The following is a 130,844-nucleotide window of genomic DNA, read 5'->3' on the forward strand; positions in this document are numbered from 1 at the left end:
TGTACAGAGCACAATTTATTATATTCAAGCAACACTTGATTTAGCTTGTGTTTGGAAAATGCAAGGTGTAAATAAATTCTTGTACATATAAGGTACCATATAAGGTGACTTCTTGTCAGAGACTTGTTAACACTGCCTGGTTTTCACTTAAGGGTTATTCTGTTGAAACACTAAAATGTAACATTGTATAGATTTAAAGATAGTCTGTCCTATGCAATTATCACATTCTTCCCAAAATAACACAATTCTGCTCTAGAGACATGAGAATATTCTATTGTCCCAGTTTTGTGTTAATTAGATATATCCAACAAATGAACATTATAGAGATGTAACTCCGTCCAAGCACTGCTGTTGGATAGGAGCCTTTGGTAGAAGTGACACATGTACTGTTGAGTGACTATAAATAGGAGTGTGTGCATTAACTTTAAGTTGAAACAATTTTGCATTAATTGTACTTTATGGGAGAGCTATTTAAATTTGTATGAGTGTTCTTTTAACTCTCATTGGTTCTAAGTTTAAACTGAGTTATTTGTGTACTGCATTGTAGTACTTTGCCTCCGTGTACCAAGATTAGAAGTATAATTGTGCAGAGGTTCACAGTATCTGACTCCAGGACTTAAAAGCAGACTTTTATTTGCCGACCAACATTTCTACCAATAAGCATGAAGGTGCCTAAAATAGAGGACTGCTTACAATGTAGCAATAGCATATTGGAATTCAATCATAATACTGCATGATTTTTCACCCTCATCTAGTTAAAAATTCGTAGTTTCATTTGTACACAATATGACTTATCTAGCTCAAGAATAGATTTCACCCAACGCACAAAATAAAAAGAACAAATCACGCAAATGGCAAAAAAAAAAGCAAAAAACAGAATATAAAACAACAATTCACAGTCATTGAAGCAGTCTAGGAATGTTCAGTTCAATTTACCACTGTATCTTATGTTGACTGCAGGCTGCAGAGCCTGCTGCCCTGATCAGAATTGTGCAAAATAGCAATAAAAAAAACCCCAGAAACATCATAGCATGAACTAGTGTCCAATCCACAAACCACATTCATTACACTTTACCCAAGACTCCAGCAACGAGAGGGAGAGACTGACTGGTCAAGTGCAGCAGACGGTGCGGAACACCACCTTACCTTCTCTCATCCTCATTGATTTCACTCCTGCTCGATGCGGAATTGACTTGCTGGTTCTGTAACTGCTGTGCTTCTATTTGCAAAATGGACAAAGGCTGATCTCTGTTAAATATCTGATTGTAATGCAGTACCGAAAGAATTATCCTAAGGAATCTCCCAAGCTAAATAAATCTTAAAGCCTAGTATTTAATTAAAACTTGCAGCTCAGTTTTGATAGAGTTATATGTTCCTTTCAGTTTTGGAGCACAGATCTGCAGAGTAGAGATTTGAGATATCCTGAGTTAAAATCTTCATTTGAAGACATTGAGGTTCCTTGTGATTTAGTGACGATATAAAATATCTGGAGCAGGCACTTGAATTAATCTGTGTGTTAAATGGGTAGGAGGGTGGGTGGATGGAAATTGGCCATTAAAAGACATATACATGGCTTCCTGTGTCTTATCAAGATTAGACACCCAAGCTGTTTGAACCAAGCAACATGGGAAAGGTGATGGAAAATCTTTAAGCTTAAAGGTAAGGTTAGTTCATTTCAGACGTTGGCCAAGAATTATTGAAAATATAACAATTCAATTTGCTGTAAAAGTTTGACAAACTTCTACAGATGCCCAGTGCAGAGTATCCTGACTAGTTGCATCATGACCTGGAATGGAAACACCAATGCCCAAGAATGGAAAAAACACAAGTGGTGGATACTGCCCAGTCCATCACAGAAAACATCTACCAAGGAACATTGCCTGAAGAGAGCATCCATCATAAAGGACCCTCACCATCCAGGCCATGCTCTTTTCTCACAGCTGCCATCTGGATGTCCCACTCCACCAGGTTCAAGATCAGTTATTACATTTCAACCATCAGGCTCCTGAACCAGTGTGGATAACTTCACTCACCTCAGCACTGAACTGATTCACTTTCAAAGACTCTACAACTCATGTTCTCAGCATCATTCATTTATTTATTTATTGTTAATTTTTCTTTTGTATTTGCACAATTTGGCTGTCTGGCTTTGTAGATTTTCAGTGATTTTATTGTGTTTCTTTGTATCTGTGAATGCCCACAAGAAAATGAATCTCAAGGTAGTATAAAGAGACATTTATGTACTTTGATTATTAACTTGAACTATGTTCAAGTGGGTCAACTAGCTGTTCAAGATTGTGATGCCATTGAATACAACGGGTATGTGGTTACAGTCTTAGCATTTTGGAATTGGTCAATACTTAGCACTTGGCAACTGATTCCACAACTTATGGACTTGCTTTCAAGGACTCTGCAGTTTGTGTTCTCAGTATTAATTATTGACATATTTTATTACTATTATTATTGTTTCTTTTGTATTTGCACAGTTTTTCTTTTGCACATGGATTGTCACTCTGTGCCGTTTTTAATTGATTATATTTCTTTCTTTATTCTATTGTGAATGCCTACAAGAAAATGAATCTCTGGCCTGAGTGAAGATTGAAACTTGGATGTAAATTGAATGTCAAGCTTCCTGGGTCTAGTATAGCTTTAGATTAGCAATGGAAATGAAATTTGGAATTTGTGGTAGATGTAGGTTTTTGCAGATGACACCTACATCTACCACCTCTGAACAAAACTCACTGGATGGATCTAGTTTACACAACAAAAAGTAGTGCGAGATACAAAACCAAGTTGAAATGCTAAATACTCAAGTGTAGAGAATGGTCATTGGCTGTAATCTACCAACACCGCAGGACTTGTATGTGTCCAGGACAAAGAAGAGGTCAACAAACTCATTGTGGACATTGCCCAGCTGATAAACTACCTTTTCCTGAAGCTCCCTTCTGCAAAGTACTAAAACAAAAACTTCACGCCATCTTAAAAGTTTCTTCCCCCAGGCAGTTGATCTGATCAACCGTTCAAGTTTGACCCCACCCTCTATTTATTCTCTCCCCCCCCCCCCGTCACTGTGCTGCAACCTCTTTAAAATGTTTTGTAATGCTGTTTACATTGTAAATACATATCGGTATTTATGTACATTTTATTCCAAATCTTGATTTTGTATAATTATTATAATTGTTCAATGTTTTTTGTTGCATGTCACACCCTGACCAGCACCACAGTAAATTAATTGTTTATGTAATGTGTATGGCCGATAAATTTGATCCCAGGGGCTTATGGAACTTTGTATGTCAAGTTGAAATTACAACATACAAACTACACTAATTTTAAAAGACTGTTGGAGGTCCTTACCTAGAAATCATGAAGACAGATTCCTGAATAATAGTTGTAGACCATTTATTATTGTGCCCATCTCCCAAAAAAGTAATTATAGTTGAACAACACCACTTGCTAGAACAATTTTTCCATCTAATGAAGTGTCATTTTGTTAACGTAGATCTCCATTTCATTAAAACGTGTAGAAGGGACTAAAAATTCCAATTGCATTTTAACCTCTGAGTAAGACGCATGCAACATTTTAAAATAGTTTTGGCCTCAAGTGCCACATCGTCTTGTGCCATCACATGCTGGAGTCACTTTTAACGTATTGTCTCAGCTGATGCTCATGTGTTAGAGGTAGTTCTAGTGTCCATGATCATTGGACATCTATTGGATCATTGGACATCAGTAGAACAGGAGATTTTGTACTCTGACTAGCAGTGGGATCAATGTTGGCATTTGAAATCATTCTTTCAACACATTAACTCATATTTTAAAATGCTAAAAAAGAAATTGCTGCAAGCCAAAGCATAAATCACCATAGTTCCTTATCACTTACTCATTTATTGTGATACAACACGGAATACGCCCTTCTGACCTTCTGAGCTGAGTGATTCCACCCCCGCCCCCAATTTAATCGTAGCCTAATCACAGGACAAATTACAAAGACCTATTAACCTTCAAACCGGCAGTCTTCTGGGAATAGCTCGGAAGACGCAGGATCAGTTCATACCAAAGAAGAAGTAGTATTCTAAAGGGAGGATGAGGTAATTATGGCTGACAAGGCAAGTCAAAGACAGCATGTAAGCAAAAGAGTAGGCATGCAATATTACAAAATTAGTGGGAAGCTTGGGAGCTTTTCAAAACCAACAGAAGGCAACTAAAACTGCATTAAGGAGCGAAAAGATAAGCTAGCCAATATAGAAGAGGATACCAGAAGTTCTTTTTCAGGTATATGAAGAACGAAAGTGGACTTTGGACCACTAGGAAATGACACTGGAGAAGGCATAGTAATGTGGAGCAAAGAAATGGTGGGTGAACTGAATAAGTATTTCATGTCACATGTCAGAAATTCAAGTGTAAGAAGTACCATGGGATGCTGAAAGGTGTGAAGGTATAGAAGTCACCTGGACCAGAATGATTTCATTTCATGGTTCTGAAAGATGAAAAGATTGTGGAGGCATTAGTAATGATTTTTCAAGAATCACTAGATTCTGGAATGTTTCTGGAAGATTGGAAATTGCAAATGTCACTCCACACTTCAAGAAGGAATGGAGGCAAAAGACATGAAGACACATGATAAAATAGGCTGTAATCAGCATGGTTTTCTTGAGGGGAAATCATACCTGACAAATTTGTTGGAATCCTTTGAGGAAATAACAGGCAGGACAGACAGAGAAGAATTAGTGGATATTAAATTTCAGAAGACCCCTGACAAGGTGCCACACATGTGGCTGCTAAACAAGATAAGAACCTAAGGAGAGATACTAGCATGGACAGAAGATTGGCTGACTGGCAGAAAGCAAATCGTGTGAACAAAAGGAGTCTTTTCTGTTGATTGCTGGTGATTGGTAGTGTTCCAATCAGTCTGTTGGTCTGCTGCTTTTCATATTATGTTTTAATGATCTGGATGATGGAATTCATGGCGTTGTGGTCAAGTTTGCAGATGATGCAAACAGTGAGTGGGCAGGTAATGCTGAGGAAACAGGGAGTCTTACAATGTTGGAAAGTGTATGGTCATGCACTTTGGTGGAAGAAATAAACGGGCAGCCTGTTATTTAGATGGGGAGAGAATTCAAAATGCAGATATGCAAAGGGACTTGGGAGACCTTGTGCAGGATACCCTAATGGTTAACCTCTAGGGTGAGTCGGTGGCAAAGAAGGCAAATGCAATATTGGCATTCATTTCTTTTTTTTGTAATTTATTTTTTATATTGAATTTCATCATCAAACATTTCCATAAGATATATTTCAGATACTGTACATATATATCATATAATCATATCTGTCACAAATCTCCACAATGTTTATCTGAAGTATACTATAGAAAGAAGAAAACTATGTACAGAGTAGGGAGTGATTTTTTAAACAACATATTCATTGATTGTGAGAATAAAATCAGGCCTATAAGATGTTATGTAGTTAAACCATTTTTTCCAGTATGAATAAAATTGTTCCAACTTATGATTAACAGATGTTGTTATCTTCTCCATTTTGTAAATGTCCATTGTAATTTCCATCCATACATTTAAAGTTGGGCTCTCCGGAGATAACCATTTCCTGGTAAGGGTCTTTTTACCAGTCACCAGTGGTACATTCATTAAATATTTATATTTATCTCTTTTCAACCATTCTTGAGGTATATACCCAAAATATATGGTCTTACTCTCTAAGTTAGTATATCATTGAAATTTACAGAATATAACTTAATCGATCTACTCCCTGAACAAATAAGAACCAAGAAAAGTGAATAATAAAAAGAAAGGTAAGGAAGCTGTGGTTCCAAGGCTGGGGTCTCTAGATGACCCTGGGTTGGGCTAGAAAAAAAGTCTAGATTGGCATTCATTTCTAGAGGTATAGAATATAAGAGCAGGGATGTGATGTTGAGGCTCTATAAGGTGCTCCTGAGACCACACTTGGAGTATTGTGTGCAGTTTTGGGCTCCTTATTTTAGAAGGGATATACTGACATTGGAGAGGGTTCAGAGAAGATTCACAAGAATGATTCCAGGAATGAAAGTGTTACCATATGAGTAATGTCTGGCAGCTCTTGGGCTGTATTCCCTGGAGTTCAGGAGAATGAGGGGGGATCTCATAGAAATATTCTGAATGTTAAAAGGCCTGGACAGATTAGATATGGCAAAGTTATTTCCCATAGTAGGGGAGTCTAGGACAAGAGGGCACGAATTCAGGATAGAAGGACGTCCATTTAGAACAGATGCAAAGAAATTACTTTAGTCAGAGGGTGGTAAATCCGTGGAATTTGTTACCTCAGGTGGCTGTGGAGGCCAAGTCATTGGGTGCATTTGAGGCAGAGATAGGTAGGTTCTTGATTAGCCAGGGCATCGAAGGGTATGGGGAGAAAGCAGGGAAGTGGAGATGACTACAAGAACTGGATCAGTCCATGATTGAGTGGCAGAGCAGACATGACAGGCTGAATGGCCTACTTCTGCTCCTCTATCTTTTGGTCTTTGGACTCTGAGAGGAAACCCAAGCACCTGAGGAAACCCACACGCTATGAGGAGAACATACACACTTCTTACAGACAGTGGCCGGAATTGTACCTGAGTTGCTGGTACTGTAAAGTGTTGTGGTAACCACTATGCTACCATGCTGCCCTTTTCTGTACAAACTGTTCCTCAGTAGGCCAGTAGTGGGGGTGGGGGAGTTCTTGCCACAATATTTGAGTATCCAGAATTCATTTGGCTCTCTCATGATTGTAAATCTGGGTAATTTAATACAACCATCACTGTACCAGCTCAAAGTATTTCTTTGTTCTTATCATTCTAATGAATAATTGCCCCAATCCCATGCTCCTCTACCTCTCTCTCATTCTCCTGAACCTCATCCCCCCCCCCACTGGCCAGTACCTCACCCTACTCTCCCATACTCCCCTACCTCGCCCCGCTCTCCCACGCTCCCATCACTTGCTCACTCTCCTGTCCCTCACCTGCCCCACTCTCCCAACTCTCGCCCACTCTCCCGACCCTGGCCCCGTATCAATTCCTCGTCTTCTCCCATGACTTTCTATTTCATTTCATTTTCATTCATTCAATACATAGAGAGTATTTCATTTACTCTCTAACCATGCTCTCGGGTTGATGCTGGTTTAATTTTCTTCCATATTATAAAGTATAATTCCACCCCAACACCACTTTATTGGTAAAAGTGCTCAAAACATAGTGACTTGAGATATATTTTTTCATAAAAACATTAGAAATAGGAGCAGGAGTAGGCCATCTGGCCCGTCGAGCCTGCTCCACCATTCAATAAGATCATGGCTGATCTGGCCATGGACTCATCTCCACCCACCTGACTTTTCCCTATAACTCTCATTTCCCTACTATGCAAAAATCTATCCAACCTTGCCTTAAATACATTTACTGAGGTAGCCTCTACTGCTTCACTGGGCAGAGAATTCCACAGATTCACCACTCTCTGGGAAAAGCAGTTCTTCCTCATCTCCATCCTAAGTCAACTTCCCCCGAATCTTGAGGCTATGTTCCTGCCTCCATCTTATCTATCCCTTTCATAATTTTATGTGTTTCTAAAAGATCTCTCATTCTTCCGAATTCCAGTGAGTACAGTCCCAAGTGACTCAATATCTCCTCATAGTCTATCCCACCCCCCCCCCCAAATCTCTGGAATCAACCTGGTGAACCTCCTCTGCACTGCCTCCAAAGCCAGTATATCCTGCCTCAAGTAAGGAGACCAGAACTGCACGCAGTACTCCAGGTGCAGCCTCACCAGTACCCTGTACAGTTGCAGCATGACCTCCCTGCTCTTAAATTCAGTCGCTCTAGCAATGAAGGCCAACATTCCATTTCTCTTCTTGATAGCCTGCAACACCTGCAAACCAATCTTTTGTGATTCATGCACAAAAGGACTCTCTGTGCAGAGGCGTTGTGCACAATCCCTCTTCACAACAGCATGCATGCTGCACTTTTTTTACCGTTAAGTAATAATCTGCTCTTCCATTTTTCCTTCCAAAGTGGATGACCTCGCATTTACCAACATTGAACTCCATCTGCCAGACCCTCGCCCACTCAATTAACCTGTCTATATCTCCCTGCAGACTCTCCGTACCTTCTGCACAATTTGCTTTTCCACTCAATTTAGTAACATCAGCAAACTTAGGTACACTACACTTCGTCCCCTCTTCCAGATCGTTAATGTGTATCGTAAACCGTTGTGGGTACTGGATTGGACACTGTGGCACACCACTCACCACTGATTGCCACCCAGAGTCACACCCATATACTCCAACTCTCTGCTTTCTATTAGTTAACTAATCATCTATCCATGCTAATACATCACCCCCAACTCTATGCATCCTTATCTTATATACAAGTGTCTTATGCTTCACCTTATTGAATATGTCATGGAAATCCACGTAAATAACGTCCATCTGTTTCCGTCTATCCACTGTGCTCATTATATCCTCAAATATCTCCAGTAAGGATTTCAGAGTTGTATGCTTTGATAATAAATTAACCTTTGAACCTTTCCTCCAGCAGTTTTGTGTGTATTACTTTGACTTTCAGCATCTTCATATTTTCTCTTGTTAGGGAATTTTTTTTAAAAAAAAAAGTGAGGTAGGCTTCAATGTGTGCCTTTATGCAGATAGAGTAGGAAGAAATGGGATGGAAAGATATTTTTGTGTGGCGTAAATGCAGGTGGATTGATTGAAGCAATTTGCCTGTTCCTGCACAGTAAAATTCTGTATTATTCAATCCATTCATGTTGTTATTTGTCAACTTGGCATTTTAACTGTGTGTGTATATGTATGTATGTATAATATATTTAGTACCAATACCATGTTTGCATATTATAATTGGGTAGTTAATTGCAGTGTTTCTCACAAGATAACATTCAGCTTCAGCTGCAGCTATTAACAGAATGTTGCTGGCACAATGGGACATGAGAAAAATAAGGAAATCAGCTGTTTCTAGATCAATTTTGAATTAATTTTTAAAAAAAGTATAACTGCAGGCTGCTGCTCTAAGGAAACATTTTATTGCACAACTGTAGATCTGTTAACAGCTATTCAGCACTCGAAGATCTTTTACATTGCATTTTTATCAGCAAAAAGATACATCTAACCAAACATTCTTTAATGAAGGGGAACTGTATTCAACAAAAGTGGCTGATACATTACTTATAAGCTATATTTCACATTGCTTTTCTTTAAAGAAAACCCAAACTACTATTTTAATATTAAATTGATCTATCAACATTCAAATATTAAAGTTATACAAACATATATAGTCAAATTTGGTCTTTAAAAAAGGTTGCAATGAGTGGTCATTGACATGCCCTGTGTAACAGTATATCTCTCAACATCAATAACCAAATGACTGTTGTAGATTTCAGAGTATAAATCTCACATCCTGTGCTGTATTTTAGCCTTGTATAACTACCAGTACAGTGTATCATTTGTATTTCTAAATGGCATTTAAAATCCTAAACTTAGAACATTACTACCACTGTCTGCTGCAGTCGTTCAAATACATGTTGTCTCCAGAGTATTCTGAAGCATCAAGTCCAACAATAACAATTCCTGGCTCACTTTGCTTAATGTGTCCCCCATCCCACACGCTGTTTCACGTTGCAACTCTAATTCAAGGACAGTGAACCTTTTATCTCCTGCTGCTTTGCAAACTAGCAAGTCATCACCTCTGATCTTCCCTCTCTGGCTGGTTTCCCAGGCACACAGATTGACCATTGGCTATGGTATGGATTCAATGTCAACAATAGAAAAATGTACACTTAATGTTGTCCTGTTGCCATGAAAAATTGCTTTGCATTTTGGTAGACTGCCCTTCAATTTTTTTTATACTGTAGTTTTGGAAATGGTTATTCTGGTAATAGATCTGGAATTTTCCACACAGCTAATACACTTACTCTCACCAAGCAGTGTAAAAGTTAAGCAGCAATTTGTGTGGGCAAATGTGACAATAGAACTTCACTTACCTTGCTGTTCAGTGCAATAAAGCACTCAAATACACCCACACAGCATTGGAAACCATTGTCTAACATCAAGCAGCTAACCAAAGATAGGAGATAATTCCTCAAGACCTTCTGCTGTAAGAACATAAGAAACAGGAGTCGGCTAACTGGCCTCTCAATTCTGCTCTGGCCTTAATAAATAAATATTTTAAAAACATATATATATAAAAATATAATCAATCTCTCTCTCTCTCTCCCTCACACACACACACACACACACACACACACACTCTCTCTCTCTCTCACACACACACACACACACCCACACACACTCTCTTTCACACACTCTCTCTCTCACACACTCTCACACTTCTCAGGCTTCCAGCCGGGTACAGGTACCGACTTTTTGATGACAAACTCTGCCTTCTTCGTCAAGGCCATGAAAGGTTGGGGGGGAGGAGAGAAGGCAGGAGCGGGATAATAAATCAGCCATGATCGAATGGTGTAGCAGACTTAACAGGGCTCAATGACACAATCCTGCTCGTCTGTCTAACGGAAAGACAAGGTCACCCACTTCTCATCTCCATTAGCATGTCACTTCACATTCTGGCATCAACATGGCATACCCGCAATGCTTGGCAGAACACAGCAAGCAACAGGAGTAAGAGCTAGAACCCCCCCCATTCCTCCCCTTGCTGTAGGTTACTACATTGCACTCCCTTTTCAACTTTACACCCCGTTCTTTTGAAATCCAAATTAATTGCATGGTGGCCTACTTTCTGTCAACCATTGCTGAGACACGAAACATAGCCGTGAATCACCTAATATAATGCCTTATCTCAACCTTATGTCAGACATCCCACCCTACAGAACTCATTTCAGGGAGGTAGCACCATCAATTTGCTGGAGAGGTGGGATGTCTGCAATAGAGTAGCTCCTTAGCAGCTGGCCAGCTGGTTTAAATAACGTTAACTATGCTAATGAATGAATGATACCTGTTAAACTCACCTCAACATGTCTTTTACAGTCTTAACCTACCATGGGCAATAGAAAAGTCACTGTTGCAAACAGTGCAGTGAGCAACACTGTCATTATTTTGAGCCCTATTAGGCAGGGGTACACTTTAGTGTAGTCTGGGGTGACGTACGTTTTATATTTTTTTTGGAACACTCCGCCATGGCACGCTCTCGCTTGCGCTCTGTCTCTCTCTCTCTCTCTCTCGTGGTCGCTCACACGCTCTCACTCGCTCTCTCTCCCTCTCTTGCTCGTGCGCTCTCGCTTGCTTTCGCTCTCACTCACTTGCTCTCTCTCACTTTCTTGCTCGCTCACACGCTTGCTTGCTTTCTCTCTCACGAACGCGCTCTCTCTTGCTTTCTCTCGCTCGCTCGCTCTCAAAAAAATTGATTTCCGTGATATTGTATATAATTTGTGGGCATCAGGGAGCCACTATTAATATGAGGGAGACTCCCGGAAGTTCCGGGAGAGGTGGGATGTCTGCAATGTACTTGGCCCTCTGTTTACTTTGCTTCTTTACCACTTTCGAAATCTGAATGAGGTTTAATATCACTGGCACTTGTGGTGAAATGTGTTGTTTTATCAGCAGCAGTACATTGCAATATATAACAAAAGAAAAACGATAAATTACAATGCTCATAAAAGTTGCTGGTGAACGCAGCAGGCCAGGCAGCATCTGTAGGAAGAGGTACAGTCGACGTTTCAGGCCGAGACCCTTCGTCAGGACTAACTGAAAGAAGAGTTAGTAAGAGATTTGAAAGTGGGAGGGGGAGGGGGAGATCCAAAATGATAGGAGAAGACAGGAGGGGGAGGGATGGAGCCAAGAGCTGGACAGGTGATAGGCAAAAGGGATATGAGAGGATCATGGGACAGGAGGCCCAGGGAGAAGGAAAGGGGGGAGGGGGAGAAAAACCCAGAGGATGGGCAAGGGGTATAGTCAGAGGGACAGAGAGAAAGGAGAGAGAGAAAAAGAATGTGTGTATATAAATAACCCACTTCTGTAGAATTTGCCTCAAACAATCATGGCCATAGACCGTGATCACCCATGCCATACGACATGGCACATGATGATGATGGTGAATTACTATAACAAATATATATTAAAAATTAAATTAAATAGTAGTGCAAAGAGAGAGCAAAAAACAAAAAAAAAAGCAAGGGGTTAATTGTCCATTCAGAAATCATATGGCAGAGGGGAAGAAGCTGCTCCTGCAGTGTGTGTGTGTCTTCAATCCCCTGTATCTCCACCATGATGGTAGCAATAAGAAGAGGGCATGTCCTGGGTGACAGGGTCCTTAATGATGGAGGCTGCCTCATTTTGAATGTGTTCACGATGCTGGGGAAGCCAATGCCCATGATGGTGATGTCTTGCCCTTTGGGCCTTGGCCTTCACCTTGTTAAAGAAATTAACCCGTCAGTGACACTCTGAAACTACCTGCTTGAAAACACATGTTGCAGTTTGGTAGTCACCATTTTTATCGAAGATTCTCATGCTTCTGTTCACGTCTTTCAAAGTTAAAGTCAAGATGGGTTTATTGTCATTCTCACAGGTACATCTCTGTGCAGGTGCAATGAAACACATCGATGCAGCAGAACCACAGGCACAGAGTATCATGTAATGAGCGTTCACAAAAAAAACATAAATTAAACACAAGTTTTATAAAGAAGAACACCATCAGATCAAAAAAAGCGGTCACAGTGTTGTTAAACATGAGGAAATCTGCAGATGCTGGAATTTCAAGCAACATACACAAAAGTTGCTGGTAAACGCAGCAGGCCAGGCAGCATCCATAGGAAGAGGTACAGTTGACGTTTCGGGCCAGGACCCTTCGTCAGGACTAACTGAAAGAGGAGCTAGTAAGAGATTTGAAAGTGGGAAGGGGAGGGGGAGATCCAAAATGATAGGAGAAGACAGGAGGGGGAGGGATGGAGCCAAGAGCTGGATAGTTGATTGGCAAAAGGGATATGAGAGGATCATGGAGGCCTAGGGAGAAAGAAAGGGGGAGGGGGGAAGCCCAGAGGATGGGCAATAACGGATGGGGTACCAGGAGGAGGTGGGGCATTAACAGAAGTTAGAGAAGTCAATGTTCATGCCATCAGGTTGGAGGCTACCCAGACAGAATATAAGGTGTTGTTCTTCCACCCTGAGTGTGGCTTCATCTTTACAGTAGAGGAGGCTGTGGATAAACATGTCAGAATGGGAATGGGACATGGAATTAAAATGTGTGCCCACTGGGAGATCCTGCTTTCTCTGGCGGACAGAGCATAGGTGTTCAGTGAAACCATCTCCCAGTCTGCGTCGGGTCTCGCCAATATATAGAAGGCCGCACTGGGAGCACCAGACGCAGTATATCACCCCATCCGACTCTCAGGTGAAGTGTCACCTCACCTGGAAGGACTGTCTGGGGTCCTGAATGGTGGTGAGGGAGGAAGTGTAAGGGCATGTGTAGCACTTGTTCTGCTTACAAGGATATGTTCCAGGTGAGTTAGTTTTCTCCACAATGTCTCATTCCCACTGTAAACAAGAATGAAAATTAATGTGATGTTGGTTGTCGGTTGTCTCTGACAAGGACAGGAAACCTGTGCAGGAGAGTTTTTGAAGTGAAAAAGTCTTTGAACTGGGGCAGTTCCACTCTCCCAACCTCAGAAACTGGGGTCCAGTGATGCGATTAGTCGTCACAACCGGGTCTTCCCTGGTTGTCGTGGATGACCGCGATTTTTTCTGCTCCTTGACACGCCCTTCGCCCGCCACGAAACGTTGCAGAACCACCTTCCTAGTTGTTGGATCTCACTGTTGATCTCATCCTCCCAGTTTGCCAGAGCTGAGTTCACTAGGACTGGCATGTCCCTCTCTCACCGGAATATGAGGCCCACTGGCTGCCCTCACCTGGTCTAGTTCAGCTGTCAAAGCGGTGTGCCAGGGTGTGGCTGCCACATGCAAACAGGTACTTGGAGCCACAGGTGAGAGCTGAGTGTCTGGTGGGGACCAGAGGTGAGTGATCTGTCCCAGAAGGAACACGATGAGCCCCTTCACCAGAGGTGCGACCCCTCCCTGGACACCCCATACACCCTGGATATTATTAGTCCCCAGGAAAGTGGAGGTAAGGAATGAGTGAACTAAATTACATTTCAAGCATAGACCCCACTCCAAGAAAAACAGATTTCCTAAAATCCAAATTCCTATTTCAACAACCATTCTACTATGACTTAATGGCTCATTTTCGCCATCCAGGCCATGCTCTTTTCTCACTGTTGCCATCAAGCAGAAGGTACAAGAGCCCCAGGACTCGTACCTCCAGGTTCAAGAACAGCTACTACCCCTCAACCATCAACTCTTGAACAAAAGGGGGTAACTATACTCATTCTATTTCTGGTGTTCCCACAGCCAACAGTCTCACTTTAAGATCTCCTTATCTTGTAATTTCATGTTCTCCTTATTTATTGCTATTTATTTATATTTGCAATTGCACAGTTTGTTGTTCACTGACCCTGTTTGTAGTTATTGTTCGATAGATCTGCTAAGTATGCCTGCTGGAAAAAGAACCTCAGGGTTGTATGTGGTGACATGTATGTACTCTGATAATAAATTTTACTTTGAACTTTGGGTCAACCTTGCCTTTGAGATTGTCCATATATGAATTGTGAATTCACTGTCATGAAGATAAAGGTTATCATTGGCTCAAGGTATTTGTAATTTATTACAAATCTGATCATTTGAATTTTCAAATTAATGTACTTCAATTGACTTTTGAGACTAATGAATACCCTGCCACCACCAAGTTCTCATCACTAGGATTGTGAGCTATTAACTGTTTACCTGTACAGTGCACTTCATATGCATTTTGGATTGTATTTTACTAATTTACTTGTGGTAATATTTTGTTTAATGTGGTCTGTGTGATATATTTTTTGTAGGTGGACCATGGTCTAAAGGAATGTTGTTTCATTTAATTGTATATACTGCATGTATGGTCAAAAGGTCCTTAAGGTTGTTACAGCCATGGATGGTAACGGGGACAAGCTCCCACTACCTATTAAATGCTCCCAACGGCATACACCTCAAATAGCCTCTGACAACCAGAACAAGAGAAAATCTACAGACGCTGGAAATCCAAGCAACACAGACAAAATGCTGGAGGAACTCAGCAGGCCAGGCAACATCTATGCAAAATGTCCAGCCCTGGCCTTCATGTGTGGCTTAGCTTCTAAGCCTGACAGAACCATTTTTACTGACAGGAGAAGGGGCAAAGGCAGGTTACTGGTGCCTTAAAACCAGTTGCCTTGGGCATATGAGGCTTGTGGTTGGCAATTCATCTGGAAGAAAAACTCTGATCCCAAACCTCCGCTGCCTTGCAGCTACACCCTCTGATGGGGAAAGCTTCAGAAGTAAACCCCGAGGGAAAATTCTGAAGCTGGAGTCCCTAAAACAGACCTACATTGAGTTCAATGTTGACTGGCAACTCCTGCAATGCTGCTGCTGCCAAACTGTATCAGTCTCTGGCATTCCTTTGGGTTCATCAGATGCACGGAGTGGGGGAGCCTGCTACATGAGCAATACACACTAAATGCTGGAGGAACTCAGCAGGCCAGGCAGCATCTATGGAAAAGAGTACAGTCAACATTTCGGGCCAAGGCTGCTCTCCATATCGTACTGCCCAGTCTTGCGTATCTAGACAGCTAGGACACAGTATCCATGGTTAATTCTGGCCGACAGAGGCCCTCGACTCGACTCGACAGTCAGAAGACATTAAACTTGTACTGCTCTTTACTCAATGAAAATTTGACAGGTGCATATTTTACTAATAAATATCCTATGCTTGTTTGAACTGTAAATTTCATTAAAATTACAATTTTAATGCAATTCAGAGAACATGATCATTATTTATTTATTTTCATATCTTTTATATTTTAAGAATATTTGCATGTATATATGATTATAATTTATAGTATAGCTTATGTATTGCACTGTCCTGCTGCTCCAAAACAACTAATTTCACGACATGTGTCAGTCTGGATTTACACAACACACACAAAACACTGGAGGAACTCAGCAGGCCAGGCGGCATCTATGGTGAACAGTCAACATTTCAGGCAGAGACCCTTCATCGTGACTCTTGTCTCTGATCCTGAAGACACATCACAGAGTAGCCCTTCTGGCTCTCGAGCTGTGCCAACCAGTAATCCCCGATTTAATCCTGGCCTGATCACAGGACAATTTATGATGACCAATTAACCTACAAACCTGCGTGTCTTTGGACTGTGGGAGGAAACTGGAGCACCCGGAGGAAACCCATGCTGTCACGGGGAGAGCGAACAAACTGCTTACAAGGCTGAGATTTTGCATTTAAGCTGGAAGCTTGACTGAGAGCTGGGCTGAGTGAACAGCAGTACCTTAGCATCATGTGAGGCTTGGAGAGATGTTGTAACTCCTGGACATTACTTGTGTATTGGAAGCAAGTCTCCCATCCAAAAACAATGTGAGCAATGCAGCTGACCAAGAGCAGGGATTTCAGGCAAGAGAATCCTCTTTCTAATTCTACAACAAATGGGAGATAATGCCCCCGATTCTAATACCTCAATGCATCAGGAAACAAAATAAAACTAAACGCCACTCTGGTTCTCATTGTGCTTCCTGGCAGCTTTGGAGGTAACTACAAGTTTAAATTGCACTGATACTGATTTGCATTTTTATGAACCCTTCAAAGTCTGTGAAGAGTACCTCTTGTCCTTCTGTAACCCAGATATTAAACTGACTGTAGGTAGGAATCTGACTTTAATTTTAACCTAAGCTATTTCCTTTCTCATTACACAATGGAGCCTTGATACTTGCCGTAGCTTGTAAGTTCAGACTCCTTTTGTGGAGGAGTCAGGAAGGATATACTGGCTTTAGAGGCGGTGCAGAGGAGGTTCACCAGATTGATTCCAGAGGTGAGAGGGTTAGGCTATGAGGAGAGGTTGAATCGCGTGGGACTGTACTCCCTAGAATTCAGAAGGATGAGAGGAGATCTTATAGAGACATACAATATGAAAGTGATAGATAAGATAGAGGCAGGAAAGTTGTTTCCACTGGTAGGTGAGACTAGAACTAGGGGACATAGCCTCAAGTTTTGGGGAAGTAGATTTAGGATGGAGATGAGGAGGAACTGCTTTTCCCAGAGAGTGGTGAATCTGTGGAATTCTCTGCCCAATGAAGCAGTGGAGGCTACCTCAGTAAATATATTTAAGACAAGGTTGTATAGATTTTTGCTCAGTTGGGGAATTAAGAGTTATAGGGAAAAGGCAGGTAGGTGGAGATGAGTCTATGGTCAGATCAGCCATGATCTTATTGAATGGTGGAGCAGGTTCAGCAGGACAGACAGCCTACTCCTGCTCCTTTTTCTTATGTTACAGTCACACATTTACCAATAGCAGCTTAAAAATCCAACCTGTTAAATAGATCCCAGTGAGGAGTTTAATTGGCTTCTTTACTGTTGATGGCAAATGAACTCCAGTTCAATAGAGGAGGAAACACTGTTGCTAGGCTGCTGAAGGGGCTCCACGGTAGCCTGGTGTTTAACACTGTTTCTTCACCGCTCCGGCCGCTCCGCAGATCGGAGTTGAATTCCAGCGCTGTCTGTAACACGTTCGTATGTTCTCCCTGTGAGTGCGTGGGTTTCCTCCCTGAGCTCTGGCTTTCACCAACGCACCAAAGGTGGACTGGTTAGTAGGTTAATTAGTCATTGTAAATTGACCTGTGATTGTTTGGCCTTCATTGGTCAGAGTTGACCACAGATGTTGTGTCCTGGCTGTTTAGATACACAGGGCAGGGCAGTACGATATGGAGACCAAGCTGTCGCAAGCTCCCCCTTTCCTCGCAGCTGATGAACCCAAAGGAATGGCAGAGACCGATACAGTTTGGCGCCAGCAGCACTGCGGGAGTTGCCAGACAGCGCTGAACTCAGCATAGGACTGGTTTAGGGACTCCAGCCCTCGGGGTTCACTCCTGAAGCCTTCTCTATGAGTGCGTTTGGCCACAAGGCAGCAGAGGTTTGAGATCAGAATCTTCCTTCTCCTAGATGAGCTGTCAACTACAGCTGATGAGCTGCATCTGGCCGAAGCGAATGGTTTTAAGCTAGGAACTCAGCTTTGCCCCTTCTCCTGTCGGTAGAAACGGCTCTGCCAGGTTTAGTAGCTAGGCCATACGTGAAGGCCAGGAGCTGAACTTGGTTGTCAGAGACTTTGAGGCACACGTTATTGGGAGCATTTAATAGGTAGCTTATCCCCAATACCAATGTTCCCTCTAATTTGTGCTGTGCAATTTTTTGCCCACTGACAACAACACATGTGCGCCGAATTTTATATGTAGAGATAGTAATTTTAACAGTTAGCATAACACTGTCAATAAGACTTTGATCTCCTCTGGGTTTGATCACTCTCCCTCTTGTTCATCTACACTCTCACAATACACATGTAGCAGGACTGTCGCGGGTAATGAAGAATTTTATCACTGGAGCTTTTGCACACCACCCATATGTGATTTGCTTGCTAAATGACGTTTTAAGAAGTCAAATTTCCAAATATCACTCCACTTCTTCCCACTTGCAAATTCTCCAGCAACTTCTGCATCGCGACAATACACCCACGTAACACCAGTTTCTGTATTGCACATAAATATTTCTCGTAGCTGCACGTTCCTGACCTCATGAGCTTTTGGTGTAACAGTTTGTACTGTTTCTTTAAGCCATTCTGCTTTAAATGAACTAGCAGTTCTTTGCCCTTTAAGCCCTTTACTTCTTTGGAATTCGACATCGTAAATCAATAATTGCTCAATAAAAACAGTATAGATAAGCCAGTTATAAAATCTGCAGACAAAGCATCACAAACTCCACATTGTCAACACTGTCCTCATCAGAAACCAGAAAAGGAAATGTGATTGTATACGATCGTGAAGTATATTTAACATGCCAACGAGAGAGAGGGTGACAACCTTTTGTACGCAGTTTAAGTTCCTTTGTGCATGAGTAGCAAAAGATATGTGTGTGCACACCTTGGAGAGAACATTGACCCCCGCACGTAGACCCTCCACACACACAAACCCTGCACACAGACTACCCCCCCCCCCCACACACACACACACACACACACACACACGCACACACCTTAGAGGGAACATTGCCCATTACCACCCCCGGCTATAATAATTATAATTGTCAGGTTCTGTCGGCGGAGTAAGTTGAGGGAAGGCGATCTCTGGCCCCACCAAATGTGTGAGATTGAGGTGCAAAACCTCCTGTTTGTGTGGATGTTGCGTGATGTGTCACCCTGTTACAAATCAGCACCACGAAATAACAAACAGTACACCATATGCAATTAAACAATTTAGCTTTATAATTTTTAATTTGACTAAAGGGTTAGTAAAGTAAAACAAAAGGAAAAGGGCCCATTTTAATGAAACAGTCTAACGTGCACAAGTTGGAGCTCACGGTTTCCGTTGGTCCTCCATTGATTTCCCCCAGGCTTCGTCGACTCCCGGCCCCACTCCAAGTCCGCTCTGTCCTGGTGTCTCCGACCTCTCCTTTCTGGTGTCTTCGCTCTTCATCTTCCGCTGAACAAAAGACCCAGATCACCTCGGTCTCAGGCACACAACGAGAAAAAAACACTCCCTTCATTGGATGGCGCACATTCCAAAGCCCCCGTTATCTCTAGCCAAACACTGCTGCCACAGAAAAACCTTTACATTAGCAGTGAAACTTTTCCCAGGGTGCTACACAACCTTAAAGAACCTGTCCTGTGATTAGGCTAATGGTGGAGAGGAACTGGGCACGTGATGAGAAGAGAAGCCAACTTCGTCATCAAGAAACCACTTCACTGGACACCTGCAGGGCAGAGGAAGCATGCGAGCTCAAAGACAACTTGGCATTGTACTGTAGAGGTAGAAATGAGGACCCTGAACCATATCTGGGACACAGTAGGGAAACTGGCCAAGGACAGGCAGGGGTGGAGGACCTTCATTGCTACCCTAAACACCAGAGTCATAACGGGCAGTATGTAAGTGAGTAAATAGGTGGGTCTGCCTGGTGAGGGCAGGGGCTTGTTTGGTCAGAAGGGCCTGTTCTGCTCTGTAGCCCTAAATAAATAAATAAATAAATAAATAGAATCATCTCTGCGACATATCTGACAAAGCATAGCATTGTAGATGAAGAAGTTAGTGATAAGAAAAAGAAGAGAGGCAGGTCAATGGTCCTGGAGCCTGCACCTCCAGTCAGTGACATCATGCTCGATCGAATCCTGGATTCAGTACATTTCTCACACTCCACCACCCACCACCCATTTCATATTCAAATTTCTGTTAGTATATCCAGAGATCCCATCTGGAATATTCCTATGATAAAGAGTCATGACCTTCTCAGAGGAATTTAATATATAAAAAATGCAAATTCCAGATTAAGGTTGTAATGAGACCTGAAGTTGGGCGATGAAACCCAATCTGACTGACTCACCTTGGCTGGGCGTTTCACAGAATCACTCTCCCAGCCATAGGGGTTTGGATGCAAAACTCACTTCAAGCACCTGAGTAACCCACCCAAGGGGAGTGATTCTATGATTTTTATGCACCCACTCAGGGTGAGTGACTCTATATCACACCCACCCAAGAAGATGGACTCTCTGACACACCCATCCAAGGGAAGTATCTCCAGGTCACAGCCACCCAAGGTGAGTGACCCTATGACACACCCAGAGTGAAACACTCTACAACTCTATGACCTACCTGCCCAAGGAGGTGACTCCATCAGACACCTGCCCAAGGGGAGCAACTTCATGACTCTCTGACACACCCTCTAAAGGGAATTACCCTATGACACACCCAGAGTGAAATACTCTACAACTCCATGGCATACCTGCCCAAGGGGGTGACTCTATCAGGCACCTGGTCTACGGAAGCAACTTCAGGACTCTGTGATACACCCACCTGGGGTTAAGTGACCCTATGACTTTAAGTATATTTAAGGCAGAGGTTGATAGATTCTTGATTGGTCAGGGCATGAAGGGATACAGGAAGAAGGCAAGAGATTGGGGCTGAGAGGAATGGCAGAGTAGACTTGGGCCAAATGGCCTAATTCTGCTCCTATACCTTATGGTCTATCACACATTCACCAAGGTGAGTGGCTTTTTTGCACACCGCCCAAGGGGAGTGACTTTCTGAAAACACCCACCTGGGTGAGTGACCCTATGACACACCCACCCAAAGGAATGGAGTCTTTGACACACAAACCCATACAAAAGGGACAATTGTATGAGCATCCACGCCAGGACCACCAGACTCAAAAACAGTTACATTCCCCAGGCAGCAAGGCTGATCAACACCTCATCCCTCTAACCCACCCCTCCACAACCCCAACCACTTCTTTTATTTTTCCTGTCAGGGTCACGTTGTGTTCATGTCACTTTGTGGGCATACAATCAATCTATGTATATAAGCTCTGAGGAAGAGTCTTGGCCTGAAACGTCGACTATTTATTAATCTCCATAGCTGTTGAGTTCCTTCAGCATTTTGTGTGTGTTGTATGTTTACAAGCCAATTTTTATGTATTTATATAGTGCTTTTTATTGTTGGGGTCTTTATCCTATTGTGTTTTTTATGCCAGAGTAACAATTATTTCGTTCTCCTGTACTGGAAATGACATTAAACAATCACCAGCCCTACTCAAGGGGAGCCATTATTTGGACGACCTTTGACTCAGATACCTGGAGGGAGCCGAGGCTGGCGCGGCCACACATCACATCCGCCGCCGGGGCCTGCGTCACGTCCGGCGGCGGCCAGCTGTGTTCGCTCATCGCCGGGAGATGGAGGAAAAGGATGTGACCTGACAAAGGAACCGCTCACACACAGCACAGCCCCGCCGCGGTCGACCCGAGCCCCCTTCTCCCGTCGGAATCGGCAGGTGGCAGGCCCCTCGGCCGCCGGCTCCGCCATGAACGGCCTGTCCCTCAGCGAGCTCTGCTGCCTCTTCTGCTGCCCGCCCTGCCCGAGCCGGATCGCCGCCAAGCTCGCCTTCCTGCCGCCCGAGCCCACCTATGTGGCGGTGGCCGACGAGTCGGGCAGCTGCTGGACCCTGCGCTTCACCGAGCGCGCCGAGTGGCAGTACGGCCAGAGGGAGCTCGACTGCACCGACATCTTCCTCACCCGCACCAGCCGGGGAAACAGGATCGCCTGCATGTTCATCAGGTGCTCGCCCACTGCCAGGTAACATTGCAGCCACGGGGAAAACCTGTCCCCTCTGCCTCCCTTTCCCCTTCCCCTTCATTGCATAAACCTACCATTCTCCAACGTCCAGCGGCAGAATTGAATGTCCTGTACACAAGTATACCGATAGAATGGACACTGCAACATTAGGGGCTTGACATTAAAAAGAAAATGACACAAAATACAGGAAAACACAGTTAAGTTCATTGTATTGCGAGGTGGTCGCAGTGTTGCTAGGTAGAGATTAGGGTTTGTGCAGGGTGGTTCAAGAACTGAATGGTTGAAGGGAAATAGCTTGTTCTTGGGCGACACACACAAAATGCTGGAGGAACTCAGCAGGTCAGGCAGGATCTGTGGAAAAAAGTATACAGTCAACGTTTCGGACCAAGACTGAAGGAAGGGTTGCTGCCTGAAACATCGACTGTACTCTTTCGCATCGACGCTGCGTGGCCTGCTGAGTTTCTGCAGCATTTTGTGTGTGTTGCTCTGGACTTCCAGCATCTGCAGATTTTCTCGTGTTTGTAGTTTGCTCTTGAACCTGCTGGTGTGGCACTTCGGGGCATGAAGGACACAGATGACCAGTCAAGAGGCATGAGCATGACATTACCATGAAAGTTCAGAGATGTGAGATAGTGTGCTACCTAACCACTGTATCAGTTTGAGCAGGGAGTATAAGCCTGGGTGTTACAGATTACAATTGTATTGCTCAGAGCATGATAAATCAGATTGTCACCAGGGTTAACTGTTAGACCGGTTTGAATTTGAAGGATAAGATCAATGTAATCGATAAGCAGTGAGTTGGTCTGAATGTGGAAAATGACATCATTTTGAAAGTCATCAATATACCGGCACAAGCATAATCGTGTATAAGCAGTAACTGGTTTACAGCTCTGAGAATAAAGACTAGCTCCTTCCAGTCAATAATCAACACATGATTCGAATCGGGTAACAAGCAAAATAGTCTGCTTGTATTAACCAAAGAGCAATTGGTGAACATTTGGGATCTTAATCTTTCATCCATCGAAGATTTTATGTTTATTGTTCATAACTAACAATCTCCCTTGAAAGACAGCTGGAAGGTCAGCTTTTTTAAACTATGCTCCTAAACTATGGACCTCAATACCTAAAACAACAAGGGATGCTTTTAAACACCAGCGCATAACTGATTTATTTAACCTTGCATTTAACTAACATCTTTCTGTCTTTTATTTTCATGTTTGCATTTAATCTCATTGTAAAGTGCTTTGAACTGCATTGTCTGTATGAAAAGTGTTCTAAATAAGTTGTTATTATTACTACTACACATTTACTGAAGAGTTAATGAGGGAAGGAGGTATGGGTGTAGTATATTTGAAGTCTAGGGATTCAGTAAGCTGTTTGATATTGTGTACAACAAGGTTAAAAGCTCATTGGATAAAGGGGAGAGGCAAGATGGATCCAAACTTGACTAGTGTCAAGAAGCAATGGCTAAATTTTGATAGATGCATAACTGATAGTAGTCTGCAGTGTTGCGATCCTTGCTTTTTTGGGGTGCTTGTCAAAAATGAATTGTGATTCAGAAAAATCAGGTGACTCAAAAATTGGCTGTATGGTTATTAGTATGATATTGATGGGTTTGTGAAGTTGACAGAAATTTAACTTGGAGAGTTGTGAGGTCACATGTTTTGATATCGAGTAAAGAAGATGGGGATGCAAGATAAATGGGAGTGCACTAGAAGAAAAGAGGATCAGAGGGGTCTTGCATGTTTTCAGATCTTTGCATGTAACAAGGGGACAAAGTTATAAAGGAAAAAAATAGGACTTTTTAATTGACTGAGGTATAGTGTGTTGAAGCAGGAATCATGCATCGACTGTGCAAAGCACTAGGTCTCAAGTGGAGTCTTATAGTGAAGAGGGTGCAGTGGTGATTTATGAGGGCGTTGAAGAAAGGATGAAAGGTTAAATTGGGGAAATTTACTTTGGAACATTGTAGGTGGTTGAGAAGAGGTTCGATTAAAGAGTACGTAATCATGGAAGCTCTACATAGAGTGGATAGTAATTAATACTGAGGGAATATAGATATCTAGTCATTGGTAGAATGATTGGAAGAAAGTTGAAGGAAAAAGGTCACTGAGAATGGTGAGGATTTGGAATACTGTTTGGAAGCATTAGGGATAAGAATTTGCCTTGGTTTTTTAAAAATATATATTTGAATAAACTCTTGGTATGTATTAATCTACAAAACTTCAGACAAAAATCTGGGATTAAGCTGGATAACAATTTTTTGCTTGAAGGTTCAAATATTACTTTGCAATATACAGTGCTTATAAAAAGTATTCACCCCCTTGGAAGTGTTCATGTTTTATTGTTTTACATCATCGAATCACAGTGGATTTAATTTGTCTTATTTGACAATGATCAACAGGAAAAAAACTTTTGTGTTAAAGTGAAAACAGATCTCTACAAAGTGATCTAAATTAATTACAAATATAAAACACAAAATAATTGATTACATAAGAATTCAACCCCTTTAAGTCAGTATTTGGCAGATGCACCTTTGGCAGCAATTACAGCCTTGAGTCTGTGTGGATAGGTCTCTATCAGCTTTGCACATCTGGACACTGCAATTTTTCCCCATTCTTCTTCACATAACTGTTCAAGCTCTGTCAGATTGCATGGGGATCAAGTGAACAGCCCTTTTCAAGTTAGCCACGAATTCTCAGTTTGATTGAGGCAACACTCACAACACGCTGGAAGAACTCAGCAGGTCGGGCAGCATCCGTGGAAACAATCAGTCGACGTTTCGGGCCGGAACCCTTCGTCAGGACTGAAGAGGGAAGGGGCAGAGGCCCTATAAAGAAGGTGGGGGGAGGGTGGGAAGGAAAAGGCTAGTAGGTTCCAGATGATGTGCAGTGCTTGGCTTACACCAAACATTGTGTTTAGTCTGATGGCCAAATAGCTCAATTTTGGTTTCATCAGACCACAAAACCTTCTTGCAGCTGACTTCAGAGTCTCCCACACACCTTCTGGCAAATCAGCTGAGAATTCCTGTGAGTTTTTTTTTTAACAGTGGCTTTCTCTTTGCCACTCTTCCAGAAAGCTGTGACTGGTGAAGCACCTAGGCCACAGTTATTGTGTGCGCAGTCTCTCCCATCTCAGCCACTGAAGCTTGTAACTCCTCCAGAGTTGTCATAGGTCACTTGGTGACCTCCCTCCCTAGTTCCCCTTCTTGCACGGTCACTCAGTTTTTGAGGACGGCCTGCTCTAGGCAGATTTACAGCTGTGCCATATTCTTTCCATTTCTTAACCACTCCAGGGGATATTCAATGACTTGGAAATTTTCTTGTATCCATTTCCTGACTTGTGCTTTTCAGTAACCTTTTCGTGGAGTTGCTTTTGTCTTTGTGGTGTAGTTTTTGCCAGGATATTGGCTCACCAGCAGTTGGACCTTCCCAATACAGGTATATTTTTACGACTATCAGTAGTCTTTCAAGTTGTCCTCAGGTGTAGCTTGTCTTTGAAGATCCTTTCTCTCCAGGGATAAGGTCATTGGAGTTTCTTTAGCTCTGGGTTTTTAACAGGATGGGGTTGCTAGCCCCATGCCCAACCGTCGTCCTTTCACAGCCTGGCTTGGGACCATCTATGGTGCGGTTAACAATGTGATTATAGTTTAGCACCCTATTCTGAAGGAGTAACAATGTGCTTGAAAACACCCTTTCTACTGTTATAGTTGAACTACAAGTTTTAATTGCAAATTAGTCAGCTATAAGACTGTTGAACTGACCTCTGGTATTGTGAGGTTGCTTCTAGAATGCATCTGAACGTTAAACTTTCTATACCAGTAATCAGATTTAAATCTTACACGGTGTGCCTATAGGTTAATAGTTCTGTGGGCCACAAGTAGTCCACCAGCTGTAATTCTGTCACCAATTTTTCTTCCTATCTTAGTTAAAAGCTTTCATTCCTTTGGATATTATATTCAGTGAACTGTAGTGCTTCAAGAAGAAGAAATAACTTTTCCCCTCTGTATTCCACTGAGTAATTTGAGGTTATTTCTAATATCGAGGCCATCATTCAGTCTAAACCCAGGTAATCATTTGCAAAGCAGTATTTGAATATAGCACAGCCCCGGCCTGTACTGCTGAATTATTGGTTGTATAAATGTTGTTGATGTCAGAATGGTATTTTTGGAAAGTGATGCTATAAAGAATATTCAATTCCACTTCAAATCTGTGCGATACCATGGCAATATGAGGATGTGCTTGTAGATATGACTGTTGGATGAGGTAATGCTATCAAGTTGAATGCATCATTGGGTTGTGATTCTTTGTTCTGATTGACTTATTTGAGCAGTATTGCTTAATAATAGTTTTTAACATTTCATTCAGAATCACTTTAACACTCGTGTGTGAAACATACCAGCATTGTTTATGGTTTGGTATCATGCATAAAACACAGGATAATAACAGACAACACAAAAGCAACCAACAATTTACAAAACAATAGTGCAAACAGCCATGAACAATTAGAAGAATGGCCACATGCGCAAACACTGGGCAACAAATTTTTTTGGAAGTGTTGCTTCTTCAGGTTTTTTTGTTGTTTATGATAGACTGCTTGAACTCGCACATGTAATTTGTCAACTTATATCATGTCGGAATTTGGAGAAGCAAGAAATGAGCTTTTATTGAAAATAATTGTTTTAAATTGCATAACGATGCTGACTTTTTGTGGTAGTTCAGCTAGGCTAAAAATGTTTTGTTGATGATTTTCATTTGCACTCAGTGTCTGAGGCTTCTTGTTTAAGTCTCCAACAATAATCAGCCAGCATTGATTGATTCCCGTTGTCCTGATACCCTTTCTACATGACCTCAACGTCCTGGTGAAATCTTTCACCATGCTCGTCACTGGTTTGCAGGCAAGAAGTCTAAATGGGAATGCAGAAAATGAATCCTTAAGTGACATGCAAACACGAGGAAATCTGGAGATGCTGGAAATTCAAGCAAAACACACAAAATGCTGGTGGAACGCAGCAGGCCAGGCAGCATCCATAGGAAGAAGCACAGTCGACGTTTCAGGCCGAGACCTTTCGTCAGGTCTAGTCCTGACGAAGGGTCTCGGCCTGAAACGTCGACTGTGCTTCTTCCTATGGATGCTGCTTTGCCTGCTGCGTTCCACCAGCATTTTGTGTGTGTTCTGTAAGTGACATGTTGCACTTCATGATTTTGTATGCTTGAAGCATGTTGTCAACCAGCTGTATGTAGTTTGGTGACCTGTAGTTGCCAAGAAAATTTTCAACAACATCCTCAAATTCCTTCCATGTGATTTATTCCCCCCCCCCACCCCTGGTCCCAGTCCCGTTAGAAGTTTTTTGAATTGCCTGTCATCGATGACCTGTTTGATTTGTAGACCAACAAAACTGCCTTCCTTAATCTTGGCATCACTTTTTCTGACTTGAGTTATGAATTAAAATAACAAATATAGTTGATCTTAATAAAGGTGTGTGATAGGAAAAATTCATGGTGATTTTCATGATCAGTAGTCCAAAGTCCAGAAGATACACCCAAAAGTATTCAGAAAGCAAAATCCTTATTGTCCAGTGTAATCTAAATTAGATAAATGTGAATTTATGAACAGACTCAATAACTATCAACAGAACAAGAAGGGCAGGAAAGACTATTTAACAGATGTTGTGTAGGGACAGCTCTAAGTCCTTTATAATGGGATAAAGTGCAAACATAAAAATAAAAGATAAAAAGATGTTTGTAAAATCAAGGTTAAATTAATAAGTTTTGAACTGGTTGTTTTCGAAAAGAATTTGAAAATAAGTACTCAGAGCAGAACTCTTGAGACTTAATCATATTTCATTTAATTTTCCCAAATATTTTCTGGAAAGAAAAATACAAATACTTCACTGTTACAAGTAGTTCATTATTTCAGTAGTAACCTTTGAACAGCCACATTTCCTTGTATTACCACAGAAAATTCCGAATTGAAGCTATTCCAACCCAACCTCATGATCAAGCTCTGCTCCTTGCATTCAGCCATTGCTGTCATAATTGAATCAAGGGTTCTTATTTTTAAATGATACAATTACAATGGCATTTAAATATAGAAAGGGGTCAATTTTGTTCCATACATAAGACCTTAAGAAATGGACTGAGTGGCCTAATTGTTACCCTATCAAGAGAGCTCTGCCATTCGATCATGGCTGATTTATTATCCCTCTCAACCCCATTCTTCTGCCTTCTCATAACTTTTGCCACCCTTCTTAATTAACCTCTCAATTAACCTACCAACCTCTGCTTTAGATATTCCCAATGACTTGGTCTCCATTATCTAAATATTTCTTACATTGAAAGCATTGTTGATGAATAAAACTCAGATTAACAGACAAAGTAGCAACATAGGTGGAATTGATGGATCCTTTGTGATCGTTATTCTTGCCACGCAAAGTAAAACAAATTTTAATACAGTACTGAGAAAACAGTACACACGAGGAAATCTGTGGATGCTGGAATTTCAAGCAACACGCATAGAAGTTGCTGGTGAACGTAGCAGGCCAGGCAGCATCTCTAGGAAGAGGTACAGTCGGCATTTCGGGCCGAGACGTTGACTGTACTTCTTCCTTGAGATGCTTCCTGGCCTGCTGCGTTCACCAGCAACTTCTATGTGTGTTGCTGAGAAAACAGTGTTTGGGGCGGGGGGATATTTAGGCAGGATTTGGTGTTGATGGTTTAAAACTTGACCATTATGTTGTTCTCTGTATTATCAGATTGGTGAATGATGTGATTCTGTCAATGATTTTTCAGTTGGTTAGTAGCATTGGCAAATAGTATTAAACCACTGCTCTCCAGTAATGTTCTTTCAGCTATGTGTATATGTTGTTTCATTTCTTTCAAGTTGACAGACTTGAAAGACTTCAATTGAACTCCTCCAAAGCATACACTGTTTTAAATTTTGAATGTCATGAAATATAAGTGTATATCACTCATTTTTAAAAGAGAACTTTCCTTAGAAAATACTTGTTCTTTTAAAAAAAATGTTTGGCATGGAATAACTTGATTAACAATGGGCTCTAATGTCTAGAAAGGAGAAGGAATTTAAGTTACTTTACTGGTTTCGAGGGACCATCCATGAAGGGTAACTTCACATCCCATCACTGAACTGTTCTTACAACCTGTGGACTCACTTTCATCAGCTCTTCATGTCATGTTCTAATCACAAACAAGAGAAAAGCTGCAGATGCTGGAAATCCAAGTATCTCTCTCAAAATGCTGGCGGAACTCAGCAAGCCAGGCATCATTTATAGAAAAGAGTACAGTCAACATTACAGGTAGAGGCCCTTCAGCAGAAACGTCGACTGTACTCTTTTCCATAGATACTGCCTGGCCTGCTGAGTTCCTCCAGCATTTTGTGTGTGTTATCTCGTGACCTAAATTTATATTGTTCATTTTTTAAAAATATTTTTGTGTTGAACAGTTTTTTGCCCTTTGCACACTGGCTGTCTGCCCAGTTGGTGTGGTCTTTCTTTGATTCTATTATGGTTATTGGATTTATTGGGTATGCCTGCAAGAAAATGACTCTGGTGACACTTATTATATGCTGTGTCGTGTAACATAGGTGATCATGGTCTTTCTATGACCATGATTGTTTTTAACAAACTTTTCTGCAGAAGTGGTTTGCCACTGCCTTCTGGCCAGTGTCTTAACAAGACGGGTCACCCCAGCCAACATGAATACTCTTCAGAGGTTGTCTGCCTGGCGTCTGTGGTCACATAACCAGGACTGGTGATATGCACCTACTGCTCTGCGACCATCCACTGTCTGCTCCCATGGCTTCATGTCACCTGATTTTTTTGGTGGGGCGGGGGGGGGGGGGAAGCTAAGCAGGTTGCTACACCTTGCCCAAGTGTCACCTGCAGGCTAGCAGAGGGAAGGAGCACTTTACATCTCCTTTGGTGGAGACGTATCTCCACTCTGCCACCCAGACATAAGTATACTTTGATAATAAAGTTACTTTGAACTTTGAAGTGACAGTCAAATATTATAAGAAAAGCAAGCTGAAACCTCAGTGCCAGAATATGATTTAACTTAGTTAAATTATGAATGCATTGAACAATTTCACATCTTGTATTTTCTGAAGAGAATGAGGGTAATTAACTAGATTTTGTGAGCGATTTCGTCAAAATGGCCTCCATTCACGAGCCAGGGAATATGTGAGATAGGCTGACAGATTTTCCTTTCATTTCAGTGCAGATGGATTGCCATTGTAAACTCTGTTGTAAAACATTGAAACTTTTTGCAAATAGGCAAGCTTTTAAATATCATTTATTGTGCCCTTAGGTAAAAGATTTTATTATTTAGCCTGTTTACATCCAAACTATTATAAAATAATTACAGCTCCTTGCACTTTCTACTATGTTGAAATTATATTCATAATTAAAATTTGTTGCATATTCATGCCTGAGGAGGGAAATAACAGATTCTGCCGAAGAATGTTATATTTTTAGTGTTTCCTATTTTTTATTTAATTAACATCCGGCCTCTGGATCATCAGGATAACGGTTATATTTTTGTGCGCTTCCCCTGCAGTCTTCTGTGGAAGATTATCAGAACAGAACAGAGGAAAATACAGTGATGGAGTTGATTATTTATGATGCCATCATTTCTTCATGTGTTTCTAAATATCATTTCCCAACTTCAGAGCATGTGAATCCAGATATTTTGAAGGACTGCACAAAATGAATGATCGCCTCTAACAAAACAAATTTGCCTCAGACATGTTATTCGCAGTTGTACAGTAGGCAGCCAGTTAACTTGTTTCTGAGGGTACGGTATCAGCTGGGGTGCAGAAAGAACTTTTTTGAGTGGATTATCATTATTATAGGATCAAGAAAAAATGTCAAAATATATACACTGAATTTTTGTCATCCTGCTACTGCTTCAAGGTTGTTTATTGTAGTTCTTCAATACACAAGTATAAAGGAGGTGGTTGTTACTCAAGATCCGATGCAGCGTTAAAAACACAATTATAAAGAATGCAATAAAAATGTTTATCCATTATATACATTGATTGTATGTACATAGAATGATGCTAGTTACAGGAGTATCTACATAAGATAACTGATAGGAAATGATACAGTAGTGGTGATTGGATGGATGGAGGTGTTGATCAGTCCCGTAGTTTGAGTTGAGTAACTATTTTTGAGTCTGGTGGTCCTGTTGTGGGTGCTCCGTAACCTCCTCCCTGATGGGATTGGGATTACAATCCATGAGTAGGGTGGGTGGGATCCTTCATAATACTGCTGGCCCTTTTCCTGCACCTTTCTGTATGTGTCCTTGATGGCGATTAGGCTGGTGCCAGTGATGCATTGCGCAGTTTTATCTACCTGTTGCCGAGCCCTCCTGAATGCTGCAGTGCAATTTCCTCACCGTACAGTGATATGGAAACTGCATGGCTTGAAATTTCGACTCTTGCTCTTTATTTTCCAAGTGATGTACACACCTGAGCTCACATGACAGCTGACAGTGAGACTGCTGGAGAAATACACAAATAGGTGCGTAGAAGCCACTGTCAATGCATCAAAATATATTTTGTAAGTGTGATATTTCATCCAATGAAGTTCTGCAAGTCTAGGTACAAAACTGCATCTGTATTTAATGTCTGAACTTCTTTAAAGTTATTTAAAATGTGATTATCTTACAGCATTGGTTATTATTTTTCCATGTCTTTGATCAACACTATTTTCCTAAAGACAGAAACTTCCCCGTTTCAACTACGGTCATTAAATCTCCAGCTTTCGTGATGATGTTGATGTTGCCAAGCCATGGTGCTAATTGAACTTTGTCATCTCCTCCAAGTAATTATTGTTTGTTGGATGCTCAGTGATGAATCTACGACTTCTTTGTTTTTGTCAATTTTAATTTGTGATCCTGGGTTAATCTGGATGGCATGGTGGTGTAGCAGCATAAAACTTTGCAGCGCCATTGACCCCAGTTCAATTCCTGCCGCTGTCTGTGATGAGTTTGTATATTCTCCCTGTGACCAGGAGGGTTTCTCCTGGGTGCTCCAGTTTCTTCCCACATTCCAAAGATGTACTAGTTAGTAGGTTGTCAGCATGCTGTGTTGGTGGTGGAAGCATGGAGACGCATGTAGATGTCCCCAGCACATCCTCTGACTGCGCTGGTTATTGATGCTTTATGTTTCAATATACACATGCTAAATAAAGCTAATCTTTAATCAGTACTAATTCAAAGTGTCTCAGTGACGTTCCAGGTGAAAACCAAATTCAAGTATGGAATATTTTACTAAGTCATTTTTTGATAACAGACTTGCCTCATTTCATTAGAAACATAACCAATTTTCTGTAAAATGCCTAAGAAGGGTTGAGATTTTTTAATAGCTGAATAGCAAAATATTATATAAAGCAATGGGAAGTTTTAAAATTGGCCTTGCTTAGCAGAAATAGGAACTAAAGGATAATGTTCCATTGGTGACGCTCTTTATGTTCACGTGAAATGGGGGCATTGATCTGGTGGACACAGATTAACTGTAGATCATCTATTATCAAAGCATGATTGAATGTGCACAATAAGATTAGTTATGTGCTAAAGTATATTTAATTTAATAAATTAGTACTTGTAGCAGAGAACAGAAATTGATCATGAAGTATTTTCAAGAAGTTGGTTTCATATGACTGAAGTGTATTTTATTTATCACATGAAATTCTTCATTTCATATTAGAACATTCTAGGAAGAGAATTTTATTTTTATCAGTTTTAATCTCTCACTGAAGTTCAATAATAATTGACTAGTCCAATAGGGTTATATATTTTTTCAGCAGAATGGGTTACTGGAGATTTAGTCAAATTCTGTGAAGTGAGCAGTCAGTGTTATTTCCAGTAGTTTAATAGTCAGCTGAGATGTGACATCCCAGCTTGTTTACAGAGCACTCCTTGACAATACTTCTTTGGCCAGTGAGTTGAAATGGGGCGGCATGTCACTAGCAGCAGTCTACTGTTAGAATGCAAGCTTACTCAGGAAACATCTTTCTGAAGAGCAAGGGAAACAGGAACTATGTCAATATCTGCCGACAAAACTAGTGCCGTTTCTAAAGAAAACTAACTGATATAAACTACAAGGTGAAATTAATCTCTGGCGCTGACAGCTCCATGAACATGAAATTTGAAGACTGAGGAAATTACCCAATCAATGCCCACCATCATTGAAACTATATTTGACTGTAGTGGTATGGGGGCGGGGGGAGGTGATAACTTGAGTGAGGCCACAGAGAGCAACTGATGCTCTTCCACTTGTGCCAAACAGATTAAATGGTTAAATGGTTCAGGACCAGTTATTACCCCTCAACTATCAGGCTCCTGAACCTACACACGTAAAAGTTGCTGGTTAACGCAGCAAGCCAAGCAGCATCTATTGGAAGGGGTACAGTTGACGTTCGGGCCGAGACCCTTCGTCAGGACTAACTGAAAGAAGAGCTAGTAAGAGATTTGGAAGTGGGAGGGGGAGGAGGAGATCCGAAATGATAGGAGAAGACAGGAGGGGGAGGGATGGAGCCAAGAGCTGGACAGTTGATTGGCAAAAGGGATATAAGAGGATCATGGGACAGGAGGCTTAGGGAGAAAGAAAAGGGGGAGGGCAGGAAAAGGCCCAGAGGATGGGCAAGGGGTATAGTGAGAGGGACAGAGGGAGAAAAAGGAGAGAGAAAAAGAATGTGTGTGTATATATAAATAAATAATGGATGGGGTACAAAAGGGAGGTGGGGCATTAGCAAAAGTTTGAGAAGTCAATGTCCATGCCATCAGGTTGGAGGCTACCCAGACGGAATATAAGATGTTGTTCCTCCAACCTGAGTGTGGCTTCATCTTTACAGTAGAGGAGGCCGTGGATAGACATATCAGAATGGGAATGGGACCTGGAATTAAAATGTGTGGCCACTGGGAGATCCTGCTTTCTCTGGCGGACAAACTTTTATGCGTGTTGTTTGAAATTCCAGCATCTGCAGATTTCCTCGTGTTTGCGAGGCTCCTGAACCAGCATGGATAACTTCACTCAACTCAACACTGAACTGATTCCACAATTTATGGACTCGCTTTAAAGGACTCATGTTCTTAGTATTATTTATTACTCATTTATCTATTATTATTATTGTTTTTCTTTTTTATTTGCACAATTTGTTGTCTTTTGCACATTGATTGTCTGCTTTGTAACTTTTCATTGATTCTATCATGTTCCTTTGAATACCTGCAAGAGAATGAATCTCAGGGTAGTATATGGTGACATAACTATACTTTGAAAAATAATTTACTTGGTACTTTTGATATTCCTGGTATCAGAGATTAAATTTTATGTCTGAGATTAAAGTTGCCAAGTGAGTTGATGAGTTAGTTAACCAACTTGGATCTTAACAATATCTTGAACCATAAGATATAGGAGCAGAATTGGACTACCTGGTCCATCGGGTCTGCTCCGCCATTTCATCATGGTTGATCCATTTCCCTCTCAGCACCGGTCTCCTACCTTTTTCCCATATCTCTTCATGCTCGAATCTAGCTCTGCTTTAAATATACCCTATGACCTGGTCTCCATGGCCACCTGTGGCAGTGAATTCCACCCTCTGACTAAAGAAGTTCCTCCTGATCTCCATTCTGAATGGACAGCCCTCTACTGAGGCTGTGTCCTCTGGTCTTTGATTTCCCCCATCACAGGAAACATCCTGTCCAAATCTACTCTGCTGAGGCCTTTCAACATTCAGTAGGTTTCAGTGAGATCCCTGCTCATTCTTCTGAATTCCAGTGAGTACAGGCTCAATGCCATCGATCAGTCACCATACGATAACTGTTTCATTCTCACAGTCACTCTCTGAACCTCCTTTCATAGTCAACACTTTGTCTTAATCAACACTATATATATATTTTTTTTTGCCCACAATATGAGTGATCAAATCAGCAGGATGCTATAAATCTATATTTCTTGCACCTTCCTTAATTGTGGATTCTTACCTTCTTGTTAGATGTTACTGTTAGTAACAGAGTTGTATTCTGCACTCCTAGTTGGGGGTGATAAAGGTTTTAAGATTCACAAAGCTAGTTGAGATCTTGTCTTTTAATTTCCTTTAACACCTGAAGCAGCTCTTGTGGAGGGCAGACTAGTCAGATGTACTGGTTTATTGCAGTTAGTAAAAATTTTGACGATGAGGTCTCATAACATACTGCTATTCCCTCTTGCTAGGTTGTTCTCAATCCATAGTAGAGTAGTGGTATTAGCGTAATGCTTTATAGTGCCAGAAATCTCAGAAGATTGCAGTTCAATTTGTGTCATTGTCTGAAAGGAGTTTATGTTCTCCCTGTGACCACGTGGGTTTTTTCCAGGTGCTCTGGTTTCCTCCCACATTCTAAAGACTTACAGGTTTAGAGTTAGTAAGTTATGGGCATGCTATTTTGGTGCTAGAAGCATGGTAGTGATACTTGCAGGCTTCTCCTAACACATCCTCAATGTTTTGGTCCTTGACACAAAATGACGCATGCTTCAATGTACATGTGACAAGTAAAGATAATTTTTAATCAGGCCAAGCCCTCAAGACTTAATGAAGAATCTCAGCCCTAAACGTTGACTGTTTATTCCCCTCCATTGGTGCTGTCTGACTTGATGAGTTTCTCCAGCATTTTGTGTCCTTTGCACAAGATTTCTGACATCTTTGGAGTCTCTTGATTCTCTGTTACTGGAGGTGTTGATTTAGAACTAAGCAAAATTAATTTCTCAAAAGAAGTGCAAGATTATTTCTTTAAATTTATGGTTACTGGGATTGAGGTTCAAGATTGGATAGGTGGACAAAGGGCAAAAATTAAAGGGATAACAAGGCAGGATGAGTGAATGTAATTTAAATATTTTGCTCCAATGGCATGTTAAATCTAGTGTGGATTAGTTGGGTTAAGTAGCTTCTTTTCATATTTCAAGTCCTCTGAATTGCGAGCCTGGAACATTCTCACCTTTTAGAGAATCCAATTCCACTTACAACCTGGCCACAGAAAGGTAATTGTTCTGTTTGTGCTGTCTTTATTGGTATATGCATTTCAGATGCGTTGCGTAAGTCTGATCACTGAATGCCAGCTCAGTAATTTTTGTATGAATTAATTGGAATAATTACTATCCCCCTGAAGCACTTTTGGAAGAATATAATGTATAAAACTACCAGGTCTGGACTAATCTTACCAGAAGAATTTAGTAGTGTGTTTTTATCCCTTTTGGCATATTGCACTCTTCTATTGTTGGTTTTCTCTTGCCAGTCCCCAATGTGTAAGAGGTTTTAGCTCTAAATTGGAGAAAAACCTCTTGAATCATCAAAATAAAGGTGGTATTCATCAGTTGACTAGTTCTCAAGAGCTCTGAGAGCATGTTCTGATTCTGAAGGGTCTTTACATAGTGGCTGCAGAGATGGTTTTCCCTGGTTGGGGTGTCTGGGGTCAGGGTTTGCAGTAGCTTGGAGGTAAAGATACAATCACAAATGAGAGAACATCTGCAGATGCTGGAAATCCAAGCAACACACTGTAGGACTGGCAAAGGGTCTCAGCCTGAAACGTTGACTGTACTTTTTTCCATAGATGCTGCCTGGCCTGCTGAGTTTCTCCAACGTTTTGTGTGTGTTGCAGGTAAAAATATGACCTTGTTTTTTTCAGAATGGTAGTCCAAGAATGGCCCCTTCATTCTATTTTTTTTGTGTTCTCATGACTACTCAATGCCAGTTTTGAAACCTCATCGAAACCTAGATACAGTGGATGTGGAGGGGATGTTTCCTATAGTAGGGGAGTTCAGAATCAGAGGGCACAGCCTCAGAATACAAGGATATCCCTTCAGAACAGATTCAAGGGAGAATTTCGTTAGCTAGACTGCTGGAGGGTGGTGAATCATTGCCACAGATGGTTGTGGAGGCCACGCCATTGGGTAGGTTTACAGCGGAGGTTGGTAGGTTCTTGATTAGTAAGGCTGTCAAAGGTTACAGGGAGAAGGCAGGAGAATGAGGTTGAGAGGGATAATAAATCAGCCATTATAGAATGGCCGAGCAGCCTTGATGGGCTGAATGGCCTAGTTCTGCTCCCATGTCTTATGGTCTTGTATTACTGTTGTATTTCCTGTTTTTTTTTTTGTTTTTGTAAATTGTGACTACTGCTAATGCATATCTGGATTCACGACAGCAATGAGTTGGGCTTGGAGCAAGTGTTAGTTTGAATAATCAGTGTTATGACCCTTTAAATACATTTTTAAAAATGTGAATCACTTTCCTGAGGTTTAATGTAAAAAGCAACTTGTATTGTGTGCTAAGTAAACTTCTACATGGTTTATAAGCCTTAAATTATGAATTGAATAGCATTGACTGTTTTTTTTTGGTTTCCAGAATTATTTATTTAATATTGTTGTTATTCTGTGTTTCGTCCTCACTGATATTCTGAAGAGTGTCTTCACTGGTGCTTGCCCCTGGAGTACATTGGCACATCTGGGAGACTGTTGCTGTGGTAACAGGCTCACAGCAACCTGAGACAATCCATGTTAAGACAGCACCCTCTCAATTTCCTGACTCAACCTGATGACTCAGGCTTTTAATTATCAATACCGCCCCCTTAACTTGAACCCACGCAGAGCATACTCTTGCAGTTCTCCCAATGTGAAAATGCACAAATGGAACTCTGCTCTGTGGTTATTGAATTCTAACATTAAATTACACTGACTTGTCTCTTAAAGACTCTTTTATGAGCTGGTAAGGGGTGAACAATGGAGTTGCCAGAACATCAAAATTTGAAGATCTGCCTTGTCCTTGTGGGCTTAGCAACTGTGAGAATCCTTTTATCTGTTTGGTTAGTAAGCTAATGCAACGGACGCCAGGGATCACACTGAGTTGGTAGTGGTGACATTGGATGTCTGAAAGGGGCAAATTGTCTCCACAGAGATGTTCGGTAGTCTTTGTGAGCAAATTTCTGTGAAGTCCATTATAATTGTAAACCAGCTATTCTGAAACTCAATTCACCAACAAATTAGCCCACTGCCCTTAATAATTGTCACTGAATACTAAAGCCATTGTGAACATCTTCAAAGGGTGATGCCCCAGAAAAATAGGATTCTCACCACCCAGAGCATGCACTTGTCTGAAGACTGAACCCAGAGCCTGAAGATCCACACTCAGCATTTAAGAACAACGTCTTCCCCTCCACCATCAGATTCCTGAACGGTCCATAAACACTACCTCACAAGTTTTGCTCTTTGCACTACTTTTTTGTGTTATTGTAATTTATTTTTTAATTGTAATTAGTAGTATTTTTGTTTTTCACTGTACTGCTGCCACAAAAGAACAAATTTCAAGACATATGTCAGTGATAATAAACTTGATTCGGATTCTCTTTACTCTGCAGATTCATTACAGATTTAGTTTGAAAACCTGTGTCCAAAAATTTCTTCATATATGCAGCATTAGGGTTCAAGTCTTTGTTGAGGTGAGTGAAGTTATCTACACTGATTCAGGAGCCTACTGGTTGAAGGATAACTTCCTGAATATGGTGGTGTGGGACCGAACCTCCTTCCCTCATGTTCCTCCTTTACTGTAGTACCAGTATTAGTGTTTCCGTTTCTCATTAAGTTCCTCAGTTTCTTAGTAATTTCGTTTTATGTTCTCCACTTGATTCATCAACTAGTATTTACAGCTCAAGGAGACAGATCAGTTCTGAGTAACAGTAATTCACTGCCTTCTGTCGGTTGGCCACACCTTCATGTTTAGCAATCAGTTTCTCCACCCTACCCAATGATTCTCTGGCTTTTAAGATCGCATAAACATACTCTGCATTTCAAAGGTTTTTATTTGAACCAATATCCAAAGAGGTGCCCATTCAGAAGCCTCTTTCTCTAAAGGCTCTCACAGCCTCATTGCATTTTGGCATTATCATTTGTTTAAATAATTTTTTAAATGCAAAGTTTTGACCCACAGACTTGCTTGTTTTGGCTTGTAGATTAATGTGGATGTTCTTGAGGGCAAGCTCCCGTTCAAGTAAAACCGGTTTTCTTGCCTGTTTCTTCAGAATTTGTATTGTCAGCATCTTTCTCAGTTAGTCTCTTACAAATTATTTTATTGTCTGGGAATGCTGAATTTGAATGATGATTTCAAATTTGATTTTAATAACTCAAATTTATACTTCGTATGCTCTATTCTGTATTAACTAATATGTATTATAGTCTGCAGGATTGGTAACACACAAAATGCTGGAGGAACATAGCAAAGTCAGAGAGCATCTATGGAAATAAATAAGCATTCGACGTTCTGCTCAGTGATTCTTCATCCGGACTGAAATGTTGACTGTTTATTCATTTCCATAGATGCTGCCCGACCTGCTGAGTTCCTCCAGCATTTTGTGTTATTCTGGCTTTCCAGTGTCTGCAGAATCTCGTTTGTATAGGATTGGCAAAACATCATTGCGTTATCAAATACTCAGATCTAAGTGAGTTTGCATATATCAGCATGCAAAATACTAAATTAGTTATTCTAACTCACTGAAGACATTGCTTTTAAGAAAATGAAACCCCAAGAATAAGAAACAGTAATTGTTAATTAAATAATCCCTTAAACATGTTCTGTGATTCAGTAGCAATAGTTTAGCTAACCATTGGTCTGAGATTCACTTTCCTTGTCCCCATTAAATTTTGTTCATCTCTAGCCCAAAAATCCACCTATCTCAGCATTGATTATGACTTCGCACTCACGCTTCTTTTGGATGGGATTTTCCAGAAGCTCGCAACTTTAAAAGTTCTTCCTCATTTCAGTCTAGAGTGGTTGAACGTTTATTCTGTGACTATATCTCATGGTTATAGGTTCTCCTACCAGGGGAAATGCTCTCACAAATGCCCTTGCTGGCCTTGTTCAGAATTTTTATACTTCAGGGGTGTAAATTCCGGAGAATATAATCCATTTGATCTATCCTCATAGGATAACCCATTTATCTGATGAATTCTTCATTTCTTCCAGGGGAAATAGTGCTAATTGTTAGTACTAACCTCTACAAAAAGAAGTGTACACTTGACTTCTGTTAGATAAATATTACTGCTCTATTTCCTGTCATTTTAACCCATTATCTATCTATCTATCTATGCTACTACTATAACCTTTTATTCTATGCACTTTATTCTTGCTGGTAAACTGATTATATAGTACTGCAAAAGTCTTAGGCATATGTATAGAGTCCTAAGACTTGCACAGTACAGTATTTGCCCAATGTGGAGTGGAGAGGGAGCCTGTAAATCTGGCGGTAGCAGAGGATGCTGGGAATAGCGAAGGTGGAGTGCTGCAGGAAAGGTGTGGGACAGGTGGCAGAGAAGAATGTTGGGGTGAGGGGTGGCGCAGGTGCAGACACACACAGACCTGAGACATCGGGCAAAGTCATTTGATTCCAAACAATTGGTTTATTGATCATTACAGAATGTCTCTCGGGTGCTTCCTGCTCCATCCCCTCTGCCTCTCCCTTCCCCTTTTCCCAACCATGATTTCCCTTTCCCTGCCTACTTCCCATTCTCAGTCCATGTCAGAATCAAGCTTATCATCACTCATATGTCATGAAATTTGTTTTTGCAACTTCTACAATTTGTAACTTTTCCTCTGCAATCTAGGCTGCATCCGACTTGGATTGATTTGTTCATTTTAAGTACAGAATGCTATAAATTTTGCAATACAAAGTGACATTGTTTTTATGTACTGTACCTGCATACTAACTTTTATACTGAGAGTATGGTGATACCTAGATTTCGTTGGATATTAGAAGTTGCACAATATTTCTCTATTTTTCCTACCGTATTTAATATTTGCCCACATTATTCTGCTTCTAGTGTTCTCCGTACTTTTTTAACCTGCTTGTCTCCCTTGGTAGAATACTTGCATCTTTTTCTTCACATTTCCACCTATCTTTGTATTGACTGTAAGACATAGGAGCTGAATTAGGCCATTCAGCCCATGAAGTTTGTTCTGCCATCCCACCACAGCTGATTTATTATCCCTCTCAATTCCATTCTCCTGCCTTTGATGCTGTTACTAATCAAGAACTTATAAAGTACCCGATATTGTCAGCAGCAGATATGAATACACTTACACCATTTATCAAGGTCATTAATATAAATTGTAAGTAGCTAAAATTCCAACACTGACTATTTTAGTATTGCTGTCCAACCTGAAGTGACTGATTGTGTAAATTTAATGTCAGTTAATTAGTTCTCTACCCATAGTAATATACTCATTTCAATTCTGTAAGGTTTTAACTGACACTTTGTCAGTTGCTCTTGTTTAGCACTTCGATAGCTTCAAATTAAAGAACTTAAATTAGTCAGAAATGAGCAGTGATCTCTTGTTCTGTCCTCGGTGTTTTTGAGTGGTTGCTGCTGATGTCACTCAGTAATGCTCCGTGGAAATATTTTGAGTAATTTAATAAGAGGAGGAGGAATCCCTGTCTTCTCGCCTGAACTGTCCTTCCCATGGGCACATGAAGCTTAGCAAAACAACAACAATTTATTTTAAGGAGCAACGTTAATGTACTAAAATGTTACAGTGTTTCATAAGAACATTAGCAAATAAAACGTGGCTCTGGGCATTTTGGGAGATATTAGATCAGACATTCAAAAGCATATTCAGAATTGGGTTTCCAGGAGATAATTTAAAAAGAAAGGAAGAGTATTTTAAAGAGTAAATCCTGAGACTCGAAGTTTTCTCACCTGAAAGTATGCCCACTGGTGGTAAAGCATCAATCCAAAGTACTATATTGGCACATAAAACTCTCATTGTCTCTGAGTTATCCAAACAGGCTAATGGATGAGCAGCAAACACAAAATGCTGGAGTAGGCAGTTTAAATGGTTCGGCACAGACTAGATGGGCCAGATGGCCTGCTTCTATGCTGTACTTTTCTATGACTCTGACTCAGCAGGTCAGGCAGCATCCTTCTTAAGGACTGGAAAGAAAGGGGGATGATGCTTAAGGCTGGTGGCTTACCTCTTCCTTTCCAGTCCTGATGAAGGGTCTCAGCCCGAAATGTTGACTGTTCATTTCCATAGATGCTACCTGATCTGCTGAGTTCCTCCAGCATTTTGTATTTTGCCCTGGATTTCCAGCATTTGAAGATCTTAGCATGTTTGTTATAGATGAGCAGGGTGTGGCGTGACTAAGGATATGAGAGCTAGGGTTTTTACAACATATGAAGTTAGGTGGACACGTGAAAAAAAATGAGAAACAAAATAGAATAGAAATATAATTTAAAAGCTAAGGGTAGAGTTGTATTTTTAACTTACATAAAATACCATATGTATCAAAACTGAACTGTCTAATATGAAGCAGTGTTATTGGACAGGCTGTCAAGACTGCTGAGGGAAAGCCTACTAAGCAGAATGTGTTGTTTGGTAGAGAGGTCTAACTGGATTTCAAGCAGTAAATTAGCATGGATAGCTGGCTTCTTATTGGATCTTATCCAAATCAGTGACAAGTTGTTTTTGGTAAAGTTATTTTTGGTTTCAGCCTTTGCGTAGAAGATGGCACATTTGGCACTGTTTCAACATGGAGGTATGATGACTTATTTTTCTCTTTTCTGATGCTGTGCACATTGTATCCAGAATCTGAGCAGATTTTGGGTGGTTTATTCCTAATAGTTTCTCCTTTTTGGTTTGGCATTACTTTTTAAATTCTCTCTCTGAAGGGTGTTTCTTTCCCCCCTATGCCTAAGTTATTTATATATAAGGACATAATTTCATCCTTTGTTCTTTATAATTTGCTTTTCCCTCCCTTTGCTCAGTTTGTCTCCCCTGAACTTTTGATGCCCTCACTTCTCTTCCCCGTTCCTTTCTTTCCCCTCTCTTCTCTCCCCCTCCCATGTTTGTCCTGTTTTCTTGTGCCCTCTCTTGCACTTGCTCTCCCCATCTTTTCTATCTTGGAATCATTCTTGGCCGAATGGTATGTTGGCGATTTTTACTGCAAAGGGACATGTATAAATACGCGTTGAAAGCTTGTCACCTTTCAGGTGTTCACTACATTGGTCAGATTTCATACAGTTCAGTAATAAAAAATATTGCAAGCTCTTTGACATTTAATCAGACTAGGCTGTGCCAGCATTTTATAAAATCATGTTCTAGATATCACTTATGTGAGAGATATGTTTTGAGGGGATTTCCCAAATGATTTCGGGACTACAGGCAACACAGCAAGTGGATCTTGATTCTCAATAAAATGGCTAAATGCTTTATATAATACAGCATGGCTTCACTGTACAGATGAAGCTTGCATAGCTAATTGCTGCCCGCACTGTGTCCAGTTTATTAGGAACCTCCTGCACCTAATAAAGTGGTTACTGAGTGTATTTTCATGGTCTTCTGCTGCTGTAGCCCATCCAGTTCAAGGTTCAACGTGTTGTGTGTTCAGAAATACTCTCCTGCACATCACTGTGATTATTTGAGTTACTGTCACCTTCCCGTCAGTTTGAACCAGTCTGGCCATTTTCCGCTGACCTCTTTCATTAACAAGACATTGTCACCCACAGAACTGTCACTCACTGGATTTTTTTTTTTGTTTTTCACACCATTGTCTGTAAACTCCAGAGATTGTTGTGTGTGAAAATCCCAGATCAGCAGTTTCTGAAATATTCAAATCACCCTGTCTGGCTCCACCAATCATTTCATGGTCAAACTCACTAGATCACATTTCTTTTCCCATTCTGATGTTTAGTCTGAACAACAACTGAACCTCTTGACATGTTTGCATGCTTTTATTCATTGAGCTGCTGCCACATAATTGGCTGATTAGATATTTGCATTAATGAGCAGGTGTACCTAATAAAGTGGCCACTGAGTGTTTCGGCCCACTCTCACTTATCTGATAGTATAATCTGGCATTAACTCACCAATCATCAGCTCTTTGTTCTGTTAGGGTCACTCACCAAGATCATTCAGATCATACTACATGACATCTGTGGTCTAAGCATGCTTTAAATAGTTCATTCTGTAGACGAGGTGAATGTGACTGACTTTTACTTCAAGGAAGCACGTAGCTGAATGTGGTATCAAAGACTGAACACAATGGGCATCACAGATTAAAGCTCTCCAGTGGTTGCAACAAAAGAAAATGGCTTTAGTTATTTGAGGTCAATCATCCCAGACCCACGATATCACTTTTGGCATGTTCCCTTGCTTTTTTTTATTGATTCACCATAGAAAACATTCTGATTGGATGTATAACAGCTTGGTATGGCAACTATTCTGTGCAAGAGCCTAGACAGAGTTGTGGACACAGCTCAGCACGTCATGGAAGCCAGCCCCACCTCCATGGACACTGTATACATTTCTTGCTGCCTCAGTAAAGCAGCCAGCATGGTCAAAGATCTCACCTACCTTGGATATTTAATCTCCTCTCTCCCGTCTGGAAGAAGATACAAAAGACTGAAAGCACATACCATCAGACTGAAAGACAGCTTTTATCTCACTGTCATCAGACTCTTGAATGGGCCTCTTGTGTGATAGGATTGACTCTTGTCCTTACAATCTACCTTGTTATAATCTTGCATTTTATCATTTACCTGCAGTGCACTTTTTCTGTAGCTTTTACACTTTATTCTGCATTGTTATTGTTTTACCTTATCCTAGCTCAACGCACTGTGTAATGATCTGATCTGTATAAACAGTATGCAAGACCAGCTTTTCACTCTATCTTGGCACATGTGACAATAAACCAATACCTATTACTGGGCACTTCTCAAGGCACAGTCCAATGTCTAAACTGTGTCACCGGTATGCAGTCATCACAGGTCAATGATTAGATCTGTTTGCAATTCTTCAACAAATGAAGCAATCCACGCTTGCATTTAGCAAAATCTAGGCACCATTCAGGCATGGGCTGATATCACAAATAAGGCTTGTCCAATACTGTACAAGTGTCAAGCATTGACCAATTCCAAAATGGTAAGAGTGTAACCACGTTCAATGGTATTGCCATCCCATCACCATTACCATCAACATTTTGTATAGCTAGTTGATGCGCATGAATGCAGTTTAAAGTAAATTTATTATTAAAGTACATGTGTCTGTATATACTACTGAGATTCATTTTCTTGCAGGCAATACCAGATACAAAGAAGTATAATAAAATCAATGAAAAACTACACACGAAGAAAGTTGGGCAAATGGCAAATTGTGCAAATACAAAACAAATCTAATAATCTATCATACTGAGAACATGAGTTGTAGAGTCCTTGAAAGTGAGCCCATAGCTTGCAGAATCGGTTCATTGTTGAGGTGAGTGAAGTTGCTCACTCTGGTTCAAGAGCCTGATGGTTGAAGGGTAATAATTGTTCCTGAACCTGGTGATGTTGCACCGAATGCTTTTTTACCTCCTCTGTGGCAGCAATGAGAAGAGAGCATGGCCTGGATGGCAGGGGTCTTTGGATGCTGCATTCCTGTGACAGTGCTCCTTCTAGATGTGCTTTTCAAGTGGTGGACTGGGCTATATCTACTACTATTTGAAGGCTTTTCCTTTCACGGGCATTAGTGTTTCTATATCAGGCCATGATATAACTAGTCAGGATACTCTCCACTGCCCACCTTAGTATATCAAATTTCAGAAAGGTAGTACTCAATGAAAAGTTTTATACCATGCATTTATAATCCAACATGTTCACTAAGTAAAAGTTTTATCTGCTGATTCCCCAAATAGGCATAAAAATGCTAATATTGGTGATTTAACCGTGTGCAGATTGTTACTTTCAATCCTCCTGAGCATTGAACATTTTGTGTCGGACCCAGCCATGCCTATCATTCACTGGCATCAGATCCCTGTGATTGCACTGACTTTTCAGATACATGGTTCCCATCACTCCACTGATCAGTGCTCTCTAAATGTTCTCAGGCTGTTTGATGCGCAACCTTCAACTGGACCATAAGATGTGGGAATGGTAAAGACCTGCACACAAGTTCCTGCTGGCCTTTTGACAGCTTGTACTCTTTCCAATCTTCCAAGCTGTCTCTGATTATCAAACAGTGTGAAAAGTGCTGTTTAAATTCTTCTAAAGCTGCATTCAGCATGACTGATTTAATATATTAATATGAATTAAGAACCATTTTCTTTAAGTGAGCACCACTGTTTCTTTCCGATGAGTAGGGCTGTGTTAGATGTGCCAGCCCACCAGCTGAGTAGTTTCAGGAGCTATTGCTGAACTCTCAATTGGGCACCAAAGGATTCAATAAGGAGAGCCATTTTCAAGTAGTGAGGATGTTGGTGAGCAGTGGAAAGGATGAGCAGTTTTAAGTTCCTGTGTGTCAACATCTCTGAGGATCTATCCTGGGCCCAACATATTGATGCAATTACAAAAAAGGAACTATATTTCATTAGGGGTTTGAGGAGTCTTGGTATGTCACTAAAGACATTTGTCAATTTCAATGGATGTATCACGGAGAGCATTCTAAATGGGATGCATCACTGCCTGGTATGTAGGGGCCACTGAACGGAATCTGAAAAACCTCCAGAAAATTGAAAACTCAGCCAGTTCCATCATGGGCACTCAAGCATAGAGGGCATCTTCAAAAGGCGATGCCTCAAAAAGGTGGCATCCATCACTAAGGACCCTCATCACTCAGAACATCCCCTCTTCTCATTTCTAACATCAAGGAGGAGGTACATGCCTGAAGATACATGCTCAATATCTCAGGAACAGTTTCTTCCCCTCCACCATTAGATTTCTGAATGGACGATGAATCTCTGTACACTACCATACTTTTTTCCTCTTTTTGCACTACTTATTTAATGTAGTTTTTAAAAATAATTACTTGTTATATTGTTTTTATTATGTATTACAAAGTACTGCTGCTGCAAAACAACACATTTTACAATGTATCCCAGGAATATTAAATCTGATTCTGATGTTCTGTAGTCTTGTACTATAGTGCACAGGTGCAAAAGCTCAGAATGTGCTGACAAGCCCACTACAGTTGGCCAGTTCTCCATGGAACTCAGCAGGCCAGGCAGCATCTCTAGGAAGAGGTATAGTCGATGTTTTGGAGGGTTCTCGGCCCGAAACGTCGACTGTACCTCTTCCTAGAGATGCTGCCTGGCCTGCTGTGTTCACCAGCAAATTTGATGTGTGTTACTTGAATTTCCAGCATCTGCAGAATTCCTCGTGTCTCCTGAATTTCCAGCATCTGCAGAATTCCTCGTGTCTCCATGGAACTGCTGACTTCAATCAATATGGTCCAGTTTGGTATGTGTATGGATCTGTTAGAAATGTTTATCCTGATAGATTTTCTTTCATTTAATAATGAGGAAAACACATGACAAATGCGAGGTTTTCAAGGCAAGTATACTCACTGGTGATAGGGAGGCTTGTTACCCTGATGGGTTGTTAGTTCTGTGCTACTGGAGACAAAACTTTTCTAACAACAAAGATAAAATCTAATTGTGAGCACCATGCAAAAATTGGGGCTTCTAATTGATTTTGGCCTCTACCTCTTATCCTCACCTACCTATCACCTCCCCCGGTGCTTCCCTTTCTCCCATAGTCCGCTCTCCTCTCCTATCAGATTCCTTCTTCTCCAACTCTTATCTTTTCCACCTATCACCCCCCAGATTCTTACTTCATCCCCCCCCCTCACCCCAACCTGGATTCACTTATCACCTTCATTTTCTCCTCCCCTCACCTTATTCTGGCATTTTCCACCTTCCTTTCTAATCCTGATGAAGGGTTTCAGACCGAAACATTAGCTATTTATTCATTTCCATAGATGCTGCCTGACCTGCTGAATTCCTCCAGCATTTTATGTGTGTTACTCTGATGGGTTGAGTTTATTGATGAACTGTAGTTTCTGGTTTATTGGACTATATCAATTATCCTTCAATATTTGGGCAGGCATAGAAATAGAATAGTGTGTTGTGAGAACTGTTTAAAGTTAATTTGATTTTGTTACTGTTGATACGGCTGTCCTGCAGCATAAATCCAATTCAGAATGATGCTCACTAGAAAAATTAATAGAATCTTGTTTAGTTGCATCATGTGATTTTAATCGGCTGTGTTCCTGCAAGTTTATGTATGCATATGTGATCCTTTATTGTGAAACAAGCAAAAACGGGTCCTAAATTTACTTGAGCAAGAGCTATCTACTGTATGATCTTATGACCCACTCTTGCTTTGTTGAATGTTAACAGGGAAAATAGTAGTTGAAGCTGAATCTATGGGGAGAATTAGTCTTCAACGTCAGTGATGATTTTGATCAGAAATGAAAATGCTGCAGGGAAAGAAATTGTAAAGATGCAGCAAAGGGAGAAAAACGAACAAAGTTCTGTGAGAGGGTGAAATAGAGGAAACGTTAAATGACAAAAGGCAAAATTAGGTAGCAAAGGGAGTGAAATAGAAGGTACAAAAGTAGCAAAATGATAATTAAATGTTGCACAGTTAACGTAATGCTATTATAGTGTCAGCGACCTGGGTCCAATTCCTGCCACTGTCTAGGAGTGAGTTTGTTCATTCACCCTGTGACCGCGTGGGTTTCCTCTGGGTTCTCCAGTCTCCTTCCATAGTACAAAGGAATATAAGTTAGTGGTTAATTGGTCACGTGTGTAATTGGGCAGTGCAGGCTCGTTAGTTCAGAAAGACCTTTTACTCTGTGATATTTAAACAATAAGATTCTACAACTTCTCATTATTTATGCTGAGGGCAGAAAATGAACTTTTTGAGCTTTGTTGTGTGTTTAAGTTACAAAGATTGAAGTGAGACAGAGTTAAACTGACTGTAACCTTAGGGTCAAGCTTGTACCAATGAAAATATTTAGTAAAGTGATTATCCAAACTGATGGGATCTTTCTGTGGCAGCTTGTTTGTGTCCTAAAGCAAGGCACTTAACCACACATTGCTCTAGTGTCTGTGCGAGGAGTGGTACCCCACACAGACTTCCAATCTGCGCCTTGTAAGGCATGAAAATGCCTGACGCAGGCCTCTCATGGTCTGAGTCGACATTATTTAATTTAACTATTTCGCTCTCGCTCTCTATCTCTCGGTTTTTTCTATTATCATGTATTGTAATGTTCTGCTACCGCAAATGCAACAAGTGTCACAACATATGCCAGTGATCTTAAACCTGATTCTGCTTGTGAAAATTTGATACTGAGTTATGCAAGTTTGATCTTGTAGCAAATTTACCAAAGAAAGGTTTTGTGTCACAGAAGCAGGAGTCAGGGGAATTCTAGGGAGACTTTCTGGAGCTTAAGATCTTTGTCAGATGAAGGCAGGGCTGTCTATAGTAGAGCAATTCAATTTGGGAATGATCACAAGGCCACAGTTGGAGGAATGCAAATTTCTTAAAACACCATAGGGCTAGAAGATATTGCAAGATAAAAGAGGAAGGTTTTGAAGTCTGGAGGAATTTAAAAACAAGAGATTTTAAAATGGAGGTATTGGTTAATACAATGCTTAACCTTGAATGTTTCTCTGAAGTGTAAACAAGTGTTGGCTATCATTGTATGCCAAATCCTTTTTTGATATTCACTGTGCATTTGGGAACCCCTTTATAATGTGTTGTAAGGTAGCATTACCAAATTTAGCAAGTTGCAAGTGCCCATTTCATTTGCTCCTGGTATCTCTTGGGCTTGGTAGGGAAGGACCCCAGTGTAGGGAGATTCTTTTACTGGAGAGGGAGGATACAGGGCCAGGTTGGGGAGAGGAAGCCTCTCAATTATTACTGCAGCAGAGTGTTAGCGGTGCTATTGATGTGTGTGAATGCAATAGAACAGAATGGAAAGCATTGACTATGATTGTACAGAATAAAAAAGCATTGGGCAGTTTTTTGTAAATAATTCTTTATTATGAATAAAGTTTATTTTGTTTTTAAAAAAAACCTTGTATTCTTCATGCACTCTTCCCATTGAGAAAAGTTTTTTAATCAGGAACTTCTCCGGAAATACAATAGATTCTGGTTATATGGGACACATCAAGACAAGTACATCTTGGCCCAATCAAGCAGCTGCCCCAATTAGCTAAAGCTTCATGGAAATAGTTTTTAAAAAAAAAACAAACTGTTTAACTGAGTAACAAATTATGTATTTAAATGAACACTACACATATTACTACAGTACTATAAAACCTAATAGTTATCAGCAGAGGAATTCATACAGTGTTAGCTGCTGTGTTTTTTCAATTAGTTGGAAATCAACGAAATCTGCACAGACATCTAGTGCAGATAATGGACTTCCTTCATTGCCTTCCTGAAGTCGTGTCAAAAATCACTGCTTTTTAATTCAGCACTGGTTGGCGAAATTGAATAACACAATTGACACACTTTTAAAACCGTTTGTTCCAAGTATGGTATTGTGTCTAACAGTCACACAAATGTATGCAACTGACGCTAGTTAGAAACTGTTGCCTTCTCCAAATCTTCATTTTCATTGTAACATTTCGTTGCAACAAGATGATTGTTGATAACTTCAAATTCTTAACTTGCTGAAGTAGTAAAATTGTTTCATTTTCTTTCCCTGCTGTTCCTTCCATCTTCAAACCTGAATGCTTGAAGCCGCAGTGAGCAAAACAGCTCTGAATTGTCTTGCTGCTGATTTCTCACCAACTATCAGTGACAAAAGTCACTGCTTTTTGAACACAAATACATGCAACTGACATTTTTAAAAAATTGTTCTCTCTCAGCATGGTGCAGTGTCTATTGGCCACAGAAGTGCACACGACTGACACTAGTTACAAACTGTTTGGCAGTACTCTCCTATGCCAATTACGTAGCATAGTGTCTCAAATGAATGAAGGGAATCCTGTCTATTATTAACACTTTATTAACACTTCACCTGTGAGTCGGCTGGGGTGATATACTGTGCCCGGTGCTCCCGATGTGGCTTTTTATATATTGGCGAGACCCGACGCAGGCTGGGAGACTGCTTTGCCGAACATCTACGCTCTGTCCGCCAGAGAAAGCAGGATCTCCCAGTGGCCACACATTTTAATTCCACATCCCATTCCCATTCTGACATGTCTATCCACGGCCTCCTCTACTGTAAAGATGAAGCCACATTCAGGTTGGAGGAACAACACTTTATATTCCGTCTGGGTAGCCTCCAACCTGATGGCATGAACATTGACTTCTCTAACTTCTGCTAATGCCCCACCTCCCCCTCGTACCCCATCTGTTACTTATTTTTATACACACATTCTTTCTCTCACTCTCCTTTTTCTCCCTCTGTCCCTCTGAATATTCCCCTTGCCCGTCCTCTGGGTCCCCCCGCCCCCCCCCTGTCTTTCTTCCCGGACCTCCTGTCCCATGATCCTCTCGTATCCCTTTTGCCTATCACCTGTCCAGCTCTTGGCTCCATCCCTCCCCCTCCTGTCTTCTCCTATCATTTTGGATCTCCCCCTCCCCCTCCAACTTTCAAATCCCTTACTCACTCTTCCTTCAGTTAGTCCTGACGAAGGGTCTCGGCCTGAAACGTCGACTGCACCTCTTCCTAGAGATGCTGCCTGGCCTGCTGCGTTCACCAGCAACTTTTATGTGTGTTGCTTGTCTATTATCTCAGTTTTTGTTCTCCCAAATAAACGGCTGCCCTGATTAACCTGAACTTCTGAAGCAGAGCATGGAAGGATATTAATCCTTGATCTTGCCACTGCCATTTCAGTTGCACTGAAGCATCAGGCATTTAGGTTTGTGTTATTAGTGATCACTGCAGTATCCATCATAGATACTGATCTTTCATGGTGTCATTGATAGGGATGTCCGTAATACTCTTAATGCTATGGAAACTGAAATTGAGTCATTGGTTCCTAATACTTTTAACAAAGCAAATTTTAGCCGTATCAATATTTAAATTGAAACTTAACTCAATTGCATTATTTGGATTTTTAAAATATACTTGGCGAAAAATAAAATGCAGATCTTTTAAGATAACCACTTTTATTGTGGTGAAACCTGTCCTTATTGATTCTTTTTTGTATTTGTCCAAATCAATTGCATCAGCAGGTGGCAAGTTCTGTGTCCAAAAACTGTTAAGCTGTTTGATATGCAAGCTAACTGTCAGTAATAAATCACACTGTGGACTCACTCTTGGCTATGGTTTGATATTTAATGTCTTCAGTGCTGAATGCTCTTACTATTTGCGTGATTTGATTGAGGTCTGCAGCATCGACACAACGCTGAACACAATTGCTTGGGCCGTGGCCATTGGCTCTTGGACTGACTTTATTCACCTCAGCTGCTTGTGGCTGTGTACTCACGTTTTGGGGACTCAAAGGTTTGATGTTTAATGTTTTGTGTGTTATTTGTTCACTTTTTGTTGTTTGCGCAGTTTGTTCTGTATGTCTGATGATGGTCTTGTTGTGTAGGAGGTGTCTTTAAACGAGTTCTTTGGTGTTTCTTTGTTTTCTAGTTGTCTGTAAGAAAACAAATCTCAGGACTGTATACTGTAGACATTGATAATAAATGTACTTTGAACTTTGAAAACTCATCTGATCTGGAAGTCGTCTGTTTGTATATTGTTTGCCCGAAATCGTTTAGAAGTAAGTTTCTATAGCCAATGTGGAAGTTCCCTTTTTATCTGAGAAATTAATGCATTGTTGAAGCTGAAATGCAAAAAACTATGATTGCTGACAATCTGAAATAAAAATATTGTGAAATGCTGGAAATGTTCAGCTGGCTGGGCAGCCTCTATGGAGAGTGAAACAAACACTTAACTGTTGATGATCCTTCTTCAAGGCAAAGTAGTAATATAGTAACCATGGTAATAATACACCTCTGGGCAGTTTTACTGTTTTCTGAGTTGTTATATGGTCTTTAGTGAGATGAACCACACTGTATATTACAACAAAATATTACTTTAAAACACATGACAAAGATTCGAATTTTTGACACTTTTTGTTAATTTGGCTAGCATTGTACTGATTGTGTTCTCTCAATAATTCTCTCAAAAAGTAATAATTGGACTTTTATTAATGTGCAATTTAAACTTGATATAAATAATTAGTTAACTTTGGAAAAACCAAGAATGCATAGAATGTAGTTCATGTAAATTGCAGCATAAAATACCTTGGTAAAAAGCTCATCTCACAAACAGTCTGCTTAGTTGTAAGTTTCAGGTTAATAAACAGGTAGGTTGTCCTCTGGGAAGTGCATCTCGCAGTGAGTGTAAACACCAAGTTGGGGGCAAGCCCAAATCATTAGAAAAAGAACTTTCTTTTTGATGGTGGGCACGGAGTTGGGTGGAGGGAACTGCATCAATGACTTGGGCTGCAATTATACCATCAAAATCCAGTGTAACAGTGTTATTTAGTTGACTATGTATTGAAGCACCCATGTAACAATGAATGCATATTGTCAATGTGGATTGGTGGTTTCCACCAAATTGGTTAGATTGTTTATATTTTGACATGGTTGTGCTGAGTAAACTGTAGGTCTGTTTCTTTGTGCATTTGCTTTATATTAAATTCTTAATGTCACCTAAATTCTTTAAATAGAGCCTGCTTAATCGCTGGTAATGGAGATTTGTGCAGAGATTTCCAAAATTTTCTGTTTTGTATTTGATTAGAAAAGTGACTTTGATCATTGAGTATGTCACAGCTGTAACTTTTCCTAAAGTATCAGGGCCTCCGACAATCAAATTTTATTAAAGAAGGCTTCAGCTCTTTCATTGGATTTGTGCTTCCTATTATTTTTGGGTTGGGAAGTTGACAGCATTATTAATTACAGTTTACACAAAATATGTGGACTAAGACTGTGCTAAATGATAGATTTGGCAACACACACCAAATGCTGGAGGAACTCAACAGGTCAGGCAGCATCCTTGGAGATGAATAACAGTTGATATTTTGGGCCGAAGCCCTTCTTCAGGACTGGAAAGGAAGGGGGAAGATGCCAGAATAAAAAGGGTGGGGGGAGGGGAAGGAGGGCAAGCTAGAAGATGACTGGTGAAGCCAGACGAGAAAGAAAGCTAAAGGGCTGGAGAAGAAGGAATCTGATAGGGGAAGAGAGTGGACCATAGGAGAAAGGAAAGGAGGAGGGGACCCAGGGGAAGGTGATAGAGACATGAGAGGGAAGTAAGAGGCCAGAAAGGGGAATAGAAGAAGAGGGGAGATTTGGCAGTTCAGTAATTGGAATAATCCAGGTACTGTGGCTTGTTTCTGAGGTAAATTATCAGCTTTTCTCATGATGTTTGGAAAAAATTAAATTTTTTATTGTATTAATTGTTCACGTCTACTGTATGATTATTTCTACTTTGCTTTCTCTTCAAACTTGGTATTGAAATAAACCTGAGAAATTTTGAAAATTGCAGGCAATATCTGAAAAAATGTTACAAGTTAATATTGGTGATTACAATAATTATCCATCATTCAGTCATTTTTGTCATTGCAAGGGGCATGTAGCTAAGTTGTATTGAGTCCTGGTTAGTTTCTATTACTGCAGTTTGTTGTAAGTCCAGCTGGAGTGCAGTGGAGATTTGAATAGCATACTGAAAAACTTAGGAAGTAAGAGCCTGGATGAGGTATTTAATGGAAACCTGAGGGGGGCTTTTTCACTCAGGGTGGTGAGATAGTGGAACAAACTGCCAGCGGAAGAGGTAGATGCTGGTTTGACTGCAACATTTAAGAGAAGTTTTGATAAGCACAGTACATGGATGGGAGGCACGAGGACTACGATCCTATTGTGGAGTCAATGGATCAAGGAAATGGCACGGTATTGTAGTGGTTAGCACAACTCTATACAGTACAAGCGACCGGGGTTCAATTCCTGTCGCTGCCTATAAGGAGTTTGTATGTTCTCCCTGAGACTACGTTGGTTTCCTCCCACAGTCCAAAGGTGTACTGGCTGGTAGGTTAATTGGTCATTGTAAATTGTCCTGTGATTAGGCTAGGATTAAACTGGTGGGTTGCTGGGCAGTGCGGCTTGAAGGGCCAGAAAGGCTTGTTCCACACTGTATCTCAATAAAGCAAAATAAATAAATAATGAATAACAGTTTGGCATTGACTAGAAGGACCTGTTTATGCTGTAGTGCTCTATGACTATAATCTTGAGAGAGTTATAGATCTTTCTAAAAACAGACCACTATAAATGATTGTCCTTTCATTTGATGTTACAGTGTCAAAGAGCAGCCATGCATTCTATTTGAACTTTATGCCTTTGTGAATTTGAAATGAATTCAAACTTGGTTAAAAGTTTTTTTACTCCATCCTGTATACATTATGTTTGGAGCTGAAGGTCAATTCTGATGAGGTACATGTTCTCAGGGTTAAAATAATTCATAATGTTTGAATATCATAGATCCATCTTAATGAAGAAAAGGTAGTCTGAGTTCAGTATCTTATATAAACTGTGACATGACCGGCAAGTGCATTTCACAGCATTTGTCTGTATGCATATTCCTCTGTGTCTAGTCTAGAGGACAAGGAGGCAAGATTTTTTTTTATACACTGGTGGGTGTGTGGAACATTTAAGAAACTCCTAAGTACATGGATGATTGGAAAATGGAGTGCTCTGTTGGAGGGAAGGGCAATATTGATCTTAAGAGTAGGTTAAAAGATCCGCACAACATTGTGGGCCAAAGTCACTATATTGTGCTGTAATGTTCTGTTACAGGACATTTCAATATTTTATTAATTAATGTGCTTGTATCACCAAACTGCTGTATAATAAAGCACCTAAAACATCCAAATTCCTTTCCTGGGCTTCTGTCAACAAGTGATGTTTATAGTTAACCTTTTTTAAAAAAAATCTTCAGTGCTCCTCTTCCAAAAAACAAGTTGTACTAACATCTCACCTCTAAGCGCATTGCTCCCCCACTCCCTGAATGTGTTGATATCCCAAATCTTGTCTTCTCCTGACATATCAGATGTGACCACATTCAGTGGGGTTTCTTTTTCTGCTGTAGAATGTCCCTGATCAAAACCACATATCCCGTGTGGTTATGGTGAAAACAGAAAATGCTAGAAATATCCAGCAGGTCAAATGGTATAGTGAAAGAAACAGTTATACATTTCAGATTAATGATTCTTTGTCAACAACCTATCTTCAGCCTTCTGACACGTCGGTCACACCATTGTCTAATGCCTCCATTCATTTGTCAGTATCTTTGTTACTTTAGACTCTATGTTCCAATGCTCTTCTGATCTTGAACTTTCCAAAAATTTGAGCTTATCCAATACTCTGACTATATTCTAATGCCACACATTTGTCATGAAGATGCATTACCTTTTGGTTTAGCAAGTCCTCTACTTTAAACTCTCATCTTCACTTGTCAAATTCTTTCATAGTTCTCCTCTTGCAACTTTATCCCTGCACCACTCTAAGAACTCTGCTCAGCGTTTGGCTTCTTGCACATCCTTAGTTTTAGTGGTTTAATCCCTAAAACTAGAATTCCTGTCCTGAAAATACATACTACTTTAAGAATAATTAAGGATATTTATTTATTTGGCAATACTACATGGAAAAGGCACTTCTAGGCCAGCGAGTCACACTGCTCAGCAACTTGCATATTTTAACACGAGCCTAAACATGGTACAATTTACAATGCTCAATTAACCTGCTAACCAGTACATCTTTGGACTATGGGAGGAAACACACATGGTTCACTGGGAGAACGTACAAACTCCTTGCATACAGCACCGAAAATGGACTCCTAACTCCACAAAGCCCTGAGCAGTAATAGTGTCTCATTAACTGCTTCGCTAAAGTGGCGCCCTTTAATTTTCAGTCACAACAACCACTTTGTCGTTGGTTTAAATTTTGTTTAATTATAGATGTAGGTGTAGTTTGTTGGTGTTAAAGTTATCTTCTGCTTCTTACCATTCATAAAATTAAACCAGCTTTCTCTCACCTGAATTTTCCCAGTCTATTCAGGTATGACTCTAAATATTTACAAATCAAGAGAATTGTCATATTTGGATTTGCTTTTTAATTTGTATTTTGACTTTGATTGACCTGTTCAGCAGTTCAAGATGAATGCAGTGTTGTGTTATTAAATGAAAATTTAAAATCTGCAGATGCTTCAAATCTGAGATGAAATGGAAAATGATGGAAGCACTCAGGTAGCATCTGTGAAATGAGAAACTATTAATGTTTCAGATCCTCGACCCTTCATCAGAATTAGGAAGGAGAAAATAAGTTAGTTTTCAGAAGCAGGGTATGTGGATGGGAGCGGGTGTGGGAAACTGGTCGGACAAAGGGAATATCTTGGAAAGGTGAAGTCAAATGACTTCAAGTGGCAGCTTCAAGCTGATTAGCTCCAGTCTTTTTTCCTGCTGAGTGGCAGATGTGTGAGGTTAGAATGTTTCAAAGTGGTTTTTAGGAGTCATTCTATCTTGGCTTCCTTTTTACCACCTTGTTTTTGTGATAAGACGGGCGAGAAAAAGGGAACTCAGTTTCTGTCATTTATGTGAAGAAGTGGCCAAAAATGTGTTGAACATTTAGTACTACAGCAAGTGATTAGACTAAACTTGCAACACAGAGGCAGCGCTGAATAGATTGTACGTTGTGGCGCCAGCTAGATATGCAAACTACTTTCCATAACCAAAACAATAACTGATTTCTCTGTGTTCCTGAAGGCCAGGAAAAATGGAACTATGTGAAGGACTACATGCTGTCGCCTTTTATATTCTGTGACTTGTTCTTTGACCGTGGATGCTGGGTGCTGGTTGGGGCTGGAGAATCTGATTTTATTTATTCAACTGTCATTTTATACATGGAAAACCAGAAAAATTACCAAAAATGCCATGTGTGCAAAGTTCTTGCTCCTGCTCTAACAGCCATTAGTTGTGATGGTAATAACACTACTGATATCTGTTATCTACATGATTACTTGAAGACTAAGTCTAAACTGGTTGCCAGTCTTATGATTATTCTGATATTGTTTTTTTGTTATAAGAGGGTCCCATCATTTTAAAGGAGCAGGAGCAACACCTGTACATTTCTACTTGTGTGAAAGGACGTAACAGAAAAATGTATTCTGGGGTCAAAACTGTGTACTCACAGGAGCACAGTTTAATTGTTTCTTCAAGAGTTATGTCACTTTTTATCTTATTACACAAGCAGCTATAAAATGGAAAAGCAAAAACTGCAAATATGAAATAAAACGAAAGATACTTCAAAATATTCAGAATTAAATCCTCACTGATTTGATTTGAGTCGATGTGTTTCACTTTATTTTTCAATGTACATGTGAGATAACTAATCTCTCATCTTCATGTCAGGCAGACTTTGTCGAAGGAGAAACAGTTTGTAGAGAATGATCTAATTTTTAAGAACCTGGAGTGTAATGGATAGGCAAGTACCGCAGTACAACTGTAGGGCCACATGCTCTTATTTTCAAAGTCCTAACAATGACTGCATGTATTCCCAAAATTTCTACTGCATTCAACTTGTATATTATGTTGTGAACCACCTGTTAATATTCTTAAGTGTGCAATTATAGTTATGGTACATAAAGTAATCTCCCTCTGGTACCTTTCTCATTAGTTAAACAGAGTTCCCCATTATGTCCAAAAACATCTTTTGTCTTCCCCACAAATCCTATGCACAATCTGAACTTGCCTGTAGAATTTATTACCACAAACAATATCATGTTGATATCAGCTTGTAAATATTCTTCTTTTACCTTCCAGGTTCACCCTTCTCTTCTCCCATGGAAATGCAGTGGATTTGGGTCAGATGAGCAGTTTCTACATTGGTCTAGGCACCAGAATCAACTGTAACATCTTCTCCTATGACTACTCAGGGTATGGAGTCAGCAATGGGAAACCTTCTGAGAAGAATCTGTATGCAGACATTGATGCGGCATGGCAAGCATTGCGGACCAGGTGGGTTTTACCAGGTACTTTATTGAACCTTGTAGGAGGTCAGTACAGAAGTTTAAAAAATGTCTTATCTTGATGCAGATTACTGCATTTTTGCTAACTGGTGAGTTAGAAAGTCTAGTAAGGTGTTGGGATATTGGTATTGGCAAATCTTATTGGGATTGCATGGAGACATTTTATTTTTATTATTTTAAATTTTTATTTTATTTATTTTATTCTATTATCTGCAACTAGGGAATTAATTTAGAATAGGCAGTGGTGTTATACAGGTAACCAAAACATCCACTTTTAAACAATGTAATACTGGAAAGATGATCAAATGTTTTTTTTTTGCTCTTAAGATATTAGTTGTTAACCTGAATACATAAATTTGTGCAAACTATTATAGAAACTTTAAAAAAAGCAATTCATTAGGTACAAAGGGCCTTGATTTGATACCCCATTCAAAAGATAATTTATCATTGTCATATTGAATGATTGTTCTACATTGCAGAGAAAACTCTAATGGTACTTGCAGGCATTATGTGCTGAGTCCAGTCAGAGAACCACCATCAGCGATTTCAGAAACTTGTAGAAAAAGTTTGCTCAAATATCTAGTATCATGTATTCTTTCAGCTGACTTTGGATGAGTGCAGCTTCAACATTGCTCCTTAAACCTGTCTCCTGCCCAGGGCAAAGCAGCCTGCTTAATTGTCATCCCATGCATCTATGAAACATTCAATCTGTCCAACACACATAATGGCTGCAGTGTGGCCACTTCAAGTTTAAGTTTATTATCATCTGACTGTACATATATACAACCAAACAGTTCCACCAGACCATGGTGGGCCCACAAAACATATAACAAACACAGCTCATAAATTAAAATATTACTACAAATAAGTTAATAAAATATCATTCAAAGTGCATGTGAAGTACGCAATGCAAGTAAATTGTACCATAAGCAGCTGGCTGTCCAAGTGACGAGACCTTGGTGGTGGCAGGGTATTCATTAGCCTCATGTCCTGGGGAAGAAGCTGTTACCCAGTCTGGTGGTCCTAATCCTGATGCTCCTGTACCTCCTTTCTAACAGTAGTGGGTCAAAGAGATTGTGGGATGCGTGGTGGGGATCATCAACGATGCTTCGGGGCCTTTCGTATAAAGCACTCCTGGTAAATGACATGAATAGGGGAGAGGAGATTCCGGTGATCTATTCGGCTGTTTTTACTATCCTCTGTAGAGTCTTGTAATCCAGTGCCTTGCAGCTTCCTTGCCATGCAATTCTACAGTCCGACAGGACACTTGTTTGTGCTCCTGTAGAAAGTTGTTAGAAGCTTGCACTTAGAAAAGGCACTGTATTTGTTCACTGGTCAAGGTTAATTAGGGATGGGTATTAAGTGCAGACCTATCCACTGATCCACTGACCTTTCCTCTAAAATGAGTTTAAATTTAAAGATGCATGTTAAAAGGGATAGTTCCACAAGGGAACAAACATTTGAAAACTCTGCATTTGTCAGCCATCCTTTTTGGCAGCAGTTTTTATGTTCCAATGTAGTCATGCTGATGACCACATCTATTGCATGACAGATCCCTCACTCCACACCAACTCTGGATCAGCAAGGAAGTAGTACTTGGTGTACCTAAGAAAGAAGTAAAGATATGGTGAAGTTGCAAGACACAAAAAACAAATGGTAAACAACGCACAACAGAGATTTAAGGATTAGCTTTATATTTGTGTGGTTGTGGTTTTACTATTATTCTATACCTGCTTGTATATGCAAGGTCAGGACCTCAAAGCTGCGGAATCACCTAGTGGGCATTGGGGCAAGTCGATATGATATCGGTGGGCTAAGGGGTCTGGACTATATACATGTATATTCTGAGTTGTCATATTTTACTGATAGTCTATATGGGTTTGTTGTTTTGTGTGTGCGAGAACTGGGCCTCAAGCTGCAACGTCGGAGGTGTCGGGACTCTTCTAGTCGGTGGTTTTGATGCTGTGTGTGACTGTTGGTACTGTGTTTTGCACCTTGACCCCGTGTCATCACACTGTCTCATTTGGCTGTATTCATGATCATTCATGTATGGTTGAATAACAATTAAACTTGCAACAATTAACTGCAACAATTAACAATTAAACGTACATTGAAACAATCAGTGGAATGCATCGCTTGCTTTGGGGATGTGCTAGGGGCAGCCTGCAAGGGATACCATGTTTTCAGAGCCAACAAAGCATGCTTACAACTTACTAACCCTAACTGGAGGTCTTTAGAATGTGGGAGGAAAACAGCGCAGCCGGAGGAAAGCCTTGTGTCATGGGGAGAACGTGCAAACTCCTTATAGATAGTGGTAGGAATAGAACCCTGATTTTACAGTAATATAGAGCATTGCAGTAACTACTATACCACCGTGCCACACTGTCCATCTATTTTCTATATTTTTTAAATTCCTACCCTGCCCACTTTCACTTCAAGGCATCCAGTGGGATGAGCTACATAATCATGCTGACTTTCTTCTGTCAGTAATAGACAAGGGTGACAACTGCCTACGTGATGGTGCAGATCGGTTTCAGTGCCTTTTAATATGAAGAAAATCATGAAAGCACTTTTTCCCATCTCAACAGTGTCTAAATTTTGGAAATAATATCATTGAGTTTAGCTTTGGAGCAAAACATGACCATTTAGCATGACATAAGTAGGAGAAATCCAGAATCTAGCTAGTAGTGTTGTTATAGTCTATATTCCAATTACTTGTACATCAAAAGGTGTTAGGCTTAGAAAGCTCTTTACATGGTAATTTCTCCTGTCAGTTCCTTCCTGAGCTCCATCTTCTTTGTTGCAATCACCACTCTAGATTTGTCTTCCAGATACTTGAAAGACAAATCTAGTTAGAGAGTCAGATTGATTCACTCACTAACCCCCGTGACTACTGTCTCAATGAGTACTACTCCAGCTTCTTACTAAAATATTAGTTGACCCAACATTGTTTTATAAATAGTCATAGTCATACTTTATTGATCCCGAGGGAAATTGGGTTTCGTTACAGTTGCACCAACCAAGAATAGAGTATAAATATAGAAATATAAAACCATAAATAATTAAATAATAATATGTAAATTATGCCAGGAAATAAGTCCAGGACCAGCCTAGCGGCTCAGGGTGTCTGATCCTCCAAGGGAGGAGTTGTCAATTTTGATGGCCACAGGCAGGAATGACTTCCTATGACGCTTTGTGCTGCATCTCGGTGGAATGAGTCTCTGGCTGAATGTACTCCTGTGCCCACCCAGTACATTATGTAGTGGATGGGAGACATTGTCCAAGATGGCATGCAACTTAGACAGCATCCTCTTTTCAGGCACCACCGTCATAGTATTTCACTGGACAGGCCATTCAGCCCACTATGCTGTGTCGATCTTAACTCCAATTTATACTAAATGTCGTCGTCCTATGTACCATCCATATCCCTCCATTCCCTTCATATTCATGGACTCATGGTTCTAAATGAAAGACACTTAATCGCTACGAAACTCCCTGCTTCCACTTCTACTCCTGGTAACCTGACCTCCCTACCTTCCCCTCCCCCGTCCTGGGGAGAAGATTCTGCTTACCCAACATATGCATCTCTTTTTTTAATCACTATCAGGCTTCTTCTCAGCCTCCAGAGAGAACAACAAAAGTTTGTCCAAACTTTCCTTATAGCTTATACCCTGTCATCCAGGCAGTATCCTGGTAAACCTCTTTTGCACTCTCAAAATGTTTGTTATTACTGGCATATGTCATGAAATTTGTCATTTTGTGGCAGCATTACAGTTCAAAGCATAAAAATTACTAGTCACTAAATAAATACATATTGCATGAAAGGAATAGTAATGTAGTATTTGTTCATGGGCTATTTAGAAATCTGATGATGGAGGAAGAAGCTGTTCCTAAAATCTGCAGTGTCCGCATCCTTCCTGTAATGGTGTGACCAGAATTGCATACAGTGCTCAAAGTGCAATAAGGTTAAAGATTTATATAATTGCAGCATGACTTCCTTACTCTTATAGTCAACACCCTTTATAACGAAGGCAAATCTAGTTCGTCTTTACCACATCAACCATTTGTGTAGCTACCTTCAGTGAATTATGGACCTGGAACCCATTTGTTGTGCACTAGCTTTTGTTAGACAATGAAAAATGTGTTTCTTGTAAATATTATTTACTTGTTGCACCTCTTCCTGATTGTTTATGCATAAATAATCTGAGTTGTGAGACAACTGAATGGATAGCCTAGTACGATAAGATGGGCTCTTGACCTCACAAGCTGCCTTGTTATGGTCTTGCACTTTATCATCTAGTTGCAATGCACTTTCTCTGTAGCTGTTAAGCTTTAATCTTCATTGTGTATGCCTGTCATAATTTTAATTATGTCTTGCCTTGTACTACCTCAATGCACTGTGTAAGTACGAAAATGATTCTGGGATTGAAAAGATATGAGGAGTATTTGATGGCTCTGCTCTGTATTCACTGGAATTCAGATGGAAGATGGGTGACCTAATTGAAACCTTCCGAATATTGAAAGGCTTCCATAGAGCGGATATGGAGAGGTTGTTTCCTCTGGTGGGAGAGTTTGAGACCAGAGGCCACAGCCTCAGAATAGAGGGGTGCCTTTTTAGAACAGTGATGAGGAAGAATTTCTTTAGCCAGAGAGTGGTGAATCTGTGGAATCCATTGCCACAGTTGGCTGTGTAGGCTGTGTCTTTAGGTATATTTAAGGTAGAGATTGATAGATTCTTGATTAGTTGGGGCATGAAGGGATATGGGGAGAATGCAGGAGATTGGTGCTGAGAGGACAAATGGATCAGCCATGATGAAATGGTAGAACAGACTTGATGGAGCAAATGGCCTAATTCTGCTCCTACATCCTATGGTTTTATAATTGAACTGTATGAACAGTATAACAAGACAAGATAGTTTCTATATCTTGGTGCATGTGTCAATAATAAACCAATTTCAAATTCAATTCAGTTTTTTCTAATCTTGTTTTTCCTTGGCTATTCCCCATGCTACAAAGGAGGTAAAACTATGAGATGTGGTCAGTAGCATTTCCATGTTTCCTCCCCTTTCTGTCCATGTCCATGTAGGTTAAACATAAATACCAGTTTGAAAGGGCATCAGTCACGAATCTGCTTTGTGGTAATGTACCTGTCACAGATGCTACTACTGAACTGCTTATTCTAGATATATGATATCAAAAAAAGATTACACAACCAATTTTCTATTCAGTTACCAGGGTCACTGCTACTTGTGTTACAAATCTGATGACTGACTTGTTATTTTAGTGGTGTCATTTTATTTTAGCAATTTCATTTTATTTCCAGTTTTGGATGAGATAAAGTTTTGTCTGTCCAGTTTCCACACTCATTTGCTTATTGACTCAGAATTCAGTGTCTAATTGTTTACTTTCACATTGAAAGCAATCAGAAAATAGCTTATTTTAAAGTGAAAGTTAAGTGAATGTTTCCTAATAATCATTTTCAATCCTGTGTTCACTAACATAAGTAACACACACTGGAGGAACTCAGCAAGTCAGGCAGCATCTATGGAGGGAATAAGCAAATGGCGTTTTGGGCCAAGACCCTTCATCAGGACTCACTTATATAAATTGCCTTGGAATCCAGTAATTCTTTCTCTTAAAGCTTTTGCCTCATTTTGAGATCCGAGTCTGAGCCCACTGTTGATCCCTGGTTCTAATCAGAATCTGAATCAGGTTTAATATCACTGGCATATGTTGTGAAATTTGTTATACGGCAGCAGTACATAAAACATAAAAACAGTAAATTACAGTAACTGAAAGTAACGACTCAGGAAGAAGCTATTCCTGTATCGTTGAGTGTGTGCCTTCAGGCTCCTGTACCACCTCCCTGATGGTAGCAATGAGAAGAGGACATTTCCTGGGTGATGGGGATCCTTAATGATGGATGTCGCCTTTTGAGGCATTGCTCCTTGAAGATGTCCTGGATGCTGAGGAGGCTAGTGCCCATGATGGAGCTGACAAAGTTCACAATTTGTGCAGTGCCCCCCCACCCCCCAATACCAGACAGTGTGCCACCAGTTAGAATGCTCTGCACGATACATCTTGGAGTGGTAATCACACTAACACTGGTGGGTATGGGCTTCAGAATTCCTTCTGAAGCCTTTTTTGCATCTTCACTTCTTTTGCATTGGTAATTGGTTTATTATTGTCACATGCACCAACATACCCTGCAATTTATTTTCAGTTATTTTTGAATTTGTTTGCACTACTACCTATAGACACTTGCTATAAAACCAAATCCAATTATAACAGTCAATCCTCGGACATTTCCATAGTTACCAGCCTTGGCTGTCAAAGTGTTACATCAGGTAATGTGTGAAAGGGTGATTCACTGCTTTCCGTCTCCATCTCTAAGCTGACTTAGAAATGGCATCCAAGCTGCAGTCTCCATAGCACCACTAATACAGTTTTTATTAAGAGATACAACATGGCAACAGGCCCTTCCAGCCCAACAAACTCATGTCACCCACTTCACACCCATGTGACCGATTAACTCACTAACCCCTATGACAATGTCTTTAGGATGTGGGCGGAAGCTTAGGCAATCACGGGGAGAACATACAAACTCCTTACAGACATGGTGGAATTTAACGCAGGTCGTTGGTGCTGTAATAATGTTACGCTTAGTTTGTTTTTTGGATTAGTCGTTTATATTGTTCATAGATGTAGAAAGGGGGCTGATATTAACATCAGAGTGAGAGACCATTTTACCATATAATTGTATGAATGACATTAAACAGAGTTATATAGCACAGAAACCGCATCTATGCAGACCATTTTGCCATCTATACCACAGCTTCCCAACCTTTTCTTATGCCATGGACCAATACCATTAACCGAGGGGGTCTATGGATCCCAGGCTGGGAATCCCTAATCCATACTGATCCCACTTGCCCACATTAGGACTATGTAAATGTCTCTTAAATGTAGTGACTGTATCTCATTCCTCTACATGCTCTGGCAGCAAGTTTCAGATATTCTACAAAAAGAAACCATTACCTTTTAAAGCTCCTTTGACTCACCTTATGCCTTATTCCTTAACATTGTTGTGGAAGGAAAAGAGTAAAAAACATGGCTGCCATAACTTACAGCCAATCCTTTTTGTGCCATTGGCAATGTGTTCTTTCCCCACTCTATCTTTCATTGATTTCAGTGAAATAAATTCTGTGCAGCTGTATACTGTTCAAAGTAACTCCTTCTGCCGTGCAAAAAATCATCAATCAGCTTGAAGTATACTGCAAAGTCAAAGCTAATGACCAGGTTGTATTAAGCATGACTAATGCAATCACTATTCAAAGACACACCTGTCACCCTTCTCTATACACATTATCCTTACTTCTGGCTAATTATCTTTTGAGAGATTATGAATTGATTAAATTAGCTTTAGCTGGCCCGAAGGAATAACAAGTGTTCCATTTTATCCCCAGAAGAACAACTGTGAAGCCTTGTGTTCTATAACCTGATATTTAAAGATTTAAAATATAACCAAGACAATACGTGTCATAACTTTTGCAGCTCTTTTGGAATTCCTCAGCTGAGACTTGTAAACATATCTGTACCAGCAGACTGACATTTTTGTTGCAATTGCTCAGAGAGCTTGGATTATTTTTGGGGTGGGCAGCAATTGCTGTTGAGATGCAGATGTAGAAGTTAATAAACTTGCTCACCCTCCCAATGAAACTAGTTAAGCTAGCATTTGAAGCAGGAAATTGGTATACTGTTGCTTTGTCCTGTTTGGTTGAAATTTAGTTACCTGATGTGAGGGCAGATTTGAGAGGTGATGCAGTCTTAAGCCTGTGTGTGTGTGTGTGTGTGACAAAATGTGAAAGGTGAGTAACTTCGTCATTGCAATGATGAGCTGGTTGAAGGGGTAACGTGACAAAGGAAATGGGGTTGGAAAAAAAGCAAGTCTCTTATTTGTTGAATCGCAAAAGGCGGCAAAGCTAGAGATCTGAAATAAAAAATGTGGAAAGTATTCAGGTCAGGAGCTTCTGTGGGAAGAGAATCAAAGTCAACATTTCAGGTTTGTTGTAGAGAAATACAGCACTGAAACAGGCCCTTTGGCCCATTTAGTCCATCCCAAAACCATTTAAACTGCCTTCTTCCATTGACTAGCACCAGGAACAGAGCCCTCCATGCCCCTATTATCTGTGTACCCATCCAAACTACTCTCAAACTCGTATGCACCACTTTATGCTAGCAGCTTATTCCACACTCTCACAACACTTTGACTGTAGAAGTTTTCCCTTGTGTTCCCCTTAAACTTTTCTCCTTTCACCCATAACCCATGACTTCTAATTGTAGTCCTACCCAACCTCAGTAGAAAAAGCCTGCTTGCATTTACTCTATCTATACCCTGCATAATTTTCTATACTCTATCAAATCTCCTCTCAATCTCCTGCATTCTAAAGAATGCAGTCCTAACCTACCCAATCTTTCCTTATAGTTCAGATCCTCCAGACCCGGCAACATCCTTGTAAACTTTCTCTGTACTCTTTTGACCTTGTTTACAGCTTTCCTGTAGGTAAGTGACCAGAACTGCACACAGTACTCCAAATTGGGCTTCACCAACATCCCCTCTCCTGTACTCAACACATCGATTTATGAAAGCCAATGTGTCAAAAGCTTTCTTTACAACCCTATCTATCTGTGGTGCCACTTTCAATGAATTATGGACCTGTATTCCCAGATATCTTTGTTCTATCACACCCCTTAGTGCCTTACCGTTCATTGTTTAAGACTTGTACTGATTGGTCCCACTGAAGTGCAAAAATTCACACTTGTCTGCATTAAATTCCAAGTGCTGTTTTTCAACCCATTTTTCCAGCTGATATAGATCCCTCTGAAAGCCATGATAGCCTTCCTTACTGTCCACTACACCCCCAGTCTTGGTATCATCCACAAATTTGCCGATTTAATTAACCATATTATCATCCAGATCAATGATCTTGATGACAAATAATAAAGGACCCATACCAATCCCTGGGACACACCACTAGTCACAGGCCTCCAGTCAGAGAGGCAACCCTCTACTACCACTAGAAAAGGGCTTCTCCCACAATGCCAATGTCTAATCTAATCCAATTTACTACCCTACCCTGAATGCTGAGCGACTGAACCTTCTTGACCAGCCTCCTATATGGCTTACTGAAGTCTGTGTAGACAACATCCACCACCTTCCCTTCATCTACTTTCCCAGTAACTTCCTCAAAACCTTAGGCTTGGTTAGACATGACCTACGAAGCTATGCTGACTGTCCTTAATCAGTCCATATCTATCTAAGTACTTGTGTATCCAGGCCCTTAGAATACCTTCCAATAACTTTCCCACGACGATAAGGTCATAAGACACAGGAGCAGAGTTAGGCCATTTGGCACGTCGAGTCTACTCCGCCATTGAATCATGGCTACTCCTTTTTTCCCCCCTCCGCCCCACTTCCCAGCCTTCTCCCTTAACCTTTGATACCATATCCAATCAAGAACCTATCAAGCCCTGCCTTAAATACACCCAGCTGCCTAGGGTAATAAATTCCACAAATTCGCCACCCTATAACTGAAGAAATTTCTCCACATCTCAGTTTTAAATGGACATCCCTCTATCCTGAGGCTGTGCCCTTTTGTCCAAGGCTCCCCCACCATGGAAAACATCCTTTCCATAGTTACTCTGTCTAAGCCTTTCAACATTTGAAAGGTTTCAGTGAGATCCCCCTTCATCCTTCTAAATTCCAGCAAGTACAGACCCAGAGCTGTCAAACATTCCTCATATGATAACCCTTTCATTCCCAGAATCCTTGTGAACCTCCCCTGAACCCTCTCCAGTGCCAGTATGTCTCCTCTTAGATGAGGAGCCTAAAACTGTTCATATTTCTCCAGGTGAGGCCTCACTGGTGCCTTGGCAAATTTGGCAACAAAGGCATCTATTCCATCACCTAAATCATTGACATACATCATAAAAAGAAGCGATCCCAACACCGACCCCTGTGGAACACCAGTGGTTTCCAGCAGCCAACCAGAAAAGGATCCTTTTATTCCCATTCACTGCCTCCTAGCACTCAACCAATGCTCTAACCATGCCAGTAACTTTCCTGTAATACCATGGGCACTTAACTTGGTAAGCAGTCTCATGTGTGGCACCTTGTCAAAGGCCTTCTGAAAGTCCAAATATACAATATCCACTGCATCCCCTTTATCTATCGTACTTGTAATCTCAGAGAATTCCAACAAGTTTATCGGGCAAGATCTTTCCTTAAGGAATCCACGTTGACTTTGTCCTATCTTGTCCTGTGTCACCAAGTCCTCCATAATCTCATCCTTAACAATTGACTTCTAACATCTTCCCAACCACTGAGGTCAGGCTAACTGGTTTATAATTTCCTTTCTGCTGCCTTCCTCCTTTCCTAAAGAGTGGAGTGACATTTGCAATTCTCCAGACCTCTGGCAGCATGTCCAATGATTTTTGAAAGATCAGTACTAATGCCTCCACAATCTCCACCACTACCTCTTTCAGAACCCTCAGGTGTAGTTCATCTGGCCCAGGTGACTTATGTACACTTAAGTTTGTCAGGTTTTTGAGCACCGTCTCCCTTGTAATAGTAACTGCATTCACTGCTCTTCCCTCACAGCCTTCAATATCTGGCACACTGCTAGTGTCTTCCACGGTGAAGACTGATGCAAAATACTCATTTAGTTCATCTGCCATCTCCTTGTCCCCTGACATTATCTCTCCGGCTTCATTTTCTAGTGGTCCTATATCCACTCTCATCTCTTTTATTTTTTACAGGTCGAACTTCTATAATCCGGCACCATTGGGACCTGAGGAGTGCCGGATTAGTGAAAATGCCGAATTACAAAAGCATCACATTAAGCAATAGCTAACCACCTCATCATACCTTTAAAATAACATGTAAATCAGTACAAGTTAGATAATAATGGAACAGAAATATTAAATGAGTAGCAAGTGAAATTTTAGTGAAGTAATATACTGTACAGGCACAGATAAAATAAAGGGTACAGGTAAATGTACAGGAATTAATTATACAGAACAATTGAGCACTTCCGCTTCTAAAGTGAGACACTTAATATACCTTCAGGCAAAGTTACATGTCTGCAAGTGTGGGGTTGTCACGATCATCAACATCTTCATCTTGAAAAATGAGTGAAGCATCAGGAACTGGCACAATATTTCTTTGAAAACTGTTGATGTTGGTGGCAGCACATCTGGGTGAGCAGAAGCAGAAGTCGGAGAAAGGAGGACTTCTATACACCACATTTCACGCGACCGCCAGGCGGCCGGGAATTCGGCGCTGGGCTCTTCCCTCTTCACTCGCAGTTACTGAGGGAATCCTCGTTAGTTTCTTTTGCCGCTGGCGGGTGAGACGGGCGGGCGCTGGGCGGCCGTGCCTCATGCAAGTAATATTAATAAATGCAGGAAAACAAGCAGGAATTGCCTGTCTGTGCTTACAAGAGCGCGCCAACACGTGAACAGATCTAGCGCAGCAGATTGATACGGTGGCCCGGGAAATTTGAAATTACAGTTGCGCAGGAAATTTGAAATCAGTGCCGGATTATCGAAGGAACCGGATTACAGGTAGTCAGATTAGTGAAGGTCGACTGTACTTATTTGAAAAAGCTTTTACTATCCACTTTGGTATTGTTTGCTAGCTCACTTTCATATTTCATCTTTTCCTTTCTAATGATTCTTTTAGTTGCTCTCTGTAGGTTTCTTAAAGCCTCCCAATCCTCTGTCTTCCCATTAGTTTTTGCTTTGTTTTATGGTCCCTCCTTTGCTTTTACTTTAGCTTTGACTTCCCTTGTCAGCCACAGTTGTACTATTTTGCCATTTGTGTATTTCTCTGTTTTTGGAATACATCTTTCCTGTACCTACCTCATTTTTCCCAGCAACTTAAACCATTGCTGCTCTGTCATCCCTGCCAGCATCACCTTCCAATTTACTTTGGCCAGCTCCTCCTCATGCCACTGTAATTTCCTTTACTCCACTAAAATACTGCTATGTCAGACTACTTTCTCCCTATCAAAATTCAAGTTGAACTCAATCATATTGTGATCATTGCCTCTGAAGGGTTCTTTTTACCTCGAGCTCCCTGGTCACCTCCAGTTCATTACATAAGACCAAATCCAGTATAGCTGATCCCCTAGTAGGCTCAATGACAAGCTGCTCTAAAAAGCCATCTCGTAGGCATTCAATAAACTCACTCTCTTGAGATCCATTACCAGCCTGCATGTTGAAATTTCCCATGACTATCATAACATTGCCTTTTTGACGTGTCTTTTCTATTTCCCATTGTAATCTGTAGTCCACATCCCAGCTACTGTTGGGAGGCATGTATATAACTGCTATTAGGGTCCTTTTACCCTTGCAGTTTCTGAACTCAACCCAGAAGGATTCAACATCTTCTGATCCTACGACACATCTTTCTACTGATTTGATGCCAATCTTTACCAGCAGAGCCACGCCATCCCGACTGCCTATCTTCTTATTCTCTGATACAGTGTGTAACCTTCAGCTCCCAAGTATAACCATCCTTCAGCCACGATTTAGTGATAGCTACAGTATCAAACCAGGCAATCTATAATAGTGCAACAAGATCATCCACCTTATTTCTTATGCGTCGTGCATTGTGATATAACTGAGTGCTATATTTGCTACCCTTTTTGATTCTGCATCCCTAATGCATTGATACTCACCCTGCTGGCTGCAATTTTGTCCTATGATCTGCCTACTCTTCCTGACAGTCTGACTGCATGCTCTTTACTTTTTTTTAAACCATCCGTCCTATCCTTACCCTGAGTCCCTTCACTCCAGTTCCCACCTCCCCCTGCCAAATTAGTTTAAGCCCTCCCCAATAACTCTAACCCCTGGGAGGTCATCCCCCCAACAGTATTCAAAACAATATACTTATTATTGAGGGGAATGGCCACAGGAGTAGTCTGCCCACAAGATTATTGGTCTCCCTCCGGTTCAGGTGCAACCCATCACTGTCGAAGAGGTCATTCCTCCCCCAGAAGAGATCCCAGTGATCCAAGAACCTGAAGCCTTGCCCCCTGCACCAGCTTCTCAGACACACATTAGTCTGCCAGATTGTCCTGTTTCTATCCTCACAGGCGTGTGGCACAGGCAGCAATCCAGAAATTACTACCCTGAAGGTCCTGCATCTCAGCTTTCTCCCTGGCTCTCTAAATTCTCTTTGCAGGACCTCTTTGCTTTTCCTTCCTATGTCATTGGTACCAATGTGTATTAAGATAACTGGCCGCACTCCCTCCCTCTCCAAAATGCTGTGGACAAGATCTGAGATGTTCCTGTCCCTGGCACCTGGGAGGTAATGTGCCATTCGGATGCCCCGTTCACGTCCACAGAATCTCCTGTCTGTTTCCCTCACTGTTGAGTCACCTATCACTACTGCTCTGTCCTCTGTCTTTTCTCTTTTTCCCTTCTACACTACAGACCTACTATTCTCAGTGCATGTAACCCGGTCTCCGTGACGTTCCCCTGGGAGGTCATCCCCCTGACAATATTCAAAACAATATACTTATTATTGAGGGGAATGGCCACAGGGGTAATCCGCCTATTCACATTTCTATTTCTCCTGACAGTCACTCAGCTACTCACCTCCTACAACTTGGGCGTGATTACTTTTCTGTTGTAACTCCGATTAATTATGTCCTCACTCTCCCATACAAGCTGAACTTCATCCAGCTGCTGCTCCAGATCCCTAACAGTCTTCAAGGAGCTGCAGCTGGATGCACTTCATGCAGATGTAGTTCCCTGGGGGGCTCTGGGTCTCACAGGACTTCAACATCTGGCATGAAGAACACACAACAGCCATTTACTACATTGGGTACAGTAAGAGGGGAAACTAGGGAATCTTAATAGAAGCTTATCCAGAGCCGTGCCTTTTTCGAGCTGAAACCTCCTGTGAGCCAAAGCCTGATACTCCTACTCTCACCACTGACACTACTCTCCCAACAATGGCCACCCCACTTGTTACTTCTGTTCTTTTTCAACAAGCATCACCGACCTGCGAGAAACTTCGCCACTGTGGCCTGCTCCTGCCGCTGATTGGGCCACAGGAATGAGCCCGAACACTCACAAAGCTCTCCTTTTAAGCAAGCGTCACCAACCTGCAAGAAACCTCAACGCTGTGGCCTGCTCCTGCCACTGATTGGGCTACCGGAAGGAGCCCGACTCACTGGCGGCCCAATCAGACACGAGTCTGATGTCAGATTCACCAGCTTATAATTTACTGGTTTCTGTTTAGAGCCTTTTTTTTTATATAAAACAGTGCAACGACATTGGCTATCCTCTAATCCTCTGGTATCTCCTCTGTCTCTAAGGATAATCTAAATATCTCTGATAGGGCTCTGGCAGGTTTTGCACTTGCCTCCCGTAGGGTCCATTGGAACACTTTGTCAAGCCCTGGGGATTTATCCACCCTGATCTGCCTCAGCATAGCAAACATTACCTCCTCTGCAATCTGTACAGGATCCATAAAATTCACTTTGCCTCACTTCTATGGACTCTGTAACCATCTCCTGAGTAAATACAGATGCAAAGAGTTCATTTAAGAATCTGTTTCGGGTCCACACATGGATTACCATTCTGGTATTCCAGAGGACCAATTTTGTCCCTTGCAATCCTTTTGCTCCTAACATATCTGTAAAATCCCTTGGGATTCTCCTTCACCTTGTCTGCTAGAGCAGGAGTCCCCAACCTTTTTTGCACCGCGGACCGGTTTAATATTAACAATATCCTTGCGGACCGGCTGACCGGGGGGGAGGGTGTGTTCAAGTAGGGTTAAACTCACCTCAACATGTCTTCTACAGTTTGGGTTGCCAACTTTCTCACTCCCAAATAAGGGACAAAAGTAGCCGTCAAATCCCGGGACAATTTACCCCAGGAAAGACTGCCATGACCATGAAGCCTTGTGTGGGCACCTGTGTGCGCATGCGCGTACCCGCCAACTACCCCCCCCCCAACAAATCGGCTTTGCCTTCATCTTCCCAACTATACTGTACATACATTATTTCTACTTTATATAGGCTGTGTACTTATCATATCATTCCTGCTTTTACTATATGTTAGTGTTATTTATTTTCAGTTTTATGTGTTATTTGGTATGATTTGGTAAGTTATTTTTTGGGTCTGGGAATGCTCAAAAAATTTTCCCATATAAATTAATGGTAATTGCTTCTTCATTTCAAGACATTTTGGCACGGAAGGTTTCATAGAAACGCTCTACCTTAGCCGGGGAAATACAGGAGGGCGGTCCCGTATGGGACAAACCAACTGAACCCGATATACGGGATGTCTCAGCAAATACGGGGCAGTTGGCAACCCTATGTTCAAGTTCAACAGTGCATGACAGAGAATGAGGAAGGGTGCAGCTGACTCATATCGTTTCCTCACGGCCCGGTAGCACATGCTTTGTAGCTGGGTGGTTGGAGACCGCTGTGCTAGAGCAACCTCATTCCTTCTTTTAACTTTCCTGATTTCTTAAGTGTTCTTTTGCATTTCTTATACTCCATAAGCACCTCATTTGCTCTTACTTGCCGATACTTGCTACGCACCTCCTTTTTTCTCTTAACCAGAGCCTCAATATTTGTTGAAACCCAAGGTTCCCTACACTTGTCATCTTTACCTTTTATTCTGACAGGCACATACAAGCCTTATACACTCAAAATTTCACTTTGAAAGCCTCCCAATTACCAAGTACACCTTTGCCAGAAAACGGCCTGTCCCAAACCACATTTGCCAGATCATCGAACACACATTAAAGTTGCTGGTGAATGCAGCAGGCCAGGCAGCATCTCTAGGAAGAGGTACAGTTGACGTTTCAGGCCGAGACCCTTTGTCAGGACTAACTGAAAGAGGAGTATCAAATCTCTTACTAGCTCTTCTTTCAGTTAGTCCTTCGGAAGGGTCTCGGCCCGAAACGTCGACTGTACCTCTTCCTAGAGATGCTGCCTGGCCTACTGCGTTCACCAGCAACTTTGATGTGTGTTGCTTGAATTTCCAGCACCTGCAGAATTCCTCGTGCTTGCCAGATCATTTCTCTTACCAACTAAAATTGGCATTTTTCCAATGTGGTATCTCATCTCGCATGCCAGACCTATCTTTTTGCATGTTTACTTTGAAGCTAATGGCACTGTGGTCACTGGATGCAAAGTGTTTTCCTACACAAACTTCTGACACCTGCACTGTCTCATTCCCTAATAGTATCAAAAGTATCGCCTGCTCTCTCATTGGGACTTCTATGTACTGATGAAGAAAGCGTTCCTGACTACATTTAACAAACACTATCCCATCTAGTCCTTTTACAGTATGGGATTCCCCGTCAATTTGTGGAAAGGTAAAATCACCTACTATAACAACCTTATGTTTCATACCTCTTTACAAAATTGTTCCTCTAAATCCCTTTGACTGTTGGGTGGTTTGTAATATAGCCTCATTAACGAGGTCGTAACTTTCTTATTTTCACAGTTCCACCAATAACACCTCACTAGTCGAGTTATCCAGTCTGCCCTGATGGCGCACTTAGGTGACATTTTTCCTGCCTAGTAACGCCACCCCTCCTTTAATCCTTCCTGCTCTGTCACGTCCAAAAAAACGGGACCCTGGAATATTGAGCTGCCAGTCCTGCCCCTCCTGCAACCAAGTCTCACTAGTGGCTACAACGTCATGCTTTCAGGTGTTGATCCATGCCCTGAGCTCATCCGCCTTTCCTACATTCTTGCTACTACTTGCATTGAAATCCACACAGCTCAGGGCACTAGTCACATCACGCTCCACCCTTTGATTCCTGACTTTGGTTTAGGTCTTACCAACATCTGTCTCTACAACATCTCCACTAACTGTTCTGACACTCTGATTTCCATCCCCCTGCAACTCTAGTCTAAACCCCACCGTTCAATGTTAATAAACCTTCCCACCAGGATATTAGCCCACCTCCAGTGCAGCTACAAACTGGCCCTTTTGTACAGGTATATTCCTATTCTGGTATCTGTCCCCCACTTTTCCTTTGCTACATCGACGACTGCATTGGCACTGCTTCCTGCACGCATGCAGAATTCGTTGACTTTATTAACTTTGCCTCCAACTTTCACCCTGCCCTCAAGTTTACCTGGTCCATTTCCGACACCTCCCTCCCCTTTCTAGATCTTTCTGTCTCTGTCTCTGGAGACAGCTTATCCACTGATGTCTACTATAAGCCTACTGACTCTCACAGCTATCTGGACTATTCCTCTTCTCACCCTGTCTCTTGCAAAAACGCCATCCCCTTCTCGCAATTCCTCCGTCTCCGCTGCATCTGCTGTCAGGATGAGGTTTTTCATTCTAGGACGAGGGAGATGTCTTCCTTTTTTAAAGAAAGGGGCTTCCCTTCCTCCACTATCAACTCTGCTCTTAAACGTATCTCCCCCATTTCACGTACATCTGCTCTCACTCCATCCTCCCGCCACCCCACTAGGAATAGGGTTCCCCTGGTCCTCACCTACCACCCCACCAGCCTCCGGGTCCAACATATTATTCTCCGTAACTTCCGCCACCTCCAACGGGATCCCACCACTAAGTACATCTTTCCCTCCCCCCCCCCCCCCCCCGCATTCTGCAGGGATCACTCCCTACGCAACTCCCTTGTCCATTCGTCCCTCCCATCCCTCCCCACTGATCTCCCTCCTGGCACTTATCCGTGTAAGCGGAACAAGTGCTACACGTGCCCTTACACTTCCTCCCTTACCACCATTCAGGGCCCCAAACAGTCCTTCCAGGTGAGGCAACACTTCACCTGTGAGTGGACTGGGGTGATATACTGCGTCCGGTGTCCCGATGTGGCCTTTTATATATTGGTGAGACCCGACGCAGACTGGGAGACCGCCTTGCTGAACACCTACGCTCTGTCCGCCAGAGAAAGCAGGATCTCCCAGTGGCCACACATTTTAATTCCACATCCCATTCCCATTCTGACATGTCTATCCACGGCCTCCTCTACTGTAAAGATGAAGCCACACTCAGGTTGGAGGAACAACACCTTATATTCCGTCTGGGTAGCCTCCAACCTGATGGCATGAACATCGACTTAGTCTAACTTCCGCTAAGGCCCCACCTCCCCCTCGTACCCCATCTGTTACTTATTTTATGCACACATTCTTTCTCTCACTCTCCTTTTTCTCCCTCTGTCCCTCTGAATGTACCTCTTGCCCATCCTCTGGGTCCCCCCCCCCCTTGTCTTTCTTCCCGGACCTCCTGTCCCATGATCCTCTCGTATCCCCTTTTGCCTATCACCTGTCCAGCTCTTGGCTCCATCCCTCCCCCTCCTGTCTTCTCCTATCATTTTGGATCTCCCCCTCCCCCTCCAACTTTCAAATCCCTTACTCATTCTTCCTTCAGTTAGTCCTGACGAAGGATCTCGGCCTGAAACGTCGACTGCACCTCTTCCTACAGATGCTGCCTGGCCTGCTGCGTTCACCAGCAACTCTGATATGTGTTGCTTTTGTACAGGTCCCATCTTCCCTGGGAGAGACCCTAATAATCCAAAAAATCTTACAGCTTCCCTCCTACAACTCCTTAGCCATGTGTTAGACTGCATTATCTTCCTAGTTCTGTACTCAATAGTCCATGGCACAGGTAGCAATCCGGAGATCACAACCCTGGAGATCCTGCTCTAACTCCTGAACTCTCTATGCAGAACCTCATCACTCATCCTACCCATGTCATTGGTACCTACATGGACCACGACCTCTGACTTTTCACCCCCCACTTTAGAATACTGAGGACTTGATCCGAGGTATTCTGGACCTTGGCACAAGGTGGGGGCAACATACCATCCTGGAATCTCTTGTTCACCCACTGAACCTCCTGTCTGTTCCTCTAACTAATGAATCCCCTATCACCACAGTATGCCTCTTCTCCTTTTTCCCTCCCTCCCCCCTTCCTTTATGAGTCACAGAGGCAGACTCAGTGCCAGAGACTTGACCACTATGACTTTCCTCTGTTAGGTCAGCCCCTCCCCCCTCCAGCAGTATTCAAAGTGGTATATCTGTTGTTGGGGAGATGACCACAGGCGTACTCTGCACTGGCTCCTTAAAGCCTTTCCCCTTCCTGACTGTTACCCAGTTTCCTGTGTCTTGCACCTTAGGTGTTACTACCTCTCTATATCACCCCTTCAGCCTCCTGAATGATCTGGAGTTCATCCATTTCCAGCTCCAACTCCTTAACATGGATTGTTAGAAGCTGCAGTTGAACGCACTCTCACAGTTGTTGTCAGGGACACTGGAGTTCTCCCTGGCTTCTCTGCTGTCCTAGCTGAGCAAATGTAAAGAAGGGAAGGTGGGGGGGGGGGAGCTTTACCTGGAGCTTTTCTTTTTTTTACCTTCTCTGACTGAAGCCACGTCACTCAAACATGGTCTACTCTGACTGTGGCCGCTGCGCTTGCCCTTGCCTTCCTTTAATTTGCTCTTGCTGATCAGTCATTGATTGGTTGCTGGCCAGAGCTCACATAAGCTGCCGCGATCTGGCGCTGCCCTTTTCTACTTGGGCAGTGGATCTGAGTGAAATCCCCTCCTTGTAAGCTTATGATGTCTGGATTGGTTGCTGGTCAGGTTGATAACTTTTCATTAGAATTTTTTTTTAAATTGTAATTGAAAATGTGTTTGATTTCTGAGAATGAAGTGAAAAAATGGGAATGAATTAGGGAGAACTGAATGAGTATGGGACGATGGTGTCAGGTTCGATGAACTAAGAACAATTGTACTTTTCGTGTCTTTATTGAACATATTGTTTAATCATTCACGGTCCAGACTGGAAAATGTATTGGAACCCTTGTATTTAATAACTGGTTAAACCTTTTTTAGCAGCAATCACCTCCACTAAATGTTTCCTGTAGTTCCTGTTCAGACTTGCACAATAGCGAGGAGGAATTTTAGACCATTCCTCCATATAAAACTGTTTCAGTTCATCATTTCTGGATACCTTTCATGAACAGCCCCCTACAGGTCATGCCACAGTATCTCAATTAGGTTAAGGTCTGGACTCTGACTTGGCCATTCCAAAACATGTATTTTCTTTTTTTTTTAAATTTTGTTGTTGATTTACTTCTGTGTTCAGATCATTTTCTTGTTGCATCATCCAACTTCTATCAACCCTCAGGTGCCATACCACTACCCTGACGTTCTCCTGTAGAATGTTTTGATACGATTTTGAATTTATTGTCCTTTAACGATTGCAAGCTGTTCATGTCCTAAGGCAGCAAAGCAGCCCCAAACCATGATGCTCCATCTACCATGCTTCAGTTGGATGAGATTTTGGTGTTGGTGTGCAGTGCCCTTTTTCCTCAAACATAGTGATATGTATTTCTGCTGAAAAGTTCAACTTTTGACTCACCTATCCACAGAACATGGTCCCAGAGTGCTGTGGGTCATTCAGGTGGTCTTTTATAAACTTGACATGCTGCAATTTTTTTTTGGAGAGGAGTGGTTTCCTCCGTGGTGTCCTTCCACAAACACCATTCTTCAGTGTTTTTCTTGTAGCGTACACATGAACCAGAGACTTTAGCAAGTTCTAAAGATTTCTGCAGTCTTTCGCTGTTATCCTTGGGTTCTTTTTTACCTTCTTCAGCATTGCACGTTGTGCTCTTGGTGCGATATTTGCAGGACGCCCACTCCTAGGGAGAGTAACAACAGTACTGAATTTTTTCCATTTGTAGACAATTTCTCTTACTCTGGACTGATGAACACTCGGGTCTTTAGAAATGCTCTTGCAGCTTTTTCCAGCTTCATGCATCCCTACAGTTCTTCTATGGACCTCTGAAAGTTGTTTTGATCGAGGCATGATGCACATAAACAGATCTTTCTTTAAGAGCATTCTCTGTCAGTAACCTGACTTTGTGTGTCATTTTTTTTTATATAGGGCAGAGCTCCTCTGCAACCCACACCTCAAATCCCATCTCATTGATTGGATCACCTGACTCCAGATAGCTCTTGTAGAAAGCATTACCCTTAAGGTTCACATACCTTTTTCAACCTAGACTGTGATTAACAAACTCTTGTCGGGCTTCAGACCGGTTACAGGTATTGATTAGAACCGACATTTCGATGACAAACTTTGCCATCTTCAGAGAGAAAGGTGATGATTATCTCTGAAGATGATGGCAGAGTGTGTCATTGAAATATCAGTTATAATTAATACCTTTACCTGGCTTGAAGCCCGAGAAGAGTTTATTTGTCATATAGAGCATAGAACATAGGATAGTACAGCACAGCACAGTACAGGCCCTTCAGCCCACAATGTTGTGCTGACCCTGAAACCCTGCCTCCCATATAACCCCCCACCTTAAATTCCTCCACATACCTGTCTAGTAGTCTCTTAAGTTTCACACGAGTGTATCTGCCTCCACCACTGACTCAGGCAGTGCTTTCCACGCACCAACCACTCTCTGAGTAAAAAAACCTTCCTCTAATACCCCCCTTGAACTTCCCACCCCTTACCTTAAAGCCATGTCCTCTTGTATTGAGCAGTGGTGCCCTGGGGAAGAGGCGCTGGCTGTCCACTCTATCTATTCCTCTTAATATCTTGTATACCTCTATCATGTCTCCTCTCATCCTCCTCCTCTTCAAAGAGTAAAGCCCTAGCTCTCTTAATCTCTGATCATAATCCATATTCTCTAAACCAGGCAGAATCCTGGTAAATCTCCTCTGTACCCTTTCCAATGCTTCCACATCATTCCTATAGTGAGGCGACCAGAACTGGACACAGTACTCCAAGTGTGGCCTAACCAGAGTTTTATGGAGCTGCATCATTACCTCGCAACTCTTAAACTCTGTCCCTCGACTTATGAAAGCTAACACCCCATAAGCTTTCTTAACTTCTCAGCCCACTTCTGCATCCTATCAATATCTCTCTGCAATCTTCGATGATCCTCTACACTATCCACAACACCACCCACCTTTGTGTCGTCTGCAAACTTGCCAACCCACCCTTCTACCCCAACATCCAGGTCGTTAATAAAAATCATAAAAAGTAGAGGTCCCAGAACCGATCCTTGTGGGAAACCACTAGTCACAACCCTCCAATCTGAATGTACTCCTTCCACCACAACCCTCTGCTTTCTGCAGGCAAGCCAATTCTGAATCCACCTGGCCAAACTTCCCTGGATCCCATGCCTTCTGACTTTCTGAATAAGCCTACCGCATGGAACCTTGTCAAATACCTTACTAAAATCCATGTAGATCACATCCACTGCACTATCCTCATCTATATGCCTGGTCACCACCTCAAAGAACTCTATCAGGCTTGTTAGACACGATCTGCCCTTCACAAAGCAATGCTGACTGTCCCTGGTCAGACCATGATTCTCTAAATGCCCGCAGATCCTATCTCTAAAGAATCTTTTCCAACCGCTTTCCCACCACAGACATAAGGCTCACTGGTCTATAATTACCCGGACTATCCCTACTACCTTTTTTGAACAAGGGGACAACATTTGCCTCCCTCCAATCCTCCGGTACCATTCCCGTGGACAACGAGAACATAGAGATCCTAGCCAGAGGCTCAGCAATCTCTTCCCTCACCTCGTGGAGCAGCCTGGGGAATATTCCGTCAGGCCCTGGGGACTTATCCGTCCTAATGTATTTTAACAACTTCAACACCACCTCTCCCTTAATATCAACATGCTCCAGAACATCAACCTCACTCATATTGTCCTCACCGTCATCAAGTTCCCTCTCATTGGTGAATACCGAAGAGAAGTATTCATTGAGGACCTCGCTCACTTCCACAGCCTCCAGGCACATCTTCCCACCTTTATCTCTAATCGGTCCTACCTTCACTTCTGTCATCCTTTTGTTCTTCACATAATTGAAGAGTGCTTTGGGGTTTTCCTTTACTCTACTCGCCAAGGCCTTCTCATGCCCCCTTCTTGCTCCCCTCAGCCCCTTCTTAAGCTCTTTTCTTGCTACCCTATATTCCTCAATAGACCCATCTGATCCTTGCTTCCTAAACCTCATGTATGCTGCCTTCTTCCACCTGACTAGATTTTCCACCTCACTTGTCACCCATGGTTCCTTCACCCTACCATTCTTCCTCACTGGGACAAATTTATCCCTAACATCCTGCAAGAGATCTCTAAACATTGACCACATGTCCATAGTACATTTCCCTGCAAAAACATCATCCCAATTCACACCCGCAAGTTCTAGCCTTATTGCCTCATAATTTGCCCTTCCCCAATTAAAAAATTTTCCTGTCCTCTCTGATTCTATCCTTTTCCATGATAATGCTAAAGGCCAGGGAGCGGTGGTCACTGTCCTCCAGATGCTCACCCACTGAGAGATCTGTGACCTGACCTGGTTCGTTACCTAATACTAGATCTAATATGGTATTCCCCCTAGTCAGCCTGTCAACATACTGTGACAGGAGTCCATCCTGGACACACTTAACAAACTCTTCCTGGTCTAAACCATTGGAACTAATCAGGTGCCAATCAATATTAGAGAAGTTAAAGTCACCCATGATAACAACCCTGTTATTTTTGCACCTTTCCAAAATCTGCCTCCCAATCTGTTCTTCGGTATCCCTGCTGCTACCAGGAGGCCTATAGAATACTCCCAATAGAGTAACTGCTCCCTTCCTGTTCCTGACTTCCACCCATACTCAAAAGAGGATCCTGCTACATTACCCACCCTTTCTGTAGCTGTAATAGTATCCCTGCCAGTAATGCCACCCTTCCTCCCCTTTTCCCTCCTCTCTATCCCTTTTAAAGCACTGAAATCCAGGAATATTGAGAATCCATTCCTGCCCTGGTGCCAGCCAAGTCTCTGTAATGGCCACTACACCATAATTCCATGTATTTATCCAAGCTCTCAGTTCATCACCTTTGTTCCTATATGCCGGGAAAGCACTAGATCTTCTTTATTAGACTGTGATTGATTAAATGGTGTACTCAGTATTGACAAGAAGAAGTAGAATTGTTTGTTCTCAGTTAGGCAGATTGTGTTTACTTATTATTGTAACTTAGATGAAGATCAGATCACATTTTATGAGTAATTAATGCAAATCTTTCAACCATGATTTAACATTCCAATTGAAGTTCAAACAATTGGTTCTGATGAAAGCTGGTTATCTGAAATGTTGGACTCTTGAATGTATAATTTGTCAAGCTGGAAGATGGGATGCAATTCCTTGAAGTTTCAGTACAGTTTCTTGAAGTTTCATTGTGCTTTGTTGAAATACCATACAAAGCCCATAAATGAAGGTCAGAGTGGGGGTGGAGTGAAAAATTAAAATGTGGGATCTGGAAGCACAGTCAAGTCAAGTCAAGTTTATTGTCATTTCGACCATAAGCTGCTGGTACAGTTCACAGTAAAAACGAAACAATGTTCCTCCAGGTGCTACAGGAAACAACACAAAACTACACTAGACTATGTGAGACAGCACAAGGCTACACTCGACTAAAAACTGCACCAGACTACAGACCTGCACAGGACTACATAAAGTGCACAAAACAGTGCAGGGCAGTACAATAATTAATAAACAAGACAATAGGCACAGTAGAGGACAAATTACAATATAATAATAAATGATGTAGATGTCAGTCTAGACCCTGAGTATTGAGGAGTCTGATTGCTTGGGGGAAGAAACTGTTACACAGTCTGGTCGTAAGAGCCCGAATGCTTCGGTGCCTTTTGCCAGATGGCAGGAGGGAGGAGAGTTTGTCTGAGGGGTGCGTGGAGTCCTTCACAATACAGTTAGCTTTGCAGGTGCAACGTGTGGTGTAAATGTCTGTAATAGCGGGAAGAGAGACCCTGGTGATCTCAGCTGACCTCACTATCCGCTGCAAGGTCTTGCGGTCCGAGACAGTGCAATTCCTGAACCAGCCAGTGATGCAGCTGCTCAGGATGCTCTTGATATATCCTCTGTAGAACGTGGTGAGGATGGGGGGTGGGAGATGGACGTTTCTCAGCCTTCGCAGAAAGTAGAGACGCTGCTGGGCTTTCCTGGCTACGGAGCAGGTGTTGAGGGGCCAGGTGAGATTCTCCGCCAGGTGAGCACCAAGAAATTTGGTGCTCTTAACGATCTCAATGGAGGAGCTGTCAATGTTCAGCAGAGAGTGGTCGCTCCGTGTCCTCCTGAAGTCAACAACCATCTCTTTTGTTTTGTTCACATTCAGAGACAGGTTGTTGGCTCTGCACCAACCTGTTGGCTGCTGCACCTCCTCTCTGTATGCTGACTCGTCGTTCTTGCTGATGAGACCCACCATGGTCGTGTCATTGGCAAATTTGATGATGTGATTTGAGCTGTGTGTTGCAGCATAGTCGTGGGTCAGCAGAGTGAACAGCAGTGGACTGAGCACACAGCCCTGGGGGGCCCCCGTGCTCAGTGTGATGGTGTTGGAGATGCTGCTCCCGATCCGGACTGACTGAGGTCTCCCAGTCAGGAAGTCTAGGATCCAGTTGCAAAGGGAGGTGTTCAGGCCCACAGTTTCAGCTTTCCAATCAGGTGCTGAGGAATGATAGCGTTGAATGCTGAATGAAGTCTTTGAACAGCATTCGAACGTATGTGTCTTTTTTGTCCAGGTGGGTAAGGGCCAGGTGGAGGGTGGTATCTGTTGAGTGGTTGGGATGATACGCGAACTGCAGGGGGGGTTCAGTGAGAGGGGCAGCAGGGTCTTTATGTGCCTCATGACGAGTCTCTCGAAACATTTCATGATGATGGATGTGAGAGCAACGGGACGGTCAGTCAGTCTTGCAAAATGAACCACTGTGCTCACACAATTTGTGTTTGTTCTCTTCAGCCTAAAGGAGGCTCCAGTTCCAATTTTTATTTTAAAAATATTGATAGGAAGCAGTATCCATGGAGAGGATAAACAGATGATGTTTTGCACCAAGACCTTTCATCAGGACTGGCTGAAGGGATCTTCCCAGCCCCAATGAAAGGTCTTAGTCCAAAATGTTGAGAAAGACTTCTGTGGAGGGAATTGAGCAGTCAGTATTTCTCCTGATCTCCTTTGAAGTATTGCTCTGGCACCTGACCTGAAATACAGACTGTCCATTTCTTTCCGTAGATACTGTCTGACTTGCTGCGTTCCTCCAGTACCTTGTGTGCGTTGCTCAAGATTTCCAGTATCCGCATAATTGACTGATAGGAATATTTTTCCTCTCAAGCATCTTCTGCCTTTTTGTGATTTGGGTGACCTAATTTGCAAATGTAAACACTTGCTCATCAATGATTCTTGACTAAAGGAACAGGAGCAAGTCAATCTTAAATTGATTAGTTAAACATTCCATGTGAAATAAAGAAGTATTTTGACACTTTAATCAGCTGTTATGAACAAAAGGTTAAGTTTAACAAGCATGGATTAGGGCTGTACAAATGGGCATAAATAATCAGGGGAAGGTTACTGTTATAATCACAGAGGCCCTGTTTTTCTATTTTGACATCTGCTCGTCTGGTAATCCTGTACTGAACCAGAAAGTCTTGTTGCCATGACACTTGTATGTTAAAAATGAGAACAAATAAAAATAGAAAATGCTGGAAACACTCTGTGAGTCGTGCAGAATCTGTGAAAAGAAAATGGAGTTAACATTTCAGGCCAAAAATTCCTCAGCAGAGCTTGAAACTGAGAAACCTTTGCTTCCGTGGGAAATGGTAAAATATGGGGAATGGCCTATTGGTCTGTATGATTTTTGGCTTTTGTATTCTCAAAGTGGATTTCCTCTTCTGGGACTGATTGTTCTTGCACAAATAAGTGAAGACAGTGGTAGAATATTGCAGGTCTGTGCAGCCTCTCTTTTCCTGATGCATCTTAATTGATCTTAGCAAAATTTCAAGTAGAAAGCATATTGCATGCTCTTTGTTAAGGACGATGTTGAAATATTGATGATGGGTATTCCAAATGTACCAGTATTTTTCTTAAATTTTAGTGTCACCTCTCCTCTGACTTCCAAAATGTACTTCTTCCACACTAGAAATCCTGAAGTAGACTTGGTGAGGAAAACGTGTTAGTTACTGGCCCCCAGCTCCCAGCCCAAAATTAGTCCATAGCCTGAACCAAACCCTTGTAAAAGTTGCTTTCTTGTGCTTTTAAAGAGGCCATGGCACAGTGTACTTTTCCATGCAAAGACAAAGCATATGAGAGAAGCAAAATTAGGCTATTCAGACACTTGAGTCTGCTCCACCACTTCATCATGGCTGACTTATTATTCCCTTTCAAGTGCATTCTCTTGCTTTCTCCCCTTAACCTTTGACACACCTACTAATCAAGAGCCTGTCACCCTCCATCTTAAATATACCCAATCACTTGGCCTCCACTGCTGACTGTTACAATGAATCCCACAGATTCACTGCCCTATGGCCAAAGAAATTCCTCTTCATCTCTGTTCTGAAGGGACTTTTTTTTTCTGAGACTGTACTGTCTGGTCCTAGACTACTGGAAACACCCTCACCACATCCACTACACCCAGGCCTTTCAGTATTCAACAGGTTTCAAATAAATTCCCCCTCATCCTTCTAAACTTCAGCAAGTAAGGACCAGAACCATCAACAACACCTCATGCACGTTAGTCCTTTCATCTCCAGGGTCAATTTTGTAAACCTCCTTTGGATCCTCTCCAATTGCCAGCACATCCTTTCTTGGATAAGGAGCCTAAACCTGCTCATAAAATACTGTATAAAGCCTCAGCATTACATCCTTGCTTTTATATACTAGTCCTCTCAAAATAAATGCAAGCATTGCATGCCTGTTTCATAACTTCAGACCTTTCAACTTCTCAAACACTTTCTCCTAAGTAATATTGGTTACACCCCTGACACACTTGAATTTTTAGCATGTTGCTGGCATCTTCTTTGGTGAAGATTGATGCAATATACTTATTTAGTTCTTTCACTGTTTTTGTTTCCCACTACTACTCCAGCAGTCCAGCGTCCACCGTCCACCCTTGCTTCCCTTAATTCCTTGTTTGGAAAGATCCATTTGGTGCCTTTCCTGCTTTTGTTGTTGCAGTCAGGATTGTGCTTAGTTGTTAAAACTTTCCTAATCTGTTCACTGCCCACAACTGCCTAACCTCAACCGTGAAGGTACTGATTGCAAGGAAGTACTCAAGGCAACTGGTAGTTACTGCATCACGTGCTAGGAAAATACACTGCCTTCAAGAAAGAAGTGAAGAGCTGACATTGCAAAGATGCTTTCATGTTAACAGATGTGTGGTTTAGTTTGACATCATGTGACAAAGTCAGCAGCTGGGGAGGAAAAAAGAACTGTAATGATTATGAATGGCTTGTTGGTGAAATTTAAACTAATTTAATTTAGGAGTTAGATTGTTTGATCTTTGAGGTAAAAATCTGTTCAAAGAAACGTGATACTGTAATAAATGACATTACTTGAAGACAGAGCACGCCTCAGCACTGGATAAGGGCAGGGCTTCAGTAATACTATTTGTATTGGCCAAGAAACGGCCCTTACAGCTGTCATATACACCACAGGACTGAAACTGTTCAGTTCAGCCACATAGTACTCTGTTATTTCTTATCCTTATTAATTTCTCTTGAAGAGCAAACTTTGTGCTAGGTTACAGTTATTGTTACTGGCATGTATCCAGCCATTAATACAAATGCCTAATCTTTTCCGCCACCTCCCTCTTCCCCATCCCCATCTCTTGCGGCTATTTATCTCCCACCCCTCACCCCACTTCCCAACCGTTTCCCCTCATTTGAAGGCATAATTTGATTCCATTAGCATTAATACCAATCACATCCACGGGTTTGTTTTTCAAAGCACAAAAAAAAGTTTGATTGGGAGCTCAAGCTGAATTTGCTTTTCCCCTTCTGCAGCTTAGGATAAGCCAGGGATTTATCATTTGCTCTGTTTGGCTTAGTACCACACCAAATAGATCTTTTAACCATCAAGACAATCTGTTCTGCCATTTCATTCCTTTTCTACAGAATCATGCCAAAATGTTTCTGGCCACCCTCATCCCTGCCATCCTCAATACTTATCTACACTATTCCCATTTTGAAATAAAGCACAAGCCTGCGGTGCCCAATTACCATGTTACCAATTAACCTACTAACCCATACATATTTAGAAAGTGGGAGGTCACGGGGGAACTCCTTGCAGGCTACTACAGAATTGAACCTAGGTCGCTAGTGCTGTAATAGTTACCGTAACCACTTTGCTAGCGTGCCACCCTGCATTAGGCCTGTATCCCTCTACTCCTTTTCTATCCAAGTACCTGTCCAAATATTTTTTAAACATAGTAGTTGTATCTGCTACCATCAGTTCCTCTGGCAGCTTATTCTAAATATTCGCGGGCCTCTGTGTAAAAACGTAGTCCTCAGATCTCATCTCAATTTACCCCATTCAGTGCCCTTACTATTCTGTGTCTCCTGGTTCTAGACTCACATACCTGGGAAAAAGATTCTGACTATCTTTGCCCCTCATACTTTTATGAAGTTTTATAATCTTTTCTGTAATAGAACGTACAAGAGGAATAGGCCCTTCAGCCCATTAAAAGAATGGCTGAGGTAATTCTCATTGAAACCTATGGAATATTGAAAGGACTGGATTGAATGGGCATGCAGAGGATGTTTCCAATAGTGACCGAGTGTAGGACTAGAGGGCCCAGCCTCAGAATGAAAGGATGTCCCTGAAGAACAGATGAGGAATTTTCCTAGCTGGAGGGTGGTGAATCTGTGGAATTTATTACCACAGAAGGAGGTCATAGAGGCCAGGTCAATTGGCTATGATCAAATGGCGGTGCAGACTCAATGGGCCAAATGGCCTAATTTTGCTCCTATATCTTATGGTCTTATGAATGTGCTGACTGTGATGCTAATTTAAACCAATCTCATCTGTCAGCCCTGACAGTCACTGTGTACTTTTGCATTTGACCTCTCAAAGTGAAAACCTCACGTTGATCCCTGCAGAACACCAGTTATACCAGACCTCTAGTCAGAATAACATCTCTCCACCAATACCATCTACCTCCTCTGCCCAAGCCAGTTTTGAGTCCCATCTTCCAAGTCGCTGTGGGTCCTATGTACCTAAATCTTTTGGATTAATAGCAAACTGTCTCTGAGCTATCTCCAATGTAAGTGTCGTCTTCCCTTAACAAGGTGACCAGTACAGTACAGAGTGACAAGTAAGCTAAACACTACTTCAGCTGTGTAGTTTCTCTGCCATACTGTGATTCCTTTGACTTTTGTGGCTAAGATTTCCCTGTGAGTTGGGCAGGAGTGGACTGAATTTACTCCTTGGAACTGCTGGGGAGTTGCATATCTAAACTATTTCTGGGTCTCTAAATATAAATGATTGCCTTTCCAATTTCCCAAAGTTTCCTTGACCTCAATAACATTACTGAAAACTATATTAATAAAGAATTTTATTTCATGTTGCAGCAAATGTTCTCATCAAAATCACTGGAAATACTTTATAAATTTGTAACTTTTTTTTAATGAAAAAGTGAATCCTAATCAGGGGAACTGAGGTCTGATTACAAATGGTAACTTTGAAAGGAATGTAACGTTCTGGTTGAATGCCTACAATTTGATTGGAATTAGAAATGAGAATTAATATTGTGACTTGAAGCAATACCCAAAGTTTACAGTCAACATGGCTGCTCAAAATACCTGCTACAGGTGATTCCAAGTAATGCCACAATATTAAAAAAAAGCTTTTAGAATTTTCATTAGAGCCAGATATGAGCAAGTCAGCATCCTAAAACCTTTTTTTTAGCCAGCTGAACTGATCTGTAGGTTTCTTCTGTGTAGTTAGGCTTCAATAAACGTTAGTTATTTTATACTTGCTGATTTTCTCATCCAGGCTTCTCACCACATGTCACGCAATATATTCTACTGCTCCTAAGTGAACCATATCAAGGCAAACAATATTTTTTAATCAGGACGCAAGCAAAGTGGGAAAGAAGTAAAGGAGCCAGCATACAGAAATTAGTTGATCATTGTGCAAAGTTTTTTTTAATAATTGCTTATGTACACTGTAGGTAAGGAGGCACGAGGAACCATTAGAAATGCATTTAGATGGTATCTATTAAGCTAAGGACTGATGAGATGCATCGTGCATCTTGCAGAGTATTTATGCACAGCAGGTGATGACTGCAAGACTGCCGGTACATAATGGATGAAGTGAGACCAAATTCAGTTATTTTGTCTTCTCCTGGCTTCTCTCCTCTGCTATGTCCTCCTCCTCCTCCTTCGAACTCCCATTTGAGACATGAGAGCATGAAAAAACAGACAAATGATTTCTACCAGCACCTTAGGACATCTCAGATGTAAAGCAGATTGAGGGCTGAATTTCTTTTCCCCTGACAGAATCTGCTCTACCGCTGAATTCCTAGTTTGTTTTCTGTTTTGCTTTGAATATTGCTGCAGCTACAAAGAAAGCATGACAGCAGCTATATTTCATTAGGAGTTTGAGGAGATTTGATATGTCACCAAAGACGCTTACAAATTTCTACAGATGTACAGTGGAGAGCATTCTAACTGGCAGCATCACTGTCTGGTACGGTTGGAGGGAAGGGTGTGGCTGCTGCACGGGATCAAAAGAAGCCGTAGATAGTTGTGAACTTAGTCAGCTCCATCACGGGCACTATCCTCCAGGGCGTCTTAACTCTGCACTGATATCTAGCATCTGGTGCAGGCAGGGTGTCTGGCCAAGTACTGAAGACCTGTGCTGATCAACAGGCTGGAGTGTTCACTGATATCCTTAACCTCTCACTTTGACAGCCTGAGGTACCCATCCATTTCAAGCAAATTTCAATTATACTGGTGTCTAAAAGGAATGTGGTAAACAATCATCCAATAGCATCCACTGTGATGAAGTCCTTTGGGAGGCCAAATCAGCATCTGCCTGAGAAGGTCAACAGCACATGCCATTTCATTGGCTCTTCATTCAATCCTGGAACATCTGGACAGCAAAGATGCATATATCAGGATACTCTTTCATGACTACAACTCGACATTCAATACTATCACACCCCCCAAACTAGTCAAAAAGCATCAAGTCCTAGGCCTCAATACCTTCTTGTGCAACTGGATTCTCAATTTCCTCACTTGGAGACACCAGTCAGTTCAGATTGGCAACAACATCTCTTGTGCAATCTCCCTCGGCACAGGTGCATCACAAAGCTGTATACTTAGTCTGCTGTTCTGCTTGTTTTATACTTATGACTGTGAGATCAAGCACAGATCCAGTGTCATATTTAAGTTTGGCAATGACACTACTGCTAAATCAAAGGCGGTAATGAAGGAGGGAGATTAAAAATCTGGCTGAGTGGTGCCACAACAACAACCTCCACTCAATGTCAGTAAAACCAAAGAGCTAATTATTGACCTAAAAAGGAGGAAATCAGAGGTCCCTGAGCCAATCCTCATTAGGGGATCAGAGACGGAGAGGGTCAGCAACCTTAAATTCCTCAGTGTTATCATTTCAGAGGGTCTGTCCTGGGTCCAGCACGTAAGTGGCATTACAAAGAAGGCATGGTAGTACCTCTACTTTCTCAGAAGTTTATGAAGATTCGGCATGTCATCTAAAATTTTGAAAAACTCCTGTAGATGTGCGGTGGAGAGTATAATTGGTTGCATCACATCCTGTTATGGAAACACCAATGCTCTTGTATGGAAAACTCTACGAAAAGTTGTGGATACAGTCCAGTCTATCACAGGTAAAGCCCTTCCCACATTGAGCACATCTACATGGATCACTGTCACAGGGATGCAGCATCCACCATCAAGGACCCCCACCGTGCTCTCTTCTTGATGCTGCCATTAGCAAGTAAGTATAAGAGCCTTGGGACCTGCAGCACCAGGTTCAGGAACTGTTATTACCTCTCAACCATCAGGCTGCTGAACCAGAGCAGATAACTTCACTTGTCCCATCACTGAACTGTTCCCACAAGCTATGGACTCACTTTCAAGGCCTCTTCATCTCATGTTCTTGAAATTTTATTGCTTATTTATTTATTTTTCTTTTTGTATTTGCAAAATTCGCTCTTTCTTTGCACAATGGTTGTTGTCCATCCTGTTGGGTACAGTCTTTCATTGATTTTATTGTGTTTTTTGTATTTACTGTGATTGCCTGTAAGAGGATTAATCTCAGGGTTGTATATAGTGACATACATGAACGTTGATAATAAATTTACTTTGAACATTGAGCCTTAACTCTTACTAAACCATTTTTTCTTGCCCAGTAAGTACATATTCCAACACTGAGGAAATTAATTTCCTTTGAAAATATGAGCTCAGGAAGAAATCACAGAGTAAATACAGGCTATAATTTCAGACCAGGAAATCAGGAAGTTGTTTGTTCAGTAACCTTTAATAAGACAGAAGGAAAACATTCAACTTCTAGAAGCAACACAGGGGTTATGGGACTGGTGTCTAGTGCCAAAAAAGTTAGTTATGAGGAAAGGCAGGAAAAGCTAGCACTCACTAATTTTGAAGGGGTCGACTGTGGTGGTCTATTGGACCTATTTTAAATTTATTAGCATGGAACAGAAGGGAAAAATAGAACACTTTTTCCAAAATATCACTTGTAAATTACAAAATTTAAGACTTGTGTTACTAATTTCATCTTCGGACAAAAATAGTAAAGATTTGGTGGGCGTTCTGGGCGAGATACAGAGGGAATGATTTTGAGTAGTTTTGCCAGCGGAAAAGATGGATGTTCAATTTAAGCTTTAAAAGAAACTTGGACAGATATGCAGATGGGAGGGGAATGGGGGAAGGGCACTGATCTGGGTGCAGGTCTATGGGATTAAGCAGGGTAACATGGTTTGGATGGGCTGAAGGGCCTGTTTCTCTGTTGTAGCGACGCCATGAAAATGATCTCATTAGTTTTTGCGAAAGGTATTTGAATTTTTCTCTGAATGAATAAATTAAGTTTTCCTCAGCTGTACTAAGTTCTGAGTTTACCTATTGAATGTAGTACAGAATATAGCTCTGTGTAGCTTCTGCAAGGTGGTTTAGTGATAAGTGGTGTTTGTTTCTAAAATTTAACATCCTTGTCGCTAGTCTTCATAGGTTTATTTTTTGCTTTCCGCCCCACAATGTAATTTTATAATCAAGCTGCTATTGGTTGGAGCTTCTCCATCAGTGGTACACTGTCTTGCAAATGAAATGTTAATTGAGGCTCTTTGGTGAAAGTTTGAAGTGTATTTATCCTTAACCAACAAAATGTTAATGTGTATAATCTAGTTATTTTTCTAAGTGCTATATATACACTCAGTGGCCACTTTATTAGATACCTCTTGTGCTCTTCTATTGCCTTCCTGTCAGCTTCAACCAGTGCGGCCATTCTCCTCTGACTTCTCATTAACAAAATGTTTTTGCCCACAAGACTGCTGCTGACTGGATTTGTTTTTTTTGTTTTTTTTGCATCATTTTTTGTAAACTCTAGTGACTCTTGAAAATCCCAGGAGATCAGTAGTTTATGTGATACTCAAACAACCCCATCTGGCACCAACAATCATTCCATGGTCAAAGTCACTTTGTTCGCATTTCTTGACCACGTTTGCATGCTTTCATGCATTGAATTGCTGCCACATGATTGGTTTGTTACATATTTGCAATAACGTGCAGGTTTACTGAATGAAGTGTATGTGAAATTAGCTATCATGTTTATCTTTTTAACCTAAAATGGATTTTTAAGTGAACAATAAATATTTAAGGAAGAAAAGGTTGGCAGCTGAACACAAGTTGGTATCCAATCCTGTCTGTTGCATCAGAAGCACAAAGTGCCATGCAGGTAGCAGAGTTTGTCATCGAAACAGCAGTTATAATTGATACCTAAACCTGGCTGGAAGCCCGAGAAGAATTTATTTGCCACATATGCTGGGGAAGCACTAATTCATTTTTGCCATGCATTTGTCCCACTATGCTTTCAACTGTAGTCGCTAGGGAAATATCCAGCCTTATCACAAGTGTACTGTTGTGCAAGTCACACCAAAGCCAAGTCTTCAATTGAGACTGAGACCAATAAAAGACATGGAATGCTGCACTTTGCATCTTAGATTGCCATATCTGATCAAAGTATTCTGAAGGTAATCCAGGTAACTATGCATTTTTTTTTATTGGATATCACGGGCAAAGTCAGCAACTATTGCCCAGTCACCTATGCTTCACTGAACTCCATGTAGTGAAGCCTATTGGTATGACCAGGAGAGCTCTTGTATTTATTTATATATATCTATTTATTTATTTAGAGATAAATCACAGAACAGGCCCCTCCGGCCCAGTGAGACGGGCCACCCAGCAACCCACTGTTTAACCCGAGCTTAATCACAGGACCATTTACAATGACCAATTAACCTACTAAGCAGTACATGTTTGGACTGTGTGAGGGAGCTGGAGCATCTGGAGGAAGCACATACAGTTCATGGGCAAACCTCTTACAAACTTGATGGAATTCGAACTCTGATGCCCCGAGCTGCAATAACGTCATGCTATCCGTTATGTTAGCATGGCGCCCAAATGGTGGTCACAACTGGACCCAATGATGGTGAAGCCATGTCAAGATTTGGTAATGAAGACATGAAATGTTGGAAAAGGTGGGCAGTACAAAGGAGTTGATCTGAGGTGACAAAAGCAGGACATTTTTCTGTGACTCTAATAGTGCTGGATAGCCGATGATTTTAACTCATGCTTGGTTTCTTTCTCATTACAGATATGGTATTAGTCCTGAGAACATTATACTGTATGGGCAGAGTATTGGTACAGTTCCGACGGTAGACCTGGCTTCCCGATATGAGTGCGCTGCCGTTATTCTGCATTCTCCTCTGACCTCAGGAATGCGAGTGGCGTTCCCAGATACAAAGAAAACGTACTGCTTTGATGCATTCCCTAAGTAAGTACACATTTCCATGGTTGAACTGGAGCTGCTTGTTGAGAAGATTTCTTGTTATATCCCACATACGCCTTGCCCCATTGCAAAAACTTTTCAACAAAATGCAATTTTTGGAAAGCAACACTTACTGAGAATAAATCATTAATAGCTGGACCAGATTAATAAAAAAAAAGCTGATAGCTTAGTCCTCTGTATACTGTGTGACCTCCAACTATGAAAGCCTTTTTAAAGAGGGAATACCAATACCTACAGCCATTCAGCCAAGTGTTTTCACTGATATTTGTGAATTCAGCTGAAGGATGAAGCTAAAACATTGTCTCAACTTCCTAATTGTCTCTACCTTTTTCCTTGTATTCTATGAGTTGCGTATCCGTGCTTTCTTTAAAATCTAGGATTTTGATTTGGGCTGCATTCATGCACACTCACTCCCCCGCCCCAAACCCAGCCATTGTTAATTTTGCATAAAATGTTGGCAATTATCTTGTAAACTCTGTATTAAATTTCTGGTGTGGGACCTTTCCCCATAAACACAGTGAGTAAAGTGCATCAAGCTGTAGCTGCTTTTCAGGTTTACTAGAAATAATATATTTCCCCCCATTATTTCCTGTCGATACTGTTAAATACACAGCACCGTGGAAACGTGCCGTGCAGACAGTAGTTTAGGAATGAGCGAGAGATAACAATGGTGACATGACACTAAAGGATTTGGAATACCTCATATCAGTAATCTTTTCAGATTTTCTCCTTTATGCTGAATGACTTGGGTGCATTTGAATATTATCTCCCCCTCCCCCCTCTGCTGTCCTTGTGTACAGTTTTTTATTCCTCGTTTTGTTACTTTTTGTTCTATGAATGCCCACAAGAAAATTAATCTTAAGAGTGAATAATGGTGGCATACATGTACTTTGATAATAAAATTATTTTGAACTTTGATCATACACATTGACCACATGATTGTGGAGTAAAAGCTACTCCTGCTAAAGATAAACATGCAGTTTAAATGGCATCCCCACGTCAGAAGCTGACCAGTTGTGTTTTACTCTAACGGCAAGCCGAGCCTTGCTGCCAGATTAAAACTGTATCTAGATTGTAACTATGGTATTGGAGTCAAACCAGATCCCTCCCTGCCTCCCACACACACACACATAGATAATTCCCTCCCCCTTCGGTGCTGCTTTTATGATGTGACTGCCCCTTTTTATATAAAGGAAAGGAAGCCACGTGAGTATTAGCTGTGAAAGCTTCTCAGCTTACAAGATCTTGTAGCACTTCCCACTCAGATGGAACACTGATAAATTGGAGAGTAACGAACCTCCAACACATAAAGGCTCTAATTCCAAGGCCATGCCAAGAATTCTGTGTGCAAATTTTTCAAATTTACAGTGAATTCTAAAATGTGTGGCATAAGCTAATCATTCTGGAAACCAGAACCTGCAAAAGAAATTTCATCATGGGGTGGAAGGTTGGGAAAAACAGAAACGATCTTCATCACTAGAAGTGGGGTTGTGCATTTTAGTATTGCACTCTGAGTTGGCAGAGCCTTAGTCATGACGGAAAATTCATATGTACGAATCAACATCCAAACGTGCACTCAATGGCCACTATATTAGGTACACCTGCTCATTAATACAAATATCTCAATAGTCAATCATGTGGCATCAACTCAATGCATAAAAGCATGGTCAAGAGGTTTACTTGTTCGGGTCAAACATCAGAATGTGATCTAAGTGACTCAGTCCATGGAAATGTTCTTGGTGCCAAACAAGGTGGTTTGAATATCTCAGAAACTGCTGATCTGGGATTTTTACACACAGCAGTTTCTAGAGTTTACAGAGAATGGTGTGAAAAACAGAAAAAAACATCCAGTGAGTGGCAATTCAGTGAGCAAAAATGTTTGTTAATGAGAGAGGTCAGAGAAGAATGACCAGACTGGTTCAAGCTAACGGTAACTCAAATAACCACCATTATAACAGTGGTATACAAAATGTTGATCCTTGAACTGGATGGGCTAAAGCAGCAGAAGACCACACTGGATTCCACTCCTGTACCTAATAAAGTGGCCACTGAGTGTATAAGGCCAGTCTTATATATTTAAAAAAGGGCATTGAAAATGATTGAACCTTGTATTTTGGGACATCAGATTCAGTATCATATGCAAGTTGTATTTATAATGTTGAATTCGTATTAATTCTTAACCTTGCATGCAGCTTTTATTTTCACTTTAAAGAAAATATTTAGGGGCAAGCAAGAGATTATGGAAAAGATGTAGCAAGGTGCTACTTGATGTGAGGAAGGGCAACCACAGTGAAGAACTCAAAGTTGACCGATTTTCATTAGAAGTATGTCAACTAAGGATATTTTGATAACTTAATTTGAGCCTTTAGCTCCCAAGTGAAGCATGGGCCATCGATGACCTCCCATCTCTATTGTCCTCTGAAGTTGATGGTGTGGTTGGAGTTCATCGATGTTTCTGTAATCCATTCTATCCACTATACAGGGAATTGGCCTATACAGTTCACTAGAGCCCTATTTTTCAGCCTTACTGTTTCCACTTCTCACAACAGGGATGTAGGGTTGGACTTCTGAGAGGCAAGGATATCTTGATGGAGGTTTTAAAATTAAGCAGTATTGGAACAAACTGAATTGAATTGACTTTATTTCTTACATCCTTCACATACATGAGGAGTAAAAATCTTTACGTTACGTCTCCATCTAAATGTGCAATGTGCAATCATAGTAATTTATAATAAATAGAACAGTAAATGTAACAGATGGAGTTCAACCCAGGTAAGTGTGAGGTGGTTCATTTTGGTAGGTCAAATATGATGGCAGAATATAGTATTAATGGTAAGACTCTTGGCAGTGTGGAGGATCAGACGGATCTTGGGGTCCGAGTCCATAGGACACACAAAGCTGCTGCACAGGTTGACTGTGGTTAAGAAGGCGTTGGTCTTCATCAACTGTGGGATTGAGTTTAAGAGCCGAGAGGTAATGTTACAGCTACATAGGACCCTGGTCAGACCCCACTTGGAGTACTGTGCTCAGTTCTGGTCGCCTCACAACAGGAAGGATGTGGAAACCATAGAAAGGGTGCAGAGGAGATTACAAAGATGTTGCCTGGATTGGGGGGGCATGCCTTATGAGAATAGGTTGAGTGAACTTGGCCTTTTCTTCTTGGAGCGGCGGAGGATGAGAGGTGACCTGATAGAGAGATGATGAGAGACATTGATCGTGTGGATAGTTAGAGGCTTCTTCCCAAGGTTGAAAGGGCTAACACGAGAGGGCACAGTTTTAAGGTGCTTGGAAGTAGGTACAGAGGAGATGTCAGGGGTAAGTTTTTTACGCAGAGTGGTGAGTGTGTGGAATAGGCTGCCAGCGACAGTGATGGAGGTGGATACGATAGGGTCTTTTAAGAGACTCCTGGATAGGTACATGGAGCTTAGAAAAATAGAGGACTATGGGTAACCCTAGGTAATTTCTAAAGTAGATACATCTTCGGCACAGCGTTGTGGGCCGAAGGGCCTGTATTGTGCTGTAGTTTTTCTATGTTTCTATGTAACATAGAAATACACTCAAATCAGCGTGAGTTAATCAGCCTTGTGGAAGAAGCTGTCCCGGAGCCAGTTGGTCCTGGCTTTCATGCTGCGGTACAGTTTCCTGGATGGTAGCAGCTGCAATAGACCGTGGTTGGGGTGACTCAGGTCCCCAGTGATCCTTCAGGCTCTTTTTTCACACCTGTCTTTGTAAATGTCTTGAGTAGTGGAAGTTCACACCCACAGATACACTGGGCTATCCACACCACTCTCTGCAGACTCCTGCGATTAAGGGAGGTACAGTTTCCATACCAGGCAGTGATGCAGCCAATCAGAATGCTTGCAATTGTACCCCTGTAGAAAGTTCTCAGGATTTGAGGGCCCATACCAAACTTCCTCAACTGTCTGAGGTGAAAGAGGCGCTGTTGTACCTTTTTCATCACACAGCTGGTGTGTACAGTCCACATGAGGTCCTCAGTGATGTGGATGCCGAGGAACTTGAAGCTGTTCACCCTCTCAACCCCAGATCCATTGATGTCAATTGGGGTTAGCCCGTCTCCATTCCTCCTGTAATCCACAAGCAGCTCCTTTGTTTTTGCAGCGTTGAGGGAGAGGTTGTTTTCTTAACACCACTGTCAGAGAGATGACTTCTTCCCTGTAGGCCACCTCGTTATTGTTTGAGATTAGGCCAATCAATGTAGTGTTATCGGCAAATTTAATTAGCAGATTAGAGCTGTGGGTGGCAACACAGGCATGGGTATACAGGGGTAGAGGAGAGGACTTAGTACACAGCCCTGAGGAGCTCCTGTGTTGAGAGTCAGGGGGGTGGAGGTGAGGGAGCCCACTCTTACCACCTGCCGGCGATCTGACAGGAAGTCCAGGATCCAGCTGCACAAGGCAGAGTCAAGGCTGAGGTCTGTGAGCTTCCTGTCGAGCCTGGATGGAACTATAGTGTTGAATGCTGAACTGCAGTCCAAGAACAGCATTCTATTGATGGAGGGAAATGGAATGGGTAGGTTGAGCTATAAATGGTGATATGGGAGTTGAGCAGTTAGCATATCACTTAACAGGGCCAGTAATTGGGGTTCAATTTCTGCTGCCGTCTGTATAGAGTTTATATTTAGACCATGGCCTAATTATGCTCCTGGGTATGTTCTCCCTTGGGTTCCTTCACATTCCAAAGACATACAGGTAATGGTTAGTAAGTTGTGTGCCATGTAATGTTGGCGCCAAAAGCGTGGCAACTCATACAGGCAGCCCCCAGCACATCCTTAGGTCTTGCTGGTTGTTAACATTTAAGATTAGTAAATAGTTTATCTGTTAATTGGTTTGGGTAGGGATAAAGGAAAGCCTCAAATTCACCAGCAGTATAAACTAGAACATCAGTTTTTCATCAGATATATATCAAACATTTGCACAAAGAAAGGGTGTCAGATACCTGCAAATACAGGAATCTGGTTGGAAGAACTCAGTCCACGGAGCAGTGTTTGGAAAGTTGAGGTGTTTAAAGAGTAAAATGAATTTAATAGGATTGATGCGCATGTCTTGGTGGAAGTGGTCTCGAGGAGGAAAAAGTAAAATCTTAAAATTAGGTTGTTAATATAAGAGCAGTAGTGGTTTCAGAATATAATGCAAACATTACAGGTTCTGTCTGTACCTAATAAAGTGGTCAGTGAGTCTGTGTTCATAGGCTTCAGCTGCTGTTGTTCATCCACTTCAAGGTTTGATGTGTTCACAGATCCTCTTCTACACACTAGTGTTGTAACGTGTGGTTGTTTGAGTTACTGCTGCCTTCCTGTCAGCTTGAACCAATCTGAACATTTTCCTTTAGCCTCTCTCAATAACAAGTGTTTTTGGCCACAGAAATGCAGCTCACTGGATGTGTTTTTTTTTGGGGTTTTTTTTTGGCACCATTCTCCGTAAAATCTAGAGACTTGTACATGAAAATCCCAGGAGATCAGCAGTTCTTGAGATACTCAAACCAGCCCGTAGCACCAACAATCATTCCACAATCGAAGTCATTTCAGTCACGTTTCTTCCCCATTCTGATGTTTGGTCTAAACAACTGAACCTCTTGACCACGTCTGCATGTTTTTGTTACTGTCATGTGATTCACTGTTTAGACATTTGCATTTATGAGCAAGTGTACATATATACCTAATAAGGTGGACTCTGAGTGTATTTCAATTATAATTGTTCTTTTTGAGGGTTGCTTGTCTGGAGGAAATAAGAATTGTTAGTCACAGATTGTGCTGAGTTTTGTACTTATGGGAGTTTAGGGAGTAGAACCACAGCTCCTTTGTGAATGTGGATATTCAGGCCACAGCTGTCATTAGTTCGAATGTTGGAGGAACAAAACAATCAAATGTCTCTGGCTCCCTTCCCATTTATTCCTGCCTTTTGATCACACAGTAAGACAATGAAACACATCCAACTGCAATTATAGTTCACTGGAACATTTTAGTAAACCAAAAAAAGGCACGTGTGATATGATGTTTTAAAAAAAAAAAGTATTGTAGTCTAAATATACTGCAGGAAGTTCAGGTCTAACTAAATCAGTCTAAAATCCTGTCTGACCTGCGTTTTCCTACAAAAGCAAACACTAACATATGACATCAGTGAGGACGTGAATTACTGTACACTCTATTCAAAACTTGCAAATAAATTACTTGTTTATTATAAAGCCTATTTCTCTGCACCATCAGATAATTGAAATTGATTTAAACTGAACACCTCATAAACTCGAGCTTTAAAACTGTAGGCTTTTGTCCTTGTTGACTTGTGAAGTCATTAGATTTCAATCCATCTTATCAAACGTCTATGCTTTTTCTATCTGTCCACATAAAAACAATTACTAATTCATCGTGTGGGATATTTCTAGGAATCAAGGCAAAATAATATATCTTGTTGGCTAGCAGAAATAAAATGCTATACACTTTAAGAACAACCTTGTGCTTTCTTTTCAGAAGTTCTTGAAGGATACCTAAGGGTGTCAGTGATTGCCCTGGACTGATGATAGTGTGTCAAAATTTGGTGAAGGACATGAGGGATCCTGACAGAAATTATTGAAAGCCACAATAATAAATGGTCAACTTAAACAAAATTGTAATACTGCACGATGGCTAGTATAGATTCTAATAATTTAGAAATTGTAATGAACAGCCTGGATTACTTGGATAACATAGAACAGTATAGCACTCTACAGGTCCTTTTGCCCACAATGTTGTACCAACCTTTTATTTATTTTGTTTTTTATTTGGAAATTCAGTGCAGAACAGGCCTTTCTGGCCTTTTGAGCTGTGCAGCAGAGCAACCCACCCTAATCAGAGGACAATTTGCAGTGACCAATTAACCTACTCCCATATAGGCCTCCATTTTTTTTTCATCCGTGGGCCTACGTATCTAAGAGTCTCTTAAATTTCCCTAATGTATCTGCCTCTACCACCACGGCTGGCAGTGCATTCCACTCACTTAAACATAGAACATAGAGTACTGCACAGAAACAGCCTGTAAGGCCACAGTGTTGTGCTGAGCCAAATAATTAGTAATCAAGTGGCTAGTTAAACTAATCCCCTCTGCCTACACAATGTCCAGGTGGCTTCATTTTCCTCACATTCACATGCATATCTAAATGTCCCTTAATAGTCACAGTCCCTAATGTATCAGCCTGGCAGCACGTTTCAGGCACCCACCACTCTTTGTGGGGGTGGGGGGGTTGGAGGGGAGAACCACTAGCCCCTGACATCTCCTTTGAACCTTGAAATTAGGCATTTCAACCCTGGGAAAATGATACTGTTTGTCTGCTTGATCTATGCCCCTCATAATCAATATTTCCTCTAATTTTATTTTTTTAGCAGCTATGCGGACCAACTATTGCTCTGAGTAGGAAATCTTTACATGGCCTGAAAGCTGCTTGACAGTTGAATAAAATAATGTTTTTTTTAATATCCAGCTGCGTGGTAACAAAGGCTATGTGCAACAGGATATTTCAGTTACCATGCAGCCATACAGCTTAAAGGGACGAGTGCTCATAATTTATAAATCTCTATCAGATCTCCACCTCTGCCTGCATTAGAGGGCATGTCCAACCTCTCATTGTAGCATGTGCCTTCTATTCCAGGTAGCATCCTGGTAAAAACGCTACCACTGTTTGAGAAATATTTAACTGACATAACCTTTTAGAATTACTGTATATATTTTATAAGTAGAAGCTCTTCATCGGTTTAATACAATTTGTATGTGTATAAAAATTACTCCATGTTCACCTCTTCTGCTATTTTGCACAGTCGAGTTGTGATGGAGTGGGGAGATTTTAAGATGTGTGTGGTCTGTGTTACTACTAATCTGCAGGTTTCCGAATGATGGAGTTGCGTGGGAGAAAGAGCATATGATGCTTCTGGTCATCATTTGTCCCAGGATCAAGCATGGACATAGCATAAGTTCTCAGGAACTTAAATTTAAATTTAGATAAACTTAAGTTAAAATAATATTAAAAAGTTAAACTTAAATAGTGCGCCAAGATAGCACCAAGAAAACCCCAAAGAATGAATGTCAGAAAAACATTAGAACCCTGAAGATGAACCCCCCCCCCAACCATGCACAAACCGCAGCAAAGCATCAACCCTTCCCCCTCCCCCACTTGTTCCAGCAGGAAGCATCACCCCCACCACCACTACCCATCATGCAAGCAATAGCAAAACCTGTCTGTGTTGGTTCGTAACTGTTGAAACTGAATCAAGTACATAATCTCCTATTTTGACGCTGTGGTTTTGTTTCTCTCATGTTTTGCAGCATTGATAAAATCTCCAAAATCTCATCTCCTGTGTTGATTATCCACGGCACCGAAGATGAAGTGATCGACTTCTCTCACGGCCTTGCGTTGTATGAGCGCTGCATGAAGGCAGTGGAGCCATTGTGGGTGGAAGGGGCTGGTCACAATGACATTGAACTCTACAGCCAGTACCTGGAACGCCTCCGAAAGTTTATCTCGTATGAACTGGTGAATGTGCAACGGAATTGAACGCAACCCAGAACAAAGATTTTGGAAAGTCTATTTTTTCAGGAGAACTTTGGATAGTATCAGAAACACAAACACATCCATGATTTTTTTTTAATTCACATTGGGTGCTAGTACAGGTAAAGCATAGAAAACAAATGTGATGCAACAATTAGTCTCGACAATTTTGCTAATTATTTACAACCATAGTAAATAGTTACTTTTCTATTTGTAAGCAATTGTAGGGATGAAGCAAGAGTAAAGATGAATTTGTCCCTTTTAAGATGAGGCCCTCTAATGCAATATGTTTGGTAATTTTGGCTAATGAATAGAGAATTGTAGTGTATTTTGAACAGTTCTGAGTCCTCAAATACAGTAAGTCATTCTTGGGTCACTATTTTAAGATGGCTATTACCTCATCAAAAAGAAAGAGGTTGTTTTCTCAAAACTTAGCCAAAACGACCATAGTATCTGCATTGCAAAATTCTGCTCTTAAGAGGTAACTCCATTTTACGATTTTCTCATCCATTAATATTGAGAATGTTTATCTGTCATATTGATATCAGCTGGTTGTGTATCATAGCCTCTCCCATTACTCCTACATAAACTGCCATCTCTTAGCTCCATTTAAACGTGCTAAGGAGTAGGGAGGATTTTGGAACTTGCTGCCAGGCTGCATCGAGTTGTTTTGGTAGTGCGGTTAGAAATAGTATAATTAAGTATGGAGAAAGGTGGCCCAAGACTGTGATTAAGGAAATCATGATTGTGGAGGAACAAGCCTGTATAGAATCTGCCAGATTGGTGGAGGTGAGGGGAAGAAACATCAATATTCACTAAAATTTATTTAATAACTACTAATAAACGTGGTTCGGTTTAAGGCTGTGAATGTTCAGTTAGTTTCACAGCTCAATGTATCAAGTGTTCACACATTATTACTTCTGCCATTCCTGTAGACAAAGGTGAGGTTTATTCAGTGTCAAATGGGGTGCATTTTCAATATCTGGTGCAGTCGACCACATTGCCAACCATGCTGCTTTTCACAGCATGGATCTCATGCTTTGAGAAAGCTTGGGGACACCGAGATGTCCATCAACTGGTTGGCAGCAACTTGGTAGCTCCATTAAAGTTTGTGTCGATGCTTATGGCTTCCATTTCATATTGCAAGCTGTCAAAGCAATCAATATTAAATTGATTCTGAGACCCATCTTTATGAAATTTCCCTTGTGGTTCAGTGGATGAGTGTACTGCACAGTTTCAAACAGAGCCATATAGACCAGGAGGCAGGAGGTTCCTGGATCTGAGCGTATGCTGAGTTAGATGATCTCAGCTGTAGTGAGCTTAGACAAATTTGAAATCTCTCTCCTGGCATGGGGGGGTGGTGGTGGGATTAGCTAGGGTTTCCACTCCTGATTGCTTTCCATTGACTTCTGCTAGATCTCATGCAAATCTGTGGGTGTTGGGTGAGGATAAAAACAGGCATGTCTCTGATTTCCAACCCACCTTCTCCCCCCCCCCCGACCCTTACATGGTCAGTGCTTGCACTTGTCACTTGGATGAGGTGAGGGGCAGCCGTTGCATGTGGAACTGTGTCCCAGCATGAGTCGGGCGCTTTCAGGAGAGGGAAGAACAAAACTGGAGAGGCGAAGAAACAACAGTCCATCTCATACTTGCTAACACTCAGCAAGATTGAATCCAGTAAATTATCTTGCAAGATTGCCTGGATAGTAGATATAACTGTAATATAATGAACAGAATGATTATCTATAAGTGTACAGTAAATCAGTTTTAAATCTACACTACTGCTTGTTCACATTATATTGAATGAACAATTTTTTTTGTATCTTTTTCAATCTGTAAACACTAGAACCTGGAGCAACTAAACATGGCTGATATCCACTAATTTTATACATATCAGCAAATAGTAGAACTGAAAATGAAATAAACAGGATCTTTACCTGGAATTGTGTGGAGCCCAGCACTGCTAGATTTAAAAATAGCCCTCTATAATCCATAGTTTTAGCCTGTGCTGAGATTGTATTCATGCCATTTAACTCATTGGGTTACCAGTGTGAAAAACCGAACAGCTTTCGTTCTGGTTACTATCCAATGACTTTCAGGGGACGTCTTGAAAGCCTGACCCTGACTGTGGGCAGAAACAGACGTTGTGATGCCCGCAGAGTTGAACAGTTTGATCTCGCTCGCCATCTGGACTCTCATCATGGCCAGTTGGCTGAGATGCCAGAGTGGTGTTGGCGAAACAAAATTCGGTGCATGCTAAACAAAGAATCATTGGATGAGGGGGGGAGATAGAAAAAGTATCAAATTTTAAAATGTGACAGACTAGAAACTGGCGTCTGTGACATTACCAAATAAGCACTTCAGGCATCAATGGAATATTGCTTAATTGGCTCTTTTAGTTCAGTATGTTTTAAGGAGGTTAACCCCTTTGTTAAAATGTGGAGACAGCAGCAATGGACAAATTAACCACTTCATACATTTTACATGCTACTTTGTAGGCTGAGTTAGGGGGGGTGTGGGTAGGCTACTAGATTAATTTCTGGGAATTGGTGTTCTTTGCAACCTGCAGGTGTGTGCTTGCACCATCTTGATATTATGAGCATTATGGTTCCTGTATAAGTTTTGATACAACCAGTATCAGAAGGTGGAAATGATTTAAGTCAAATATTGGTTCTAAGGGCAAATGTATTTTTAATTATAATTGACGCACATCTCTAAATCTTAAATATTAAAACGAGTTGTTAAAAGGTGTGAGAATTCCGATGCCTTACTCCCAATTGACAGTTAGGGGCTGTGTGTCACAAAACTGGGTGATCACAAGGTGATGGTGTGCAGTTTCACTGTATGCCTACCTGAGAGTGGTACAGTGAATGCCTCACCTCTGACATAATACCATTTCATGTTCAGTACGTAACAGACATGCAATCATCCAAGGTGGTCATGTAGAAGCCAGACATAGTCTGAATGTAACTGTTTACCATCCGCACTTCTTAGTCACCATTCGTTTCCCTTGGAGGCTGCTGTTGGCGACCTTGCCACCGGATTGTTCTCTATTTTGAAGCAATTATTGCTTGCAACGACAACAAAGAAAATTCTTAATTGCAACTTACTAAATGCATTTAACAGCAAATTTTGACAAAGTAGTTATTCTGTTATTTTAGAGTAGGATTTCCAAAAACATATGCTATTTACATTGGTACTGAAGAGCGTACAAAACATGGAACAAAATAGCTTGCTGTTTGCTGCTACTTTTTGTCAGTATGGACTACTGGAACTTTATTGAATGAATCTTGTTCTATATTGAAAGCCAATGATGTATTAGTAGAACTGGGAGGATCCTTGCATTTGAAACATAATGCCAGTCATTTTGGCAAGTGCAACATGAGAGCCATATTTTGCTAACTACATTCACTATTATCAAGCAATGGGCTCACCAGTGAGATAAGTATGAGGATTCCCAAATTTACTGAAGTGTGATGTCACAATTTAGTAAAAATTCTTGAAACTATGATGGCATCCATCATTAAGGACTCCCATCTCCCAAAACATGCCCTACTAATTTCTCAATGCTATCATTGGGGAGGCGATAGAGGAGCTTAAAGACGCACAATCAATGTCTTGAGAACAGCTTCTTTCTCTCTACCTTCAGATTTCTGAACCTATGTACTGTTGAACCCCTCATAATTTTTGCTCTCTTTTTTCACTATTTAATTTTATATTTACAATTATATATGATTCTAATTTATAGTTTATTGCAGTGTACTGCTGTTGCAAAAGAAAAGGTTTCACAACATACATCAATGACATTAAACTGATAATGATTTTCTGATTGGAAATATACCAGTGCCTCTGCAAGTCAACCTGTCCATTGATTGTCGAAATATTTAGGCAGTAGATGTAAGCTGCTGTCGCTAGGAGAATGCATATGAACATTCTGTATATTGATTTAGGTGAATCAAAGGAAACTGATTGTCTGCTCCAAAGTGAAAGTGCTGACCTACACTGAAAGCCAGGCAGGTGCAGTACTGTGCAAAAGTCTTGGGCACATAGATAGATAGGGTGCCAAAGACTTCTGTGCAGTACTGTACATTAACATGTTTCAAGGATCAACTTTGTTCGCCATATATATTTACATGTACTAGCAATTTGCTGTGGTGTGTTGGTCAAACTGCAATTTTCAACAAAACTATTCAACAATTACAAAGTATTACTGTATATAAAAATAAAGTTGGAGGTTATGGAATAATATGTGCAAGAATACCAATGTATGAACAGCATTACAAAAGGTGGTTTATACTGTGTACAGTGTAGTGCAGTGACAGGGATAAAAGAGGGTAATGGGGAGGGGGAATAATTAGAATGCCTGGGGGGAGAAACGTTAAAATGGTGTGAAGTTTTTGTTTTAATAGCCCTATAGTGCTTTCCAGAAGGGAGCTTTTGCAAAAGGCGACTTGCAGGGTGGGTAGTGTCTGCAAAGATTTTTCCTGACTGCTTGTTTGCCCTGGACACGTACAAGTCTTGCAGCGATGGTAGACTGCAGCCAGTGACCAGTTCTGCTGACCTGACAGCTCACTGTTGTAAATATTTTAAAAGGTACTTCAACAGGTCCGAGCACAGGAAAGGGTTAGAGCAGGTTTCCTAACCTTGGGGTCCACGGACCTCTCACTCATGGCATTAGTCGATGCCATTTAAGAAAAGGCTTGGAGCCCCTGTTTAGAGGTGCTGTCGTTTGCCCTAAAAACAGGGAAATGAAGCTGGGTTTGAAGTATTGAAGAACTCAATTATAAACGTCTAAATCGGTAGAGAGGCAGGAGGGATGACGATGGGGTTGCGGGTTGCCGGCTGCCGCAGGGCTGAGGGTTATGTTTTGCTGGGTGTGGAGAGAGCCTTCTCCGCCTCCGACCCCACCCGAGGCACAACAGTCAGGGGCCGAGCAGATCTGGGAGTTGTCATTGAGGCCGGCTGGCGCTGCTCTTCCATCACAACTATTTGTGCAGTCCTCTCCCTCACATCGTTTTCACTCATTTGCTATTTGCAAACAGATTGGGTTAGGAGCGGCTCTCAGGAATGGAGCTCTGTCACAACCACGGGGCCATCTGTAACGTGGCGTCCCACGGGTCACTGGGATTCAGTTACAGCGCCAGCCGACCCAAGTTCTATTCCCGCCACTCTGTAAGGCGTTTCTATATTCTCCCCTTGACCGGGTGAGTTGCCTCTCACATCCTAAACACATGGTAGGAAATTGGGCGGCGCAGGCTCACTGGATCGCAAATGCCTGTTTACCGTACTGTATTTCTGAATAAGCAATAAAATGCAGGATCGGTGTTCTGCCATGTCCTGTGTGGCTGTTAGGATGATGCTGTCTTTTCATTTGAAACCTTTACCTACTTTTCAAAGACGGAGCACGACAAGGAGGGAACAAGACTGAACCGGCCGGTCAGCATCCTATAATGTGGACATAGGTGAACAAAATCTTCCAGCAGATTTATGGGTGTACGAAACACTATCAGCTCTTCCTTGTGAAGTGCTGTTACTACTCATCTACCTAAAGACTTAAATATTGGTTTTATTTTTCACTTGCATATCGAAATACAATGGAATGCGTCGTTTGTGTCAACCGTCTGTGCAGGGTAAGCCCACGCGCATTGCCATACTTCCATGCCCACAATTTCGTAACTGTGGGAGGAAACCAGATTTGCCCGGACGGAATCCACCTGGCCCCGGGGAGAGCATACAAATTCCCTTGTTTGAATCGAACCCTGGTCGTGTGGCTCAGTAAGCCATCACACTAACCGCTGCGCTACCTACCCACCCTGTGGAACTTACAATCACACCTGCACTGAACTGCTGCCAGAAAACAGCATATTTCATGACTAATGTCAGTGCCAATAAATCTGATTCTGTGCAGGTCACGCCATATGCCAACAGGCAGATTAATGTTACCGCCTTGCGAAATAAAGGACGCGAGTTAGATTTTAGCAGTCAAACTGAAGGCTATACTGTAATTACAACGAAAGCATTCGCTGTCTCTTCGGCATTTAACGCCAAGGTTAGCGCAGTTCGTTAGAGCACCAGTGATCTCTGATCGGGGTTCAATTCCCAACGCCGTGTGTAAGGAGTTTATTTTTTCGTGACTGTATGGGTTTTCTCCGGGTGCTCCGGTTTCCTCCCACATTCCATAGACGTACGGATTAGGGTTAGTACACTGTAACATGTTTTGTTGTCACCAGAAGCGTGGTGACACTTACGGGCTTCCCTCAGCACATACTCTGACGACTGTGTTGGTCGTTGATGCAAAACGACGCATATCACCGTATGTCTCGATGTTTCTCTGTACGTGTGACACATAAAGCTAATCTTTAATCTCTTCAGTACTTGATAATAGTTTCACAGACAAGAGAAAATCTGCAGATGCGAAAAACAAATTAATGCACACAAAATGCTGGAGGAGCTCAGCAGGCCAGACAGCATCAATGGAAAAGAGCAATCTGTCGAGGTTTCGGGCCCAGACCTCCTTCATTAGGACTGATAATCTTTTACCCATTGAGTGAGGCCTTTCTAATTGTTGAACGCTGCAGCGTACAACAGTGTTGTTAATAACCTATATCAACTATGCATTTAAAACGGAAATAATTTGCCAATAAATTGTGATGGAAAATGTTTGAAAAGTATTCTGAGCAACAATATAAATGACTGTTCAGAAAGACGTCTGTTAACCAAGGTCATAATAATGGATTTGTTAAGGGAAAATCATGTTTGATTAACTCGGTTGGATTTTTGGAAGCAACGATAAGATGGGTAAATGGTGTAGCTGTCCGTGCGATGCAGTCCACAGCGCAAACTTTGACGAAGTCACACACGGCAGACTGGTGAAAGCCCGGTGTATCCAAGGGACCGAAGTTGTCTCGACAACCTGAAGTAAATGTTCATCTTTGGTGGTAGTGTGTAGTGGGCTCCCGCGGTGTTTTTTCTAGTACTGTATGTACCAGATACAGTATCTAGACAAATGTGATTAAGATATCTTTAGTAGATTGAGATTTTTTTGACATTAGAAAAAAATGAAAACTCTATACTGAAGAAGCTATTAATAGTGAGCTGTTAGCATCCCAAGCACAACTACATCATTTACCCTTCCTTTTCGTTGCTTCGAAAAATCTAATACTGTAATCGACATTTCCGGCCTAGACCCTTCAGAAAGGAATTTAGAAACCAAACGGAGAAAAATCTGAATCAGGTTTGATATCACCGGCATATGTCTCGAAATTTGTTGTTATGTGGAGACAGTACATTGCAATACATAATAAAAAAAAACTACAGTACATATTACAGTCACTACAGTACATGTTTTTAAAAGTTAAGTAAATAGTGCAAAAAGATAAAAAACGTAGTGTTCATGGGTTCAATTCCATTCAAAAATCTGACGACAGTGGGGAAGAAACGATTCCTGAATCGTTGAGTGTCTGTGCGTGGGCTGGGCGGTTGATGATCGTTTTGCCGTTTGCAAGATTTGTCTTTTTTTGTGCTGGGATGGGGTTGATGTTTTTCTTTGAACAACTCCACGGTTTTCTTTGTTTCATGGCTATCTGAAGAAGACGAATCTTGGAGTTGTATACTTCATACATACATTGATAATAAATGAACCTTTGAACCTTTTGAGGCAATGGAGGCTAAGAACTCCAGCAAAATCTCACCTCAGTGATTAGATATGGAGCAGATTAATGAGATGAAATTGCAAGATTTTGGTGGTTGTTTTTTTTTACTTAATTTTTCTGTGACATAGAAGGAAGCTATTTGGCCCATCGAGTCCATGCTGACTCACAGAACAATCTTTTTCCTTTGGTATTTATCATCATTCTTCCCACACACTCATGAATTCCTCATCCTCTCAGATTCTATCACTCTCTGGACACGATGTCCAATTCAAGCCAGACAACTACACCGGACAACAAATTTTTTCGTAAACGTTGCTTCCTCAGAAATGTTTCTGTGTTATGATAGTTTGAAGCTGAACACAAATGTAATTTCAGACTACTTATATCACATAGGAATTTGGAGAAACAAGAAAATAACTTTTATTGAATATAATGTGTTTAATTGCATAATAGTGCTGACACTTTGCAATAGTTCAACTAAGCGTAAAAAAAAAAGATTTGTTGATGATTTTCATTTGTACTCAGTGTCTGGGGCTTCTCACTTAAGTGTCCAACAATAAGCAGCCAGCAATGATGGATTTCAGTTGCCCTGATGCCTTTTCTCCATGGCCACAATGTCTTGGTGAAACCTTTCACTACGGACAGTGCCAAGATTTGCAGAGAAGAAATCTAAATAGGAATGTAGAAAATGAATCTTCAGTGACATGTTACACTTCATGGTTTTGTATGCTTGAAGCATGTTGTCAACCAGCTGCACATAGTTTGGTGATCTGTAGTTGCCAACAACCTTGAATACCTTCCATGCAGTTTTCTCTGGTCCCACTGGAATTGCCTGTCATTGACCTGTTTGATTTGTGGACCAACATAAATGCCTTCCTTAATCTTGGCATCAGTTATTCTGACTTGAATTATCAATTGAAAAAGCAAATATGGATGTTTAAAAAGAAATGGTGCATGATGGGTAAATTTCATGGTGATTTTCATGATCAGCAGCCCAAAATTCATAAAATACACCCAAAAGTATTCAGGGAGCAAAATCTTTGTTGTACATTGTAATTTAAAGATACAGTACAGTAACAGGCCTTTACAGTCCAATGAACCCACACCGCCCACTTACGTCCACGTGACCAATTAACGGTCTTTGGAATGTGGGAGGAAATTGGAGCACCACCTGGAGAAAACCCACACAGTCACAGGGAGAAAGTGCAAATTCCAAATAGTTTGCACCCAATGTCAGAATTGAACTGGGGGTGCTGGAGGCCTGAGGCTCAACAAGCTGCACTAGGCTTGTCATTTATCTGAAACTCAGACCCCAGATTTATGTCAAGCTTGAAAGCTCTGCACAATGTTAGTTGCTGAGACTTGCCGGCTCAGGAGGACCTGCATTATAAGGAAAGCTTGAAAAAGTTAGGATTTTATTCTTTGGAATGTAGAAGATTAAGGAGAGATTTGGCAGGAGTGTACAAAATTATGAGTGGTGTAGGTAGGGTAAATGCAAGCAGACTTTTTCCACTGAGGCTGGATGGGACTACAACTAGAGGTCATGGGTTAAGGGTGAAAGGTGAAAAGTTTAAGGGGAACATGAGGGGGAAACTTCTTTGCTCAGGGTTGTGAGAGTGGAACGAGCTTCCAGTGCAAGTGTTCCATACAACTCAATTTCAATGTTTGAGAGAAGTTTGGATAGATACGTGAATGGTTGGGGTATGGTCCCGATGCAAGTTGATGGGAGTAGGCAGTTTAAATGGTTCGGCGTGGACTAGATGGGCTGAAGGGCCTGTTTCTGTGCTGTACTTTTCTCTGACTCTGTGACTCTTCATGCCTCTGTACCTCCTCTCCGATGGGAGCAATGGGAAGAGGGCACGTCCTGGGTGATGGGTGTCCTTAATGTTGGGTGCGGTCTTTTTGAGGCATCGCTCCTGAAGACGTCCAGGATGCTGGGGAGGATAGTGCCCACGATGGAGCTGACTGAGTTCACAACTTTTGATTCTGTGCAGTGACCACCCCCCAAACGCCACCAGACAGTGAGGCAGTCAATTAGAAATTCTGTACATCTGCAGAAATTTGTGAGTGCCCTTGATAACATACCAAATCTTCACACCCTCCTTTGCAACTGCATCGATATGCTGGGCCCATGATAGAGCCTCAGAGATGTTGATATCCAGGAACTTGAAATTGCTCACCCTTTCCACTTTCGAGAAGTTTACCTATGATGAAAGACTATTGGTTTGTTATCGTCACGTGTACTGAGATGCAATGAAGAGCTTTTGTTAATGGGCCATGCAGACAGATCAAGGAAGTAGAAAAGAAAAGCACAATGCAGAATAGAGTGTTACGGAGAAAGTGCAGGTCGATCTAAACCTACCTAGCCTGGCTAGGTTTGCATTGTTTGAGACAATGGGGCAAAGGGCGGACAACTCAGTGTATAAAATCCGAGAGGCCCACAAACGTTTCACGGAAAGGGTGGAGGAAGAGTTAGAGAAAGGAAACACAAAGGATACTCCTCCAAAGGAGGTTGTGTGTCTGGAAAACACCAGCTGAGGCATAGTAGAGGCAGAATTCCTTGCTGTGTTTTAGAAAATATTTTGAATAGTCTCTTACACTACAATATTATGGACCAAGAACTTACACTGAATACTTTTCTGGCTGGAAGGCTCTTTGACCCCTCCAGGTCTATAAGTTTCTTATATATGAGAGGGAGATTGAAAATCTGTTGAGTGGTACCACCACAACAACCTCTCACTCAATGTCAGCAAAACCAAAGAGCTGTTTGTCATCTACTGGAGGAAGAGCAGCAGGGTCCATGAACCGGTTCTCATTTGGGAATCGGAGATGGAGAGGGTCTGTGGCTTTAAATTCCTGGTGTTAATCCATCTCAATAGTGCAAAAGGAGAGCAAAACAAATAGGACGGTAGTTTTCATGGGTTCATTGTCCATTCAGAAATCTGATGCTGGAGAGAAGCTGCTCCTGAAATGTTGATTGTGTGCCTTGAATCAACCCGTTCACCCGATCTGCACCCATTCATTCACCAGGTTATTTTTTAAAACTATATACCTAATACTAAGCAGATAGACCGTCAGGGCTTCAGCAGTCTTCAGGATTAAACCATCTCATGTTCCCAGATTCTGTGAACCTTTCCTCTAAATGTGCTTCTTTATAAGTCTCACTCAGTTTTATAGGCTTCTTGTAATTGCAAGTCTTTAAAAACTTTCCGTTGAATTAGACAAACTTCCTATCAGAACACCTGCTTCAGTCCATTCATTTTGCACAGCTGCAGTTTATATTGGCACAGAGTGAAGTTCAGCAGTACAAGCTAAACATATAATCTCTTGTTTTCATTATTCCCAATACCTTTACAACTAGAAATCTGAACATACAGCTGTTGCTTCAAAGGAAGAATGAGGAAGGAATAGATATACCCTCAGTGGCCACTTTATTATGTACAGGAGTAGAATCTGGCATGGTCTCCTGCTGGTGTAACCCATCCAATTTAAGGTTCGATGTGTTGTGCATTCAGTGTTGCTCTTCTGCACGCCACTGTTGTAACATATGGTTATTTGAGTTACTGTCGCCTTCCTGCCAACTTGAACTAGTCTGGCCATTCTCCTCTGACCTCTCTCATTAGCAAGGCATTTTTGACCACACAGCTGCTGCAAACTGGATGTTTTTGTGTCTCGCCACATTCTCTGTAAACTCTAGAGACCGTTGTGCGTGAAAGTTCCAGGAGAACAACAGTTTCTAAGATACTCAAACCGCCCTGTCTGGCACCAACAAGCATTCCTTCCACAGTCAAAATCACATTTCTTCCCCATTCTGATGTTTGGTCTGAACAACAACTGAACCTCTTGACCATGTCTGCATGCTTTTATGCATTTGGCTAATCAGATATTTACAGGTGTACCTAATAAAGTGGACACTGAGTGTGGCTTACTGAAGAAAAAGTGACTGGTTTTTATACAGGGATGTGATGATTGAGGTGTAAATACTGACCAGAATCCTTCACAAGAGCTTCAATTGCTGGTTTAACACCAGGTAAAATTCTACAGTGTAATTTAAAACACATAGATTAAGATTAAGATAAGGTTCTCATTATTTATCACATGTACACCAAAACATACAGTGAAACCGATCGTTTGCAGCAACGACTAATACAGTTAAAGGCTGTGTCGTCTACCTGCAATTGTCACCCTGATCCTGGTGCCAGTGTGGCGTGCCTGTGACTTACTAACCATCATCTGTAAATCTTTGGAATCATCATCATCATCATCATCATCATGTGTCATGTTGAATGACGTGGGCAGCAATGGTCTTCGACCATGAATGTTCTTGGCAAATTTTACTAAAGAAATGGTTTGCCATTCCCACCTTCTGGGCAGTGTCTTTACAAGATGGGTGACCCCAGCCATATACACCAGCTACTCATACAACCATCCACCACCTGCTCTCATGGCTTCACGTGACCTTGATTGGGGGGCTAAGCAGGTGCTACAGCTCTCCCAAGGGTGACCTGCAGTCTAGCAGAGGGAAGGAATGCCTTATACCTTCTTTGGTAGAGACGTATCTCCACCCCGCCATTCTGTCTTTGGAAACTCCTTACAGTGGGAATTGTTCCCATTTGGTGGCGCTGTAAGGCATTAAGCTAGACACTATGCTACAGTGCTTGCCCCCTGTACAGAACATCTGGAAGGACTTTTTAGGGTCCTGACTGGTGGTGAGCGAGGAGGTGCAGGGGCAGGTGTAGCACTTGTCATGCTTGCAGGGATTCTGGTGAATCTCTTCTTTATCCTCGTCACTGCAATCTCACCCTTCAGATGGTGTGACAACCAGAACCGCACACGATACTCTCAATGTAGCTTTTATGTAACCACACGATTATGCTAACTCTCAAAGTTCAAAGTAAATTTATTATCAAAGTATTTAGGTCACTATATACAACACTTAGATTCATTTTCTTGTGGATATATTCAATAAATCCCATAACTACAATAAAATCAATGAAAGACTGCCCAACAGTGTAGACAGCCAGTGTGCAAAAGACAAAAACTTTGCAAATACAAAAAGGAAAAAACTAGTTAAATAAACAAAAAATATCGAGAACATGAGATGAAGCGTCCTTTAAAATGAGTTGATAGATGTGAGAACAGTTCAGTGATGGGGTGAGTGACGTTTTCCCCTCTGGGTCAAGAGCCTGATGGTTGAGGGGTAACAACTGCTCCTGAACCTGATGGCGTGAGTCATGAGGCTCCTGTACCTCCTTCCCGATGGCAGCAGTGAGAAGAGAGCGGGACCTGGGTGATGACGGATGCTGCTTTCCTGCCACAACACTCCATGTGGACGTGCTCAGTGGTGGGGAGAGCTTACCCGTGATGGACTGGGCCATATCCAGTATTTTGTAAAGTTGGAACAAATATCTCAACTTTTATATTCTTTGTCTTGACCCACGAAGAAAAGCAGCCCTTATGCCTTCTTCACCACCCTAACCACCTCTGTTGCCACTTTCAAGGACCTATGCCTTGACCCCCGAAGGTCGCTCTGTATGTCTGACGACTATCTGATTTCCCAAAGTGCATCACTTAGCTCTTATTGAGATTAAGTTCCAAATGTAACATTCTTCCCAACTATCAAAAGTTCATTGAATATCAAAGAATGTATACAGTATACAACCTGAAATTTGTACTCTTCACCGACAGCCGAGAAACAAGAGACTCCATAGAATGAATGATAGAAACATCAAAGCTCCGATGCTCCTCTCCCACCTTTTGCATAAGCAGGAACAAAAATGTCAAACCCGCCCTCCCCGACTCATACCTGTAGAAGCACCAAACCCCCAACCCTGCACCATGCAAGCAACAGCAGAACCTCCCAAAGACCCCTTGATCTGGAGTCCATCAAACACTACAGTCCATAAGCCAGACAGGCTCTCTCTGTCCATCGAGGAAAGAGAGGTCGCTCCTGCAACAATGAGAGCGGAGACCAGCAACTCGCTGTTCCGATGTTACAATCTTCCACGTCACTTCTCCAAGCCCCCTGCCAACTCGAGGACCAACAGGCTCTCCCTCTCCATCAAAAGAGAGAGAGAGGGAGGGATCGCTCGAGTACAGGGGCCTTCTTCCAAAAGTAGCCAGCGATTGGCAAACACGCCGCCCGCTGTCTCGATGCTTCAGTTTTCCATGACGCTTCAGTCGGTGAAATTGGTGAGGACCTGGATCATCGCAGGGCTGTTCCCCAAGGGCGCATGTCTTCCAGGCCGTTCCTGGAGATGGCGAAATGCTGGGCCATAGAGTCAGTCCGAAAACCCACCGTTTGCAAAGAACCATTGTTTGACCTAGCGATCACGGACTCCGACAGAACCCCAGCCACCTTGAAAAGACAAGGAAGACATAAGAGAAGGCATGAGCTGTTTTGTGGACAAATTTGGAAGAAGCTGCCTGGGTCTGCAAAAACCAATGGCACCATCTTTCCGTGGTCCTCTTTCTTCCATCTGCAAATCAGAATCAGGTTTAATGTTGCTGGCACATGTCATGAAATTTGTTGTTTTGTGGCAGCAATGCAGTGCAATACACACATAAAAGCTATAAATTACAATAAGTATATAGAGTGCTGTGCAAAGGTGTTGGGCACCTTTGGTTTCAGATGGTATTTGCTCCACACAGCTCTGATCTCAACATCATCGAGACTGTCTGGGATTACCTGGAGAGACAAAGCAAGTGAGACAGTCAAAGTCTGTCGGAGAACTGTGGCAAGTTCTCCAAGATGTTTGGAACAACTTACTCGCCAATTTTCTTATAAAGCTGCTCAACATTGTACTTATGAGAATTGATGCAGTTTTAAAGGCAAAGGGTGGAAACACCAAGTTTTGATTTGAGTTAGTTTTTCACTATTTACTGCTCTTATGGTAAATTTTTGATATTTAGAAACTTTTCATTTCATTACTCTTGAAAATGTTTTCGCTTTCAAAAGTGGTTGACTGGCCGGCCAGTGGGTAGTGGCATCAGCACTAGACTTCAAGGCAGATGGTTCTGAGTTCAAACCCAGCCGGGTCCCAAACTGGGCAGTGGCAGTGTCTGTGCGGAAGAAAGGGAAAGGCCTGGGAATCTACTTCAGTATCCTGCCACGAAAACCCCACGGACAGCTACAGGGCCGACACGAGTCGACGGCGCTCAACAACGTCTTCACTTTACAGAATTTTTTTATACGTGCCTAAGACTTTTTCATAGCACTGTATATAAAAATATAAATTAAGCAAGTGTGCAAGGAGAGGATTAAAATGCTGAGGTAGTGTCCGTGGGTTCAGTGTCCATTCAGAAATCAGACGACAGAGGGGAAGAAGCTGTTCCTGAAATATTAAGTCTCCTCAAGGTTCTGTACCTCCTCCCTGAATGTAGCAATGAGAAGAGGGCATGTCCTGGGTGATGGGGGTCCTGAATGATGGATGCCGCCTTTCTGAAGATGTCCTCGATGCTGGGAAGGCGAGTGGACATGGAACTGGCTGAGTTTGCAACTTTCTACAGCTTTTTCCGATCTTGTGCAGTGGCCCCTCCGTACCAGTTGGTGATGCACCCGGTTAGAATGCTCTCCGCGGTCTATCTGTAGAAATTTGTGAGAGTCCCTGCTGACATACCAGGTCATTGGTGACTTCCTGATCTATATCCTGCTGATACCACAGACAACCTTCCTCACTGTCAACAGCACCAGCAATTTTCATGCTGCTTGCAAACTAACTAATCATTGCTACTCCATTTGAACCTTTGTTGTTAATATTCAACAGACAATAATTTAGAATTTAGGAACTTTTGAAAGCATGACCTGTCTCCATACCTCGGGAATATGGTTCAAGGCCCATATGGTTCCCTGGAAATCTGCCATCCTTACTCAAGATGGCTTAAGGATATCTTCAGCAATGCGATTAATTCTTAACAACCCACTGCAGGAAGTCGCTAGAGCTGCGTAGACCACACAACATCACCAAATTCAGACGTGGCAAAATTGCTCTCAGACTAATCTGTCTCGTAATCCATCTCACACACATCTAGGGAGCTGGGGAGTGAACTGGGATGCTTCACTTAGATAAGAGTGTGCTGGTGGTGTAGTGGTATCCGCACCGGACTTCGGAGCGAGGGGTCCCAGGTTCGAATCCGGCCGGCTCCTTGCATGAGTTCCACCCACGTTGGGTTGAACGTTGAGCCAGCAACGCTGCCTCGTAGAACAGTCAAACACTAAAGAAATGGCAACGTTGCCGCCCGATGTGCCCGAAGGTGCGGTGAGGAACCTCACTTAGATAATGGCAACTGTATTTTCCAAATCGGCAACATCACTGGGGAGGACGAGGCAGAGTTTTGGGAGCGAAGGAGCTCACGGTACAGTCAAGATGATGCCCAGGCTGTGGTCTCCGTCATCTGAGCCATGAGTCCACAGGAGGCTGGAGACCGAAGAAGGTGGCCTGTCCTGGGGTTAGAGGACTGTGTATATACACATGGATGGGAGAAAGGAATAGGACTTGTTTTGCTGCTGTTGATTTGATGCGTGGTATGTTCTGTTGTTGTGCAGCGGGTTGTGTATTGTGAGTGTCCTATGCCAGTGCTAAGACGTGTGGTGTCACTTGTGAGCTGCCTTAAATACATCCTTGGGTGTGTTGGTTGTTGGTGTAAACAATGCATTTCACTGTATGTTTCAATGTACATATGATAAATAAATAAATATGAATCTAAATCTTAATCGGAACCACTGGGCAGCTTGGTAGCAGATCACGAGGTGCACAGCTTTACAGTGCCAGTGATCCAGGTTCAATTCCCGCAGCCACCTGTGAGGCATTTGGCACATTTTCCCCTCCACTGAGTGGGGTTCCTCCCACACTCCGCAGATGTACGGGATAGGATTAGAGAGTGTGAGCATGTCACGTTAGAGCCAGGAGCCTAGTGACACTTGTGGGCTGCCCCTCATTGACGCAAAATGACGCATTTTACTGTACATGTGACATATAAAGCTAATCTTTATCCTTGAACGGCACTGACCCTACACTCGTACTGGCCTTTAAATATGCTGCTCTGAACCATTACATACATGGCCAAACGTCTGTGTGTTGTCTTTGTAACACTTCAAGAAGTAAACCCATCTTTCTTTCTCTTGTGAAAGCTGAGGTTAAAAGAAAAAGCTCCATCTGTACGGAAGTATACCATAGGGACAGTGTCATGACTGAAAATAACATCTGGATGTTTCCAAGAAATCAGGAAGTTCGTCTGGTGGAGTAACATAAGGCTTTTAAAAGACATGTGTTCTCACTCAGGAGTTCTGCCTGAAACTGCAAACACTGCAAACTTCAGGGTTGAGCAGGAAAAACAGTCCTTCCTTCACCAGTTAATAGGTTTTATTCTTTATGTGCAAGTACTTACAAAGCACAAAGTACAAAGCACCATATACTGCCCCAATATTTGTTTTTTTTGCAGGCATTCACAGTAAAAGGGGCAGTGTGGTGGCGTAATAGTTAGCATGTTTTACAGTACAGGGGAGCTGGGTTCAATGTTCGGCACTGTCTGTAAGGAGTTTGTACACTCTCCCTGTGATCACGTGGGTTTCCTCCGGGTGCTCTGGTTTCCTCCCACAGTCCAAATCGTACTGGTTGGTAGGTTAATTGGTCGTTGTAAATTGTCCTGTGACATTTGTACCTTGATAATAAATTTACTTTGAACTTATGTCAACTTGTATATCTGCAGAATTGTATTTTTATTATCTGTTAATATTATTTATGTGCTATACATGATATATATTCTGTGTTTAGAATCAGAATCAGGTTTAATATCACCGGTACATATTGTGAGATTTGTTAACTTAGTGGAAGCTGTACAATGCAATACATAATAATCGAGGAAAAAAACTGTGAATTACAGTAAGTATATATAAAATAGTTAAATAAATAGCACAAAAATCAGAAATTAAAAAGTAGTGAGGTAGTGTTCATGGGTTCAATGTCCATTCAGAAATCGGATGGCAGAGGGGAAGAAGCTGTTCCTGAGTCATTGTGTGTGTGCCTTCAGGCTCCTGTAGCTCCTACCTTACAGTAGCAATGGGAAGAGCACATAAGTCCTGGAGGAATGTTGTTTCATTCAGCCGTATACAGTGTGTGGTGGAACAAGTATAAACTTGAACTTCATTTATTCACTCCAGGCCATCTGGATAGTCACAAAGAAGACAGTCGAGCTTCTGCAAAGCAAACATTTCAATATAGTTTGCATCCGCTTTTCCCATATCACTGCAGATTTCTTAAGTTCTAAAGCAGTGAAATTCTGTAGTAAAGTTTATTAAATTCTATGGCATTACTGATGTAAACCCGGGCACAGTTTGAAACAATGGTGTTCTCTTAACAACATTTATAAGTGTCTGTGTTGTTCTGCTGAGCACTGTGGGCATGCTATATTGGCACTGGAATGTGTGGTGATGCTTGTGGGCTGGTCCCAGCATATCCTTGGGTGTGTTGGTTGCTAACGCAAATGACGCATTTCACCGTATGTTTTGATGTACACGTGATAAATAAATTTAAATCTGAATCTAAATATGAAACACCCTAATCAGAGCAGGATTAAATATCCAAAACAATGATAAGCATCAGCCAAAGAGTTTAGTTTGCTGGAGGTGATTATTGAAAGTGTTGTACTAATCATGAGACATAAAGCATTTATCGTAGGACAAAGGGCCAGGTACTGTGCTGCCCTTTGGTAATTTCTGTCCCAAGATGTTTAGTTCCACACTGGGGACTAGTTCCACAACTACTGGAAGCCCAGCACCACAGATCCCCTCATTAAAAAAGTATGGCACACTCTGTTATTTGACTTGATGAAGATATTTGGGGGCAGCATTGTAGCACAGTGGCTAGCATCACGCTATTACAGCACCCAGTGACTTTGTCCCTAAGGAGTCTGTACATTCTCCCTGTGACCATGTGGGTTTGCTCCTGGTGCTCTGATTCCCTCCCACAGTCCAAAGACCCGCGGGGTAGTAGGTTCATCGATCACATGGGTGTAATTGGGCGTCATGGTCTCACTGGGCCAGAAGGGCCTGTTACCGTGACGATTCTCTACATAAAAAAAATAAAACTAAGTATGCTAACAAAAAGGGGTATGTCTGCTGTAAGGACGATTGCAACAAAGATTTGCCTCACAAAGATCCGACTTAAAGTGAGTTAGATAAGAGAGACATTGAGATTCTGTAAAAGATTTGTGTCAAAATAAAATTATATTTCCACTGCAAACTCCCACACTGCCGTGTCTGTGGGCCTCTCCTAAACATACTGATGGTGAGGGCGTCAGTATAAATCAATGGTGTTGAAGACCAAAGTTGAAAGTTTGTCTATTATCAAAGAATGTATACTTTATGCGACTTCGAGATTCGTCTCCTAGCAGGCAGCCGCGTAACAAAGGAACCCCAAAGAACCCATTAACAAAGGAGATCCAATGTGCAGAGAGAGAGAGAAAACAAACCTTGCAAACAGCAAATAGAGTTCTGAACTCAAGTCCACAGACCATTTGTTCAGCGCAGAGCCGAGTGAACCTCGTGAAGCAGTGAGCTGAACCAGCCCATCCCTCGCCTCACCCTGACCTTTCCAACTTGGCCTGGTGCCTAAGTCGTCATGCAGACATCCCAAGCCTGACTGAAGTACTGAGATCCTGAAAGACTCTAAACAGCTATCTCCATGTTATGTGGTGAACTGAAATGTATAGAAATGGCTGCAGCACATCACGCCCCTCTGTAATATCCCAAAGCAACTCAAATTCTTTTTCCTGTCCATCTCTGCAAGCCTGCCCAATGCTTGTGTGTCCATGTCTGAATCCTGGTCCACTGGAGACTGGAGGTTTGACAAATCCAGACTGTCTTGGGGTTTGAGGACTGTGGGTGGGTGTGGATGGGAGGGAGGGAGGGAGAAACAGGGCTTGTTTTGCTGTTGCTGTTTTGTTGGTTCAGTTGTTCTGCTGAGCATTGTAGGCAACACTTGCAAGGTCCTCCCTAACCCCTCCTCGCATGTCCATGGAGGTGCTGGTTTTTAATGCAAACGATGCATCTCACTGTGGGTCATGTTAACCTGAATCCTCAGTCTGGAGGGTAATACAGTCAATGGTGAAGCAACAGGAGGTGGCTGGCACAGGAAGAGCGTACTTACGCAAAGAGGTTTAGATCTGATTGAGCTGACAGCGACTGGGTGCATGGGTTTCGAAGCCACAGAACGTTAGCAGTGGTCCACCAGGGAACAAGTCTGCACATAATGAGAGTTTTAAAATTAGTGCACTGCTTAACCAGGAGTCGTTTGCAGGTCAGAAAGTGCTGAAGTGATGAGTGAATAAAGATCTTTTTAAAGATTAGCTTTGTTTGTCACATGTACATTGAAGCACCCAGTAAAATGGGTTGTTTGTGTCAAATCAAATCAGTGAGGATAGTACTGGGGGCAGCTCGCAAGTGTGCCCACAACTCGCTAAAACTAACCTATTTGTCTTTGGAATGTAGGAGGAAACCGGAGGAAACTCACGCGGGCACAGGAAGAGCATACAATCTCCGTACAGGGAATGGTATTCACCGTTAACAGAATGCCAACTGTGGTCCTTCACATCCATGCCAACTCTGTACCTGTCTATACTAACCATTTGCCTGCATAGCCTTCCAGAGAAACACACACAAAATGCTGGAGGAAATCAGCAGGTCAGGCAGCATCTATGGAGAGGAATAAACAGTCAATGTTTCGGGCCGAGACCCTTCTTCAGGACTGGAAAGGAAGGAGGAGGACATCGAAATAAAGAGGTGGGGGAGAGGAAGGGAAATATCTAGAAGGTGATCGGTAAGACAGATGAGTGGGAAAGATAAAGGGCCGGAGATCAAGGAATCTGATAGTAGAGGAGAGCGGACCATAGGAAAAAGGGAAGGAGGAGGGGACCCAGGGGAGAGGTGATAGGCATGTGAGAAGAAGTAAGAGATCAGAGGGGGAAATAGAAGAAAAGGGGTGGGTAGGGATTTTTTTACAGAAGGAGAAATCAATATTCATGCCATCGGATTGGAGGCTACCCAGACAGAATATAAGCTGTTGCTCCTCCACTCTGACGGTGGCCTTATTGTAGCACGAGAGGAGGCCTTGGACCGACATGTCAGAACGGGAATGGGAATCAGAATTAAAATGTTCGGCCACCAGGAAGTTCTGCTTTTGGCGGATGGAGCAGAGGTGCTCAATAAAGTGGTTCCCCAATTTACAATGGGTCTCACCAGTACAGAGGAGGCCGCATCGAGAGCACCAGACACAGCAGTCGACCTCAGCAGATTCGCAAGTGAAGTGTTGCCTCACCTGGAAGGACTGTTCAAGTGCCGGTCTAGATGCTTCTCAAGTGCTGAGAACACAGCTGCCTCCTCCACCTTCTCTGTCAGCAGATTCCAGATATCGACGAGACCCTCCGTGAAAAACTTAACCCTCTGACCCTTCTAAATCCCCTCTACCTCACCTTCAATTCCTGCCCTCTCTACCACGGAGAATAAAGCATTTTGACTACCTACCAAAGTATGCCTCATAATTGTATATACTGTCAGGTTAACCTTAAGCTTCCTGGACATCCAGTTAAAACAAACCCGACATATCCAATCACTCCTTACAGCTGAATTCCTCCAGTCCTTGAACCTTCTCCAGCCAATCACGTCCTTCCTACTTTATTTTATTCAGTATTTCTACTCGAACACTTTAATTTGTCACCTCTTAGAGGCAGCTCTTGAACAAGCAGCGGAGAAACCACCTCTCCTCATGGGCTTGGTCTCGGTAGGTGGACACACACACACACACACACACACACACACACACACACACGCCCCCCCCCACACACACACACACACACCCACACACACACACACACACACACACACACACGCCCCCCACACACACACGCTCCCCCCACACACCCCCCCCCACACACGCCCCCCCACACACACATGCCCCCCCCACACACACACACGCCCCCCCACACACACACACGCCCCCCCCCCCCCACACACACACACACACACACACAAAGATAGAGGTGTACAAATAATGACAGGCATTAATTGTGTGGATAGTCAGAGGCTTTTTCCCAGGGCTGAAATGGCCTGCACAAGAGGGCACAGTTTTAAGGTGCTTGGAAGTAGGTACAGAGGAGATGTCAGGGGTAGGTTTTTTACACAGAACGTGGTGAGTGTGTGGAATGGGCTGCCAGCGACGGTGGTGGAGGTGGATACGATAGGGTTTCTTAAGAGACTCATGGATGGTTACATGGAGCTTAGAAAATTTGAGGGCTATGGGTAAGCCTAGGTAGTTTCAAGGTTGGGAGATGTTCGGCACACTTTGTGGGCTGAAGGGCCTGTATTGCACCATATGTTTTCTATATTTCTATGTGTGAATCTGCTGGTGGCCCAGAAGGCTCATCCTGGGTTTGCAGGACTGTCTGTTTGGGTGCGTGAGTTGGTGGGAGGGACGGGGGCCTGTTTTGCTGATGTTGTTTTGTTGCTTGTTGTGTTCTGTGTTGTTCTGCCGAGCATTGTGGGGCATGCTATGTTGGGGCCAGAATGTGTGGTCACACTTGTGGGCTGCCCCCGGCACATCGTTAGGTTGTGTTGGTCGTCGGCAACAAATGATGCATTTCGCTGGATGTGATAAATGAATCTGAATCTGAGAACAGTGTCCAAATGGCTTGTCAACTTGCCCAGTGCTCCACCACTCTACTCGGGACAATGAGCAAGTCCTTCGATACACTACGTGTTCCCACGGGACCTGTAACACGCTGAGCCGAAGCCTGACACAGGATCTGAAAACCCGCAGACTGAGTCAGGCCTTGATAATAAACTCACCCTCTTGCACTTATGACGAATTACACGATCAATGTCAGTTGGTGGTTTACTTTTGGTAAACCGCTGATTCCTGTTAGAGTTTTAGTTTTTTGCAGTAACAGCAGAAAATAGGATATTTTGTGAAAATACTTCCACTGAATCATAAAATTTATATGTCATCTCTAAACATGTTTCAGAAGAGCCCTGTGCGTCTTCGTCTTACAGAGAAAATGGCAGAGTACGGCACGAGGACTGGCCCCTTGGTCCGCGGTCTGTGTCAAAAATCATGCCGAATTAGACTAATTCTCTGATGAACGGTCTCGGCCTGAAACGTTGACTCTTTATTCCTCTCCATAGATGCTGCCTGGCCTGCTGAGTTCCTCCAGGATTTTGTGTGTGTTGCATCTGCAGGCTCCCTTGTGTTTTTAAACTCATTCTCTTCTGCCTGTTTGACTCAGATTCAGATTTTATTTGTTTGTTTATTTTATTTATTGAGATACAGCGCAGAGTGTGTCCTTCCCGTCCTTCGAACCGCCCCGCCCCCAGCAACCCCCGACAACCCCGACTTAACCCTAACCTAACCACAGGAAGAGTTAGAATGACCAATCAGATCACCTGGTACGCCTGTGAACTGTGGGAGGAAACCGAAGCACCCGGGAAAAACACGCGCATTCTACGGGGAGAGCGTACAGAGGCTCCTTACAGAGGTCGCCGGAATTGAACTCTGAACTCTGATGCCCTGAGCCATAACAGCATCTTGCTAACTGCTACCGTAATGTGGAGGACGCACATCGAAACATACGGTGGAAGGCCACCACTTCCGCTAACAACCAACACACACACAACGTGCTGCAAGTGTGGCCACTCATTCTGGCCACGTGTAATGAACGTGACGTGATTCACATGGCCCCGTTCTCCGTGTATTCAGGTGTCGATCTCACAGCTTTTTGAATATCTGCTCACTCTACTCATCCAGCAGTCCACTCCAGCCACTCTGTGTAAAAACTTGCCCTGCATGCTTGTTATCAAATGGTAAGTGTGACCATTTTTTATTGATGTACCTGGAAATCATTCTGTCTGGATGTGTAACTGCTTGGTACAGCAACTACTTTGCATATTGTTATTATCTTTTGTAACTCCAAAACACTAAACTAATTAAAAGAAAGACTCTGGGGTCCAAAATGTGAGTCTAACCTCGTGTTTTACTTCAAGTGAGGCGCGCACGTATCACTTGGTGGCATCATCATCCTTCCCATCATTCATCATTCCCACAGTCCTGATTGATAAGCTACAGAATCTGGGCCTCTGTACCTCCTTCTGCAATTGGATCTTCTGCAATAAGTTTGCTGATGACACCACTGTTGTGGGCTGTATCAAAGGTGGTGATGAATCAGCATTCAGGAGGGAGATCGAAAATTTGGCAGAGTGGTATAATATCGACAACCTCTCACTCAATGTCAATAAGACCAAGGAACTGATTGTAGACTTCAGGAGAGGGAGACCAGAGGTCCATGAGCCAGTAATCATCAGAGAATCAGAGGTGAAGAGGGACAGTATCTTTAAATTCCCGGGTGTCACTATCTCAAAGGACCTGTCCTGGACCATATAAATATTATTGTGAAGAAAGCACGACAGCGCCTCTACTTCCTCAGGAGTCTGTGGAGATTCAGCATGTCATCGAAAACCTTGGCAAACCTCTATAGGTGTGTGGTGGAAAGTTTGCTGACTGGCTGCATTATGGCCTGGTACGGGAACACCAATGCCTTTGAGTGGAAAACTCTACAAAAGGTAGTGGATCTGGCCCAGTACATCACGGGTAAAACTCTCCCAACCATTGAGCACATCTACATGAAACGATGCCATAGAAAAGCAGTGTCCATCATCAAAGACCCTCACCACCGAGGCCATGCTCTTTTCTCACTGCTGCCATCAGATAGAAGGTATAAGATCCTCAGGACTCACACCACCCAGTTCAAGAACAGCTACTACCCCTCAACCATCAGGCTCTTGAACAAAAGGGGATAGCTGCAGTCATTCTATTTCTGGTGTTCCCACAACTAATGGTCTCACTATAAGGTCTCTTTATCTTGTTATTTCATACTTGTTATTAATTGCTATTTATTTATATTTGCATTTGCACAGTTTGTTGTTCATTGATCCTGTTTACAGTTACTGTTCTATAGGTTTACTAAGTATGCCCGCAGAAAAAGAATCTCAGGGTTATATGTGGTGACATGTATGTACTCCGATAGTAGATTCTACTTTGAACTTTATAACCAACAAAGAATGCTTAAATCAAACAATATATTTACACGATTATTCAAACATTACTGAACATAGAACACACAACACATGTGACCATAGAAGCTACAGAGAGCTGTGGACACAGCACAGTGTTTCATGGTGACCAGCCTCTCCTCCATGGACTCTGTCTACACTTCCTGTTGCCCCAGTAAAATACCCAGCATAATCAAAGACCCCACCCACTCTGGACATTCTCCTTGCTTCCCCCCACCTTTACTTTACTTTATTGTCGCCAAACAATTGATACTAGAGCATACAATCATCACAGTGATATTTGATTCTGCGCTTCGCGCTCCCTGGAGTACAAATCGATAGTAAATATTAAAAATTTAAATTATAAATCATAAATAGAAAATAGAAAAATGGAAAGTAAGGTAGCGCAAAAAACCGAGAGGCAGGTCCGGATAGTTGGAGGGTATGGCCCAGATCTGGGTCAGGATTCATTCAGCAGTCTTATCATAGCTGGAAAGAAGCTGTTCCCAAATCGGGCCGTACGAGTCTTCAAGCTCCTGAGCCTTCTCCCGGAGGGAAGAGGGACGAAAAGTGTGTTGGCTGGGTGGGTTGTGTCCTTGATTATCCTGGCAGCACTGCTCCGACAGCGTGTTGTGTGAAGTGAGTCCAAGGACGGAATGTGATGTGCTGGGCTGTGTTCACGATCTTCTGCAGCTTCTTCTGGTCTTGGACAGGACAACTTCCATACAAGGTTGTGATGCACCCTAGAAGAATGCTTTCTATGGTGCATCTATAAAAATTAGTGAGGGTTTTAGGGAACAGGCCAAATTTCTTTAGCTTTCTCAGGAAGTAAAGGCTCTGGTGGGCCTTCTTGGCAGTGAACTCTGCTTGGTTGGAACAAGTCAGGTCATTTGTGATATTGACCCCAAGGAACTTAAAGCTTTTGATCTGTTCCACTTGTGCACTACCGACGTAAACTGGGTCGTGCGGTCTGCTACTCCTTCTGAAGTCAACAACCAATTCCTTTGTCTTGCTGACGTTGAGGGATAGGTTATTGTCTTCGCACCATGCCACCAGGTTCTTAATTTCCTCTCTGTACTCAAACTCATCATTACCTGAGATATGGCCTACAATTGTGGTATCATCAGCAAACTTATATATTGAGTTCGATGGAAATTTGGCTACACAGTCGTGGGTGTACAGTGAGTACAGCAGGGGGCTGAGTACACAGCCTTGTGGGGCACCGGTGCTCAGAGTGATTGTAGTGGACAGCTTGTCCCCTATTTTTACAGCCTGGGTCCTGTCTGTGAGGAGGTTGAAGATCCAGCTGCAGATCTGAGTGCTAAGGCCCAGGTTCTGGAGCTTAGGAATCAGTTTAGGAATCACCCCACTCCTGTTGGGCAGCAGATACAAAAGCACATACACCAAGCTCAAGGAAAACTTCTACCTCTTCAATGGAACTTTTATACAATATGATGGACACTTGGCCTTACAATTCAAAGATTCAAAGTACACTTATTATCAAAATATGCATTCAGTATACAACTCTAAGATTTGTCTTCTGGCAGACAGGCACAAAACAAAGAAACATCATTCAAAGGAGATATCAAAGAGCACAAAAAAAAGAACAAATCATGCAAACGGCAAAAAGTAAGCAAATAACACACAGAATATGAAATATCACACTGCAGAGTCCTTGAAACAGTCTAGGACTGTTCAGTTTAGTTCAGTTCAATTTACCACTGAGTCGTTTAGCTACCTCATTGGGGCGGCATGGTAGTGCAGTGGTTAACACAACGCTCTACAGAAGCAACGACCCGGGTTCCCGCCGCTGTCTGCAAGGAGTTTTCACATTTTCCCCGTGACCGCGCGGTTTCGCTTCGGTTTGCTCCCACAGTCGAAAGGCGTACCAGTTAGTAGGTTCATTGATCATTGTAAATTGTCCTGTGATTAGGCAAGGGTTAAATTGGGGAATTGCTGGACGGCGTTGCTCAATTGGCCTCACAGGCCTATTCCGCCCTTTATCTCTAAATAGATAAACAGATAAGCAACTTGGCATCTTATCATTTACCTGCACTGCACTTTCACGGTAGTTTTTACACTTTATTCTGTATTGTTATTGTTTTACCTCATTCTATCTCAATGCATGGTGTAATGATTTGATCTTTATGAACAGTATGCAAGACCAACTTCTCTCGGTAACTCGGTACCTGTGACAATAATGAACCCAGACCAGATGCAGGTTCTACAGCAGCTCTGAAATAATTAAACCTTTGCTTCTTGAAGGAAATATAATAAGTTGCAGGACTATTCCAGTGATTCAATCCTGGATATGGAAACTAATTAATTATAAGCAGCACACACAAAATGCTGGAGGAAATCAGCAGTTCAAGCAACATCCTTAGAGGAAACAGACAGTCAACGTTTCGTGCTGAACACCTTCATCAGGGACCCCTCCATAGACGCTGTCTGACCTGCCAAGTTCTTCCAGCATTTAGCATTTTGCTCAACATTTTCAGCATCTGCAGAAACTCTTGTGTTTCTGACTAATTATAAGAATAATTTTACTTTCAACAGTGCAGCGAGACTTGCCCAGATGGAGCCAAATAATTTGGTTCAGTCTTC

General features: G+C 41.9%; 1 protein-coding gene across 1 annotated transcript; it reads left to right on the forward strand.

The window, feature by feature from the left end:
- Window positions 1–21,768: 21,768 nt before the first annotated feature.
- LOC140188113 (alpha/beta hydrolase domain-containing protein 17B-like) lies at window positions 21,769–105,269 on the forward strand. The gene is made up of 4 exons (XM_072244074.1): window positions 21,769–22,227; window positions 58,839–59,033; window positions 94,767–94,946; window positions 103,271–105,269. The coding sequence occupies exons 1-4, from the start codon at window positions 21,956–21,958 to the stop codon at window positions 103,497–103,499; spliced, it is 876 nt and encodes a 291-aa protein (XP_072100175.1). The 5' UTR covers window positions 21,769–21,955; the 3' UTR covers window positions 103,500–105,269.
- Window positions 105,270–130,844: the final 25,575 nt, after the last annotated feature.

This window comes from Mobula birostris, chromosome 26 (genome assembly GCF_030028105.1).
Source record: "Mobula birostris isolate sMobBir1 chromosome 26, sMobBir1.hap1, whole genome shotgun sequence".
Taxonomy (NCBI): Eukaryota; Metazoa; Chordata; class Chondrichthyes; order Myliobatiformes; family Myliobatidae; genus Mobula; species Mobula birostris.

Coding starts and splice junctions, on each gene's coding strand:
- LOC140188113 (XM_072244074.1), top strand. CDS start 21,956: ATGAACGGCCTGTCCCTCAGCGAGCTCTGCTGCCTCTTCTGCTGCCCG. Junction 22,228..58,838: donor AGGTGCTCGCCCACTGCCAG/GTAACATTGCAG, acceptor TTTACCTTCCAG/GTTCACCCTTCTCTTCTCCC. Junction 59,034..94,766: donor TGGCAAGCATTGCGGACCAG/GTGGGTTTTACC, acceptor TTCTCATTACAG/ATATGGTATTAGTCCTGAGA.